Genomic DNA, 144,179 nt, shown 5'->3' with positions numbered 1-144,179 from the left:
ATATCTTCCTTCAGCAAACGATTAACAGGTGTCAAGCTCTAACCTGTCAAAACATGGAACTTAGATTTTTCCATGTGCTCCGCTCTCTCAACAAAGAAGCTGACATGCGTGCCAACAGAGCTTGTTGCAAACCCAAAGGCAATCTTCTCTGCAATAATACAGAATCCCATCATCATCTCCCGTAATCTTTTCCCTCATCATGATCTATGGTAATTCATCTGACCCTATCCCCCACAGCATCTTCATGGGATCCTTTGACAGACATCTGCATCTCTCTCCCTCCATCAAATCTTTGAATAAGATCTTCTCTCCTCCCATCTGTCCAATCGCCCTTTCCACTCTGCCCTGATTGATTCGATTCCTTCTCTCTCATGACTCCCTCCTTCCCTCTCTCGTGATCCCGTGCCTCCACTTCCGTGGTCTTCATCTTATAAATTCGAGCATTCCCCCTCAATCCAGTGCTCAGTTTTATTCTCTGGTTTTTTACGTGATCCTCTGCTTTTGTTCCTCGTTTCCTAGCTTGGCTGGGACCTCGGTCTCCGTTGTCTCCCCAGCTCGCTGCTTCTCCCTCACCTACATTCCCCTTTGCTCTCTGATCTGCGCTCTGTCCTCATCCCTTCTCCGCGGCGCCTTCCTTTTTTCTCCCTTTCTTCGTCTCAGAAGGGTTATCCCCTCAGTTCTTCTGCTCACCAGGATGATCTCCTTTTTAGTCCTTCTTCCTCTTTATCTTCGTCGACTAGACAAAACTCCTTAAACGTTCCAGGTCTTTCTCATCCCAAGCAGAGCACTAAGACAGCTCCCAGCATCCACGATATGGCAAGATCTAAAGACTGCCTGCATTGTGCTGATCTACAGGTGGAACTGGAACAAATCCGTGCGCATCAAAGACTTCTGGACGCCAAAATAGATTCCCATGCTAGACTAACCAGTGAGAAATATGAAGCAGATATCAATCTATTTCTACATAGAGTCTCCTCGCTCCAGGAACAGTTTAATGATCTGGCCAATAAATGCAGTCATGTCCAGGAATCAATCGAAATCCTGAAGTACATGATGGAGAAAAGGAAGGCACCCAGCACTAGTTCTTCAAGCCTCAGGAATGCTAAAGCCGATAGCAAACCAGAAGATTCAACAACACGCCAGATCAGCCATGTTAGCATAGATTAAAGATGTGTTGCAGATATTGCTTACTTCTGTCTCAATTTGTTAGAATTTTTACTTACTCTTGTTTTCCAAAAGTCAGAAATGACAGAAGCAAAGGGAAATTTTGTCTTCCCAATCATCTCCCAGCTTCGCCTTCGGGCTTAAAACTTTGTATCACAGGAGCTCAGTCTCCCAATTTTTTTTTGGAATACAAATAGTAACCGATTATGTGAAAAAAAAAAAATATATATATATATATATATATATATATATATATATATATATTCAGAATATCTTCAATGGAATATTTCCCATTCAAGTCTCAAGGCTCATTTCTTGGATATCTCTTTTTATGTGCAAATTTTGGGCATAAGGTTAGGGATTGTAAAGCCTATGGCATAGTTGGTTACTAGTGTTCTAGAAGAAAGAATAAGGAATTCATATGCATTCAACAGAGGAAAGTATATGTCAATTGCTCCTTCATTCAAGTATTATACAAGATGGTTTAGATTCCCTAAGCAAATCATGGAAGGAAAGGGTCCTACCAGGAAAGGAGAAATTCAAACTAAGGTTTGGAGAAGAAAATTGGCCAAACAAAAAAATGAACCTGCCTTGAATATTCAAGGCTCTGATATGAAATCTTTCCCTAAGATAAAACCTATGATTGCTTTATATTAAGTTCAGCCTAATAAAATGGTTTTCTGTGTAACACCCCACCCCACATTTACCCACTTTTACAAGCTCATCAGGGTAAACATGCGCTGAGAGATACTATGCATGACCCAACCACCAAGATTCAGTTATGGAAATGGGGCCCACTTGTCAAACCTTACATGATCATCCAGAGACACATGATCACCCAGATGTCAAACAATTTCCACTAGTGACCTTTTCTTTGAGTTGGAAAAACTCTCAACCAAGATTTACAACCCATCCATATGCATACAGTCCAGTCCATGCGGCTAGAAGGCTCCAGCCGCACACACAACCCATCCTCCATGTGGCTACAGTTGAGATTTCTTAGTTCTAAGAGTGCAGCCAGAGACTTTGTTATGGATTTTTAGACAAGCCTACATGCCAACTGCCCAAATCTGCATAGAACTTCCTCAACAATCTCTATGAGTCTTCAGCCTTTGTTTCCATCCTTATTCCTGCTCAAGCTTACATAACACATAACAATAATTTATATAAACACTTGGTAGACACAATACATGTAGGTCATGAATGCATATCTATTCACTGTATCTTTAGTTTCATCAGAGAATCATCAAGAAGGCTAACTACCCTCTCATGCTAGCTGCATCAAACTCATATTACCTCATGCATTCATATAAGCTATTCAATAACTTGTCAAACCATGAACAAGATCATTTACAAGAGCACATCATATACTAAGAAATATACCATGCATGTAACCTGCATTTAACCAGAATGAGCCATGACAAACTAGTCATAAAATCGCACAATAAACCAGAACATGTGCTCATTGACCTCAATAGAAAATAACACATAATAACATATGCATAATACCAACCAAGTCAGGGACTTCCATGTACCACCCGACCGTAGATTGGGGCTGAACCAAAGCTCTCTTTCTACCCAATCACCCATGTGTCATATTCCAAGCATGAATGTGGGGTCATATGGTATAAACCAAAACATAACCAAACAGAGAATTCAGAGGATAAACCACCTCCACCCTTAAGCCATAGTGATTTCACCTAAACCGGTCCAGGAATCACCAACCCAATACAAGCTTGGATTCCTCATAATTTCCTCACCATACCTAGAGGATTTTTTTTGTCTTCACCCACCTATCAAGAGCGTCCAAAAGAAAACCATCTCCACTCCCAACCCTTGGTATTTTCCTAAGACCACCTCAACCTGGATCCAAAATATACCGGCAATCCAAATCTTAACCAAATAGGGAACCCACTACATCATGGCTATCTAGGAAATGGCATAGGCAAGGTTGTACACCATTGTTAATTCAGTAAAACCCCCATGCCAATGACAAAAAAATAACCAATAAACCAATGCATGAACCATGCATCCAAATCCCAACAAGATAATCACTCATGCAACCTGTTAGCTGTAAAATACTCTTGTTAGTTTCTCTTTCTTTCCCTGATTTTTGTCCTTGCTTAATGTGGTCCAATCATATTCTAGCGCTCCCTTTCTTTCCTTGCTTGCTCTTGCTTGTGTCCAAGTGCTCTCTTCTTTTCTCTCCTCTTGTTGTAGTGTTCTCTCCTCTTTTCCTTCAAGTGAATAATGGTTGAATGATGTCTCTCCAATTTATTTTTCTTTTTCCTTTCTTTTCCTTTGCATGCATATTCTTATCTCTTCATCTTCCTTTTCTCTTATTTTTATTTATATCTTGCATTAAATTGCCATTTATTTCCTTTTGCCTCTTTCCAATGCCAATTTCTATAGCAATAAATAATTAACCACAAGCATATCCCAATGTAATGGTTTTTCCCTTTTTCAACTTGGAATATGTGTTCGATGACCTTGGTTTGATTTTTACCTTTATACATAATTTATTTACATGGAAGTTCAACTTGGGGTTGTTACAAACACCTCCCCCTTGGGGGGCCACTATCCTCGTTGTTCTATGACACTTATAACAAGACATATTTCTTATGGAGCTTTATAAACACAACTCGATACAATATTTACAATGATATATGCATATGCACATTTGCTTCAACCAACAACTAAAGAATATGATGCCCAGATCAGCAACAAAGGAATCCAAAGGCTCACACCTCCACCCTCAAAAGTAGTACCATGGATTCACCTCCTTCCCAGGAAGTCCAAAATCCACTGCTAAAATCAAAGCATGCCTTCAATGTCCAATGCTACAATCATTGCGCTCCGTGTTCTCTCAATGAAAAGTTACTGACTCATTGTTTTTGGGAACACTCCCAATGTGCTTATGATTCCAACCAATAAGGTTATTGACCAAAACAAATTTACTCCCTGGTCTTCCCTTCTCTGTTTCCCGATCCCTCGAGTAATCTAGTCACTCCCTTTCATGCAATAACTCACTTTCCAAGTTCAGGCATCCCCTTCTCTACTTCCCAGTCCCTCCGGTGATCCATTCCTTGGCAAGTTTTCCTTGCATCAGAAGGTCCCAAAACCAAGGCATACCCCAGCCTGAAAAACATCATACCGATCATAGCATGCTTATGGCAATCAATGGACACTATTGTGTACCAATGTACCACAATGACCTTGCTCCTGAAGTGCTTTACCAACATTCTGTTACATGCTCCAATTCCTTTTTTTGTTGTTGCCAACACTCTTGCAACCAGTTCCAACCATCCAAACTGGGAATTTCCATCCTTTCTGCATCAAGCACATAATTCCCATTAGACTCAAAAGGAATTGTGATAAATTCAAAGCACACCTCATTAGTAGCTCATTAATGAGGTGACATTTGCAATTCTGTATAATTCTTGTCACAACAAGTCAAATTAGGTGATCAAATCATCATGTATAAATATATCACATCCGATTAGCTCAAAACTTAACCATCATATATCAGAATCTTAGATTATGTTCATAACTTTGAAATTAAAAATTGAATGAAATACTAGTACTTATCTTTAATTATTCTTTTTTTTTGCCTTTGTTCTTTGTTCTTTCCATACACACACTAGATTGGTTGTAAAACACGACAAACACCCAATGCCTTCTCTTCTTTTTGACCACGTACACACACTGGATCGGTTGCCAAACGCGGAAAGCACCATGTGTCTTCTCTTTTCTTCTATATGCATGATCGTTTGCCCAAAGCAGAACGAGAATCTAGAGACTATACTACCTCTACCCTCACTATAAGCAACAAGGGAATCTGGAGACTATACCACCTCCACCCTCAACCTCAACAACAAGGGAATTTAGATACTATATCGTCTCTACCCTTAATATCAACAATAAGGGAATCCATAGACTATATCGCCTCCACCCATAATATCAACAACAAGGGAGTCTAGAGAGTCCCATACCTGCCTATCCCAACACATTATACAACACATACACCTACACATGGTGTACCACAACACTTTCACATATACACATGATACAACACATACACAATACACATCGCATAATACAACACGTACATAACACAACATGTACACAACAGTAGTATTGCACATCCAGAGACCACACCGTCTCTACCAGACATTCTTGCCTCTAGTGTCTTCCCCATGCCTTACTACGTGCATCTACAATCCAAATCCAAGATTTGTGGCTCTTTCCACTTATCCATGCTTGTTCCAACATGTTGCATATCACACTGCTTTCCTTTTGTTGTTGTGTCTTTCAACATTCCTTGTTCATAGCATAAACACGAGCATAGTTATAAGCACATAATATCAAAATCATATCCACATGATACTGAAATCATAGATCTTTCAGGGTTACTCTACCAACTTGAATCCTCATAAAACAAGGAACCTTTCCATGCCATTCACCTGCATAAAACAATCATTCTTCCATAAGAATGATCCCTAATGACCTAGTCAGATAATGACATTCATATATATCATGATCACCACACCACATCATTACAAGTGTTCATAAGGTTAAGGTTAAGAGTAATTCCTTTATCCTACAAAGCATGCACAACATATGGAACAATAGTTCCAAACTTAGCCAAGGCATCTGATACCTCAAGCCCATTTACTTCACCTTTCCTAATTACTTTTCTCATGGTTAATCCTATCACTGTCCATTTATCCCTATGGACCCAACTAGCCCAACTGTTTGTCATACTATTTCCTTCAGCTACCCTTTATTCATGCATCGGGCTTCATTTGGGTCTTATATTGCCTGTTGAGTGTCGCTCATCTCTCCACAATCTCCATTAGTTTTCCTCTTTCCCCAACCAATTACCAAGACCCTCAAAACGTAAAAGGCAAGAACAAGAAGAAAAGATGAAGAAAAAACATCGTAAATCAAACAACAATACAACACCACAAACAAAGTGGCATGACCATGTACCAATCACAGTTAAAATTGCAAATCAAGCACAGGTAAATCATGAAACACCAAAAGCACAAACCTTTCAACAAACACCAAAACTCAATCCCCATGGGTTCCCAGTGATTCCAAGGGTTCATAAATAAAAGCTCATCCCTAGCCTTCTTCAAGATTTCATGGCAGTCTCTTTTGCCATGTGATTCCATGCATCACACTGCCATAAACACACAATTGTTATTGCACTAATAAATATAACAATATACTAGTTACCTTGCCCTATTGTACCAAGCACACTACCATGCAACTGAACACATGCACGTATCATCTCTCAAGGGATTTCAATTCCCTTGAAGAATTCAACTATAATTGGAAATCATCTATTATGCCTGCATCTGATCAACCATCTCTCATGTAGCTTCCTCGACCCAAAAGTGCTTCCATTGCACTTTAACTTGGTCTATTTCTTAGATCCGAAGCATGACCTTATTCTGCTGCAAGATGCATTGAGGCTCTAGCTGGAACTCTCCCTTTGGTTCCACCTTCCATCTTGATGATGGATTCCTGGTGATTTTCCTACTTATTATCAACTACTACATAGATCCGAGGAATGCTCTGACCTACATCTCCAACTGGCTGCACCTCCTGAGCATCGTAGATCTTAAGCCTAGCACCTTGATACGATGGACAATCCCTCCTGCAATGGTCTCCACCACAGGTCCAACACCTTGTGGTTCTCTGCCATTGCTCTTATTCTGCTGCTCCATAGGCTAAGGCCCACGTCCTTTCGCAGTTGTATTGAACTTCTTATGAGGGGCCACACTTTCCTTCTCACTTTCATCCTGAGATCTTCCTCGCTTCTCGAGCAAATTTCCTTTAGTCTTTTAGCTACCCTTCCAGTCACGCTTGAACTTAGGCTTGTGCTTTGATTTCTCATAGCAATGATTTAGCTTCCTGATGGCTTCCTCTAATGATGGAGGTTCATCAAACTCAATCTGTTCCTTGAATGCTAATGGAAATCCATTGACGAGATTTTGAATCTTTGCTTTCTCATCCTTAGACATGGCACATATATCAAGAACTCTAGAAATTTGGTTGTATATTACTCATCTGACATGGAACCCATCCTGAGCTCATGTAATTTATTGGCCTGTCCATTATAATACCTATCATACAGGTACTTATTTCCAAAGAGTCTTTCAAATTCTTTCCAATTTAACCCCTCTACCCTGATGCCCCTAACATGCCTGACATCTTCCCACCAGATATTTGTTTTTCCTTTAAGATTGAAGGAGGTTATCTTAGTTTTCATATCTAAGTAATCATGAAGCCTGCAAAATTTCTTCATCCCAAGCGTCCATGCTTCTACATCTTATGATTTGGTCATCTCACTGTCAAAGGTAAGAGGCTTGGATATCTTGAATTGCTCTGGAAAAAACCCAATCTCACTCCTCCTATAATGATGCTAGTGGTGATGGCGATGATGTCTCCTAGAAGTAAAGCTAAAATAAAATCCATGCGTACTAGCCCTCTTCTCAAGTGTGTCCAAGATCATGCCACTCTTTACTATATAATCCATGTCCATCTTGTACCTTTTCTAAGACCTGCTTCCATCTGCCCCATTAGTCCTTTCTTCCTGTCCATGACTAGTCCCTAGTTGTCCCTGCTTTTGTAAATCTGAAAGGCTTTGAAGGATAACTGCTTTAACCTTAGCTTACTTTTTTTGAGCTTTCACAAGCCTTTCTTGTGATTCATTCAACCTCTCATTATCTGCCTTACAACTTATAATATTTTCCTTCAAACTTCTCAATGTATCTGCTAAATTAGGAGAGTCTCCCTCTCCCTAATGTTCAACTGAGTTCTTCCATCTTGCTAATTTCTCTTCTAGCATGTACAGGGAGTCATATGATCTATAATCCACCATTCTTCTCTTCATCTCTTGACCTTCTATTTTCCTGCAATATATCACTATTAGATAAAATAAAAGGCATAATCAAAAGCATTACCTCAACTTACTGTTGGTGAGGCTATTGCATCTACATAGGTCAAACCAGACTAGCACAATACAAGCATATCACGTACATGGATATACTAACAATAACAATAAATATTTTATGCACATGCATGATAAATATATAAGCAATTGATGCACTGCCAAAACAATAAAATAACTGACAAGCATTCATGTTAGCCATATAGATTTGCATAACAATCTGCATTTACCCCGATGTCCAGTGCTGTGAACTTGCTCTGATACCACTTTGTAACACCCCACCCCACATTTACCTACTTTTACAAGCTCATTAGGGTAAACATGAGCTGAGAGTTATTATGCATGACCCAACCTCCAAGATTCAATATGGAAATGGGGTCCACTTGCCAAACCTTACTACATCACCCAGAGACACATGATCACCCAAATGTCAAACGATTTCCGATAGTGACCTTTTCTCTAAGTTGGAACCACTCTCAACTAATCTTTACAGCCCAGTCGCACACATATAGTGTAGTCCATGCGGCCAGAAGGCTCTAGTCACATGCACAACCAATCCTCCGTGCAACTACAACTGAGATTTCTTAGTTCTGAGAGTGAGACCAGAGACTTTATTCCATATTTTTAGGCAAGCTTATAAGCCAACTGCCCAAATCTTCCCAGAACTTTCCATAACTTCCTCAACAGTCTCTATGAGTCTTTAGGCTCTGTTTGCAAGTCTTATTCCTACTAAATCTTACATAACACATAACAATAATTTATACAAACACTTGGCAGACACATTACCTATAGGTCATGAATGCATATCTGTTCACAATATCTTTAGTTTCATCAGAGAATCATCAAGAAGGATCAATGCCCTCTCATGCTAATTGCATCAAACTCATATTAATCCATGCATTCATATAAGCTATTCAATAACTTGTCAAACCATGAACAAGATCATTGACAAGAGCACATCATATACTAACAAATATACCATGCATGTAACTTGCATTTAACCAAAATGAAGCTATGACAAACCAGTCATAAAATCACACAATAAACCAGAACATGTGCTCCTTGATATCAATAGGAAATAACACATAATAACATATGCATAATACCAACCAAGTCAGGGACTTCCATGTACCACCCAACCATAGATTAGGATTGAATCAAATCTCTCTTTCAGCCCAATCACTCTCGTGCCATATTCCAAGCATGAATGTGGAATCACATGGGATCAGCCAAAACATAACCAAATAAGGAATCTAGAGGTTAAACCACCTCCACCTTCAAGCCACAGTGATTTCACCTAAACCGTTCCATAAATCACCAAAAACAATGTAAACTTTGAAACGGGAACTATAAACTCAAAACGAGAACTCTGGCCCAAAAACCCCAAAAAAACCACAAAAACAGTGCTCAAAACGAAAAGTGTGTATACTGGAACGATGTTTTTTTTTTTAGGTGTCAATTTTGCGGTTGTTTTAAAAATGGCAGCGACTACGAAATTTTCCTGCAAAATATAGCTTCAGAAAAAAAAGTGTTGATACTGGAATAATGTTTTTTTTTTTTAGGGTCAATTTTCATACTTTTTAAACAATGCTAATAAAACCAATTTTTTATGTCTCAAACAAAGTTAACTTTTAAGGAAAAACACATTAATGTTTCTGGTAGAATATCATTTTTCTTTCTTAAGTATAAATTTAACATGTTTTCAACCACAAAACTAAAAAAACATGACATTATGAACAAATTATTTCACTGAATGAATTCAAAAGTCTTTATTTGTACACTGAATAAAAGAGACATTATATCTCTAATTTGATATTGCATTGTAGATATTTAAACAATAAGATTTATCATACTTAAGACATAATCCAACAACATAAAAATGCTTCATAACTTCTCATTTAACAAAATATGGAAAACATCCATTTTATTTGAAGATACGATGCATACATCAGTTATATAAACTGTCTTAAACAATTATTCAAAATCACTCATATTTTCTTGCACACCATCAGAATTCACATCTTCAGATGAGTGACTGGATGCTGATGAAGATGTTCCATATTCTTCTCTGTCATCAACTAGTGCCCCATCTGAGTCCACATGCATGCCCAAGATTCCAGGTTTCAAAAGTCTTCTAGATCTACGACTGGTTTCAGCAAAGTCCCATGTCAACACTGTTCCTTCTGGTAACAACCTTTTCAGAATCTCTGTCGTCTTGAAGCGAAGAGTTCCTCTCTTTGTTAAATTGAAGTCATAAACAAGTATGTCAACATCCTTCAATTGTAATATGTCTGTGCGGCGGCGATTTATATTTGTACCCTTTCTTTTTCTTTTTCCACCATTTTTTTTGTCAACTACCATCTCTGGCTTATACACACCATTGAATGGGTGTGTATTTGTGGCATACCAATGTACTTCAACACCTGTAACATCCTCATTTTCTGTAAAGACCTTTAAAACTTTAGCAACCCAAAATGGATAGCCATTGGGATCTCCATCTGCTAGCACTGCAATCATGGAACCCTCCTTAATATCCTGTACTGAACCCCTATAAAGGTCTTCCATGGCTTCACGTTGTGCACGAGATCTTCTGGAACCTATATACATCTCTCTTTCCTCTGCCTGTGAAGAATTAATAATACCCTGAGATTGTTGTTGTTCAACAATGTTTACTTCCTCATGTTCATTCGACACATTTTGTGGCCAAATAAATGGATTTTTCAAAGGTATATCTTCATTTATTGTTGTCGAAATGAGATCACTTTGATTATTGAAAAACGACTCCCACCAAACTGAATCAGCAATGTCAAAGTACTCATATGTATATCTAATACATTTTTTAATTTCTTCCAGGCAATCAGAATAATTTATAGCCCTGTTCTGTCTACGTGCATTCTGAACTTCACCAACTGATTGTAATGACAATATTTTTGATGCAAATATTGGATGATCTGGAATGAACTTCAAAAATTGCAATCCTGATGACGGTGCCCACTCTGTAGTAGTTGAATACTTCTTGCCCCATATTAGTGTTTTCCCATCAATTTTTTTGATACGAAATTGATGTTGGAAGCTAATGTCATTAAGTTGTTCAATGCATTTCCCCTCACCATATGATCCCAGAATAAACCTTCGCATGTCAACAGTTTCTTCCAACACTTCAAAAGCAGGCTCTGGCATGTATGATTTCTTAATACATTCAATTAGTGATGGCAAGCTCCCAACTTCCTTCCTCCTCAATGTGACTGAAAAACGACTGAACATCTGATCAATATGGTCATGAGTGTGCCCAACAAGAAGGAAACCAACCTTTACCTTTTGAAAAATTCTCAATTCAACAAGCATGTTCAGATACCCAAAAACAATTTGATTTTTGTTTTCACGGCAAGTGTTGTCCAATTGTAGATACAAAACTTCAGGAAGATTACCAGACCAATGAGAAATGACATCATGAATTATGGTTATGGTCAGATTTGCATCATTATGAATATTTGGAGCTGTGAAGTACACCCTTGGCAACATTTTCCCATTGAAGACCATACAACCGACCAAGTGAAACTGAATAAAATTTTCCTCTTGTAGATTTTTGGGTGTGCGAACAAAATGTGGTAAAAGTGTTTTCTTCTGGTCCATACCATCAATTATCAAACCCAAATATTTATTTGGATTATCATAACACTTCTTTCGATGCTTGTACAACTTCTTCCTTTCATTTGTTTGTTGTTCGCGATGCTCCTGAAGTTCTTTGACAATTAAATCTACACAACATAAAAGAAATTCATTAAGAAATATGTTTTCATAGTTGATGACTATACAATTTTAAAAGTAAAAGTTATGAACACTTACCTCTTTCTGAGCCTTCACATTTGTCCCTTTTTGATTTAAGAGAAGCACATGTACTGCAAATCCCCATCCTTGTCTTCTTAGGAATACGAACATTATTGAATTCTTTCTTCCATAGCTTCACAAAATATTGATATGTAATAAAGTGGCACTGTCCCTCAGCACTTTCTGCATATTCTTTGTATAAGTTGTAGATTTCTCGTCTTGAAAAATTATCTGGAATATGTATTGTCTCTCTATTTGGCATACACTCTCCATGCTTTGAAAAGAAATCTTTCATCCATGACATTGCAGTATTTGATAATGGCCCAAACTGTCTTTTATAACGTACTTCTGAATAAAATGTGGGATCCTTTTCCAAATTTTCTTGAATTCTCGAGAGACGAAAATTCCCAAGTGAATGAAACATTTTGAAAGCTTTTCTACACAATAAAAAATTCCTAATATGATAATCATAACCTGACAATGTAGATTGCATGCAGCCAACTAAATATGAGTTTTGCATGCTTTTATTCATTGACAAATATCTCTTCCTGCTTTCTAATGCAAATGTGAAATCCATACGTTTCAAGCAATTTTTTTGGCAACATTCACTTGAAATGAGAGCGCTGATAGAACTTCTTCTCGTCAGATATTCTGCTCTACCCCTTGTATAACTAGAATAGCTTGCATTGATACGAAAAGGTCTACTCCTACTCCTTGATACAATATTTCTTGGCAACATCTCCATCATTGGATCTTCATTTTTATAAGGACTTTCATCATTAAGAGGAACGTTATCCACACTATGATCTACTCTGATTTTCAAATTTTGACTGAGAGGATACCCTTCATCTTCCCCTTCTTCAGTGCTACTATCATAGTCCTTAGAATTCAGACTAAATGGAAAATCTGACTCGATGTTTAATGGATATTCTTCCTCATGTACATTGTCAGTGCTGCTCTCATAGTCCATAGAATTAGGACTATGTTGAAAATGTGGCTGTTTACTTATTGAAGATGCTACATCCTGTCCTTTGTCACTGCTACCTTTATACTGATTAGAATTAGGACAAACTGCATCATCCTATTCTTCATCACTGTTGCTCTCATAGTCCTTAGAATCAGGGCTAAGAGGACATTGTGATACTCCAATGTTTTGAGAATCATCATCCTGCGCTTCATCACCGCTGCTCTCATAGTCCTTAGAATCAGGACTAAGAGGACATTGTGATACTCCAATCTTTTGAAAATCATCATCCCGTGCTTCATCACCGCTGCTCTCATAGTCCTTAGAATTAGGACTAAGAGGACATTGTGATAATCCAATCTTTTGAAAATCATCATCCCGCGCTTCATCACCGCTGCTCTCATAGTCCTTAGAATTAGGAGTAAGAGGACATTGTCATACTCCAATCTTTTGAAAATCATCATCCCGCGCTTCATCACCGCTGCTCTCATAGTCCATAGAATTAGGACTAAGAGGACATTGTGATACTCCAATCTTTTGAAAATTATCATCCCGCGCTTCATCACCGCTGCTCTCATAGTCCTTAGAATTAGGACTAACTGGACACTGTGACAATCCATACTTTTGAAATTCATCATCATGCTCATCATCACTGCTGCTCTCATAGTCCTTAGAATTAGGACTAAGTGGACACTTTGACACTCCATTATTTTGAAATTTTCCATCATGCACGTCAAAACTGCTGCTCTCATAGTCTTCAGAATTAGGACTAAGTGGACATCGTGACCCTCCATTCTTTTGAACTTCACCATCACATTCTTCAAAACTGCTACTCTCATAGTCCTCATAATTAGGACTAAGTGGACATTGTGACACCCCATTCTTTTGAACTTCACCATCATGCTCCTCATCACCGCTGCTTTCATAGTCCTTAGAATTTGGACTAAGTGGAATCTGTGACTCTTTAAATTCTCCATCCCCTCTTTCATCAGTGTTGCTCTCGTAGTCCTTAGAATCGGGACTAAGTGGAAGAATTGACTTTCTATTCATAGTGGAAGGATTCCCACTATATTCATCAATATGAATAGAGTTGTTACGCGATGAAGATGTTGATGGTGTATAAACCGAAACTTCACCATTAGAGCAATCCATCACTTTCAAATAGAAAATGTTGAATGACACAAATGGAGTCTCCTGAGAGTATTATATAGCTTAAAGAATGAAATATTCCCTCCAAAGTTATTCCCTCCAAAAATTTTCGCGAAAATATTTCCCTCCAAAAATTTTCACGAAAATATTTCCCTCCAAAAGTTTGTTAGATTTATTTACCTTTATTATTTTATTCTACAATTGATTGAAAAACATAAACTAATTTATTTTTATGAAATAAATCACTAAAATTCAAATTGTAAATCACAACTTGTACATTAATTATTCTAATAGTTAAAGTATATCATATTTACTTAACAATTTCTTTTTTTTCTAATTTTTATAATATATTCTCAAACATATTAATCCCACATTCAATCCGTTGTAAAACAACTCTACAATATTCTCTCTATAATAATGTAAAACAAATTATCCCACATTAATCGTATGGAAAAACATCTTCGTAATTTCACTTATATAATAAATTTCGCTATCACTATTACTCGCCTCACATCTAGGTTTTCTGAAATTCCTTGAAAGACTCGTGAATTTGTGGAGCAGCGATATTGCTATCAACAATATATACAACGAAGAATTGTCGCAATTGAAAGGCAAGTACAATTATTTTTTCGAAATTTTCATATTAAATTACGTTAATGAAAAATATATTTTTTTTTAAATTAAAAAAATTTCCAAGCCAATTTTTTTTTTTATACCACATGGTGAATCGGTAACTGTCTAGCCTAATCTTGCTATTTACCCCACCCCGCCCGCCACACCTCCCCCGTTCTCCAACCCCTGCCCCCCTAACTCCCTCCCCCCCCCATTTTTTAATTAAAACAAAAAAAAATTTCCAACCCCACCCGGCACCCGCCCCCACCTCGGCCAAAAAAAATTTCCAACCCCACCCCACCCCGGCCCCCTGCCCATCCCACACTCCACCCCGGCCCACCCGGCACCGGGCCGACCCCTAGGTCCCCCGCCCGGGCCGCCACGCCCCCCTCCCCCTCCGGCCCCACGGGCCGCCTCGACCCCCCTCCCCCCGCCCGGCACACCCCCCCACCCCTGCCTCTCCCTCCCACCGGGCCGCCCCACCCTCTCCCCCACCCGGGCCTCCCCCTCCACCCCCCGCCCAGGCCGCCGCACCCCTGCCCCCTCCCTCCTCCCCATCCCCCTCCCTCCCCCGCCCGGCCATCACCCCTCCCCCTCCCCCCTGCCCCCCTCTCCCGCCCCTCCCCATCCCCCTCTCCCCCTCTCCCGCCCCTCCCCCCTCCCCATCCCCCTCCCCCTCACCCACCCCGCCCACCCTGCCCAGCCCACCCCGCCCACCCCGCCCAGCCCACCCGGCCCACCCGCCCAGCCCACCCGCTCGTCCCGCCCAGCCCACCATGCCCAGCCCACCCCGCCCACCCGCCCGCCCCGCCCCGCCCAGCCCACCCGCCCACCCCGCCCGCACAGGGCCACCCCCGGGCCGCCCCGCCCCGCCCGAGGGCGGGGCGGGCGGGGTAGGCTGGGCGGGTGGGCTGGGCGGGGTGGGCTGGGCGGGGCGGGCGGGGTGGGCTGGGCTGGGCGGGGCGGGCGGGGTGGGCGGGGCGGGCGGGTAGGCTGGGGGGGTGGGCGGGGCGGGGTGGGCGGGTGGGCTGGGCGGGGCGGGCGGGGGGCGGGGTGGGCGGGTGGGCTGGGCTGGGCGGGGTGGGCAGGGTGGGCGGGTGGGCTGGGCGGGGCGGGCGGGGTGGCCCACCCCGCCCGCCCCGCCCAGCCCACCCGCCCACCCCGCCCAGCCCACCCGGCCCGCCCGCCCCGCCCAGCCCACCCGCCCAGCCCACCCGCCCCGCCCAGCCCACCCGCCCACCCCGCCCAGCCCACCCCGCCCACCCGCCCAGCCTACCCGCCCACCCCGCCCAGCCCACCCGGCCCACCCGCCCGCCCAGCCCACCCCGCCCGCCCCTCCCAGCCCGCCCGCCAGCCCAGCCCGCCCCGCCCACCCGGCCCGGCCCGCCCACCCCGCCCGCCCGCCCCGCCCAGCCCACCCGCCCGCCCCGCCCAGCCCAGCCCACCCCGCCCGGCCCGCCCTGCCCACCCCGCCCGGCCCGTCCCGCCCAGCCCACCCCGCCCACCCGCCCACCCCGCCCAGCCCACCCGGCCCGCCCCGCCCAGCCCACCCCACCCGGCCCGCCCCGCCCAGCCCACCCCGCCCGCCCAGCCCACCCGCCCCGCCCCGCCCAGCCCACCCCGCCCAGCCCACCCGGCCCGCCCCGCCCAGCCCACCCCACCCCACCCCGCCCGCCCCGCCCAGCAATTTTTTTATTTACTAATTTATGTGTTTTTTTTTTAGGAAAATGGCATCAAGAAAAATTTCTGTGAATCTTTCTGGAGCAAGGAGTCTTAAAGGTGTATCTTCAAAAAACATTGGTGAACGAACTCCACCTGAGCTCATACCTACAAATATGTCAACTGCTTTAAGTGATAAGAAGCTAATCTCAGATTGGAAAAGTTCAAAAGAGGTGAAATTTCCATCAAGAGCCTGGTATGTGAAAGAAAGAAAGAGCACAACTGTGAATATATATCTATACATTGATACACGCAATAATAATGAAAATTTGGAGGTGATGTGAAAAGTCATAGATATGTGTTCGGTACCAAACACTGAAGTTGTTTACGTACTTACAAAAACTGCCAAGTCACATGAAAGGATTAAATACCGACTATCATATTCATTATATGATAGGAGAGAGGTATCTACAAAGTTGTGTAAACAAATCGTAAATGATATGACACAAAACACGGTAAGTATTGTTATTTGTATTTTTATTTTGCGTTTTGAAAATGTCTCGCTATATTTTTTAACTTTGATTATATTAACATATGATATTTTGTTTGGCAGAATTTTGTTGAAAGTTGTTCAATTATGGTGGGAGGCATTCATTACATAGAGAATGATATCATGAACGTTGTCAGCCATTTTTACTCAGTGTCAGAGGAAGATATGCAAAACATGGAAAATGTAGTAATTGATGATGCTACAAAACTACATCCAAAGAATCAGAAAAAAAGGCCTCTGGTGGATAAATCTAGCAAGGGTAAACAAGTTACTTTTGAGGACGATGAAGTTGACAATGAATCATATGTTGCCATTACTGAAGATGACATTGAAATTGTGGAAGGTCGTAAAAGACCAAAAGTAACAATGGCCAAGAATAGATCTCTTCAGAATGTTAAGACGAAAAAAAGTAGAGTTGAAGATCTTGAAGTAGTCATTACCAGCAGTCAAGAACCTAGTGAAACTTCAAAAGAAAGCAGAGAAATCATTACACCAGGAGCTGATTTAGGTGATGGCATTATCAAAACAAAACAAAATGCCATTCGACAGAATTTGACAAAGAGAAACTTAGTTGATGGTGGTCGTACATTTCAGTTAAATGTGACACAAACCTATAAGGCAAGTGAAGGACAATGCCAATATCAAGTCAGAAAGCCGCATCATCTGCATGTTCACAACTTGAAGACATTGATGAGGTACAATCCATATGCTCATGTGGTTAGTTATGTGCTTCTTGTTGATCCACTTCAAGTTCCCAACAAAGAAGCATTTGATAAGTCAAAATGTTTTGAATACAATTATTATGTGCTTGGGGGGAACCATTCTGTTGAAGCTCAAAGACAATTGATGGAGGAATATCCTAATAACCCACGTTTTGAAACGATGAAATGTATCATTTATGCTGGTTTAAATGAAACAGAAGCAAAGCTAGTGGCATGGGATCATAATTCAGATAATGAATATAGGATGTCTATGACTTTGGTCCAAAAGGTTAGATTTATTCATAGTGAATTCCTAGAAAAATGTGGTGGGGATAAGATCAATATTACTACAGATTTCCGAAAGGAATGTTGTATGGAAATAGGCTATCAAATTGAAGATAAAGGCAATTCAAAAAATGGAAAAGACAACAGATCTAGCGATTTATTCAGAGGTGTTGATAACATTTTCCAATTGGCATTAAGACCTGGAGATATTTGGAATTTGATTGATGACATTTTTAGCATGTGGGAAGACATTGGCATTAAAAACCAGAAGGTCAGAAAGTCTAAGCCATTGATATGTAGCAACAATAAATCAACGCCTGAACTGAAGCAACTTCCAGACGATATGACCATCACGCCTTGGAGGGCGATGCAAGGAGTGAAAGATGAAAAAATTGTCAAAACAATATTATCTCGTGTGAAGTCGGGGGAATTATCATTGGAAGAAATGTCTGAAGAATTTCAAAAGTAAGTTTGTTGAATTATTTTTACTTATTTCCAGGATTATAGTTATCTTTTAACTAAAACATGTTGTTATTGGTAGTATTTGTTATACATATCAGTATATTAACTTTTTCTTACTTTATCTATGCAGTCACAAAGTTTACATGAAAATTCAGGAACAAATGGTTAAATTGTTGAATGAAGATAGTTGGGATGATGTTGTACGCAACTATCCAGATTCAAGTTCTACATCAACATTGAAAGCTTTTTATCTTGCATTTAAAAAGGTAACTTGATTTATACATTCAGTTTTAATCATCTGTGTACTATTTTTAATTTAAATTAAAACTTACACATACATTTGTTTGTTTGGTAAAAGATGAAGAAAGAAGATAATGGAGCACCAGACAGTTTCAAGACTTTTATTGAAAAAATAAAGATTGAAAGACTGAGAAAGCAACGTATTAAGAATGTTGAACTTGATCCAACTCTTAATCATTTCATTTGGAATGGGCTAGACACTATTCAATATCAAGTAATACAAGGCGACTGTGAAGACATTGCGAAACTCATACCAAAAAGGGATTATGCCCTCGTTATTGCAGATATTCCCCATGGTTTCAATATTCCAAACATTTGCTATGATAATGACCCTTATACTTATCAAGCTTTTAATAAAGTGGTGGCGGGATTTAAGGAAGTGACGTCATCACCATTATGGAGATTTGTGACATTTCATTCAGACACACAGTTGGCAATGTTATTGTCAAGCTTCAAGGGGAAAACAAATTCAAGGATGCAGCTTACATGGTAAGATGTTTAAAGGTATATTTGATTAATGTTGAAAAATTAATTTATGTACAAGTTAATTGAACTTTTACTATTTTATGTTACAGGCAAAAGTCAAATCTTCTTGACAATGAAGATCAACAATTTATAAATGACTGTGAGTTCATTCATATTGATAGTTGGGCAAAAGATGATAGCCATATGTCTATGATTTTTAATCGGGTGGACAAAAAGAGTCATAGCCAAATACTGACTTATGATGCTGTTGTGAGAAAACTAACATATGAAGACAAAGAAATGAAAGGAGAGATAGTTAACATTTATCAGAAACCACAATTATTGATTAACTATCTTATAGACATATGTTCAAATGAAGGAGATTGGGTTCTGGATTTATTTTCTGGCTCAGGTACGTTTTGCCACATGGAATTGAATTTCAATATGTTCTTTTTTTTAATTAATATGTCATTGTACTAATTTACTTCATTATTTTTTTGTGCTTGATAATTAGGTACAACACTAGCATGCTGCCTTCAAAAAGGAAGAAATTGCATTGCAATTGAGAAAGATCCATTACAATGCAATTTCATTCAGCAAAGAATTAATGCTCTTCAATTTCTTCCAGATGCAATGCAAGAAATTGGGTTGAAGAAAGGGGACTTTAGTGAATCACGTGTGGCAAAAAAGGCAAAGGAACCCCAACCACCATTACATGGAATGTATGGAAAGACACATATTGGGGGATTTGCAGACATGAAAGACCCATTAGAAGAGGAAAATGAGCAAAATGAGCAAAATGAAACAGAAAATATTGTGGAAGAGGACAATGATGAAACTCTAGAGGACGAAGAGTTTGGATTACGTGACATTCTTGATTAAATTTAAGTTATGCTTGTAACTCAAGCTTTGCAATGTTTTGACTTTGACATTTTATGAGAAGAATAAACACTCAATTAGGGTTGTTATACGTTCAATATTGGTAATATGTGATTTTTGCATTGATTTTTAAGTTAATCATTTTTTTTTTGAAAAAAAAGTAGTTATTATTATCTTTTTGACATGAAATTCATAAAAAAAACTATTATTTGACCATTTTTAGTTAATATTTTTGTATAAAAATTGTGATTTTGACATGTTAATTCTAGCAAAAAATTATCAAAACGTTTAGTTTTTTTGTTATATTTATGTTAAAAATGGTTATTTTTTATGTCCATTGTTAAAAAATGTTGTTTTTTAGAAACAATTATTTCATGTGGATTGAAAAATTAATTAAGGGGGTTGAAAAGATGTCTAAATATGTAGATTATCTAAAATTCAAACTATCGACTTTATAATTTAAAAACGCAAAACAATAAAAAGCCCACTAAAAAAAAAAAAAAAATTAAGATAGAGAACAAGAAAATATGAATACAATGACGACTTCAAAAACTATCAAATTTAGAAAATAATTTTTTACATTTCACACACTAGAAAATTTAAAGTCAAAAAATAGGTCTTTTAAAAAAAGGGTGTGATGTAGAATACACACTTTTTAAAATCAGGATGAAAATCACTACCATTCACCGAGCCTCACCCACTTAATGCACATGAAAAAATTAAAGTTCCAAAAAGCATGTTCTTAAAAAAACATGTGTATTCTGCATCAACACTTTTGAAAATCGGGTCATTTTTTTGCCACCTCTACAAAACGGGTAACAGTATCAGTTCCCGTTTCAAAGTTTACATTGTTCAAACAAATACAAGTTTCGATGCCTCATAATTTCTTCACCATACCCAGAGGAATTTTCCTGTCTCCACCCACCTATCAAGAGGTTCCTAGAGAAAACCATCTCTACTCTCAACCCTTGGGATTTTCCTGAGACCTCCTCAACTCTAATCCAAAATCTACCATTAATATAAAGCTTAACGAAATAGGTAACCCAATATGTCATGGCTATCTAGGAAATGGCACAAGCAAGGTTGTACACCATTGCCAATCCAGGAAAACCCCCATGACAATGATAAAAAAATAACCAATAAATTAATGCATGAACCATGCATCCAAATCCCAACAAGATAATGACACATGTAACCTGTTACCTTCAAAATCCTCTTGCCAGTTGTTGACGGTGTTGGACCCGCCAACATGTCAGGGGATCTCCCTGGTAATAATTCCCAACTAGACCTCAGACCGTTTGGAGTAGGAGTCCTAGCAGTGGGTAGTAAAGCTATGCTTTGACTGCGATAGTGTGCAAAGGTAGGTGTGATATCTTTGTCGGAAGCAAGTGTGTGACCTGACAATGAGTCAAGTGAGACGCATGGGGGTTCTAACACACAGAGAGGGAAAGGAATGGGTGCCCCTTAGAAGCTTGTAATAGTACGCAGCCTGAAAGGAACACACGAGTTGAATGACATCACAAGTTGGAAAGCATAATAGTGGACAATCCAAAGTGACAGGTTAAACCAGCAACACGACTTCAACAAGATTCATACAATCATATACAAAATAGTTCATACACAAATGCGTAAGTTAAACAACATACATTGCTAAAGTAACCAGAATAGTCGAACTACAATAACAACATATGCATGAAGACATGTTGGCTCTGTTATATATATATATATATATATATATTATATATATATAATATATATATATATATATATATATATATATAAATATATATATATATATATATATATATATATATATATATATAAAGTGAAAGTTTCATCCATACATACACCATTGACAGCTACTAGCCCCAATAGTGGAACATTACGGTCAACACCGCCTGCTCCTCCAAAGAGATGTACTCACTCTGCATTGCGGAGAAGCCAAGGCTCGTCAGAATACTCTCCAATCCCTCTCTAAGCAATGCCTAGCAAAAGCTTGGCTCCCAAAAGCTTGTACTATGAGTTATGAGGTTCCATATATAGCAAAGGGTGGGGTGACCCTTGACATTCCCCTTTGACTCTTGAACTACTCTCATGACTCTTCATGTTACAACAATGATTGTTCACATTCCACTAATGACACTTGGAATTTCACTTACAATACATTTACAATAATACAATTTCCATGTATACCCATGTGGGACAAAATAGGTTTGAGTCAGCCTAACAACACAAACAACATCACTTGGGGTCTTGGGGAAAGACCAACTCTGTAACCTCCTCGTGGTGATCTTCGATGATGAACTAATACCAAGCTTGGTACTACTCTATTGTGTCCTCGTACTGTTTGATGTCATCTTTGTCGAAGAGGACTGGCTTCCGAGTATATGGTTCTAAAACCTCTGTCCAGCTCATCCTGAAGCAAGCACAACACTTTCTTGAGTGTGGTTGGACCACTAATGTGCCTTTGCATGTTCCCTGCTTTGATCTGCAAGTCATCGTTGGTGGCTATGTGCATCAACTACTCTATGTACTTGTCGACATCCAACATGACTTGGTTCTTCCTCAGGGCCTGTGTGAGGGTTCCGATGGAAGGGATCTTGTGCATTCGCACTATGACATCCAAACTCCTGAACAATCGTGCATAGGAAGCCTCAATACTAGTGATGAGCGGAGGGAGCTGCTCATAATTCTGAATCTGCATCTGAATTTGTGCTTTGTCAAGCTCAGCCTGTGGCTTCATATTCTTGTGCAAGTAAAGCGGGGCTCCCTTGTACCTCATTGTCCATTCTTACATGTGTGTAATAACAGTGTGAATGTCTTTTAGTGTTCGGGTTGTCTGCACGCACTGCTGTTGAAAAGCCATGTAAATGGACAATTGCTTTGTGCATGGTGACAAATCTTCTATACATTGTCCGCATGGTGGCATCCAAAGTTGATATCTTTGCCACCATTTCTTTCTTCATCTCTGTCATGGCAGATCCTACTGACTTCTCTACTCTCTGCCTGGCCTCTTAAAAGTCCTTCGCCATTCGATCATTCTCTGCTACCAAGAACTTGACTATCGAACTCATGGCTTCTGCATAAGCCTTAGAAGCCTCAGCCATGGAAACTAGATGTCTTCTAACATCTGGTACAATCACCCTTTCTTTTGTGTGCACAGGTGATGTATGATCATCCGGGAGCTTCTTTCTTTGTGCATGTACAATCCTCTATTGTGTCTCATCAAATGCTATATTGTACACATCTGTCTCCAAATCATCTTCAAGGATAACAACTTCTCCTTGCTCGCTCGGGACTAGTTTTGGTTCTGGAGGTGGTGGAGATTGTGGTTCGACCTCGGATGCCCTCAGCATATGTCTTGGTCCTCTAGCTCTGGTTTTGTCTCCATGTCTGTTACCTCAACCAACTTCTCAACCTGCTGGGCAAGTTCCCAAACTTGCACCTGCTCACCTTGCTCATCATTTGTTGGCTGCTCTGCTGCTTCAACCTATATCTACGCAGTTTGCTCTATATATGCGCCTTGTCCTTCTTCCTGATCTTATTTCTGTCTTTCTTCACTCTCTCTCCTCCTGAGTTCTTGTTATGCTTTTAGCTTATTCTCCATCTCCTGTAATCTCCTTTCTATCTCTTCCACTCTTTGTTTCTCCCTCTTTCTCTATGCTACTCTCCTATCGCATTGTCGCCTCTTTGCATCTATCTCCAAAGCTACTCTCTCAATAAGCAAATCTTCTTTTAACTTGTAGCTTTGCTCAGCCTCTGTGTTATCGCCAATCTTCCTCTTGCCTTTGTCTTGCGTCGGTTTGCTGCTCACTGCTATTGTTGTTGTTGCTCCCTGTGGTGTGGCTGCCTACAGTGTTGCTTTCCATTATACAACAATGTTGACTGGTTCATTGAGCCTAGAGGAGTTATAGAAATACCTCCAAGGATCTTCCTCTAGCCAATGACATGCCCCGTGGATCCATGGGTAGTACACCTTCGCAGATTTGTTCTTGCATATGTAGTGTGGATCATATGGATTAAGCTATTGGTGCCGAACCTGAACTTCTTCAAGTCCTCGATCTCGACATTTGCATCTTTCAAGGTACAGATCTCGTACAACACAATCCGCAAAGGAAGAGTGGGCCATGGGGCCTTCTTCCTCCTATGCAGTCCTGCTGATAACCCTATGGAGATGTGGTATACAACCTCTTGCATGACCAACTTGTCCGTGGCAAGCCTCGGTAGCTCATGCAAAGGCTTCTCCGTGCCAAACATCCTCATGAAGGTGCCACTAGGCGAGGTATACTAATCTACAGTGTTGAGAAATGCCTGCATTGCTTCTTGGGACATGCAAGGTGGGTCTTGTTAAAATATCATTCTGTACAGCAGGGTGATGAAGTGGTCAGATAACCTCTTCATGACTCCTCAGTCGCTACACTCATAGAGTAACTTGCAATAAACATTCACAACTTCTTCTGATGGTGTCCATGTCCAACCCATGCCAAGGAACTGTTGTTAAGCACAGATTGCATCAAGCAAGTATGCGAACATATAGAATCTTTCTTGTCCATCCTTCGACGGATTTAAGGTATTTGACACATCCACCTTAAGCTGAAGAGCCAATATATCCGCCCAGTTGAAATGCCTTCCTTCATTTTCCAACTGATCCAACCTAACAACCCAACTCTACGGGAAGGTCTTCGTGCTATCTTGACCATACAAGCGACATGCGAATATGACCAGGAGTTGGTAAGCCTTCCTGAGTGACTTCATCTTATAGACCTAGTTGGGTGTCATCCTGAACTTCGATGGCTCTTTTACCCAACGCTTCAAGATATCTCTTGAGTTCACATTGTTGTTTGGAGTAAAGAAAAATGCATCCATATAGTTCATCGACTGGGACAAGTGATACATCTGATGGTAGTTTTCGTTTCTAAAGGTGGCAAGTTGTGTTCCACTAGTGCTGCTCAGTGTCATCATCTCGGGATCAATGTGTGAGACAACCCAGTGAATGACATCTACACATGGGAGGGCGGGGTCCCTGCATGCAACCTTGTGTAGGAGCGATTTAATTGTATGCTAAATCCTTGTCATTTAATTTATCAACCCAGGGGTTTCGTAAACTTAGAAGAAAACAAAATATATGGGACCTCAGATGAAACTGTTGTAGAAAGTTTGTTTAGGATGGAAATACATATTACAAATAAGTTTTAAGTTTTAAAGAAACTAAAAAGTCTTTGATTCAAGATGTAGTAAGCGAAGGAAGAGGCTCCTAACTTAGGAGGAACTGGTTGTCCTTCCCAACAGTACTGTCCTCAAGGAGAGAAACTAAAGAGCAACAGTTTGTGATGTGTAGAAAGCAAGAGAAGGGGCTCCTAACTTAGGAGGTCCTGGTTATCCTTCCTCACAGTTCTATTCCAACAACATTACCATTGCATCTAAGAAAGCATATAAATGAAAGCAAGTAAATAATGTTTTCAGTTTAGTTCTTAGCTCATGGAGAAGAATCTCTTGTTCAAGGGTCCTGGTTGTCCTTCTCACATAAAAACTAGCTACTGAAAGGAAATCAATCTTCACATAACAAAACACACTTGCGGAAAGTAAATCACACCTGCATGAAAGGAAATAACATAAATTAAACTATGTTACAAATGTATGCGAATTGTGGTTGATGGGGATCCGTCCATTCCTCAATGAGCACACATGAACAACTATCACTCCTTAAGAATCAAGCAACATTCATAACTCATAATTGCAAGAAAATGATATTATTCATGTTGAATGAACAATCATAAATCTGATGCTAATGAATAACTGACAACTATTGGCTTTTTTTGAAGGATTCTCCTCCTATTTATACATGAATTAAGGATATCTACTCAATAAATGTAGATCCCTTAAATATCTACTAGATCCATACTTGTCTCAACTTATCCCTAAATACTAGATACAAATCCTATGGCACATTAAGATCTCCATGATCTTTCTCCTTGGAATATGGTCCACCTCTTGAGTTGAAATTCGAATTTGGTATTGGGGGGCCAAGTAAGACCCTTCTAGATCCTCCAAATAAGCCTAAACATGTCACAAAACTCATAACACATATATAGATATATGAAACCATGTTGATTTCCTAGTTTTTAATCATAAATTCACTTTATATACATAAAATAAATAACTTTGGAAAACAAGGATCCTAACCCATATAATTATGAAGATGGAAGACAATTTTGAGACTCAACATACCCCCCAACTGAAGTTGTTGCATGTCCTCATGCAACTATTGCATTGATTCATTTGTCCATAAGTTTATCTTCTTGAAATGCTTTGCTTCTTTATGATCTTTTGACTTGTATTGATTCTCTTCAATCTTTGCGTCATAATATTCTCTTTTGCAAAGTGTAATATATTTGATTGCAACGTATATTTTTGATGTTTGGTTCTTGTGTGACAACCAAAATTTTTGAGTATTGGTTCTTGTGTAACAATAATTTTATTTTTTGTGAAAGGTCAGTTAAATGAGTGGCTAAGAGACAAAAGCGATGACACAAACCTAAGCCAACAGGATATTGAGTTTGGAGCAGCCCTCAACCTCAATTTCCAAAAATCGAAAATCTCACCTATATGTCTCAAAGATTGGAAAATCAGGAAAAACGAAGAAGAATTTCAATCTTGGTTGTCCAAGCAAACACTCCCCTCTCTTTTCTTTGACGGGGCAGCCAAGGGAAATCCAGGAATGGCTGGAGCAGGAGGACTAATTATAAATCCAGAAGAAGCATCTATACACAGGTTTGCATGGGGACTGGGCCACTCCTCAAGCATACAAGCTGAAGTCATGGCTCTGTTTCAAGGGATCAAAACGCTTAAAGAACTGGGGCACACAGAAGCAATTGTTTTCGGCGATTCCCAAGTCATCATCAATGCAATGGTGACCAACACAAATTTAGCAGATCTTCAACTTGCAAGGACAATTACAAGAATTAAAGGCATGACAAAGCTCCTAAAACTGGAATTCTTTCATATCCTGAGAAACAACAACACAGAAGCAGATGTAGAGGCAAATAAGGCGGCCCAGCTAGGAGCTGGAACTCTTCTCAGAGATAATCTCTTGGGAACCAATTCCCTAAATTTTCTATGTTTTTCTGTCTTTTGTTAAATCAATTTGTATGCATTCATAAGCTTGGGAAATCAGCAGCAAAAGTTCATGTGAAAAATTGTAAAAAGAGGCGATTCTCAAGCATATGTGCCATGTTCAGTTGGTTGGAAAGATGCCAAGAAACCAGTTTCACCTTTTGTAACCAAAATTATGGCGTTTTTCCAGTTACTTAATGAAATCCCATAACCGTTTCTGTAAAAAAACAAAAACAAAAAAACAATACTTTTATTTTTTGTTGCATCAAAATACATGAAAACATTGAGAATTTTCTTTTTAAGTCCTATAATAACTATCAATGAATTGATAATTTGCAAAGCATATAATCTTTTGGAATCATATTGCAACAATAGTTGATTGGGAAGAATATGTGAGTTGGAATGAAATGAAAATGTATGATGGTGTATAAAATGAATTGATGTCCCTTCCCCCCAACTAAAGGTGTTTTTCAGTTTATGACAATATGAGAAAGGGAGTGAAGAATTTTCCAAAATTACAATTTTAGCATTTTAAGGAATTGTATGACTAAAAATTAGAAAACAACATACCTTCACTTACTTTCAATGTGGATGAGTTGTGTATACTGAAGAGTGTGGTTGCTGATGCTATTGGATCATGGAGTATGTAAATAAAGGAATTTGATCTGCTTCTTTGTTCTCTTTGTGCTGATGACAAGATTGGGATCTTTATTGCTGTTGTTACAAATTGATTCCTGCTGCAAACTGTTGAAATGATGTAGTCTTCAATCGTTACAAAACCTGATGGTACAATTCTAGTCATGCAAATAAATGTGTTGATGTCGAGCATGAAGAGAAGTCATTGGATTACCGACCATTAATGAATGTTGTTAACCAATGTGAGGCAAACTCACCATTAATGTCAATGAGTGCCAAGGTACCTAAGTACATATTGCGAAGTGCGAATAAATGAGTTGATGTCAAGCCACTTGCAAGATCCAACGATCAAGGGACATTGGTGTATTCCCATGATTGTCAGCGACAGAACTTGTCATTAAGGCATACAAGCCTCAAGGTACTTGAAAGAGAACTCTAGCCTTGAACCTAGATAATGTGCTAATGTTGATAGGTCAAGACTTGTTAGAAGGGAGGCCTTAATGAATCCTCCATCATCTAACGCAAGTATAAAACAAAATTTTTTAAGGTCTATGGATGAAATTTTTTGCAGTGGATCAAGGTTTATTTGAAAAAGCGAAAAGGAAAATGGAATGAATCAGCTTTCTAGGGGAGCTGAATGGTTTTATTGCAGGGTTACAGGTTAGTGAAAGCGAGGCAGGAAAATGACTATGAAGGAAAATGAGATGAAGATTTTATTGAATAAGTAGGAATGCAATGGTGAGAACTGGTATCTGAAAGGCTTCCAAATGGTGTGATGGATCTGATTCAACATTCTTTATCCAAAATCATGTGCTAATGCTTGGATATTTCATCTTTGATGTTGCTCTGATCATGTTCTTTTGAAAGAAATGTGGTCTTTGAGAGACACTATTTGTTTGTCCATCTGTTTATCTTCCCGGAACCTACAAAAACTTAGTACTTTTTCTGCAATGAAATGTAAGATTATCAAAAGAGAGAGGTGATTAATCTCTCTATTTATGACATTTACACACAAAAAAAACTGAGAATTGGTACTAATAAAACAAATTCACGAAAGAAAATCAAATGAATTTTTCCTGTTTCGAAACTAGTGCCTCGGGTTACCTGTCATGTCTTGTCAACAATTTCTTCATTCTTTAATTGTTTAAAATTTTGATGAAATCTTTCTCCTTGTCTATATCTCGTCGAGATCTTTCCAATGACGTTTGAATCATCAAAAACTAATGTTGTATGAGAAAGTTATGCTTGTTTGAAATTTTTGTGAAACAGTGAAAATTGTCATGCGTGAGTGTGGTATGGAAACATGATGCTGATGTGAAAGATGAAGCAGGCAGATGAGATGGCATGATGATCATGAATTTTGATTAGAATGCGTTGTAACAAAATAAATCATTGAATTAAATACAGAGATGCACAATTGTTTTTCAGCTGCAGAATTGCGTAGTTTTTGCATCTAAAAATCATGCGTGGACAGTTAGGTGTACACAACTATGCATTTTTGTTATGAACAAATAATCAGTCCAATCTTCAAATTAATCAGTACCTCTTCCAGAAAAATTAGCAAATACCCTACTTGTTTTATTGATTATTTATTGGAAAATGCAGTAAACAGATTTTATTAAATAGGCAAAGTATTTTTGATCTACATTAAAACAACGAAGAAATTTCCAAAAATTTATTACCTTCAGATGTTGATGCCATAGTCTTGTTGTTGCTCTGTCTGCAAGACTCAAAGAAATATTTTGATCATGTACAGAAACACTTGTGCCAGAATTGTTTGTACAATTATGAGAGGTATTTTCCGTTAAAACAAATTGACAAACAAATTGCAGATTTTTAAAATGTAGATTCTCATAAAATTTTGATAAATCTAAATAAAAGCACATGTTTCTTCTTCCGATGTGATTTAGGGCATTATATAATAAAGTTGTGGGTAATGTGCTTCCAATCTTAAAAATGGATTCAATAGAGTTGGGTATACGCTACAGAAATTCCATATTGGAATTGTTGACTCACTACATGAATATTGGCAAAATGTATCACTAGCAAGACTGTCCTAGAAACTTGTGTCTGCAATTTTGAAATAGACAAAAGAAAGCTCGCTCCCTTATAAGAGGTGAACCTCTCATTCTTAGGGAACTCTCAGATCTATCTACTTTCAAAAATAGTTCACAGCTTCTAAGCCATGCCACCACTGGATGTTGTTTAAATAATTTGAAAAATAGATGATCCAATCACTTGTTTTGGTTGCAAAGAGATCATTTACCTTATTGCTATAGCTTGTCCTTCAATTGACGCATGGATACCCTGGGCATTATAACAATTTTACTATAACTTAGCTAGCCCAATTACACTAAATCGTTACCTTCCCCCTTGAGCTATCAGATTGCTTGATCTACATACCTTTACCCTTTGCGCTAGCCCTTGAGCATATTCCTTTGCTATGCAAGCTGCTTGGATAGGTCCACGTCTTCCAACCAAATACACTTTCCTAATGCAACTCTTCTGAAGGGCAGATAAAGTATGTTATGATGAAGTTTAAAACAAAATTTATGTTCAAGTCTCCATGGCGGATCCACCTCTTGTAGATCAGGAAAACTAGATCTTCTCCTTCCATCATGGCCGCAACTGTCTGTGCATTAAATTCTAAATCCGTTTTTCCACGTATCTAGCAAATAAGGCTCCAAATAACCCAAAAAATCTCTCAAATACTTACGAATTTGAGAAAATTACTTAATGTGAACAGGATTCACGCCGTTCTAAAGAAAACCCATGTTTTATTTTTGGAAAATTCACTTCCAATTGGTCATAAAACGTGTTTTAAAATGACAGGTCAAAATTGCTACGTATTTGGCCTTTGCTCAGGTAACTACTTCTAACGCTAGTGGAAATCGAAAGCTAGCTTGTGGGCCACATGGGATTCTTATGAAATATCCTCAATACATGACCAAAATTTCTCAATTCTACAAAGAACCCAAATCACAGAACAAGAATCTGGTCAATTTGGTCACACCATAGAACCTTCATCAGTTGAATAGGTAGGGAACCATCTTTTCCCATCAGAAAACACCTCCACCACTAGAATCGGTTTCAATTCCAATTCTCCCTCTAGCCGAACGAAGCATAGGAAGGCCAATGCGGACAAGCAGGTGGTGATGAGGGTTGACCTGATTGCAACCATCCTCCAACTGGGATTCACAAATTTCAAGAGTGTTGCTGCCCCACTCACATGAGGAGCAGCCATGGATGTTCTAGTCTCTAATGAGAACTGCAAAGGCTCCTTTCCAGGCGGAATATCCGTAGACTCATTAATAGGGATCCAAGCTGCTAGTATGGTCACATCTGGTGCGCTTATGTCTAGATTGGGAATGTTTGTAGTGAATATGCCAGGACCTCTCGACGAGAAACGAGTGATTACTGGGGCAGGCTTGTAATTGGAGACTATCATAGATCTGAGAATTGTTGCTATGCTTGTTGAGATCTTGACAAGAATCATCCCTCTAGCTCTTGCGCCCTACACTCCAATCTCGATTTTTTTAACTCTTTTGAATATATGATGTGACAATAAATGATAGAACCACGTTCACAACATGATTCAAAACACGAGGCCCAACTATATCTCCAGCTTTATTCAATATGGATGGAGAATGAGATTGGTGGTATGGATCTCCCACGACCTCATGCTGGATGGGGTATAATGCCCAATGGGACTTTGTACAAAATACATTATGAGTAAAGATTTACAAAGAACAGAAAGCTTACCTCAGATGGTAGACATGGCAATGTAATTAGTGATTTTTCAAGCCGTTGAGGATGGATTTACGAGATCTGTCCAAATCTTTGAAATCTTTTCATGCCTTACGTTTCTCATCATCATGGATACCCAATTGAATTATTCAATCTCAAAATCCCTCCAGATTTTGCCAGAAGATCTTGCATTAATGCTTGCGAAATCCTTTGCCCTCTAAAATGGAGTTTGGTAACTGGGTCTATTTCCTTCACAACTCCAGTCTATCTCCTCCACAACTCCATATATGTACTGAGTATTACGGAGCTTTGAATCTCGTTTTGCATTGAGGGCAGACCTGGTTACCCTCACTCCACTCGTACTCATAGCAAGTCCTACAGATTGGGAATGCACATTCGTTGCAAGCAACAAACAGTTCCCCATTCACCGTGAGACCAACGTCTTCACTACAGATATGGAAAATTTGTACACTTAAATGATGTAGACGCTTAGGACCCACTTTGCCTTCAGGCCTGATGACTACTAGTTCATTCCTGTTGTGAGAACCAACAACCAGTCCAACATTGGCCTCCATTGCTATTAATCTTTAGAGAAAAGTGGATTCCTGATTGCAGACTGGATATAAACTGAATTCTAGATTGCGCAACAAATCTACTTTGCTTTTCATCGTTTACACTCTTTATTCCATTTTTCTTTGTGAATTTTTAAAGTATGGTTTTTTTTTTTTTTTTGGTTTATGTGTTTTGTCAAAACACATAAACCATTGTTTTTATTTGGTTTATGTGTTTTGACAAAACACATAAACCAAAAAAAAAAAAAAAACCATACTTTAAAAAATCACAAAGAAAAATGAAATAAAGAGTGTAAACGATGAAAAGCAAAGCAGATATATATATAAAGAAACAATTTATTTAAAATAGAGAAATATTTTTTTTAAAGATATACTAACATGAAAATTCTTTTTCTGATCCTCCAGGTCACACAAAGCGCAGGAAGAGAGCATATTCAAGATTTCCTTAATCGATTCCTCCTCCTTCTTTTTTGGGTGCAGAAAATAAAATGAAAAGAATAGATCTCGTACTTGAAATTTCGCTCCTGATCTTCGCTTGTAATCACAAAAAACTTGTTTTTATTTGTTAGCCCTATTCTACTAAAGAAATGGAACATTCTCTTCAGTATAAGAGAATTTCCAATGCATCCATTTGCGTAACAAGATCATGAGTAAACTCATATCCAAGTTTGAAAAATAAACCTTAGTGAATTCTTGGACATGATCATAAAAATTTGATGCTAAAGAATGTGACCTAATGACTAGTTGAGACCAAATTTGAATATGATCTTTAGGTTTTTGATCTTCTTCAATTGTCATAGCAAAAAGCTCTTCAGATCTTGTTTTTGCAATTGGATTTTTTTTTTCTTTTTTTTAATGAATGGGGGTTTTTTATTTTGAGTGCTTTATTTTATTTCTATGTTTTCTATATGCAAATGCAAATAAACTTAAATGAAAAATGCCTAAATGTAGTGAACCCTAAATGACCCTAAATGAAAATGCTTCCTAAACAATCCTCCTAACTTAGTTACATCTAAGTTTGCTTCCCCGACAATGGCGCCAAAATGTAGGGGCGATTTAATTTTATGCTAAATCCCTGTCATTTAATTTGTCAACCCGGGGGTTTCGTAAACTTAGAAGCAAACCAAAATATATGGGACCTCAAATGAAACTGTTGTAGAAAGTTTGTTTAGAATGGAAATACATATTACAAATAAGTTCTAAGTTTTAAAGAAACTAAAAAGTCTCTGATTCAAGATGTAGTAAGCGAAGGAAGAGGCTCCTAACTTAGGAGGTCCTGGTTGTCCTTCCCCATAGTATTGTCCTCAAGAAGATAAACTAAAGAGCAACAGTTTGTGATGTGTAGAAAGCAAGAGAAGAGGCTCCTAATTTAGGAGGTCCTGATTGTCCTTCCTCACAATTCTACTCCAACAACATTACCATTGCATCTAAGAAAGCAGGAAAGAAAGCATATAAATGAAAGCAAGTAAATATTGTTTTCAGTTTAGTTCTTAGCTCATGGAGAAGAGTCTCTTGTTCAAGAGTCTTGGTTTTCCTTCTCACATAAAAACTAGCTACTAAAAGGAAATCAATCTTCACATAAGAAAACACACTTGCGGAAAGTAAATAACACTTGCATGAAAGGAAATAACAGAAATTAAACTATGTTACAAATGTATGCGAATTGTGGTTGATGGGGATCAATCCATTCCTTAATGAGCACACATGAACAACTATCACTCCTTAAGAATCAAGCAACATTCATAACTCGTAATTGCAAGAAAATGATATTATTCATGTTGAATGAACAATCATAAATCTAATGCTAATGAATAACTGACAACTGTTGGCTTCCTATGAAGGACGCTCCTCCTATTTATACATGAATTAAGGATATCTACTCAATAAATGTAGATCCCTTAAATATCTACTAGATCCATACTTGTCTCAACTTATCCCTAAATACTAGATACAAATCCTATGACACATCAAGATCTCCATGATCTTTCTCCTTGGAATATGGTCCACCTCTTGAGTTGAAATTCGAATTTGATCTTGGGAGGCCAAGTAAGACCCTTCTAGATCCTCCAAATAAGCCTACACATGTCACAAAACTCATAACACATATATAGATATATGAAACAATGTTAATTTCCTAGTTTTTAATCATAAATTCACTTTATATACATAAAATAAATAACTTTGGAAAACAAGGATCCTAACCCATATAATTATGAAGATGGTTACTTGATGTAGGGTTTTAGGCTAGATAGTTATGAAATGATGGAAATATGGAAGACAATTTTGAGACTCATCACCTTGTACAAGCCTAACTTATGAATTTTGACAGAGACTTAACGATCTTTGAGATATTCCTTGAAAATGCTTGCAAATATGTCCTTTATCTCTTGCCATGTGATCTTCATGTCCTTATCTATGAACAACTGCGTGTCTACATAGACGAGCAAGTTTATTGGCACCTGTTCAACCAAGTCTCCAATGTTGCTCTCTACATTGTCCTTTGATCTAGCTCTCTTTGAAACCATGATGCTTGTACTGCTGAGAGTCTTCTCAACAATTGATGTACCTAGAGACAAAGTAGATACTCATGGCAAACAAATGTCACATTAAAACAAAAAGCACTTTCACAGATCGATCATGCAACAGACCGAGTGACTGCTGGGAAAGATTTCACAATAGCGACTTTAAGGGGCTGAGAGACTGTCAGTTGGAACTGCGTATTCCGCAATCCCAACTGCTAGTGAGCTTGTTGCTGACTGGAATTGCGTAGAGCGTAGTCCAGCTGGGCTGACTGTGGACTGGAATTATGCAATGCACAATTCAATTCGGCTTGACTGCTGGTTGGGATTACGCATTGCGCAATACCAGTGGGCAAGACTGGACAATGACTCCCAGAACAACGCATAACATTGCTAGAGGCCAGTGATAGGCAGCCTCTGCCCAATTCCCGGGGCCAAGGTAGAGCCTTGAGTCCATGAATGCGCAGAGCATGTCGGTGAAAGCAAGATATGAGCCAAGGCAACCTAAATCTGCGTAAGGGCGACTTGAAAATGAGTAGATTCAAAAGCGTAAGCAAAGGATGGTGTAGACAAAAGTGAATGATCATGCATGCAATCAAAACTAATGTAGGAATCAATGAAACAGACGAACAATGAAGTTGGTTGAAGAGGGTCGCTGCAACGACGACCGTTAGTGCAAAAACAATGTTATGCATGCGACACTTAGGAAAGACAATGCAAAACTTGAAACAACACTTCTACAAGTTAAAAAAAACTAAAACACCAGCGGTCGTTCAATAAAACATGCAAAACAACACTCACACAAGCCAAGGAAATAAAAGCGACAGAAAAAGTAGCAAAAGACTTGAAAAGCAAAACTTACCCAGAAAAGTTGCGCCGACTGTGCCAAAGGTTCCTAGATGCCTCGGGAATGCCAGAGCTCCAAGATCGAATGTGTAGAATGAGCTCTGGGCATCGTTTAAATAGATTTAGAAGATTTAGGGTTTATGACGCACATGCCACAAGTCTAGGAAAAAGCTACACTTGGTGGAAAGTTTCTAAAATCGACTTTACATGTAACTCCCAATGCTAAAAATAGATCCCTACTTTTTAGGGATGTTTTTTTCTTTTTCCTTTTTCAGTTTTTTGGGAAATGTTGTCATGCATGCATGGGAAGATTGTGTTGTTCTTGGAGGGAACCAAGAAACTTGCAGGCACATGCATCAGACAATAAACTAAGGAATGCTTCTGCAGAATTCCTGAGCTGAGTGGCTCTGGCTTCCTCTCATTCTCTGCGCAATTTCCCAACTAAAGACAAGATTCCAACTGGGTGAACGAATTTCCTGAACTGAAGCCTAGTTCATGGATGTTCTACGCAATTTTCCTGAGCAAGGCAGTTAGACCAAATAGGCTTGAGTCAGCCTAACAAGACAAACAACATCACTCGGGGTCTTGGGGAAAGACCAACTCAGTAACCTCCTCGCAATGATCTTCGGTGATGAACTAATACCAAGCTTGGTACTGCTCTATTGTGTCCCCGTACTATTTGATGGCATCTTTGTCGAAGAGGACTAGCTTCCGGGTATACGGTTCTGAAACCTCTATCCAAATCGTCCTGCAGCATGCACAACACTGTCCTGAGTGTGGCTGGACCACTGATGTACCTTTTCATGTTTCCTACACTGATCTGCAAGTCATCACTGGTGGCTATGCGCATCAACTGGTCTATGTACTTGTATACATCCAACATGACTTGGTTCTTACTCAGGGCCTATTTCTGATGGAAGGGATCTTGTGCGTTTGCACTATGACATCCAAACTCCTAAACAATCGTTCATAAGAAGCCTCAATACTAGTGATGAGTGAAGGAAGATGCTCATAATTTTGGATCTGCATCTGAATCTGTGGTTTGTCTATCTCAGCCTATGGCTTCATCTTCTTGTGCAAGTAAAGTGGGGTTCCCTTGTACCTCATTGTCCATTCTTGCATGTGCGCAATAACAATGTGAATATCTTTGAGTGTTCGGGTTGCCTACGTGCACTGCTGCTGAAAGCCATGTAAATGGACAAACGCTTTGTGCACGATGCCAAATCTTCTATACACTGTCTGCATGGTGGCCTCCAAAGTTGATATCTTTGCCACCATTGATTTATTCACCTCTCTCATGGTGGATCCTACAGACTGCTCTGTTATGTGCCTTTCCTCTTGCAAGTCCTTTACCATTCAATCATTCTCTGCTACCAAGAACTTGATTGTCAAACTTGTGGCTTCTGCATAAGCCTTAGAAGCCTCAACCATGGCAATTGGATGTCTTCTAACATTTGGTACAATCACCCTTTCTTCTGTGTGCACAGGTGATGTATGATCATCCGGGAGTTGCTTTCTTTGTGCATGTACAATCCTTTGTTGTGTCTCGTCAAATGCCATATTGTACACATTTGTCTCCAGATCATCTTTAAGGAGAACAACTTCTCCTTGCTCACTCGAGACTAGTTGTGGTTCTAGAGGTGGCAGAGACTGTGGTTCGACCTTGGATGCCCTCGGCATGAGATCGATGTCTTGGTCCTCTAGCTCCAGTTTCGTCTCCATGTCTGTTACCTCAACTAACTGCTCAACCAGCTGGGCAAGTTCCCGAACCTGCACATGCTCACCCTGTTCATCATATGTTGGTTTCACCGCTGCTTCAACTTGTATCTACGCAGTTTTCTCTGTCAATGTGCCTTGTCCTTCTTCTTGATCTCGTTTATGCCTTTCTTCACTCTCTCTTCTCCTGATTCTTATTATGCTTTCAGTGTCTTCTCCATCTCCTGCAATCTCCTTTCTGTCTCTTCCAATCTTTGCTTCTTGCTCTTTCTCTGCACTATTCTCCTGTCGCGTTGTCGCCTCTGTGCATCTATCTCCAAAGCTACTCTCTCAATAAGCAGATCTTCTTTGAACTTGTAACTTTTCTCGGTCTCTACGCTATCGCCAATATTCCTCTTGCCTTTGTCTTGCGCTAGTTTGCTGCTCACTGCTGTTGTTGTTGTTGCTTCTTGTGGTGCAACTAGGTTATTGACATTTAGAACCTGCTAACGGGGTTCATCATTAGGATGAGAATGATGATGATGAACCCTATTAGCAGGTTCAAAACACCAATAATCCAAAATTTGATGCTATGGATCTGGAAGAAAATCAACAAAATTCATATCGCAAAAGCCTCAAATCCATAATGAGATCTTGTTTGTATTATATTTTTTTGGAATTTATACCCCTTGATCTTAAATCAATTTTAATTAAATTGAATTTGGTTCTTTCAAGTGCTTTTTTTCGAAGGTTGATGATTTGATAACATATATTCTTTGTTCGTAGTAATTTTGCATATTTGCCTCAAAATAAGTGAAGATTGAACTATTTGGACAAAGTAGCCTTTGCAGTCACTCTCCATTTAAGCTTTGTCGTACTTGAACAATCTTTTCGTCACTTAGATATTGACAATTCTGTAATTTTTTTGGCAGAATTCATTTGTACAAGTAATGTTAGATCTTAGACTTTTGTGATCCATATTGCAAATGAGAATGTCTTTCGAATTAATCACATCATTAGGATTTGGTCAATGTTTCGAACCAACTTACGTGGTTCATCCTAAGGACAAAGGTGAAAAAATCAATCAATCTTAAAGAATAAATAACAATGATGAATTAGAGTCCAGACTTAGCCATTATGAATTAGTTATTAAATTAATTAAAATAATATTTAGCTATAAACTCACCGTTGGGAATTAGTCGTTATAATAATAATAATGAATTAAATAAAATCATTAATATTATAAGGGGTTAAATTGTATAGAATATATTAGAAGTAAGGAATCATAATAAGGATATTCATTAGAATAAGTTTAATATTCTTATTCATATTAAAATAAATTAATTAATTAGGATTTTAGAAAATTAAATTAAGAATTTAAGTATTTAGAATAAGAAAATTCATTAAAATAAGGAGTTGTCTTTAGTGATACTTTTTGGAAGCTTTTCCGGTGGCCTTTTTCGGTCTAATTTCTCTAAAATCCGGCAGAAATTTATTGAAATCACAAGCTTGATGGGTAACCCTTGCACAATCAAAGTGCCCTAGGGGTTTTTCATGGTGTTGAATCCATATATACAGTCAAAAAACCAATTTAAATAACACAAATCAAGATTTCACCTCAAATATTTCCGCCGGATTCCAGCACCAGAAAGTCCAAAAAGTCGCACTAAAGACAACTACTTAAAATAAGCTAAATATTCTTATTAAATTGAAATGAAATAAAATAAAATAAAATAATTGATTAAAATTTAAAATTATGTTAATATTTTTTAAATTAATAATATTTAAAAAAAAAGGAGGGGGAATAGTGGGGTGAAATCAAGAAGAGAGGGTTGGAATCCAGCTCCTACTTAATTTTCAACCATCATCCCTGTTGAGATTGATTGTATGATTCTCAATCTCAATAGCCTCCCTTAGCTTCCTATGGTGGAAGTGATCAACCCTAGCAATGACTCTGGAATCCTCAATGTAGACATTTTGCTTGGATTTCTCTGCATGTTCAACTAGAGCTGATGAGTGGGAACAATTTTGCCTAATGTCTGCTGCATGCTCTTGGCTTCTCTGGTTAATGGAGCGACCAATTTCTCCAATGTAGGGGATCCCACAGGAACAACGAGTAAACCCCTTTCATGTCTTTAGGGTCTACAGGGTCCTTAACAAATTTAAGAGAATTTATAATGGTATTAAGGGGTTTGAACGAAGCAAAAACTCTATTCTTTTTAAGAATATGAGAAACCTTATCAGTCGTCCCTTGGATAAACGAAAGCTGCACCTTAGAGATATGATCATTACAAACGAGCTTAACCCTTGATTTTTTACAGGCTCTTTGAAAAGCCTTAAGGTCTTGAGTTCTGCTATAGCCATTATTTTAAAAAACTTTTAGAAGATGAGATTTTTCCTCCTGCAGGTGATTCTCATAAGAAATTCTTAGAGCACGGGTGCCAAGAGTGTTAAGGACCACAAATTTTTGCTAGAAAATGATGAGAAATGGCATGAAGATATTGTTTCGTGTGAGTTTTTTTGCGAAAAACTTGGTGATAAAAGAAACCATCATTCATTCTGGAGAGGAGGATGTTGATCTAATATTCACCCTATGAATGACATCAGTTGAAGATTTATTAAACTAAGGTATTACAGACTCATGTGCTGGTGTGTGTTCTGTGTTATTGAAGCAACAGATTGATCAGATTGCCAATACATAGACAATAAAATGGAAAGACAGCAGAGAAATATAGTAAGCAAACACAAAGACACAAGCAATTTTAATAAGGAGTTCACCCTATGCTCCAGGGCTACGTCTTCGGTCTAGCTTTCAGTGGTGGCCTTGTTTTATTCTGCCTTTGGGCAGAGAATTTACAATACAGGGACTCAATGTGAGTTCACCTAAAGCAGGTTTTGCTTGGCAGGGTGGTCCTTGGATTTCCCAAGCCACTGGAGTACACAGACTCTTCTTCCTCCTACCAGCTCTGTGACCTTCTAGTCTACAATGGCAAGAGCCCAATGTGGTGCTCAGCCCAGACAGATCCTCTATGGGATGGCTTGAATCTTCAAGCTCTTTGGTGCTCGATGCTGCTGTTGATCAGCTCGGCCCTCTGTCTCCTCTGATTAGCTTTACTGTTCTTTGTGTTCAGTCCTCCTCTCAGGGTTCACTATTCCACTTCTTCATCTCTTGACTTCTGTCTCTCTGTGTCTAACTCGACTAACTGATTTGACTACCTCTGTTCATGGCTTTAGCCATTCGATCCCCAAGCCTGCTCGGTTCCTCTTCCACCTCTGTTGATTCACCTTCTGTAGCTGCGCTTGGAATTCCCTGTTCGGCGTCATCATCAGTGCTCAGGGAGTTACCACTTGTCTTCCTCTAAACAACGCCAGTATGCTTCGTCGCTTCGTTTCTTCAATTACGTCGTGGATGTGTTCTTCTTCCACCATGGTGGTCAAGCAGATTTCAAATCCCCTTTAAAACGCGGCTTACTTCCCTGTCGATTCCACTTCTTCCATCAGGCGCGATCTCAGCCGTTCGATCTAAGTCCTCCAGATCCGACGCCATACGCACGTTTCGCGTGGTTGACTTGCTCAACCGATAGCACGCGATCAATGACGGTTTTCTCTCACCTCTACCTGCCACGCATTGATCATTGTATGGAATCGCTCCGCTTTCGTCCAAAACCTCTTACCGTTTAAGGGCGCCCCGATCAAAACCGCTGGTTTCCAGAGTGCGGGTCCCGCCTTGTATGATTAGCACTTTTTCCCTTTTCCGCTCACGGTCCTCCGGTTCCCCCACACGACCGAGTGCTCAAGCTTTTCCATTTTGGCCCTGTTTGCCTAGCGATGCGCGATTAGCGCTAGGCATCAAAAATCACCTCTGTTTCCTGATCCGAGGCTCCCAGGGGCTAATTCGACCTCCCGCGTAGTCTCCATGGGCCTCGATCAACGCACTTTGACCGAGGTCCTCGTCGTTCCATGTTGGATGCCATTTCCACTGGTTCAGGGTGTCTTTGATTTCTGTTCTGGAATTCTTTAGAGATTTGTTCGACCTGATACAGTCATGGTTCTTTGACAGTCTTCTATGGATCCAATTCGGATCACGACCTTCCCACTGAAAAAGCTTTTGGACCACCAAAAGTTGGTTTTTAAGCATCGACTAAGTGAGGATATTGTTTCTTCACTTGTCCAATCTCAATCCATTTTGCGCTGCTCGGCTTTGAACCTTTGAGCCCAATCCTGAGGTACTCAACATCTCCCCTGCGCGTTGTCCTCACCTTCCTGTCCAGCACTGTGTCTTCCTGCAACTCATTAAGATACTCAGGTAGCAGGTCATCAATAGAAGGCAATTGACTTTGCTCTTCAGGGTCCTCAATCATTGAAGGTTCAAACAATCTCAAGCAATCTGCATTTACGACTTAGTAGATGTGCATGTAAGCTGGTAAATCAAGGTGAAAAGAATTTTCACCAATCTTGTCAAGTATCCTAAAGGGTCCATACCTGATAGGCTTTAGCTTTTTACCTTCACCTTGCATCCTGTCCCTGCCGATATACAGCCAGACTTGGTCTCCAACTTGAAAACTATGCTCCATCCGATGCTTGTCATGCCTAGCCTTGTACTTGGCCTGGCTCTTTTCCAGTTGTTCCTGTACTGCCTGGTGGATCTCTTGGATCTATTCAATGAACCTAGTTGCCTTGTCCACATCACTGTGTCCTTCAACCATGGTGTCTTTACCAAAGACAAAATCCAAAGGAGACCTTGATGTGAAACCAAAACAGGTCTCAAAAGGAGATCTCTGTGTAGAAGAGTGTTTGGCTATGCTGTAAGCATGCTGCACATAACACAAGTGTTCATCCCAAAGCTTAGGATGTTTACTGCAATATCCTCTCAGTAACTGGATCACTGTCCTGTTTACTACTTCTGTCTGGCCATCTGATTGTGGATGAAAAGCTGTGCTTTTCTTCAATTTGGTGTCCATCAGTTCCCACAGACTCGACCAAAACTTCCCCACAAATTGGGTGTCCGATCAGATATAATGGAAGTGGGTAATCCAAAATGAACCCATACATGTTCAAAGAACAATTTTGCAGTCCGTTCAGCTGTAATTTGTTTACTACAAGGTATCAAAATACACATCTTGCTGAACCTATCCACAACAACATATAGATAATCATGACCTTTCCTAGATTTAGGTAGTCTTCCAACAAAATCCATGGAAACACTTTCCCAAGGGTGAGAAGGAACTAGCAATGGAGTGTACAAGCCTAGTTTTCTATTGCTGGGCTTGCTTTTAGTACACATGGCACACCCTCTTACATATCTGGAAACTGTCTCATTCATTTTCAGCCAATAGCAGAATCTTTGCAGCTATGCAACTGTTTTACTTACCCCAAAGTGACCTGATATCAGAGAAGTGTGTGCTTCCCTAATTATCTTTACTCTTTCGGTTTGTGGAATGCAGAGTTTCCCACAATGGTATGAGAGTCGGTCCTTTATATGATAGCCCAATTCTTCTACTCTTTTGCCTTGACTCAAAGTTGCATATACATCTTTAAAGTCCATATCCTGAGCATATTGTTCTATGTAGCTTTCACGTAGCACTGAATTATGCTTAAGTATGGTAGATGCATTTATAATGGGTCTAGATAACATGTCTGCAACCTTGTTATGTATGCCCTTTTTATATCTGATGACTAAATGAATCTATTGTAGAAAACCCATCCATCTGTAATGTCTTTATTGCTGCAACTTAGTTTTGGAGTGTAGATATTGAAGTGGCTGATGATCAGTATGTATTACTGTCTCTTTTCCCATTAAGTAATGTTTCCACTTTTTCACACTCTGAACTAATGCATACAATTCTTTATCATATGTAGGATAGTTAACTACTGCAGGATTAAAAGTCTCAGAATGATAACATATGGGTTTACCGTGCTGTGTCAACACTGCTCCCATGGCATAGTCATTGGCATCAGTTTGGATCTCAAATGGTCTTTGTAAATCTGGCAGTGCTAGTACAGGTGTTGTACTTATTTTCTCTTTCAAGGTGTCGAAGGCTTTCTGATGTTTGCCTCCCCACTGAAACACCTTATTCAATCCTGTTAAAGCATGTAAGGGAGATGCAATTGAGGAGAAGTTAGAAATAAACTTCCTCCAATATTGTGCTGCTCCTAAGAAGCTTCTCACTTCTGTAGCAGACCTGAGATTAAGCCAATTCACAATGAATGCCACTTTAGAGGGATCTATTTTCAATCCACCTCCCCCTACTATATGACCCAAGTAGTTTAGAGATGTTTTGCCAAATTCACATTTTGAGAGTTTAACATAATTTTTTTCTCTTTTCAAAACATCCAATGTCTGCTTAACATGCTTTAAATGTTCTTCCCACATTTTACTAAAAATCAGAATGTCATCCAGATACACAATAACAAAATCATCAAGAAAAGGTCTGAGTACATCATTCATTAATCTCATGAAAGTAGCAGGAGCATTGGTCAAGCCAAAAGGCATAACTAGCCATTCATACAATCCCTGCTTTGTTTTGAAAGCAGTCTTCCATGCATCTTGCTCCGCAACTCTGACCTGATGGTATCCACTGTGCAAATCCAGCTTGGTGAAATAAACAACGTCCTTTAATTGATCTAAAAGATCATCTATGCGAGGAAGGGGATAACGATTCTTGATTATTATCTTATTCAGTGCTCGGTAATCTATGCAAATTCTCCAAGAGCCATCTTTCTTTCTCACCAAAATGATTGGTGACCCACATGGTGATGTGTTAGGCTTGATGAAGCCCTTCTCGAGCAACTCCTGCACCTGCTTCTTGATTTCAACATTCTCTAAAGTAGACAACCTGTACATCCCAATGTTAGGCAATGGAACATTTTGTTGCAAAATAATATCATGTACTATTCCCTTTTTGGGTCTTGAAACAAGACATCATACTTTGAAACAACCTTTTCTATATCAGCTTGTTGTTCAGCATTACAACCCTCAAATACATTGGTTTTATCAGGTTTCTTTTCCTTTACAACCATTAGTAAGAATTGTTTGCATGAATTAATCATTCTTTTCATCTGTCTTGAGTTTATGAGAGTGTAATTATTCTTGAGCTTATGAGCTCTTACAAAGTATTTGATTCCATCTTTGACAAGTAGATACTTGTTCTCAACTCTATAGAAAATAGCCTTTCTATCATACAAGTAAGGACTTCCTAAAACAATTTCACATATATCCAAAGGAATTATGTCTAACTCAACCTCATCTACAAATGCTGACCCAAAAGAAAACTTGAGTTTGCACTGTCTAGTCACTTGTAGTTGTGCTTTATCATTCAACCATCCTAATGGGTATGGTTTCTTGTGAGGTGTAGTTGCTAATCCCAATTTCTTTACACTTGCTTCATAAATTAAATTTACTTGTGAGCCACTATCAAACAAAGTATCAATCTTTTGATTTTTGGAAATGACCAGAATATGGAAAAGCTCATGTCTTTTTCTCTCATTTTCTTCATCAATAAAAGATTGAGCAGAATTACTAGTAGATGCTTTAGAATTCTTACCTTTTATACCTGTGGCTGCTATAGTTGTTCATCTCCCGAGTCTGACCCCAAATCTTTCTGAATAGCTGCAACTGTCTTCTTCTTCTTGCCCTCGGACTTCTTAGGTCTTAGCTCTGGATGCAGAATCTAACAATGCTCATCATCATGCCCCTCCTTTTTACAGTGAGTGCATGAAGCTTTAGCTTTCTGTGCAGTGTTAGCCTTCCTTGCCTTCCACTTCTGTTTTCTTTTCTCCTTGCTCTTGCTTATAGTGGGTTGGGATGGTCCTCCAACTTCAGGATTTCCATTCTTTCCTCTAGCTTCTAGATGAGTAGCTTGTACAAATACCTCATCTATACTAGTGGGATTAAACATGAGGATGGTATGCCTCATGTAGCTGTGTAGACCACCAATTTACTTCAAAAGAGTCTCTGGTGAGTCTAATGAGATACCCAATATTAATGCTCTCTTTCTGAACTCTTGAGTATACCCTTGCACACTTTGCCCTTTGAACTGTCGAAGAGTTTGCCAACTCATCATGGCTTGTTGCATGTAGGCCAATGGATAGAACTGCTTTTTGATTGCAGAAACAAAATCACTCCAGACAGAGATGGTCTTACCATGTCTAATCATATCAGCTTGGGTTCCGCCTTCCCACCAAACCAAGGCAGTGCCTCCTAGGCGTAGGCTTGCCAGTTGAATCTTACTCTTGTCTGAGTTTGTGTTTTGTGCCCTGCAATACACATCAATTTGTCTAATCCAATTGTCCAACTTTTCAGCATTTAGCTCTCCATCATATATAGGCAAATCAAATTTAACATCTAACTTAATCAAAGATGCTTTCTTATTATGCACAGGGCTATTAGGAGGTGTGAGAAATCTTTCCTCTTTCCCCTTTCCTTTGGAGTTGTCATGGAAGTGAGACTCATCTTCTTCTTTATCTTATTTAGAGCCTGATGCATCTTCCACCTTTTGCTTTCTAAAGTCTTTGTACATTTCTTCAACCATAGACTTTATAGCTAGGAAACTCTCTATGAATTGGGGGTTTGGCCCTACAAAACCTTCTTCTGACATTGTCTTTTGAGAATAGACTCTCCCAATTTCAGGATTAGTTTCCACCAACTCTCCTTCTCCTAATTTGAGCTTTGATCTTGTGAGCATTCACAACTAAACCAACACAAGCTTGTCTAACCTTACAACCTCGTGCTCTGATACCACTTGATCTGATATTCACCCTATGAATGACATCAGTTGAAGATTTATTGAACTATGGTATTACAGACTCATGTGCTGGTGTGTGTTCTGTGTTATTGAAGCAATAGATTGATCAGATTGCCAATACACAGACAATAAAATGGAAATACAACAGAGAAATACAGTAAGCAAACATAAAGACACAAGCAATTTTAATAACGAGTTCACCCTATGCTCCAGGGCTATGTCTCCGGTCCAGCTTTCAGTGGTGGCCTTGTTTTATTGTGCCTTTGGGTAGAGAATTTACAATACAGGGACTCAATGTGAGTTCACCTGAAGCAAGTTTTGCTTGGCAGGGTGGTCCTTGGATTTCCCAAGCCACTGGAGTACATAGACTCTTCTTCCTCCTACCATCTTTGTGACCTTCTGGTCTACAATGCAAGAGCCCAATGTGGTGCTTAGCTCGGACAGATCCCCTATGGGATGACTTGAATATTCATGCTCTCTGGTGCTCGATGCTGCTGTTGATCAGCTCGACCTTCTGTCTCCTCTGCTCTGCTTTACTGTTCTCTGTGTTTAGTCCTCCTCTTAGGGTTCACTGTTCCACTTCTTTGTCTCTCGACTTCTATCTATTTTTGTCTAACTCGACTAACTGATTCGACTGCCTCTGTTCATGGCTTTAGCCATTCGATCCCTACGCCTGCTCGGTTCCTCTTCCGTCTCTATCGATTCACCTTCTGCAGCTGCGCTTGGAGTTCCCTGTTCGGTGTCATCATTAGTGCTCAGGGAGTTGCCACTTGTCTTCCTCTAAACAGCGCCATCATGCTTCATCGGTTTGTTTCTTCAGTTACGTCGTGGATGCGTTCTTCCTCCACCATGGCGGTCAAGCAGATTTCAGATCCCCTCTAAAACGCGGCTTAATTCCCTGTCGATTCCGCTTCTTCCATTGGGCACGATCTCAACCGTCCAATCTGAGTCCTCCAGATCCGACGTTGATCCGACGCCATATGCACGTTTCACGTAGTTGACTTGATCGACTGATAGTGCGCGATCAACGATGGTTTTCTCTCACCTCCGCCTGCCACACGTCGATTGTTGTATGGAATCGCTTCGCTTTCATCCAAAACCTCTTACCGTTTAAGGGCACCCCAATCAAAACCGCTGGTTTCCAGAGCGCAGGTCTCGCCTTGTATGCTAAGCGCTTTTTCCCTTTTCCGCCCACGGTCCTCTGGTTCCCCCATGCAACCAAGTTCTTGGGCTTTTCCATTTTGGCCATCACGCATCAAAGATCACCTCCGTTTCCCAATCTGGGGCTCCTAGGGGCTAATTCGGCCTCCCGTGTAGTCTCCATGGGCCTCGGTCAGCGCGCTTTGACCAAGGTCCTCGTCGTTCCATGTTGGATGCCATTGCCACTGGTTTAGGGTGTCTTTGATCGCTGTTATGGAAACCGAAGAAAGTGGAGGTGAGACATAGGCGAACCATTTGGTAGTATCATTGTCAGTGATCCGATTTATGACATCGATGGCCTCTTGAATAGGGATATTGGTATAAAGGGAAACATCTTCAAAGCTTACGAACAAATCCCCTGGGTCCAGCCTAATATCTTTCCATTCTTTAACAAAAGAAGCAAAGTCCTCAACAAAGTAATTATTGCGACCAAGAAGAGGTTTGAGCCTAGCCAATAATTTTGCAAGAAGATAAGTAGGCCCACCTATTGTGTTAATAATAGGTCTTAAGGGGACCCTAGTCTTATGAATCTTCGGATGGCCATAAATTGTGGGGGAGAGGGGATTGCTTTCAATAAGCTTTTTACTGAGATGTTTAAGAGAATTATTCGATTTAATGGCGACCATTACTTCTTTAGTAATTATTTCAATGTGATTCTTATCAAGTTTGATGTAACTATCACTATTATAAAGATGACCAACCATTTTGTTAACATAGTCAAATTTATCTAAAATGACAACGACTCCACCTTTGTCAACTTTAAGGATGACAATGTCGGGGTTATCCCTTAAGGCTTTAAGGGCAAGAAATTCATTTTTGCTAATGTTTCTTTTGGGAGGCTTAGCCTTCCTAAGAACAATAACACAGTTTTGCATAATAACCTCCTTAACATTATCAAGAAGGTCTCTAATACCATATTCGATGTTACAAATAATGTGATCTATGGGAATCTTTTTAGGGTCAAGGGAAAAATTAACCCTTTATCAAGGAGGCTATAAACAAAGGGATCAAAATTTTTACCAGAAAGATTAATAACATTTTTAAAAGGATGAAGGGAAATTATTATTATTATCCAATACTTTTATATTGTTATTAGGCATTAATCTATTTTTTTAGAGTTTTGCAACAATTTATTTTGCAATCAACTCCTCACAGTTCCAATAGGTGTATTGGATTTCCAGTTCTTGCAGGTTTTATGGGGCTCTAGATTTCATTTACAGGTACATTTGAAAACTTAGTGCCCATAAGTTTGGTTTTATTGGCCTCAATTTCTCAAGTGCGTCTTAGGGTGTGAATTGAAGTAGACTGAGGCTTGGAAAGCTTGGCATATATGCATTTGTCAGAGAGGACCCCTCAGAGTGGTGTTATGAGCCCTGCAAGTGCCATGTCGACGCCTATCATGAGGCCCCCTGTGGCCGTTATACCTCCTGCGATGCTTGTTTTTATGCCCAATGCAAGGCCCTATATCGGTGTCTTTGGCTCAACTGCTGATCCCATCTTTGGGCCGGTGTCACCTATCCATAGAAATGCATTTTTGGATTTTCCTCTGAGATTGATATTGCTAGAACACATGCTCTTGAAAATGTATTTTTCTTAAGGAATGCCCATATAATTTGAATACTAAAATAGGTTTGGCATATTTGTCTTCTAGATATTTTCTCGGGGACTCATTAATTGGTATGTTCTAGTTCCAAATTGATGCAATAATGATATTGATTGAAAAGGAGAAGCAAAGAGGCGAAGTGTACTGGATCAACTTGAACAGGTCACCGCGACTACAAAGTTGTTTTTTAGAGGGAAAGAAAGCCCCTATCTAGCCCAGGGGTATTACTTCAAATTAGAGGGAAGGAAAAAATAACTCTTAGATTATCTAATGGAGGAGATGCATAGAAACACAAATACCTCCATAATAGTAGCCTCGACAAGATTCCGATGAAAGGCATTGTCTCAAAGGCATTATCTAATGGCAACACAATTATAGGTTGGCAACATAATTACAGGTTTGGCTGTGTCCTACTTCTAATATAGGTTGTCATTGCCACATTGCAAGTATGCTTGCACCCATTTCTATTTGCATATAACATCATAATTTTCCATTTCATTTATAATACTTGTTAGAATTTGTGAACCATGGAATTAACATAATTTACTTGCCAATTATTCTCTGAAATATGTTAATAGGTTAAATTTGTCCATGGTTATTTGGTGCTCCCGATCTGACTATGGTAATGGGATCTTTGCTTCTGATCCTTGCTGCGCTCTTGCATTCATAACAATCATGGCCTTGTCACCATGCCTTGAAATTAACTTGAAATGCCACAATTTGAAGTCATTCTAAATAGTAGAGTCGTTGGTCAACATGCCAACCACATGCCGACAATCACAAAAAGTCACATAGAGCATATACAGTGATACATAATCATTGTCATAATGTTGCAATGCCTAGCAGTTATATGCCCAAAATTTCACATAGTTATGAAGTAATGCTGACCTTACAACTAGCATTAATCAACCTCACAAAGACATATATATGGTAATACAAAGTTTTTAACACCGTTAATATAAAGTTTTTAAGAGACATATATATGTGAAAGCTGCCCTAACACGTTGATTTTTCTGGTACAACCAAACAATAAGTTTTTTTTTTTTTTTTTTAACACCAAGTATTCAAAAAAAACTTTGGTTACAATGATATGAAAAAGGTAAAGGAAATTCTATTATTCAAAGCCCCTTGATATCTGATGATCGTGGGGAATAAATCGATCTCTCCAAGCTCGCAGAGTGAATCCTCCAATGTCGCGCTGATTTGTTCCAGCCAAACCTAAGCTCTGAGGGGTTACATTTAATATAAGCTGGTCGCTATCACAGTTCGTTTCCTTACATGTCCATACACGCAAACAGGCAGGTAATTGCCTGTATATGTAGTCATGTGCTCATTTGAACCATAAACACAGTGAAGGAGGCTAACCGAAAAACAGAGAGAGAGGGAACTATAGTGTGAAGCCATGGCTCTGAAACTGGGGGATACAGTGCCAGACTTTGTTGCAGACTCGAGCATGGGGCCTATTAAACTCCATGAGTATATTGATAACAGCTGGGCGATTCTCTTCTCCCATCCGAATGATTTCACACCGGTCTGCACGACGGAGCTGGGGGCGGTGGGGAAACTGATGCCCGAGTTCGAGAAGCGCGGCATCAAAGTCCTGGCGTTGAGCTGCGACGAAGCGCAACGCCACAGGGCTTGGATTGAAGACATCGAGGGCTTCAGTGAAGGGAAGGCCAAGGTAACTTACCCCATCGTGGCCGACCCCGAGAGAGAGGTGGCCGTGAAATATGGAATGCTAGATCCCGACGAGAAGGACAAGGCCGGAATGCCCGTAACTGCAAGGGCCGTTTTCGTGATCGGCCCCGACAAGAGGCTGAAGCTGTCCATTCTTTACCCCGCCACCACCGGCCGCAACTTCTCCGAGATTCTCAGAGTCATTGATTCGCTGCTGCTCACTGCCAATTACAGCGTTGCGACGCCTGTGGACTGGAAGCACGGGGAGGATTGCATGGTTCTTCCCTCTATCCCAAACCATACTGCTAATGAATTGTTCCCCAAGGGCTTCCGCACGGTTCCGCTCCCCTCAGGCAAGGAATACATCCGCCTCACACCCCAGCCCGATATACCTTAGACATGTAACTCCTCTCTACTCTCTGATGTCTCTGTGTCTTTTCTTTTTCTGAATTGTTTGTTGGGGTTCTGTGCCTCTGCGTGCATAAGAAGTATCTTTAGAACTGTTAGTTGCTGTTTTTCATCGTCAGTCGCAAGTGTTGTATGCTAGTTGGATATCAACCTTGGCTTGTTGTATCTATTGGCCATCCATCACAGGAGGGGAGGGGTGGATGAGCTAAATAAATGAGATTAGAGATGTAGATTTCTTCTCTCGGGTGTCTTAAATAACGATGCTGTATTATATTTTGAAGTAAGTGGTTTGGATTTGGCTCTTCTACCTTCCTTTGTCGCATCCGTCCAAGTTTACAGTTTAGTTATCAGGGTTTTCTTAGTCTTCAACTTTTGAAAAAAATGTTGGACATCCCTCTTCTGCCTTTTGCTTCTTTTGTTTGTCTATGTTTATAGAATTGAAAATAATTTACAGCTGAGGCATTATGGATTCCTTGGTCAAAAAATGTTGGATATATTAACAGAAAATATGGTATAATATAAAAAAGGAGACGAATCCACTTAAAGGATAAAGAAAAGCTTCGAGATGGCTTTTAATATAAGAAAAGAAAACACAATTCATTGAATTTTTTTCACAATGAAGCTTCCACAAAACATGCAAAGCATCCACTGGATTGCAATGCCAAGCCCTTGAGTAATGGAGTCAACATCATTTATCTAAGCCGGTTTAAAAAGTTCTCGCTGTAAAGAAGATGATGTGAAACAATCTTCTATAAAAAGTTCTCGCTGTAAAGAAGATGATGTGAAACAATCTTCTATAAAAAGTTCTCGCTGTAAAGAAGATGATGTGAAACAATCTTCTATAAAAAGTTCTCGCTGTAAAGAAGATGATGTGAAACAATCTTCTATAAAAAGTTCTCGCTGTAAAGAAGATGATGTGAAACAATCTTCTATAAAAAGTTCTCGCTGTAAAGAAGATGATGTGAAACAATCTTAACACTTCTGTAGAGTACACTTGCAACTCTAAAAGATGCGGGGAATGGTTTTGACCTCTCCACAATGTAGATACGGATAATTTATAAAAACAGTCTGGATTGGTGGCTTAAATCATTGACCACACAAATATCTTAACTTATAAGAGACCCTGAAGGACCACAATGTCTCGAGGTGGTCCACCCGCTTTTCTTTTGCATTGGAGAGACTCCATCGTCTGATCAACATGTTCTAGAAGGAACGTGGTGCAAACATGTGGTGGTATAATCCTTTGGGCTTGAAAACTTAGATAATTTACCATATCACCACAAGCTATCTCACCAAACAAGAGTTGGAGTGTGAACATTGAGCTTAAACAATGCCTTGATGGTATCAACCACTGAATCCCCCAAATTGTTGTACAGACAGAATGCTACAATCCAAATTCACGTGGAAGATTGGGCTGCATTTTCCACGTTCTGGTGACCTCATCTTAAAGTGTCTCTCCAACAAAAATATCCCTTTCCAAGCTAATCTCTTTAGAAAGTAACTGTCCTCATGAGATATAATGGAAAGTTGTGTTTTCGAGGAGCAGATTGAATGACAAGTAATATCAAATCCTTTTCTATAACCATCCCATTGCCAAGTGAGTTTAGGAGGGACCCTTTTCCATGCTTCCCAGAATCTTTGCAAAATTGGTGCATTGCTAATGTTGAAATTGTCTAGCATAGCAATAGCATCACTTATGAAGAATTGTCACTGGATCTTAAGTTTAGGTTTACCATGACGAAGATGGACTTTGAGTGGTTTCTATGGTTTATTGCAAATTAAGTATCACACTACCCATTTAGCATAGAAAGTGGTGCCTCACAACTTGATATTAGTCAGGCCTGGACAATCCCCATGTTTGGTCAATGCACAAAGATGCCAAGGTATCTTGGGAAGTGATTGGTCAATCCCAAATTTAGACCAAATAAGCTTCTCAACATTCTCTCTAGGCATCTAAATTGAATCATATAAGGAAACGAACAAGAGACAAAATACACATGGTTAACTTGGAAGATTTCGCTGAGCATTGTAAGCTTGTGAGTGAAGGGTAAATTTTGTAAAATTTATCTACACATTTTACATTGAAGTTTATCCTACACATTGATATCACACAACAGAGAAGGAAATGTTGATGCCAAAAAGAGTCCCCCGCCAACGGTATCTCAACCAATCTTGTTTGTCTTCAACATGAATGAATTGGATACTAGACTTTATCATTCATAACAATCCCAACCATAGTGAAAAACACATCTAGACACTTGAGAATTCCAGCCACCGAATCTTGTGAATTCTTAATGATAGGAGAGAATCATTAGCGAAGTGAGCGTTTAGCACTTTGCTTCTGCTTGGAACAGTGTTATAAGGACCGAATCGGTTTGGTCGGTTCAAACCGGTTCAACCATTTTGAGGCAAAAACCGGTTCAAATCGGTGACTTGAATCGTTTTTACCTCAAAATGGTTGAACCGGTTTGAACCGACCAGTCCAGTTCGATACAATAAAACCACGCAAAACGCATCAAGTGGGGCCTGTTTTGTTTTTTTCTTTTAATGTTTGTCTTAGCTGGGCACTAGCCCAGAATATGTGTCTAATATTCAAGCATATGGCCCTACTATTGCTATGCATTTCATGGTAATGTCTTTTTTTTTTGCTGAGCAAGAGTAGGACCTTCGTTACCATTAATAATATACAAAATTTACAGAAAGCCACTCAGAAGAGTGGCGAAGGAGAACTGCCCCCCCAAGGAACCGAGAACAGGCCAAGGCAAAAGACTCGGCACCAAAAACCAACCTTACAACATAACAAATCTCAACAGGAAAAAGCCAAAAAAGAACCAGAGTTATGGACGGACCAGAGCCAAAGATAAAGGGGCCCACCGGTCCTCCAAGACCTGGAGAGAACCGTTCCTGAAAGAAACGAAACAACAAAGAGGGGCCCACGCTAGACCTGCCGAAAAACAAATTTAGCACCAGAAGCTGCAAAGAAGAACCGTCGGGCCCTAACCAACGGCTCGACCAACCTGCTCGACATAACGCACCCACCAAGAAAGCCTGACAATAGCGAGCGAAGGGGCCCCACCAAACTGCTCGAACGATCCCGAGCGTTGAATAACATCGCCCCATCAGACGACAGAGCAGAATATCGCGCGCCCTAAGTGAACGACCTTTAGGCAGCGGGGAGAGTGGTTTTTGGAATGGGCCCAGCACCACGTGTCAAGCACTCTATGGCATCGCTGCCAAAAAATTAAAACCGCTTTTGACATAAAAGTGGTGCGATCGCTGCGAATCCGCTCCACTCTCCTCAAAAACCCCGCCAAAGGGTTTGTCCGATCGCCTGACCCCACCAACCTGCCTACTCTTTGTCCGCCGTTGATACGGGCTCCTAGATCCAACGGCCAGGAGTTATATCGCTCCCCCCCACTCCACCGAACTTTAAGCCGCGATGAAGGGTGGTAAGCAAAACCGTCCCTTGCCACGTGTTGAATGATCAATGGAATCACAGTCATAAAAATAAAACTGCTTACCAAGAAAGCAACGCGCGATCCACTGAAAACCGTCGAGGCTCGACCCTCCACACGAATCTGGCAAGGAAAACTGAACCGGTAACTGAAGGAACAAATCTCCCGCCACTTCCACTCTAACGAAGGACCCATAACCTGAGAATGTTCTGTAGAGGCGAAAAGCATCGCCTCAAAACCATCTGCGATCCAATGGCGCCCAAAGGGAAAATCAAGAGTCCGAGGAATCATTGGCTGGGGACACTTCACTTCTGCAATAAACCCTTCCACTATGACGGACCACCTCTATGTCCTCTGCCGCTTGGTTATAGCACAACCCCTTTAAACGATTATGGGGCAAATCCTGCCACTTCTTCACCATCCTGCAATCTTCATTGTTCACCCCTTGGTTGGCTAGAATGTCCGCAAGCTTGTTAGCATTTCTGCACACATGATTGAAACTAACATAACCCAAGCGTTGAAGGTGAGCTTGAATCCTTTGATAAACCTGGATTAGTCTCCAATGATTTGAGACTTTCTCCGGTTTGGATCCACAACTAGTTCTTTTTACAGAGTTGATGGTGATTTCGGAGTTTGCCTCTATAATGACATTAGAGCTACTAATTTGAATCAGAATCTCTAGGCATTGCTCCAGCGCCATTAATTCCGCCATGTTATTGGTTGCTTTACCTAAATGGCTGTGGAAGATTAATATGATTCTTCCTTCTTCATTCCTTAAGACTCCTCCAAACCCAGCGATTCCGGGATTACCTTTGGAGGCTCCATCGATATTGAATTTCAGGTAGTTTTCGAAGGAGGCTGCCAGCAATCTTTCTCTGTATTCTTTGTCATTTTCTTTTTTCCAAGCCCTTGCAGAATGATCTCTTGCAATCCCAGTAGTTTGAGTGATCTCAGCTCCATTTTTGAGGGAGGATTCTCTAGGATATTGCGCACTGTGGTGCTGACTGTTTCCCTTATCTGCTTTAGAATCAAATCATATAGCTTCTGAGGGTTGGATTTTTCTTCCTTAAAGATTCTCTTATTTCTTTCTTTCCAAACATTCCAGATAATGAATCCTGGTGTGAAAGCCTAGGCCCGATTAAGCGCTTCATTCTCCGAAAAGCTCCTCCTCCAATTATTAAGGGTATTTGTGATGCTCCCTCTGTCCCTGTCTGATTGTTGGAAAATGTTGGAAAAGGAATTCCACAACCAGGTGGTGTAAGAGCAACAGTTGAGGATGTGCTCCATAGTCTCCTCTTGCTCCTCACAAAGCTGACATTTAGAAGGCCCCAAGATGCCCCTTTTTCTAATATTGTCCCAAGTCAAAATTTTCTTATGGTGCACCAGCCACATAAAGAGCTTGATCTTCATCCATCCTTGGTGAGACCAGAGTTGCCTCCAAGATTTTTCTGGAACACAGGACTCCAACCCCAGGAGAATATACTTTGCCTCTTTGAGATTAAAGGTACCTTTGTTGTTATTACCCCATCTCAATTGATCCTGCCCCTCTGTGACCATGATCATCCTCTGTTTTAATATGCTTCTCAGTGCCTCTGCTTTTGTTGTTAAGAGGCTATTATTTCTACAATCAATGTTACTCCAGTTTCTCCACTTGTCCTGACTCTGAGGGATGTTCCAGAAATCTTTAACTTTGTTTAATCCTTGGGAATCTGTTTCCTGTTTGAGACTTATGAAGTCCTCCTTTAACAACACCGGTTCTTGTTGCCATTTGTCCTCCCAAAAGAGTGCTTGCTCACCATCTCTGATTTCCCAGAAACTGTGTTGTTGCACAATGTTTCTATTCTCCCAAGCCCTATTCCAGATGAGAGAGCCCCTTATATCTCCCGACATTCTGATGAGATCATTAGTGTGCCAAGAGCTGGCATATTTTTCTTTCCAGACCCTTGCCCAAAGGGCTCTTGGCTCTTGCACCCATCGCCACCAAAGCTTGGCTCCTAGCACTTTACTAAGAATCACCTGATCATCTAAGCCTAGACCCCCATGGCTTTTGGGTTTGCAGATTTTTTCCCAGGAAACCAGGGCCCATTTCTTCCTGGTTTCCTCCTTACCCCATAGGAAATCTCTTTGAATATTTCTGATTTGTTCTAAGACTCCTTTGGGAGCTGGAAGGGCTGATAACATGAAAACCGGGATGGATTGAAGAACTGCCTTTGTCAGAACTAATCTGCCAGCTAAGTTTAGGGCTCTGAAGGTCCATTTTTTAACTTTATCCTGCAACTTGTTTAGCACAGGTTCCCAAATATTTTTAAGCATTGGTCTGTCTGTGAGAGGTACTCCCAAATATTTTGAGGGGAGGGAGTCCCTTTGGAAGCCAAGGATTCTTGAGATATTCCTTTGAATAGCAATGTTAGTATTGAAGAAGAAAATTTTTGATTTTGTGAGATTAACTTCCATACCTGTAGCCTTTGCAAAAGCATTGAGGATTTGCTTATAGGCAGCCGCTTCTTTGACTGTGGGAATACCTTGCAACATGGTGTCATCTACAAATTGTTGGTGAGTAAGTGTCTGTCCATTCTCCGTTACTTGAAGACCCTTAATATTGCCCATGTTTTTAGCCTGCTTGATAGCCCTACCAAGTCCTTCCATCATGAGGATGAAAAGAAAGGGAGAGAGCGGGTCTCCCTGTCTAAGGCCTCTAGAGGGAAAGAAGATAACTGAGGGAGAGCCGTTAACCAAGATAGAAAAGCTGGAAGTAGTTACCAGAGCCATTACCCATCTTACCCAGTTGTGATCAAACCCAAAGGCTGTGAGTATCTTTTTGATATACCCCCAATTGACCTTATCAAATGCTTTAGCAATATATCCGGTTGCATGATCATCCCCGCTTGCTTTTTGCTTTTGAGAGAGTGAACCACCTCATGAGCTCGAATAATGTTATCCAAAATTTGCCGGCCCTCCACATAACCAGATTGCTCCTCAGACACTAGTTTAGGGAGGAGGGGTTTGAGTCTGTTAGCCACTACTTTGGATATTATCTTGTAAACTACATTGCATAAAGCTATGGGTCTAAACTTATCTGTTGTTTGAGCCGAGTCCTGTTTGGGAATCAGGGAGATGAAGGAGGTATTTAGGGCTTTTAGGATAGTTTTATTAACCCTGGAATCCTCCACAACATTTAAAATATCCAGTTTTACTATATCCCAACAAGCTTTGAAGAAATCCACATTAAAACCATTGGGGCCTGGTGCTTTGCCATTCTGCATATCTTTGAGTACTTCGCTAACCTCCTCTTCAGTAACTGGTCTGTTTAGGTTGATATTGTCCTCTCTAGACACCAGCTTAGGGATATATCTTGTAATTTCCTTTATTGAATCCTCCCTGTCTGGATTGTTCTCTCGTGAAATGTCTTGAAAATGCTGAACAAGCACCTTTTCAATTTCCTTATGAGTGTTCTGAGTCTCTCCCTTTTTATCCTTTATTTCCGAGATTCTGTTGAATGCCCTATTGGCCATGGTGGATCTATGAAAAAAGCTCGTATTGCGCTCTCCTTCTTTGAGCCATTGCACTCTGGATTTTTGTCTCCAAAATATTTCCTCTTGTTTACATAGGTTTTCCCATTCATGGTGCAGTTTTTCAGACTGTTCATTTATGTCATAGTTAAAGCCTTCTTGGATCAGCTCCTGGTTGAGTTCCTGAATTTTACTTTCCACAGATTTCTTATTCACAAAAATGTTTCCGAAATCCTTCTTATTCCAGTCTTTGAGTTTACTCTTAATATGCTTTAGTCTTTTATGAAGGAGAAACATTTTTGATCCCTGGATCTGTAAGTCCTCAATCCACCATTCTTTGATGTTACTCAAGAAGTCCGGGTGGGCGAGCCAAATGTTTTCGAATCTGAAGGGTCTGTTCCTTGGAGAATCCAAACCCTTAATTTCCAATTGTATCGGCCAGTGATCCGAGCCCCCAAAGGGAAGAATTCTTGTTGTAATTTCACTATTTGTAAGCATGAGCTCTTCTGATACCAAGAACCTATCTAACTTGGAGGCCACCTGGGCTTCCCCTCCTCTCTTGTTGTTCCAAGTAAAAAGGCCATTCTCTGAGTCTGAGTCAACCAATTTCAAGTTCTCTGTGAACGCTTGAAATGCTAATGAGTCTTTGTTTAGCACTCTGGTTCCTCCTTTCTTTTCCGAAAGAGATTTTATCATATTAAAATCCCCTCCCAAGATCCAGGGGATGCCATTTTGTCTGTTCCTGAGATCAGTGAGGGATTCTAGCAATCTGAGTTTATCCTCTAATCTTTGAGGACCATAAACATTAGTGACTAGGAAGGTTTCAGAAACCCCTACTGGTTGAATGACTACTGACAGGTAGTTTCTGGATGCCTCTGCATCTAAAACTCTAACTTTTTGAGGGTTCCATAGAGTGAGAATGCCCCCCGCTGTGTTATCTGCTTTAACTTCTAAAAACTCAAATCTGTGAAGCCATTTGCTATGGATTGCTTTTATTTTCTGAATGGAGCTCTTCGTTTCCTGAATGAAGATCATATCTGGTGTATCTTGTTTCATTCTAAAACTGAGCATTCTTTGCTTTCTTTTACTACCCAGACCTCTTATATTCCAAGATGTAAACTTCATAATTAAAGATTTGTGAAGGAGTAACTAGTCAGGTCTTTCATCTTACCTGAATCTATCATCAGCTTCCCACACTCCATTAAAAGCTCCTTCTGCTTCTTTCTTCCTCTTTTCTTGCCTGCATTTCTGGTTGCTAAACCTGGATTAGCTTTCATTGTTTTCACTCCTCTGTGTTCCTGTTCGTCGTTGTTTCTTCCTTTAACTGCCCCCTTTTCCTGGGTTTTCCATAGAAACAACTACTGTATTCTATTGCATTCATCTTGAGGTAATGAATCTATCTTGCCTTGGTTCCCTATTGTAGAAATCCTTCCAGATCTAGGTTTTCCTTATCTAGAATTTCCTATAGTTCATGATCCTCCATATCTGTTTCACTCTGGGCCATTTCCTGGTCCATTTCTGGCTCTGCTTCATTCATCATGGTTGCTCCCTCATCATTAATATTTAGGACTAGAGTGTAGTTTTCCCCCTTCTCCTTCTCCTTAGCGTCTTTCTTTGTAGACTGGTTTTCGTTTGGCATGTCTTCCATCTCAACTAGAGCTTGGAATTTATTTTGACTGGTTTTTGGTCCTTCTTTATGTTGTTGCTTTGGTTATTTTTTACTTCCTTTTCCTCTGCTTGAAACTTTCTGAAAGTTTTCAGTGTCCTTCTTTGCTTTTAGTTTACTTTTGTCTTCTTCTTTACTGAGAGTACAGTCTCTGATCAAGTGTCCATGTTTGTGGCATTTACGACATCTGAACGGAATATGCTCATAGTCCATCGTTTGCACCCATTCCTCATCAAAGACTTCCAAGATAACTTCGTCTGGAAGAGCTCCTGAAAGGTCCATCTCCACACAAATCCTTGCATAGGAAGTATATTTACCCCTTCTGGTGGCTTCCGAGGCTTTGATAAAATGACCTAGTTTATTTCCTATAGCCACAAGTGATTCATTTTGCCAATAATCCAGGGGTAGCGAAAAAAGCCTTACCCAAACAGGAACTGAGGTAAAAGTTTCCTTCTCTGGAACAAAGTTCATCACCCAAGGCCGCATATAGAGGCCTGCTGCTGCAAAAAAGTAGGGCCCTCCTTTGAATATTCTATCCTTGTCTTTGATGTTTGTAAACACCACTGTAAAGAAACCCTTTGACCCAAGGTGAAGATCGATGCTGCCCTTAGGTTTCCAGTGATATTTGATCCAGGTTTGCAAAGCTTTTTCAGTGGGCCATACTCCCATGAATTTGCATATGATGGCGTAAGTTTCCATATGTTCCCTATGCTCCTGCAGTGCCGGATTATTTAAAACTACTCTCGGAGTGATGTTCGCTCTGGGTCTACACGGTCCCTTTTGATTAGCTTCCTCTTTTTTACCTCCCTGGTTATTGTCTTCTTCTTCCTTGTCCTTTGTGTTGCTTTTTTCCTTTGACTCTGCCCCATCTGTCTCCTTCTCCTTACTTCTGCTTTCTTCTTCCCCTGTACCTCTGACATTACTCAGATGGGACTTGTCTCTACTGGCCACAACATCTTTGTAGGAGGGAGTGGAGCTCCCTCCTCTGCAGGCCGCCATTAGAGTCAGAAACTGCGTGTCTCAGAGCTCTGCGCTAATTTCCGTTTCCTGCCTTCGCAGCCCTCCGCCTTCTCTTGACATTCCACAACTTTCTGGATGTTCTATGCATTTCATGGTAATGTCACATTGTCCTTTATCTTTCATTTTCATCCTTTTACTTAAATTTTTAACGTTACCATGAAATGACTCAGGATGTTTGAGAGTGGTTTTGACCTCATTGGATTTCATATGGAGAGTAGAATTTTAGATCTCACTCAAAATCCAACAAACTTAATAGTTTTCCAGGATTTCAGGATTGGGGGGATTGCAATGCTCCATTGGATTTTCTCATGTACGAGGGTATGAAAACTAGTATTTAATCAAGAGCTGTTAAATTATGGTATGTTCTATGCTTAGAGCAGTTTACTTCTTTTCTTCTTATTAGCCACTGATTAGCAATCACATATACATTAAGTAAAGTGCATATAGAACATTAAACGATAGAAAACAAGCCAAGACAAGAGACACAAGATGTGGCAGCTAGCCAGGGACAAACCCCAATGCGGGGAAACCCTTTGATCAAATCTTCTTTTATCTTCAATAGTTCAGCAGAGAGAAATAGTACAAAATCAGAATTCTGTAATTTTATATCAGCAGCAGCAAACCCTAGATCAACAAAGTCAAACTTAGTCAAACGAGATGAAATTGACCTCCAATATGCTTGGTCAATTTTCCGGTCATCTAGTCCTCAAACAACTTGAAGAAGCAGCCCATAAACAGCCCCAAAAACATAGTCAAACTGCTGTTGACTGAAGTCAACCTGCTACCCCAAACTAGGGCAGTCAACGTTGGTCAAACTAGAGGTTAGATTGCCTCGATTTGCGTGCCAAAATCTGCGGCCTGCCTAGGAGAGGTAGCCACCAAAACCGCACTCCTGAATGGTCAACGCTAGTCAAAGAGATGACCTGCAGCTTCTGTGTCCTTCTTTCTGCGTCTTCCTTGCCCTACTGCGTCCTTTTTCCCATTTGTGAGTTGCTCCTTATGTAACCCAAAGCTAAGGAGAGAGATAAGAATGAGTGAGAGGAGATGAGTTGATAATGAATCAACCTCACTTGTACTTATATGATTTGCTGGGCATGTGTGCCACACATTTAGTTGCTGGTCGACCTTGACAATTTGTCAAATAAATACAAATAAATTCATATCTCCATAAATACTTGTCGGAATCGGATGATTTTTAGATCAATCCTACACCTCTTGACAAGAGGAATCTAGGAAAAATATTAGCTGCCATAAATAAGATGACCCACATGGAGTTTGGCCCTAGTTGCCAATTTTAACAAGAGCACCAAGTCCTCTATGTACCTTGATGTTAGTGGGGCATTAGTTGTTGAACTATATCATGAGCCTACTAAAAAAAATACCCATCACTCAAACAAAACCTTGACCTGATATGCTATGATTTTTCTGTCTTATTTTAATGCTTAGAGGGTGATATTGATGACGAAGATCCCACTATAGGCACTCATTTGATGATAAGTAGATATTTGTTGTAGCATAATTTTTTTTTGGATGCTAGAGCCCATTTGGAGCTTGTTTGCTGATGTATTTTCGGTTTAGAGATGGATTGCACTAGGTGATATTTGGTTATGTGCACCCTTACATGCTATATATATGAGAATTTTTTCTTATTTGTGTATAAATGGTTTGGATTCATATGGATGCACATGAATATATATGTTTTTTTTGTTTATTATTTTTATTTTTAAATTTGAATATTTTATGTGTTTTTGGTTGAACAGTTTTTTGGTCCGGTTTTTTTACTGGATTCCGTATGTATTTGACCGGTTCCCAGTCTACGGGGTCTACCAGTTCAATGACCAATCCGGTTATGATAGCTATGGCTTGGAATGGTGGAATGGAGATTCCCCTCACTCGACGTTGAGTTTCTAGATATATCCAAAAGATAGTTCAAGGCATCACCAAGGCAATGCTGCTTGATGGATTTACACGAGACAATTCTATTTGAAAACACACCATTTATAGAAGGAAATGTTGATGCCAAAAAGAACCCCCAGCAAAGGGTGTCTCAACCAATCTGGTTCGTCTTCAACAGGAATGAATTGGCTATTAGACTTGGTCATTCATCTAGACACTTGAGAATTCCAGCCACCTAATCTTGTGAACTTTAATGAGAGGAGAGAATCGTTAAGGAAGTGAGTGTTTAACTCTTTGCTTCTGCTTCGAATGGAGGAATGGAGATGCCCCTCTGTTAAAATTGGCAACTAGGGCCAAACTCCATGTGGGTCATCTTGTTTATGGTAGTTGATATTTTTCTTGGATCCCTCTCATCGAGAGGTGTCGGATTGATCTAAAGATCATCCGATTCCGATAAGTATTCATGGAGTTATGAATTTATTTGTGTTATAAGATAATTCGACAAGTTCGGCCAACAACCAAATAAACCCCACATGTGCTCAACGTTTTAGTATAAAAAGAGATGACTTGAGAGTCATTTCATACACACACTTCTATCTTGATTTCTCTCCTCTTGTCTTGGTTTTTTAGTGGAAGAGAAATCTAGGAGTGGAAGCCCTAGAAGTTGGAGGATTGAGGCTGCCCTAGTGGCAGTCAAGAAGAAGAACGCTGCCCTAATCTAGAGGACGTAGTCAAGTGAGAAGCCCTAACGCTACAAGGAGGACAACCCTAGTATCTATGCAGTCTAGAAGAAGAAATACACTGCCTAAGCACTAACGCTTTCAAGAAGAAGCCCTAGCCTATATGTTGGCCTCTACGCAACCAAGACAGAGGCTGCCCTAGACAGCGTGAAGAGCTGTGTGGAAAGCAGGAGGCTTAGCCGCTGTTTGGAGGGTATTTCAGGGGTCCGAAGTGCTGGAGAAGGGGTCAAGTTCCCTTGTTGTCATGCCGCAACAATAAGGACTGTTTTAGGATCATTTGGAAGAGTGCAGGGTTGCCGCAGTCAAGAGGAGACTTGATATAGCAAGCCGCAACAAACAGAGGAAGGCCGAAGTTGTTGAGGAAGGATAGACTGCCCAACAAATGTAGTTTAGGGTCTCCTCCTCTCTTAGAAGGGCAGCCGTAGTAAAGGAGGACTCTTCTGGGTAGATTGAAGGGTTGTTGGAAGTACCCTAAACAGTCCAAGATTGCTGCAGTCAAGGACCCTAGAACTGTGAGCTAAAGGAAGTGTTAAGGGTTGCCATATGCCCATAACAACAGTGCTTTGTGCATGACTATTAGGTACATCAGTTACAGTAGTACATCTAGGACAGCTAGGAAATGGTACGTACATATTTAGAGCAATGTAAGTATGTTGGGACAACAACAATATTGGGTTGCTGTAAGTATACTGGGATAACAAGCCGTGATGGGACAACAGTACTAGCAACAATGATATTGTGCCACAATGTTCAATGGGACAACACAATGATGAGGCAGTGGCACAATGGGACAACAATGACATTGTGCAGCAGTGGCACAATGGGACAACAAGCATGGACAACATGGTGCAACATGGCAAGCATGGATAACATGGCAAGCATGGACAACATGGATAGCTGTGGCAAGCACATGAGACATGGTTCAACAATGACACATGGGACAACAGTGCAGCATGGGGTGCAGCACGGTGAGGTGCAGCATGGTGCAGCATGATGACGAAATGCAACACAATGATAGGTGAAGGAGTCACCTTGGAGAATTAGTTGAAGCAACATATCTTCAACTGATCTCATGTATCATCTTCTTAGAGATGATCTATGCTTTTATCTAGATAAGTCAAAGTGTTGACTTCTGTTATAAATATATTATCTCTATCTCTCTCTTTGCTGAACTATTGAAGAACATATAAGAAGAATTGATCAAGGGTTTCCCCACATTGGGGTTTGTCCCTGGCTAGTGCCACATCTTGTGTCCTCTTGTCTTGGCTTGTCTTCTGCGATTTATGTTTATGTTCTATCTGCAGTTTACTTTAATGCTGATGTGATTGCTAATCTGGAAAAGATATTGAGCTAACTGTGAAAATTGAAATAAATTGCTCTAAGCATAGAACATACTGAAAATTAACATGGTATCAGAGCTGAGGTGAAGTCAAAGCCCAAGCAAGAGTGAAAGAGTAATTACCGAAGACAGTTGGGAAAGGACAAAATGATCAATGGATTCCTCATCCCTCTTCAAATTCACCAAGGGTGAAGTCGAAGCAGAGAATATTATCAGAATGGCGCAGTGGAAGTTTCTGATGGCCTTCAGATCACTTCAATGGGAAGTCCGAATCTAAGGGTGGAAGGAAAGGCCTTGGTTATAATAAGTCTGACCATTATGCAAAGGAGTGTCCGAATGGTAGGGACACATCACTTGATGATGATAACAATCATTCCAGGGACATCTTCAATGATCAGAGGAATGACTGGTAATACAGGTCATCAAGGGAACGACCTACTCTTCAAAGAAAGCAAGGAACCCCAGGTATGAAGAATCAAGTGTTGTTTCTAATGAGATAAAGAAGCGTTATCTTATATTGGCCCTCTCCTTCAGACTCTTTGGGAATCTGGCTTATTGATTGTAGTGCTTCCAGGCACTTCATCGGATAGGAGGGTGCTCTCTCTAATTTAGTAGAGATGGAAAACAATCATGGGATTATACTTGGAGTCACTGCCACCTATCCTGGAAAGGGTGTAGGGAATGTTACCCCTCAATTGAATGAGAGTAACTCGATTCATTTACAAGAATCTCTTTTGTGTACCTGATCGCAAGAAGAACCTGGTGACCATTTCGGAAATGGAAGTCAAAGGTTTCAGGGTGGCATTCATCGATGGAAAGGTACGTATTTGAAAATGCAATTTTTCAAAGATGCTTTTGAGTTCAGGGTTGTATCAAGTTGCAGGAAGTCCATTGGGGACCATGTCAATTGTCACATCTCATCTATAGCACCGGAGGTCTACTTATTATGGGACCCTACCCGATGTGAATCAAATGGTGACAGGGATGCCTGAATTCAAGAAGAGCATGAAGGTACATGTCTAAGATGTACTGAAGGAAAATCTTACAAGGGGACCATTCCCCTCATGTAGCAGGTCCACAGGTTTGGAACAATCCGGGGGGTTTGAGATTCATGATCGAGAATCTCATGTGTGTAGGTGGAATAAAGCCCTCTATGGCTTGAAGCAAAACACCCTGGGCTTAGTATGAGAGGATTGATAGTTGTCTAATGAAGCTGAGATTCACAAGGAGTGAAGTCGATCCAAACCATTGCTTGAAGGCTGTGGATGATAGACCTCTCATAACGACACCTTCTGAGGACGACCTCTTTCCAACAGGTGTAGACCCTCTCATTTGCAAAAGTAAGAGGGAGTTGGATTCCCGATTGGGAATGGTGAACTGCAAGCCTGTGACTACCTCAATGGAGTTTAACTTTCAGAAGTTATGTGGTAGTGATGCCGGACCAGATTTGGGAAATGCCTCTGAGTTTCATAAACTCATTCGCGTTGATGTTCTTGGTGAACTTCTGTCCAAACATATGATTTGCAGTTAGTATGATGAGCTCATATATGGTTGAGCCTCACTGGATTGGTGCCAAGAATCTTCTGAGATATCTTTAGGGCACAATCTCTCATGGATTGAGATACACTGTCGGAAATGTGAAGCTGCATGATTATTCGAATGCTGACTGGGCAGGTAGTGTGGAGGATCGCAAGAGCACTTCCGAGTGCTGGTTCTCTTTGGGTTCTGTTCGATATCCTGGATGAGCAGGAAGCAGAAGTCGGTTGCTATAAGCACTGCTAAGACTGAATACATAGCTACGAGTATGATCTCGTGTGAAGCTACCTGGTTGTGGAAGCTCTTCAGCGAGCTTTTTGTACACATGATGGATACCACCGAGATCCTCTGTGTCAACTAGGGGGGGATCCGATTGTTGAGGAATTCCATATTTTATGATTGCACCAGCATATAGACATCAGATACTACCTTATCTGGGATATGGTACGTCGATGAGCGAGGAGGCTCTATCGCATTAAGACTGATGTACAGGTCGCAGACATTCTGTCGAAGCCCCGGGTAAAGGTCAAATTTGTGACTTTCTCGAACGACTTGGAGTTGTTGAGAAACCTTCTTATGAGGGTCTTGCATGTTTCATGCATTGAGCTCTGGGAGCTCCCGGGGGCTTGGGGTACTTATTGGAGCAACCAACGACCATAGGGCGACTCACCCTCCCTTAATAGTGCGCTGTGGGTATAGGGTGAATGGCTCAGCTTTCCCCTGTGATACCCCGAGGCGACTTAGGGACAGGATGAATGGTTCTCCTGTCGAGGCATCCTACCCATGCAGTGTGGGACTCATGGGAAGTACCTCTCATTTGGTCAATGAGTAGGGAAATGGGGTTAGGGACCATAGTAGTACTATCGATGGACGCATCGTTGTATCTACCGTACTCCCTATGCTACGATGACCTCCATTGATCTGGGATCAATGTAACTGATCTAGGATCAGTATGAGTGGTTTGAGACATTCTCTTGTGATATTGATCTGGGATCAATAGAACTGACTTCGAGTCAGTAGAGAATGGTATGAGACATTCTTGATCAATTCTTCTTCTTCATGGTTCAGCAGAGCAGAGCAGAGTTCAACAGAGTAGAGCAGAGTTCAGCAGAGCAGAGCAAAGCTTAGCAGAGTTCAGCAGAGCAGAGCAGAGCTCAGCAGAGAAGAGTAGAGCTCAGCAGAGAAGAGTAGAGCAGAGCTCAGCAGGGCAGACCAGAGCTCAACAGAGCATAGCAAAGCAGTGCAGGGCACTGATGGCAGAGATAGTATAGTCGGATAAATGGATCAGCGGATGGAGTTCTCCCTAGTTGAGAGGGAGTGTTAAAATTGGCAAGTAGGGCCAAACTCCATTTGGGTCATCTTATTTATGGCAGTTGATATTTTTCTTGGATTCCTCTCATCGAGAGGTGTAGGATTGATCTAAAGATCATCCAATTCCGATAAGTATTCATGGAGTTGTGAATTTATTTGTGTTATAAGACAATTCGACAAGGTCGGCTAGCAACCAAATAAATGTCACATGTGTTCAACGTTTTAGTATAAAAGGAGATGACTTGAGAGTCATTTCATACGCACACTTCTATCTTGATCTCTCTCCACTTGTCTTGGGTTTTTAGTGGAAGAGAAATCTAGGAGTGGAAGCCCTAGAAGTTGGAGGATTGAGGCTGCCCTAGCCGCAGTCAAGAAGAAGAACGATGCCCTAATCTAGAGGACACAGTCAAGTGAGAAGCCCTAACGCTACAAGGAGGACAACCCTAGTATCTATGCAGTCTAGAAGAAGAAATACGCTGCCTAAGCACTAACGCTATCAAGCAGAAGCCCTAGCCTATACGTTGGCCTCTATGCAACCAAGAAAGACGTTGCCGTAGACAGCGTGAAGAGCTGTGTGGAAAGCAGGAGTCTTAGCCGTTTTTTGGAGGGTATTTCAGGGCTACGAAGTGCTAGAGAAGGGGTCGAGTTCCCGTGTTGTCATGTTGCAGCAATAAGCACTGTTTTTAGGATCATTTGGAAGAGTGTAGGGCGCCGCAGTCAAGAGGAGACTTGATATAGCAAGCCACATCAACCAGAGGAAGGCCGAAGTTGTTGAGGAGGGATAGACTGCCCAACAAATGCAGTATAGGGTCTCCTCCTCTCTTAGAAGGGCAGTCGCAGTAAAGGAGGGAACTTCTGGGCAGATTGAAGGGTTGTTGGAAGTACCCTAAATAGTCCAAGATTGTTGCAGTCAAGGACCCTAGAATTGTGAGTTGAAGGAAGTGTTAAGGGCTACCATATGCCCAGAACAACAGTGTTTTGGGCATGACTATTAGGTCCAACAGTTACAATAGTACATCTAGGACAACTAGGTAATGGTACATATTTAGAGCAGCGTAAGTATGTTGGGACAACATCAATATTGGGTTGCTGTAAGTATACTGGGATAACAAGCCATGATGGGACAACAGTACTAGCAGCAATGATATTATGCCACTATGTTCAATGGGACAACACAATGATGAGGTAGTGGACAACAAGCATGGACAACATGGTGCAACATGGCAAGCATGGTGTAACATGGCAAGCATGGACAACATGGATAGCTGTGGCAAGCACATGAGACATGGTTCAACAATGGCACATGGGACAACAGTGCAGCATGGTGCAACACGGTGAGGTGCAACATGATGACGAGATGCAGCACAGTGATAGGTGAAGGAGTCACCTTGGAGAATCAGTTGAGTAGCATGTCTTCAAATGATCTCATGTATCATCTTCTTAGAGATGATCTATGTTCTTATCTAGATAAGTCAAAGTGTTGATTTCTGTTGTAAATATACTATCTCTCTCTCTATCTCTGTGCTGAACTATTGAAGAACATATAAAGAGAATTGATCAAGGGTTTCCCCACATTGGGGTTTGTCCTTGGCTAGCGCCACATTTTGTGTCCTCTTGTCTTGGCTTGTCTTCTGCGATTTATGTTTATGTTCTATCTGCAGTTTACTTTAATGTTGATGTGATTGCTAATTTGGAAAAGATATTGAGCTAACTGTGGAAATTGAAATAAATTGCTCTAAACATAGAACATATCTAAAATTAACACCCTCACTTGACCTTGAGCATCTAGCAACATCCAAAAGATATCTCAAGGCATCACCAATTAAGACATAAAGGTAAGCAGCAAGTGGGCAATGTTGCTCGATGGATTTACATGAGACAATTCTATTTGAAAAATCACCATTTATAGAAACAAACATTGAAGTGTTGGAAAAGAGAGTCTTCCCAATATTCCTTTGGCTTAAGTCCACTTAAGCATAGGGTTTTTCCTAGTAATCAAGCCTACTTAACTTGCTATCCATTTGCACTAATCAAGCCTACTTAACTTGCTATCCATTTGCACAACCTTAGTAAGTATTGTGCACTATAAAATGTTTATACACAGCTCCCTTGACTCTTTATTTAAAGCATTTGGGGTTTGAGATTAGGTGGTGAAAGAAAGTAATTGATGCGTGATCCATATCTCATAAGTTTTAGTCGTAATGGCGAATTTCTCATGATTATTGAATAGTCGACTTAGCACTTATTGCATATAGTGATGCTTGGGTGTCATGTAAAAAATAAATTAGAGCCATCTTATTCTGAAATCAAATGAAACAATAATCAAAGTAATGCTGCCAGGCAGAGAAGTGGATATAGCAAGCTTGACAAGGTATTTGTGTATAACCTCTCTTTTAGAATGTAAATGCTCTCAACGATAAAGAAAATGTAATAATTTAACAAACCAACATGGATATTATTATTTGGTGATAAACAAGGGGAAGACATCGATCCCTCCAACCTTTGCATTGATATGACATAGCCAAACATAAGATTTGAGAGCTTATTATATACATAACCAGTTCACCCTTTCCGTTGCATGTTTACCTACATGTCCAAGCAGGCAGGCAATTTCCTATAAATATGTATGTGTTCATTTGAACTTTGAACATAGCTACTTTGGAAGTTATTGGAGTGAAATAGGATAATAGAAAACAGAGAGAGAATGATCTTGAAGCCATGGCATTGAAATTGGGAGATAGTGCTTGACTATGTAGCAGACTTGAATGTGGGATCTATTCATTTCTACCAGTATATTAATAACAACTGGGCAATTGTCTTCTACCATATGTGTGATTTCACACCAGAGCTAGGGATTCTGGGAAAGTTGATGCCCGAGTTTGAGAAATGAAGTGTCAAGCTGTTGCAATTGAGCTGCAATGGGGCAGAGTGCCACCTGGTGTGGATTGAAGAAATTGAGAGCCTCTGTGAAGGGAAGGCAAAGTGAGTTACCCGTCACGACCGACCTTATGTGAGAGGTGGCCATTAAGTATGGAATGCTTGATTTTGATGAGAAGACAAGGGTGGAATGCCCTTAACTGCAAAGGCCACCTTCGTCATCTGCTTGGACAAGAGACCGAATTTGTCCATTTTCCACCCCGCCACCACTAGCTACAACTTCTCCAAGATTGTTCATCTGCAACTGTAGCATTGTAATGTCTGTGGATTGTAAAAGGGGGAGAAGTGCATGATTCTCCCCTCCATACCCAACCACACTGTTAATGACTTGTTTCCCAAGGGCTTTTTCAGTGTTTCTCTCCTATTGGGGAAGGAATACGTCTGCTCCACCCTGCCAGATCTGCCCTAGATATAAATACATGTAATCTTCTCTCTTCTTTCGATTTATCACTGTGTCTTTTTTCTGAAATTGTTTGTTAGGGTTTTGTCACTGATAAGTGATGTATGTTGGTTGAATCTATTGGCCATCCATCACAGTAGGGGAGGGGTGGATGAGCTAAATAAAAGAATATAAATGAAATAATTTTCCAATCAGAAATGTAGATTTCTTCTTCTGGATATTTTAAATGATTATGCTGTAGTATATTCTGAAGCAGTGATGCGGGGGAGCGCCCCCCCCCCCTTCGAACCCGCTCCCGAAGCGCGCTCCGGGCGGGAGCGGGTCGGGAGCGCGCTCCCCAAATCGCTCCCGGACGGGAGCGATTTTCGGGAGCGCGCTCCCATAAAAAAATTTGCGCTCCCTGGTCTGTGAGGGAGCGCTTCAGGGAGCGATCGCTCCCGCGCTCCCGGAGCGCTTTTTAATGCCCGGGAGCGATCGCTCCCTGATCGCTCCCGGGCATTAAAAAACGCTCCGGGAGCGAATTTTAGTGAACCGGGAGTGGTTCGGCGGAAAAAAATTCCGCGGACCCGAAAAAAACAAAAAATTTAACTAATTTTTTTGGGTTTATAAGCCCAATGGGCCAAAACAAAATCATTTCAATGAGATTGAGCTTGAGTTTGAGAGCAAAGGAGCAAGGAGCAAGAGCTGAGGAGCAAGGAGCCAGAGCTGAGGAGCGAGGAGCAAGTGCCAAGGAGCGAGGAGCAAGCTTGCAGAGGTAAGTAACTTAATCATTTAGTTAGTTTAGTTGGTTAGGTAGTTAGTTTGTTTAGTTTAATTTACCTGTTTGAGTTTAAAGATCATTAATTTAAATTAAATTAATAAATTAAATGAATTAATCCCAATAAACTAAATTAATTTGCAGATTCAAGACTCAAACCCTACAAACATCAAACACGATGGACCTGGGGATTTTTATTGGCATTTTCCTCTTCCTGGTCCCTTTTCTGGTTATTATGGTGGTGGAGAGTAGGAAACGGAGTGGGCCTGAAACTGAAGAGGTGGATGAAGAAGCCGGAGGAAGTCAAATAGGTGAAAACCCCAGTGAGGAGGATGTGGAGGGTGAACATGAGGGTCAAAAAACTAAACAAGACCAAACTCCATTGTGGAAATATGTTCAGAGGCCTGAAATAGGGAGAGGGGGTGGAACCACTAAATTTCATTGCCCCCATTGCAACAATGATTTCACAGGCTCATACACCCGTTTGAGAAGACACCTTTGCGGGAAAAGGGCATGGGATGGAGAGAAACAAATAGGAATCAGAACTTGCGACGCGGTGTCAACAACAGATAGAGCCAAATACATAAAGGAAGAGGAGGACGCCCAATAAAAAGCAAAAAGATCAAGGGGTTTCTTTGAAAGCTCACAAAGAACTCCTTCAGCATCCTCCCAAGGCAGTGGATATGGACATGGAGGCTCAGGGTCATCATCTTTACGCCGTAGAACCATATCAGATTTCCTTGATGAGGGGTGTAGGAATGATGTGGATTCAAAAATTTACAGGTTCCTCTATGCAAATGGGATACCATTCAATGTTCTACGCTCACCTTATTGGCACGAAATGGTTTCTGCCATAAATGATGCCCCTAAAGGATACAAGAGCCCTGGGTATGACAAGGCAAGAACAGTTGGCCTTGATCATGAAAAAGCAAAAATATCACATTCTTTGAATAAAATGACAAGTTCTTGGACTGACAATGGGGTGTCCATTGTATCTGATGGATGGACAAATGTAAAAGGCAAGCCATTGATAAGTGTTCTTGCTGTGTCCCGAAGTGGTCCCATTTTTCTAGCTGCACATGATTACTCAGACAAGTTCAAGACCGCTATCAACATTGCAGAAGCATTGCTTGAAACAATTGAGCATATTGGCCCATACAATGTCATCCAAGTCATCACTGATAATGCTCCTAATTGTAAGGCAGCGGGAGCAATTATTGAGGATAGATACCCGAACATATTTTGGTCTGGATGTTTGGTTCACACATTGAACCTTCTGTTGCATGATATTGTCAAAAACAAAAATGAACAATACCAATGGATTGGTGATTTGTACAAGAGAGGAAAAAAAATGATAAAATTTATTACAAATCATAGCAATACCCATGGCCTTTTCCGCAGTCACTCGAGATTGGAGTTGCTGAAGATTGCGAGGACTAGATTTGGTAGCTATTACCTCACCTTCAGGCGCCTTTTGAAGGTAAGAGAGGGTTTAGCTAGCATGGTATCAAGTCCAAATTGGCAGGTGTTAAAGGAAAGGGCTACAAATGTAGCTGACATTGCAGGTTTTGAAACGGTGGAGGAGGCCGCTCTTGATGGGCAGTTTTGGACAACTGTGAGACAGGTATTGGATTTCACCAAGCCAATTTATAACATGATTCGGTTTGCAGATACAGACAAACCAGTGATTGGCGAGGTGTATGAGCAAATGGATACCATGTTGGGGGAAATAAAAGACATTGTTAATAACAGAGATCCCGACTTGTACAATCTGATTCACGATTGTGTGTGTGAACGGTGGAAAAGGCTTAACCTTCCACTACATTGCTTGGCGTATATCCTTACGCCAAAATACTACTCAGATTCTTGGTTGGGCAAACCTGCAGCAGGGGGTGGTGTTAGGACCAAACCCCATTTAGATCGAGAGGTAACTAAAGGATATCTGGATGCATTAGAAAAGTTGGTGCCTGACAGGGAGGAATGTGCAGCTGTGCGCCTTGAAATAGGCAGATACTTCACTGGCAGTGGTTTGTATGGTAACTTCCATGCAATGGACGACAAAGATAAATTTGATTCTCTCACATGGTGGGAAACATATGGCGGCGACGGACTTTTGCGAAAATTGGCATTGAAAGTTCTTGCACAGGTTGTAAATTCTTCTTCTGCAGAGAGGTGTTGGAGCACCTACAGTTATATACATAATGTGAAAAGAAACAGGCTCAACGAAAACCGAGCAGAAAGCTTGGTTTATGTGCACTACAATTTGAGGTTGTTGAGCCATTACTGTGATCGGGCTAATGAAGATCCCACATATAAAATTTGGGACAATCACCCTGAGGACGACAATTTGGAGGATGGCATTGTACATATGGAAGAACTAGAAGATGAGCTTGTACGGGATGAAGCTGAAGCAGCTGCAGCAGCCTTGCCATCTCCACCTCCACCATCCAGTAGCAGTTCTCGGGGCCCGAGTCTTGTTCCATTGCTGTCGCCACCTCCATCGACACCCTCGCGTGGAGGCTCTAGTTCTGGTCGTCGGTCTGGGCGGGAGACTCCTAGAAGACCGCCAAGACCTACTTATACTCCTGGAGACTCTCGTGGCAAGGGCCACTTGTAGATTTACAGTTTACTTGTCTTTTTTAGTTTCTATTAGACTTGTCACTTTAGTTTTCATAACTGTTCAGTGTTGAGTTTTGAGTCCTTGACTCTTGACTCTTTCATATCATTATGACATTATGATATTTTTTGTAAACATTATATCACTGTGACAATGAAAATTTGAAGTTTGAAGTTGGGCCTTGGCAATTATAACTCATTGGTAATGATTGTGAATTATGAATATGATGCTTTGTGAAAGACTAAAGTTGTTTCATTTCATCTCATTATTCATGTTTCATTTTATAAATTTTTAACATTTCATATCATGTTAACAGTTAGAAGTTAGGACTTAGAAATATCTTCGATATTACTTCTTGTAATGGTTAAACTTGGCTTACAAGTACAACTTGTTACTTTGGTGATCAATGATGATAAATGTTATTGAATTGAATGTTATTTTAATTTATTATTTTACTAAGGTTGATGACGATTATAATTTCTAGATGATTGATGTGATATGGTTCAATGATCAATTTATGTTTTTTTATGATTTTTATGTCTATTTCATCATTCTACATGTTTTTGTTGACATATATGTATCAAAAATTAAAAAATATAAAAAATATATATATTTTTAAAAAATCGCTCCGGGATTCGCTCCCAAACCGGGAGCTTCTGAAAATGGTCGCTCCTGCTCCCGCTTCCGCTCCCGCTCCCCGCTCCCGCTCCCGCTCCCAAGTAACACTGTTCTGAAGTAACTAGTTTGGATTTGGTTCTTCTGCATTGCTTTCTTGCATCTGTCTAAGTTTACAGATTTGAAAGGGTTTCCTTGGTCTTCAATTTAAAAAAAAATGTCGGATATGGCTCTTATGCCTTGCTTCTTGTGTTTGACTAAGTTTAGAGACTTGAAAATGGTTTCCAGCTGAGGCATTAGGGTTTCCTTGGTCTTCAAAATTAAAAAAAATGTTGAATATACTAACAGAAAATGTGGTATAATATTGAAAAGAATGAGTCCACTTAAGGGATAAAGAAAAGCCTCGAGATGGCTTTTAACCCTGCACTGCCTTGGACAGCCGATTTGGCAAAAACATGTTCTTTATAATAAGAGAACACATTCCATTGAAAAAGTTTCACAGTAAAGCTTTCTCAAAACATACAAAGTAACCACTGTATAGCAATGCCAAGCCCCTGGAAAATGGAAAGGACAAATAGAGTTAACATCATTTAACAAAAAAAAATTCACTAGAAAGAAGATAAGATAATACAAGGCGTTGGTTGTGGGCTAACCAGTTCACCTCATTTTTGAATTCCACCATTGGGAAAACTGCTGGGAACCACAGTGCCAACCTGCCTTCTGTAGAAAATTAATGATCTGCACCCTACCCCAGTTTACAAGTTTGCATGTGTTTATTTGGCCCAACCCACATGTTTTGTCACGCTGATATAAATTTCAGAATGCATTAATTGTAAACATTCAAAGAGTATTTCTACTATTTTTCACTTTTCCTATCGGCTGAAATTAATACAAAATTCAGGTAAGCATTCAGCTCGTGAGACACTTATTTTTAGTCAAGGTGACTCTGGAAAAAACCCCACAGTCTCTTGGGGAAAACCAGTGTTCAAAGGAGGATTTTATTGCTTCGAAAATTACAAAACAAGTACAAAAATTCACTGTATTTATCTCCCTTTTTCTGCTGTAGTATTTATTACAAATTCTGGAAATATTTTTTGGTCAAGGTGACTCCGGAAAAAACCCCACAGCCTCTTGGGGAAAACCGGTCTTCAAAGGAGGATTTTATTGCTTAGGAAATTACAAAACAAGTACAAAAATTCACTGTACTTATCTCCCTTTTCTGCTGTATTATTTATTACAATTCTAAAAATATTTTTGGTCAAGGTGACTCCGGAAAAAAACCCCACAGCCTCTTGGGGAAAACCAGTCTTCAAAGGAGGATTTTATTGCTTAGAAAATTACAAAACAAGTACAAAAATTCACTGTACTTATCTCCCTTTTTCTGCTGTAGTATTTATTACAAATTCTGGAAATTTGTGCCCACTGAACAATTCAGATTTTCAGCAAATTTGGTGCCTAGAATTTCTGCATTCTTCTACAGCTCAGCGCCTTGGAATTTGTGCCAAAACTCAGCCTCGAAATTTGTGCTAAATCCAGCCTCGATTTCGGTGCCTGAAGGTGACTTTTCTGCCTCGAAAACTGTGCCAGACAGCAGCAAAAAGCCTCCTCAAATTTCTGTCCTCAGCCTGCTGTCAAGACATCAGACAAACTTCATTGAATTCCATGCCTAGAAATCCTAGAAATTTGAACTGCTGTTTCCTCAAATTTTGTGCAGTGTGCTCCTTGAAATTCATGCCTATATGCCTCGAATTTTGTGCCTGCTGTTGCTGCCAAACCTCTTTGATTTTCATGCTGCAGTGGCTGCCTCCTTCGCCTTGGAATTCGAGCCCCTCTACCTGCAAGCTCTCTCCTCTTTCATGAAGTTTTCATTTCTTCTCTTCTTGTCATGTTCTCTCAAGTGTGAAGTGAAGAATGAGCCTCCCTTTTCTCCGTTTGCCTCTTAGAAAAGATTGAATCCCTAAACCTAGGATCCAATGGATGAGATTTAATCTCCAAATCTCAAGATGTGTGGTTGAGATTAACTCTCCGAATGGACCCCCCTCACACATTGGCCCCATTACTTAAAAGTCTCCTAGTACCTTTTTCAAGTTGTGTGTTTTTTTTATTTTTCTCATAAAGTGATTTTTCAACTCACTTTAATGTTAGAAAAATACATTTAGTACTTTACACAGTCATTTTATAAAGTACAAGTGACTTTAATATTAAAAAAGTACATGGTACAACACTTTTAAGTACCTTTTCCACCCTTGACATTAATATAACTCATAAATGTCACCAAGACTAAAGTCATTGATGTTTCTACTAGGCTAAAAGGGATAAACGCTTAGTAACACCTCTCCTTGGTACTATTTCCAACACTCCCTCTTACCGAGGAAGGTGTTGTTCACCACTCCCATTCTGTCTCTGAAGAAAACATGCTTGCCTCTTGGCAAAGACTTGTGTTGATTTTTAATTGATCAAAGATAGAAGATGATGCATTGTCCGAGATGTGTATGCTGTCATGTTGCACTGGTGAGTCATTGTTGCCTGCCACAATCAATGCATTGCCACAGAAAATCTAAAAACCCCTGAGGGCCGAGGCTGGAGGTTGTGTTAGGGCCGAGGCTATAGCTGTGTATGTGGAGAGGAGTTGTGCCTGTCGCGGAGAGGAGTTGTGCCTATCACGGTTCACCTGTAGGCTGTGGTCGCCACAAAATTGCAATAGCGTTGCTCACTATGCTGTGGAGTGACGGAGTCTGGACTGTCGCCGGTTGTGGTGATAATAAAACTAAACAATGAACACAAAAGTTACAATGAAACCCGCGGGCGCAATTGCAAACAATGAAACCTGTGCCCGCAAACAATGAAACGAAAACCACGGGGCACGCAATTTGCAAACAATATTTTTTTTTAAACGAACCTAAACGAATTCCAACGATTTTTTCAGTGTTTTTTTTAAAGTTCGCGATTTTGTTCGGTATAAAATTCGGGTTCGCCATGATGTTCGAGTTCGCCATTTTGTTCGGCGAACTTGAACGAATAAATTCGAATTCGTTTGAAGTTTGCCGAATTTCGAATTTATTCGTTCAAGTTCGCCGAATCCGGTGACTAAGATTATAAAGGGAAAAGTGACTTTAGACATAAAGTACAATGTGGGTACTTTATTTAATGGGTGAGTTAAATAATAGAAAATGAGAATTAAATGCACATTTATTCTCATCCCTTGATCTAAATGAATCTGAGGCATTAGATCTTAGGGTTGCCCAAAAGTCATTTAGGGAAACAAAAGTGGGAAAAGAAAAGAGAGACTGCATTCATTTTTCATGGACAGATTGAAGAAAGGAGACTGAGAGTTGGAGAAAAGTTCTAAAGGAGAAATTTGTTGTAATGAGCTGAAAGAGTTATTTCTGGGCAAAGCTGAGCATGGAAATTAAGGTTTAAAAGACAACAAAAGGTACAATACGAACAACATTGAATGTTGTGAGCTGCACGCCGTTCAAGAGAATTTTTTTTTGAAAAAATTTCGTATAGTCATATCCGTACAATACATTTTTCAGCTTCAAGTGGGCACGGAAATCGAGGCAAAATGGGCACGATTTTCAAGGAGTTTTGGGCTGAAGAGATAAGTTGTATTTTGCTGTTTTGTTTTGTCTACGAATGTATTTTTCCTAAACTTGAAAGATAAATAAATTTGAAGAGCTCTCTAACAGGTTTTCTTCAGAGAAGATTGAATGGGTTTTGCCTGGGTTTAAGTTGACCAAAAATCTATGTGTATTTTTATGTGTATTGCTGGTCTGGTTATGCCCATATTTCTTTTCAGCATGTGTTAAGTCTTGACAGTCCCATGTGTTTTAATCGGAAAATTTCATTTCCAGAATTCTATATGTTGAATTTATGTTTATGGGAAAGGGCATTTAATTGAATGGGAGTGATAAGGTGAAATTAAAATTGGGTTGGGATTGTTGGAAACTTTTTTTAGTCATCAAATTTCAACATGGTATCAGAGGTACAGGCTGAAAATTGCGGTTTGAACAACAGACAGTAGTTTGGGACAAGAAACAGAGGTTTGGACAACAAACTGAATTTTTGGACAACAAGTTGATATTTTGGGACAACAAGGTGAAATTTCACACACATTGAATTTTTGGGACATCAAGGTGTGTTGGAAAGTTCATTTCTCCATTTTCTTGGTTTTGTAAATTTTGGACAGCGGTCATGGCCATGTTCTTAAGGATAGATGACAGAGTGGATGGGATATCCAACTATGTCGTTTGGAAGGATAGACTTCAGACAGTGTTTGAGGAGGCAACAGTTTGGGACATAGTGCGGCAAGTGGTTGTACCTCCCAGTGCTGCAGATGAACTTGCTGAATTCACAAAAAATAATGCAGAGGCAAAAAGGATTTTGATGGACAGTATGAAGGATCATGTGGTTCCTCAGGTGAGAGGAAACACATATGCATATAAGATGTGGACAACTCCAACCACTCTCTATCAGAGTACCAATGGGAGCAGGAAGATGGTACTCAAAGAACAATTGAAGAATATCAGAATGACAAAGGTTGAAAGTGTAGTTCATTATTTTGGCACAGTCAAATAGGTATGTGATGATTTGATTACTATTGGTGAGATAGTTGCACCCACAGAGTTAATTAGGATTGCTGTAGCGGGACTTCTTAAGTCTTGGGAGGTCTTTGGAGATGGTGTTACATCTAGGGAGAATCTTCCCAATTGGAACAGATTTTGGGATGATTGTATGCAGCATGAGATACAGAAGTGTTAAAATTGGCAACCAAGGCAAAACTTCTGTGGGTCATCTTATTCATGGTTAATAATATTTTTATTAGATTCCTCTCGTCGAGAGGTGTAGGATTGATATAAAGATCATCCAATTCCGATAAGTATTCATGGAGATATGAATTTTTCTTGATTATGGAATTATTATCAAGCCGACCTACAACTCATGTAGGCTCAGAAGCCCAACAGTCGCATCTATTCACCCATCAACGTTGTGTATAAATATAAGAGGACTTTTCCTCATTTGGACTCACTCATCTCATCACATCTCTCTCTCTCTATTGCGCATATATGAGTCTCTTCTCTACTGCGCTGAAATGGGTCTCTCTCTCTCACACATGTGAAGCCGGACGCTGTTGAATTTGAAGCTGCAATTGCAGAAGTAAAGATTGACTTGCGTGGCCTAGAAGATCTCCTCTTTGGAACTGCGCTGTAGGTTCATCTGAACCTCCTTTGAAAGCCGCAACTTTTGGTGGTGGAATGAAGTCAATCTGACGAACGGTTTGCAAGATATCGACTGCCCTAGTTTGAAGCCGGAAACTGCTGAAACTAAAGCTGCAACTGCAGAAGTAAAGATTGACTTGCGTGGCCTAGAAGATCTCCTCATCTGAACTGCGCTGTAGGTTTATCTGAACCTCCTTTGGAAGCCGAAACTTTTGGTGGTGGAATGAAGTCAATCCAACGGTCGGTTTGTGAGATATGGTCTGCCCTAGTTTGATAATGAAGCCGCTAATGCTGATGCTGCTGATCTAGGGTTTGTTACTGCTGATATGAATAAGATTTATTGTACTATTTCTCTCTGCTGAATTATTGAAGATAAAAGAAGATTTGATCAAAGGGTTTCCCCACACATTGTGGGGTTTGTCCTTGGCTAGCCGCCACATCTTGGGTCTCTTGTCTTGGCTTGTTTTCTGTCGATCGTTTAATGTTCTATTTGCACTTTACTTTATGTACATGTGATTGCTAATCGGTGGAATATAATAAGAAAAAGAAGTAAACTGTTATAAGCATAGAACATACCATAACTTAACATGGTATCAGAGCTGAGGTGAAGACAAAGCCCGAGCAAGAGCAAGAGCAATCATCGAAGAGAATATTGGCAAGGCTATCCTAAAAGAACTATGGGGTCCTCAACACTCTTTCCTGTCGAAGACAAGCTCCGTGAGAAAGCTGACTATCACGGATGGAAGATGTCTATCGATCTAACCCTTGAAGATCAAGGAGTGCTGGACCATGTAAGAGGCAATATTGTTGAGCCTTCATCAAATACATTTGCTGCTGCCTGGAACAAATGAAAAAATGAGAAGTCAAAACAATAGAAGATCATCTGGGACTCTATCGACAAGCACTTGGTGGCCTACATATTTGAACTGGACACCTCCAAGGAAATCTACGATAGACTGGTGAGTTTATTTAAAGTTAATGATGCAAATCACGTTTTGTTTCTTAGAAATAAGCTGAGGGAAATCAAGAAGGGTAAAGATGAAAGTATGCAAGCATACTTCTTAAGAATCACCGAGATCAAGAACGATCTCCTATCTATTGGGGAAACTATTACTGATAGAGAAATGGCACTCATAACTCTTGGAGGATTACCATCCGAATGGTATGTGTTCAGGACTACTTTTTTTTGAGTAATTCCTAGTTTCGAGGAATTAATGGCTAGATGCATTCAAGAAGAAACAAGGGGAGAAGTGCAAGAAATGCCCATGCCTAAAGGTCCTCCTGCTGCCTTTTCTTCTCATGCAAAGAGAAGAAAGGACTCACACCGGGACGATGATCAAAATCCCTCTGATGGAAAATCAAAGGAATGACAAATTCAACAGCAAAGGTAAGAGGAGAGCTGGGAATCGAGGAAGAGGACAACCATTCAAGAAGGCTAGAAAGTCCAAGATGTATTAAATGCACCTGACCTCAAAAGGAACCTAGTGTCCATCTTGGCAATGGAAGACAGAGGCTACAAGGTAACCTTCAGCAATGGCAAGGCATGTATATGGAAAAATAATGTTAAAGATGCCTTTACTCTTGGGTTTAGTGTTGATTCATTATATCAGGTCGATGGAATTCCGCTAGGTGTCATGTCTTGTGACACAACTCTTCAGTCCGAATTTTGGCATCGGAGGTTTGCCCACCTTCATTATAAAGCTCTACTCGATGTAAGATAGATGGTAACAGGGATGCTCGAATTCCAAGGAGAGAAAGAAGGTGTATGTTCGGGATGTGCCGAAGGAAGCTCAAAAGGGGACCATTCCCCTCAAGCCAAAGCAAGACCTCCGATCTATTACAATTGGTTCACTCAGGCATACTTGAGGTTGGCATTAAGAGGGAGACTACTACACCACATACTCCTAAGCAGAATGGTGTGGTGGGAAGGAAGAACCGCACGATGATGGAAGCTTTCCGGGCCATGCTACATGATCAAAGACTTCCGAAGTTTCTATGGGCTGAAACTACAATCACAGCCGTATATGTACAAAATCGATGCCCTCATCGAGCATTGGGTTCCAAGACTCCTGAAGAAAAATTCACGGTAAGAAACCTGATGTTTCTCATTTTAAAATTTTTGGAAGCCCTGTATACTTTCATGTGCCGAAAGAGAAAAGAAATAAATTGGGTGCATCTGGAAAGAAGGGAATTTTCGTGGGCTATGGTGAAAATACTGAAGGCTATAGAATCTATGTAGCCGGTCAAAGGGAAGTCATAATTAGTCATGATGTCACCTTTGACGAAGATATGGCTCTCAGCAAGGTGATCAATCTTCCGACTTTGAGGAGCTCTCAAGAAGCCGACACCAGGGAACCGAAAGAAAAGGATGATGAATCAATGCCTGATGTAGAAGAACCCATGGATCCGATTGATCCTCCTCCATATGAGCCTTCCTCTTCTAGGAAGAGGCCTTCATGGCTTAAGGGGTTACTTGATGATGCTGAAGGACATGCTGCACCCCGAGGAACCTTTCGTGAAAGTAAGAAACCTAATAGGTATCAAGGATACCTGACCATCATGAGCATGATCATACAAAATGAGTCTTCGTCATTCTCAGATGCCGTTAAGCATCAAGTATGGAAGGATGCTATGACCGAAGAATATGAGTCTATCATGAAGAATGATGTTTGGGAAGTAGTTCCCAGACCCCAGGACAAGACAGTGGTTACTTCCAAATGGCTTTACAAGATAAAGCATGCAGCAGATGGAAGTACGGAAAAGTATAAGGCTCGTTTTGTTGCTCGAGGTTTCTCCCAAAAGGAAGGTATAGACTATGATGAGATATTTGCACCTGTTGCCAGATATACGACCATCCGCTCGATCATAGGCCTTGTCGCTTCACAAGGATGGAACCTACATCAGATGGATGTCAAGACTGCGTTCTTGCATGGCTCGATCAAAGAAGAGGTCTACGTAGGATTTGAGATTTATGATCGAAAATCTCATGTATGCAGGTTGAAGAAAGCTCTCTTGGCTGAAGCAAGCACCCCGAGCATGGTATGAGAGGATCGATAGCTACTTGATGAAGCTGGGATTCACTAAGAGTGAAGCCGATCCTAACCTTTACTTTAAGGTTGAAGATGACAAGCCTCTCATACTGGTGTTGTATGTGGATGACCTCTTTCTAACAGGTGCAAACCCTCTCATTCACAAATGTAAGAGGGAGATGGCTTCTGAATTTGAAATGAAGGACCAAGGACTTGAAGTGTGGCAGAAGCCAAGGGAAATTTTCCTATCTCAAGGAAAATATGTGGTAAATATATTGGAAATATTCGGTATGATGGACTGCAAGCCTGTGACTACCTCGAGGATCTTAACTTTTAGAAGTTATATGGTAGTGATGTCGGACCAGACTTGGGAAATGCCTCTGAGTTTCAAAAACTCATTCACATTGATGTTCTTGGTGAACCTCCGTCCGAACATATGTTTTGCAGTTAGCATTGTGAGCTCATTTTTGGTTGAGCCTCACTGGATTGATGCCAGGAATCTTCTGAGATGTCTTTAGGACACAATCTCTCATGGATTAAGATACACTGCCAGAGATGTGAGACTACTTGGATATATTGATGTTGATTGGGCAGGCAGTGTGGTGGACCGTAAGAGCACTTCCGGGCACTGTTTCACCTTGGGATCTGCTTCGATATCCTGGATGAGCAGGAAGCAGAAGTCGGTGGCTTGAGCACCGCCGAAGCAGGATATATTGTTGCTAGCGTGGCTTCTTGTGAGGCAGTTTGGTTGCGAAAGCTCTTCAGTGAGTTGTTTGGATTCACATTGGATACCACTGTGATTCTCTGTAACAACCAGAGGTGGGATTCGATTATTGAGGAATCCCGTATTCGTCAATTGCTCCAGCAGATAGACATCATCTGGGATATGGTAAGTCGATGAGCAAGAAAACTCCATCACATTAAGATGATGTACAGGTTGATACACCTTGTCAAAGCCCCGAGGAAAGATCTAATTTGTGATTTTCCCAAATGACTTGGAGTCGGCAAGAAACCCTTGTACAAGGGTCCTGCATGTTGCATACATTGAGCTCTGGGAGCTCTGAGGGCTTGCAGTTCCTACTGGAGCAACATATGACCACAGGGTGACTCACCCTCCCCTGGTGGTGCACACTGGAACAAGATGATTCGCTCTCTTGTGGGACAAGATGATTCGCTCTCTTGTGGAACAGGATGATTCGCTCTCCTGTGTAGCAGGATGATTAGTTCTCCTGTGAGGCCTGGATTGATGTGTTCTCCATGGCAGCCTGGATTGATGTGTTCTCCACAGCGATTGTAGCAGGATTGATGTGTTCTCCTGTGAGGACAGGATTGATTAGTTCTCCTGTCGAGGCATCCTACCCATGCAGTCTGGGACTCATGGGAAGTACCTCTCATCTGATCAATGAGCAGGAAAATGAAGTTAGGGACCATAGTAGTACCGATGGACGCATTGTTGTATCTACCGTACTCCCTACGCTAGGATGACCTCCATTGATCTAGGATCAATGATACTGGTCTGGGACCAGTGGTAGGAGTTGTACCATACTATGACGCTGACTTCGGGTCGGTTGAGACTGGTCTGGGATCAGTGGTACATACTTTGAGACTGACTTTGAGTCAGTGGAGGATGATATTGGTCTAGGACCATTGGAGTTGTACTCACTATGACGCTGACTTTGGGTTGGTTGAGACTGGTCTGGGACCAGTGGTACATACTCTGAGACTGACTTTGAGTCAGTATGATACATCCTCGATCATTTCTTCTTCTTCATAATTCGGACAAAAGCAGAGTAGAACAGAACAATGCAAGAGCAGAGCAGAACAGAACAAAACAGTACAGATCAGTGCAGGGCAGAACAAGACAAAGCAGAACAGGCAAAATAGAGCAAAGCAGGGCAAGGGTCAGGCTGTACAAGGCAGTGCATTTGATGGATGAATAGTAACGACCGATAGACAGATTGCAGATGAAGTTCTCCATGGTTGAGAGGGAGTGTTAAAATTGGCAACCAAGGCAAAACTTCATGTGGGTCATCTTATTCATGGCTAATAATATTTTTATTAGATTCCTCTAGTCGAGAGGTGTAGGATTGATATAAAGATCATCCAATTCCGATAAGTATTCATGGAGATATGAATTTATTTTGATTATGGAATTATTATCAAGCCGACCTACAACTCATGTAGGCTCAGAAGCCCAACAGTCGCATCTATTCACCCACCAACGTTGTGTATAAATATAAGAGGACTTTTCCTCATTTGGACTCACTCATCTCATCACATCTCTCTCTCTCTCTACTGCGCAGATATGAGTCTCTTCTCTACTGCGCTGAAATGAGTCTCTCTCTCTCACACATGTGAAGCCGGAAGCTGTTGAATTTGAAGCTGCAACTGCAGAAGTAAAGATTGACTTGCATGGCCTAGAAGATCTCCTCTTTGGAACTGCGCTGTAGGTTCATCTGAACCTCCTTTGAAAGCCGCAACTTTTGGTGGTGGAATGAAGTCAATCTGACGAACGGTTTGCAAGATATCGACTGCCCTAGTTTGAAGCCAGAAACTGCTGAAACTAAAGCTGCAATTGCAGAAGTAAAGATTGACTTGCGTGGCCTAGAAGATCTCTTCATCTGAACTGCGCTGTAGGTTCATCTGAACCTCCTTTGGAAGCTGAAACTTTTGGTGGTGGAATGAAGTCAATCCGACGGTCGGTTTGTGAGATATGGTCTGCCCTAGTTTGATAATGAAGCCGCTAATGCTGATGCTGCTGATCTAGGGTTTGCTACTGCTGATATGAATAAGATTTATTGTACTATTTCTCTCTGCTGAATTATTGAAGATAAAAGAAGATTTGATCAAAGGGTTTCCCCACACATTGTGGGGTTTGTCCTTGGCTAGCCGCCACATCTTGTGTCTCTTGTCTTGGCTTGTTTTCTGTCGATCGTTTAATGTTCTATCTGCACTTTACTTTATGTACATGTGATTGCTAATTGGTGGAATATAATAAGAAAAAGAAGTAAACTGTTATAAGCATAGAACATACCATAACTTAACAAGAAGACTGACAGTGGTGGGGTGAAGATAACAGATGAGGAGGATGTAGCCTTGATAGCCAGGGGGAAGAACAAAGGGAAGGCCAATAAAGGGGCCTCATCAGATGGGGCTAAGGGAAAGGAGAAGAAGGAGAAGAACGATATGGATATGTCCAAAGTCAAATGTTCGGCATGTCAGAAGATGGGACACTATGCTGCTATGTGTCTTGAGAGGAAGAACAAGGGGAAGAAGGGTACTGCAACTTCAGTAGAGGTGGAGCAGTTTGCTTCATAGTTTGACCAAGACTTTACATTTATTACTTCTACATCTAGTAGGAGTACATCATCCGATGTGTGGTACATAGACAACGGGGCTTTCTCGCCATATGACAAGTGCACGAGAGTTCTTTTCAGAGCTTGCAGAGAGGGCACTTGATATTGAGATTGTACTAGGAGATGACCACATTGTGAGCACTGTTGGTGTGGGGACTGTGACCTTTGAAGGTCATGGATGTTTTATATGTTGCGGGGATGAAGAAGAACTTGATTTCAGTGTCTGCTATGGAGGAGAGGGGTTTGATGTCACTTTCTCAGGAGGGTTGGTATTGATGCATCTTAGGGGAGCTTCCATCACTTCGGCCAAAGTGATTGGAGTCCACTCTAGGAAAGTATACAAGTTTATATTTTAGTCGACAGGAGCATTGGTGAGTAGCACATCTGGTAGCACTCACACTAGTACCACTAGCAGTAGAGACTTGTGCGACTTATGGCACCGGAGGATGGCGCATATGCATTATGGAGCTTTGAGAGCACTGAGGGAGATCACTACTGGAGTCCCTGATTTCAGTGTCGAGCATTATGAGGTTTGTAGAGGGTGTGCTTTGGGCAAGTACACCAAGTTACCATTCCCAGCGAGCGGCAACAGATCTACAGGTATACTAGACTTGATTCATACTGATGTTAGTGGCCGTATGTCTCATGTGTCTTTGTGTGGTTATGAGTATTATGTTATATTCATTGATGACTACTCTAGGAGGACTTGGATATATTTCCTGAAGACCAAGGGTGAGGCCTTCAGTCGCTTTAAAGAGTTCAAAGCTCTCGTGGAAAAGCAGATAGGTAGGAATATTTAGGTCTCGAGGTCGGACAATGGTGGTGAGAACACTGATGGTGGGTTTTCTGACTTTTGTGCATAGGAGGGCATTAGGAGAGAGTTCGCGGTTCTTTACAATCCCCAACAGAATGGGGTGTCTGAAAGGAAGAATAGAGCTATTGTTGGGGCTGCTAGAACGATGATTCATGATCAGGGGTTGCCTTTGTTTTTGTGGGCTGAGGCCTGCAATACTGCTGTTTATCTTCAGAGTAGGAGTCCTCACAGAATATTGGGGAATATGACTCTAGAGGAGGCTTTCACTGGAGAGAAGCCTCATGTGGCACATCTTCGTATCTTTGGATGTCTCACATATTCTTATATCCCCAAGGAGCAGAGGACGAAGCTGGAACCCATGGCAGAGAAGGGTATCTTATGGGTTATAGCGAGATTTTGAAGGCCTATTAGATCTTCATTCCTTCTAAATAGAGTGGTGATTAGGAGGGATGTGGAGTTAGAGGAGGAGAGGGCCTATCAGAGATCACAAGAGTATGATGAGAGAGTGTCACAAACTTCTCCTCAGCAGGGAGGTCAGGTATAGGGAGCAGGACCTCAGGGTTCTGGATCAACTGGTACAGGAGGTACTGCAGTGTCAGTGACATTTGGGGCACTAGTGGCGAGTTCACTGAGCACTTCTTTAGGGAGTCCATTGGTACAAAGTTCACATGGCACTTCAGTTGACACAAACATAGGTGCCAGTACAGGTTCTTCGAGGACAGGTGCTGGTACAGGCACACCAAGGTCAGTTGGCAGACCTTCAGGTTCACCAGACTGGGGGGCAGAGGATGAGGTTCCCTATGGGGAAGCTTCTTCAGGGAAGAGGAGGCCCAAGTGGCTTCAAGACACCTTGAAGGAAGCGGAGTCCGTTGGTCCTCCGAAGATGGTGAATAGGGAGAGTGTGCCACCTAAGCAGTTTTGTAGTTATGTAGCCAAGGCTACCAACATTGTTAACTATGAGCCAACTGGCTATGAGGAGGTTGCTAGCCATGAGGTATGGAGAGAGGCTATGGTGGAGGAGTATGCCTCTATCATTAAGAACAATGTTTGGGAAGTGGTGCCTAGTCCTGAGGGCAAGTTAGTTGTGACTTCTAGGTGGCTCTACATGATCAAGCATGCTATGGATGGCAGCATTGAGAAGTTCAAGGCGAGGTTTGTGGCTAGAGTGTTCTCACAGATAGAGGGAGTTGACTATGATGAGACCTTCACTCCCGTAGCTCGGTACACTTCTATCCGGTCCCTTATTTCTATTGTTGCAGAAATGGGTTGGCAGATCCATCAGATGGATGTGAAGACCGCATTTCTGAACGAAGTTATAGAGGAGGAGGTGTATGTTGAGCAACCACAGGGCTTTGAGGTACTTGGGCGAGAGACCCATGTATGCCGGTTGAGGCGAGCACTCTACGGACTTAAGTAAGCTCTGAGAGCTTGGTATTTGAGGATTGATACTTACTTGCAGCAGATGGGTTTCACGAAGAGTGATGCAGATCCAAACCTATACTACATTGTTGTAGGGGATGATCCACTCATTCTTGTGTTGTATGTTGATGACTTGTTCATTACTGGGGCAAAGACACTGATTAGTGGTTGCAAGGAGGATCTTGCTATGGAGTTCGAGATGAAGGACATTGGGCTGATGCATTACTTTTTGGGGCTTGAGGTGTGGCAGGAGGAGGGGCATATCTTTCTGGGGCAGGGGCAAATACTCTATGGATGTGTTGAGCAGATTTCACATGGCAGACTGTAGACCCATGTCTACACCTATGATCACCAACTGGAAGAAGCTTCATGCTTCAGATTCTAGTTTGGTGGATCCCACATTGTATAAGCAACTTATTGGGTCCTTGATGTATTTGGTCAACACTAGGCCAGATATATGCTTTGAAGTGAACACACTTAGCTAGTTCATGGTTGAGCCCAGGAAGGTGCAGTGGGTAGCTGCAAAGCACATTCTTCGCTCGGGGAGATGGAGTGAGGTTGGTAGGTTACACAGATTCAGATTGGGCAGGCTGTGCTTCTGATAGGAAAAACACTTCAAGGTGTTGCTTCAGATTGGGTTTGGCAGTTGTGTCATGGTTCAAGCGAAAGCAAAAGTCAGTTTCTTTGAGCTCTTCTGAGGCTGAGTATATGGCTGCTAGCCAGGCTAGTTGTGAGGCCATTTGACTTCGCAAGTTGTTGTATGGCCTATTCGATCAGGAGTTGAGATTGACGGTTCTTAACTGTGATAATCAGAGTTGCATTAAACTCTTAGGAGAATCCAGTGTTTCATGACACGTCAAAACACAGACATCAGATATCATTTCATTAGGGACTAGGTTCAGAAGGGGGCAGTGAAGCCGAAGAATATATCAATAGATGAGCAAGTGGCCAATGTTCTCATGAAGTCCTTGTTAAGAGGCAAGCATGTCCATTTCAGGGACAAAATGGGTGTGGTGAGAAACGCTTTACTTGGTAAGAGGGAGTGTTGATTTTTAATGTACCTTGGACAAGTGGTTTCCCATGGGTTAGTCTCTACCTAGGGAAAAATGTCCAAAATAATTCTTTTCCTAAGTGTGACTTTATAAAGTGAAAGTGACTTTATAAGTGGTAAAGTCAATTCTAAACTATAAAGTGAAAAGTGACTTTAGACATAAAGTAGAATGTGGGTACTTTATTTAAAGGGTGAGTTAAATAATAGAAAGTGAGAATTAAATGCACATTTATTCGCATCCCTTGATCTAAATGAATCTTGAGCCATTAGATCTTAGGATTGCCCAAAAGTCATTTAGAGAAACAAAAGGGGGAAAAGAAAAGAGAGACTGCATTCATTCTTCATGAGAAGATTAGAGAAAGGAGGTTGAGAGCTAGAGAAAAGTTTTGAAGGAGAAATTTGTTGCAGCAAGTTGAAGGAGTGATTTCTGGGCAAAGCTGGGCATGGAAATCAAGGTTTAGAAGACAACAGAAGGTACAGTACGAACAACATTGAATGCTGTGAGCTGTGCGTTGTTCGAGAGAAGTTTTTTGATTTTTTTGAAAAAAATCTGTACAGTCTGTAAGTCGTATCCGAACAGTACATATTTTCAGCGTCAAGTGGGCACAAAAATCTAGGCAAAGTGGGCACAATTTTCAAGGAGTTTTGGGCTGAAGAGATAAGTTGTATTTTGCTATTTTGTTTTATCTGCAAATGTATTTTTCCTAAACTTGAAAGATAAATAAATTTGAAGAGCTCCCTAACAAGTTTTCCTAAGAGAAGATTGAAGGGGTTTTGCCTGGGTCTAAGTTGACAAAAAATCTGTGTGTATTTTTATGTGTATTGCTGGTCTAGTTATGTCCATATTTATTTTCAGCATGTGTTGACAGTCCCATGTGTTTTAATCTGAAAATTTCATTTCCAGAATTCTATATGTTGAATGTATGTTTATGGGAAAGGGCATTTAACTGAATGGGAGTTATAAGGTGAAATTAAAATCGGGTTGGGATTGTTGGAAACTTTTTTTAGTCATCAAATTTGAACAACTTGGTGAGAATGTCTGCTACCTGCTCATCAGTGGATATATACTCAAGCTTCACTTCCCCTCATTGAACCCAGTCTCTGATGAAGTGGTATCTAATCTCTATATCTTTTGACCGATCGTGAAATACTGGATTCTCAGAGAGTTTAATACAACTCTGATTGTCACAGTAAATTGTAGTTGGTCTCAGCATCTGACCAAATAGACCACGAAGCATCTTTCAAAGCCATAATGCTTCGCACCCTGCTTGACAAGCTGCCATATACTCTGCCTCTGCGCTGCTCAATGCCATTGACTTCTATTTACTGCTGAACCATGACACAATTGTCGAGCCCAATGAGAAACAACATCCAAAAGTGTACTCTTCTGGTCACTGACACTGCCAGCCCAATCTGAGTCTTTGCAACCAATCAATCTGACCCCATCACATCTGACAAAGTCCAACCCATAATCCATTGTGCCCTGTAAGTATCTCAACACATGTTTTGCAGCCACCCAGTGTACTCTCCCGGGCTCCATCATAAACTGACTCAATGAGTTGACTGCAAAACAAATATCTAGTCTAGTGTTGACCAAATACGCCAATGAACTGAACTATTGACGATATTAGGTGGGATCCACTAACTCGGAATCAACATCATGAAGCTTCTTCCAGTTGGTGATCATAGGAGTAGCCATAGGCCTACAACCATCCATACAAAATCTCCTCAAGGTATCTCCTGCATACATACCTGCCTTGACCCACAAAGATGTGCCAATTCTCTTGCCAAACCCCCAATCCCAAAAAGTAATGCATCAACCCCATATTAGTTATATCAAACTCTGAAACAAGGTCTCTCTTGCAGTGCTAGATGAGATTGTACTCCCCTGTGATAAACAAGTCATCCACATACAAAACCAGAATGAGTGGATCGTCACCTACCAGGACAAAGTATAGGTTCAGATCTATATCACTCTTCTAGAATCCCATCTGCTGCAAGTAGGCATCTATCCTCTCGTACCATGCCCTCGGGGCCTGCTTCAGTCCATACAAGGCTTTCTTTAGCTTACATACATGAGACTCCCTCCCATGCAACTCAAAGCCTTGAGGCTGCTCAATGTACATCTCCTCCTATATAACACCATTGAGAACGACGATCTTCACATCCATCTGTTGAATCCTCTAGCTCATCTCAGCTGTTATAGATATCACCGCTCTAATGGAAGTATAACGAGCAACTGGTGCAAAGGTCTCCTGATTGTCAACTCCCTCTACCTGTGAGAACCCTTGTGCCACAAACCGAGATTTGAACTTCTCAACGCTGCCATCTGCAACATGGTTAACCTTGTAGAGCCACCTGGAAGTCACAACTAACTTCCCATCAGGTTGTGGTACTACCTGTCAGACATCATTCTTCATGATAGAGGCACACTCCTCGACCATGGCATCCCTCCAGATTTGCTGTCTAGCGGCCTCCTCAAAATTAGCTGGCTCTGTCTCCACAACATCTGCCATGAAGCGACCCAACCTCTCTAGTAGTCTACTCTCCCTCATTGACCACTTGGGTCTCACCATTGCCTCCTAAGCCTCCTTCAGGGTCTCTCGAAGCCATCTTGGCTTCCTCTTCCCTGCAGTAGTCTCCTGTGGTGGTATGGGAAAATCCTCAACTGGTGCCTCTCCTCGCGAGGAAGGCTTTGAAATAACCAAAGGAGATCCTGAACTCTGAGATACTGTGCTTGATGAACCTGCACCAGGCGAGCCTGTGCCAAGAGAAACTGTACCCTGTGAACCTGTCATCCCTGAGGAAGGTGAACCTCTTGATCCTGATGTACCACCTGATGCACCTAAAACCTGTGGTGTGGCCCCCCGCTGAGGGGTCTGTTGCTCTACTTGATCAACCTCCTGAGACCTCCTCAAAGCCCTCTCTTCCTCAAATGTCACATCCCTCCTCAGGACAATATTCCTTTGTGTAGGAAGATATATGCGATAGGCTTTGCTGGTCTCACTGTAACCCATTATGATACCCCTCTCTGCTGTGGGGCTTCATCCTCTTCTCCTCAGGGGCGTGTGAATATGTGAGGCACCCAAATATCCTGATGTGCCCAACTTCTGGTTTCTTGCTAGTATATATCTCCTCAGGACTCTTGCTCCCCAAGACTTGTGTGGGCTCCTATTATGCAAATAAACAACTGTTACATGCCTCGACCCATAAGAAGAAAGGTAAACTTTGATCGTGAAACATTGCTCTTGCTGCACGCACAATGGTCCCGTTCTTCATCTCTGCCACCCCCTTCTACTAAGGTTTATAATGCACAATGAGCTCCCTCTTGATGCCAACACTCCCACAAAAATATCTCATCTCTGCTGAAGTGTACTCACCCCCATTGTCTGATCTCAACACCTTGATCTTCCTCCCTGTCTGGTTCTCCACAAGAGCCTTAAACTCTTGGAATCACCGGAAGACCTCATCCTTGGTCTTCAGGAAGTAAATCCAGGTCCTCCTGGAGTGGTCATCAATGAATGTCACATAGTACTCATATCCACTCAATGAGACATGGGACATAGGACCACATACATCATAATGAAGCAAATCAAGGATACTTGCAAATCTGTTGTCACTACTTTGGAAAGGTGTCTTGGTGTACTTTCCCAAAGCACACCCTCTCAACACATCATGATGCTTAGTGTTGAAATCTGGCAACCCGGTATCCATCTCCCTCAACATCCTGAAAGCTCCATGGTGCAAGTGGGCCATCCTCCTATGCCACAACTCACATAAATCACTGCTATTGGTTTGCACTACCATAGCTTGAAGAGGTTGAAACATGAGTCTATATAGTCTCCCATTGTGAGCTCCAATCACATGAGTAGTGTCGATATTAGATCGTCTAGGATATATCAACACTTGTCCCTTCCAGAACAATACCTCATATCCCTTGTCCTCCAAGCTGGAAACTGATATCAACCTCTTCTTCAACCTTGGAACATAAAGAACATTTGTCACCTTCAGGGGAGATGATGACTCCCTTTTAAATGAAACTATCCCAAAACCTGCCGCCTTGACTTTGGAGTTGTCGCCAAGCACAACCTCTAGGTCAATGTCATCCTCCAAAAGGCTTGTGAAGTGCTCTCTAACTCTGGTCATATGGCATGATGCTCCACTATCTATGAACCATGCACGGGAAGATGTGACTTGAGTGGCTAAACTCACCACCAAAGCACACTCTAAATCAAACGTAGCCACAAAATCATCCACATTTGTTGAAGCTGCAACTCCTTGTTTCTTCTTACCTTTCTTGTTGGGACACTATACAACCTAGTGACCCATCTTCGCACAAGCAAAGCATTTCACTTTGCTCATGTCCTTCTCCTTAACCTTCTGCTTCCCCTTATCCTACTTTGTTCCACTGGAAGACCCCTTCTTGATCTTCTTGCCCTTTGCCACAAGAGCAACATCTCCTCTTCACCTCCCTCACCACTCTTGCTGCCACTTTTCATACTCCTATTCTCCTCTTGGAGGAAATCGTCCCACATCCTCCTTGAACCAGGAAAGTGCTCACTGGGCTTCGAGCTGTGGATAAAACTATCCCACTTCTTGGTGAACCCCTCTAAAGCAATCCGAACCAACTGCTCCTTTGGAATAGTTTCTCCAATAGCAACGAACTCATCCTTCACCTGTGAGACTCTAGTGAGGAACGATGTCACACTGTTGGTCTTGGTCATCTTGGTGTTGCGTAGTTTTTGTCTCAACACCATCTTCCTGTTCTCATTAGAACTCTGGTGCAAAGAGACCAAGGACTCCCACATCTGATATGCATATCTCATCCCTGAAACATGAGGAATAAATGGTCCTTGATGGCATCTAGAAGGATCCTCTTTGCCTTCACATTCTTCTTGTTGAACTCGACCAACTGAGCTGGATCAGTGGGTGCTTGCACAATTGCTTCAACAACATCCCACATTTCCACCTCCTCCAATAAAAGCATGATCCTCTCCTTCCATGGGCCAAAGTTTTCAGCCCCCATCAATCTGTCCTCTACTCTCAACCCAGTAGCCATGACCTCACAACCAACCCAATGAAACAAATCTGGAAGCTGGAACCAACCTCCCTCGGAACTGCTGAAGTCTTTGGCTTTCTGGTGAAGTTTCAAAGGTATGGTTCACTGTTTGAAGACTTTGGTAGCTTGCTGCTCTCTTTATCAGCTGACTGAAAATGAAGATTTAAGCCTCAACTTGGCTCTGATACCATGTAGAAAATTAATGATCTGCACCCTTACCTTTACAAGTTTGCATGTGTTTATTTGGCCCAACCCACATTTTTTGTCATGCTGATATAAATTTCAGAATGCATTAATTGTAAACATTCAAAGAGTACTACTATTTTTCACTTTTCCTATCAGCTGAAATTAATACAAAATTTAGGCAAACATTCAAGCACGTGAGACACTTATTTTTGGTCAAGGTGACCCCGGAAAAAAACCCACAGCCTCTTGGGGAAAACCGGTCTTCAGAGGAGGATTTTATTGTTTAGGAAATTACAAAACAAGTACAAAAATTCACTGTACTTCTCCCTTTTTCTGCTGTAGTATTTATTACAAATTCTGAAAATTTGTGCACACTGAACAATTCAAATTTTTAGCAAATTTGCTGCCCAGAATTTCTGCATTCTTCTACAGCTCAGCTCCTTGGAATTTGTGCCCAAATTCAGCCTTGAAATCTGTGCTAAACCCAGCCTTGATTTCTGTGCCTGAAGGTGAATTTTCTGCCTCAAAAACCGTGCCAGACAGCAGCCAAAACCCTCCTCGAATTTTGCGCTGTCCTGAAATTCGTGCATCGAATTTCAGGCCTGATAGCAGCCGAAACTTCCTCGAATTTTGTGCCTAGAAATCCTAGAAATTTGAGCTGCTGTTTCCTCGAAATTTGTGCAGCATGCTCCTTGAAATTCATGCCTTTCTGCCTCGAGGTTCATGCCTGCTGTAGCTGCCAAACCTCCTCGATTTTTGTGCTGCAGTGGCTGCCTCCTCCTTGGAATTCGAGCCCTCCTCTAGCTGCAAGCTCTCTCCTCCTTCATGAAATTGTCCTCTCCTCTTCTCCTCATTCTCTCTCAAGTGTGAAGTGAAGAATGAACCTCCGTTTTCTCCTTTGGAGTCTTAGAAAAGATTGAATCCCTAAACCTAAGATCCAATGGATGAGATTTAATCTCCAAATCTCAAGATGTGTTGTTGAGATTAGCTCTCTCAATTGACCCCTCTCACACATTGACCCCATTACTTAAAAGCCTCCTAGTCCTCTTTCAAGTTGTGTACCTTTTTCTATTTCTCATAAAGTGATTTTTCGACTCATTTTAATATTAGAAAAATACACTTAGTACTTTACACATAAAGTCATTTTATAAAGTACAAGTGACTTTAATATTATAAAAGTACATGGTACAACACTTTTAAGTATCTTTTCCACCCATGACATTAATATAATTCATAAATGTCACCAAGACAAAAGTCATTAATGTGTCTACTAGGCTAAAAGGGATAAATGCCTAGTAACACCTCTCCTTGGTACTATTTCCAACACCTTCCTCATCCTTCATTCGACATGGACTATCCCAATGCAGAATGCTGACATGGAGTCAAAGCTTGAAGCCTGAGGATGTCAATCATGGCAAGTACTATGTGGATGCTGGCAGGAGACTTTGCTCAAGGACTCCATTATGGCAGCGTAGTTTTTCACTAACCCCCAGATTCCTTCTCTACGAAAGCCATTCGAATGGGACTTCCGTAACCCCTAATGTTTCTCCTTTGCAAGTCGTTTACATAGGAACTGTGGTGGAGCATTTAGGATGTTGGTTGTCTTACATTGATTTGATCTTTTAGTGCCTTCAACTTAAAAATTGATGGCTTAATTTTTTGTTTTAAAGATTTAACATTCAGATCTTATTATGCTCTTTACCCTTTCTGTTGACATTGAAGATCTTAACTATAAAATTAACAGCTGAAGGGATGCTGGTTTAAAGATTGGCAGGCCTGAATTGGAAGTAATTTAGACTTCTGTAATTGGAAGTAATTTTAGACTTCTTGCTTTGTATGCTTTGCAGTTTGTTATGGATCTGATGTGTGACAATGGGGGGTGTTGGGAAGTTAATTTTGCGTGGGAACAAAGATATAATGGAGCAAAGTCTAACTTTACATTTGAAGAAGTGAAGAAAACCCTTCTGCCTCATTTGCTTCAACAGATCACTGGTCAGATCATTCTCATACCGGGCGTTTTGTTGAGTTGTTGCTGTATTTGATGACCTACTACCTCAAATTTCCTGGAATTCTGTGATGGGTACTCTGGGTAGGGTACTGAGTAGCTCAGGGGAGCATGCTGTCTGGTGTATGGGTTTTAGGGCATGAATGTGGGCACCATGCATTTAACAATTTCTCTTCAATTTATTATACAGTTGGGCTTATTCTCCATTTGTGCTTTTTGGTCCCCTATTTCTCCTGCAGATACAGTCATCAAGTTTGTCGATTTTTTTGTCCATCAAGTAGATTTATATTATGTTACTTTAATATTAGAAATACAATCGTCTGAGCATCATATAGGTCATGGATGTGCTTCAGCAATGAAATGTATGTCTCTTTTTCTTTTTCAAGAAATTGATGTGGACATCAACAAAGACCCATAAAATAGGTTTTCTTGTGAGAAACATTTTAATAAAATGATTATGACAGCTGCACCGAGATTTTATTCTTGTTTGTTTACGGGTTACTGCAATGCATATTTTATGTTTTGGTGCGAGAATCCATAACTGAATTTGCAATCTATATTTTATATTTTGGTGGCAGTGTCAATAACCTAATTTAATTCCAATGTTAAGTTAAGTTGTCACTCAGGTTTTTGGGCATTTCCATGTGGATGGTTTGATGCTCTTGCTCTAGCTTATGTTTATATGAATTGAATACCTTTGAGTGTAAAATTCTATATACCCACTTGCTTTGTCCTGTATTATCTCAGAGTTGCTAAATATTCTCTCGTCCAAAAACTTGGACTTTTGGTGTAGCGGAAGGGACAGTTTAGGGAGTAGAAGGAGCACTAACATCTCAGCTTTCGATAAATGTATTGTATGTCTAAAATTTGGTCTTTCATCCTTTACTGCATGGTCTTTACTCTTTAGTGTGTGGGGTTCATTTGTTATAACTTCACTAATGAAAGTTGATAAATGATACAGTGCCTAAACCAAACCTAACTTGATGTTGCCAAATGGGGGTTTCTTCTCAATAATTAATTGATGACAACTTGTTCTTGTCATGCCTGGGCTCTTTACATCAACAATGAACATATATAACGATATACATTGAAAGTATCAGATACCACTATCATGAATGCAGTTCGTTAGCAACTCTATCATTCCTCTAATTGTTGCTGTTCATGTCCAAGTTAATAATCTTAAACCCATTCAACCATATGTATCTTAAGAAGAAACAAAAGCACGCAATTTGTTTTTGATTTGAGTCGGGAAAGCCAAGGCAACTCCATGTTTTATCTTTGTTTGGTTCTCCATGCTTGCAGGTTTACTTGACTATATTGAGCGCATTGAGTTTAGCAAAAGGTTTTGATTCAGCATGCCAAATTGATGAGCCAACATAACTCATCAGAACTTGTCAAAGGTTTTGACCAGTCTTATTATAGAGGAGAACACATTTCTATAACTTAGTAGAAAAAATGGTAGGACATTATGTTAAAAATGCAAAAGTGGCAATAGTTGGATGATGAATTTCCTATAACTGATATGTTGATTGGGTGATAGATCAAATATTTTAAAGAGATCTCTTATTTTTAACAGTAGGTTTAATATATTTCCATACACGATATCAAAAACATTGCTTAATGCAAATTCAGAAATTTCACCTCAAAGTTGAGGTTCCTGGATCTATTTCCTACAAACTTTCAGTGTTAATGTTGAATCTGAATAGAAGTTACAGCAATATATATTTCATTTCTGTTCAACCAAATACACAAGGCAACCCCAAAAAATAAACACTGAACAATTGTACTTCAAGGGAAATATGTTGTTGGCCCTTACGGCATGAATACCATGGGCCAACATATAACAGATCTGAATATTGCTTATTAACCTCAGAATTTTGTTACAGCCACAACTCAGCGCTCTTAACTTCTATATACTCGTTGAATCCTTCAACAAAATCTGCTACTGTTCATTATAAATCAGCATATTAAATACATGTAGAAACTATTCATTTAAGTATGGGGGATTTACGCAGTGCATTATATTAGATATCATTTTTGGGATTCAACTGCGTTAAGTAAGTCATTCAAACGTATGACCATTTCCATGAGAGGTAGTCGTAACTGACTAATTTCTCATGATTTTTGAATAGTTCACTTAGCACTCATTGCATCGGGTGATGCTCACAGGGGTGAAGAAGTGGGATTGAAACTAGTGAAATGTGGAGAACGAATCACATAGCATCAATCATCACTTCCGGGGCTTGCACCCGGTAACCAGGACTTCCCAGGAGGTCACCCATCCCAGAATTCCTCTGGCTCAAGCGCGCTTAACTGTGGAGTTTTTCCCCACAATCAAGCCCACTTAGCTTGCTACCCCATTTGCAAAACCTTAGCAAGTATTGTGCCTCATGAACCATTCAAGTAGAGATCCCTTGACTCTTTTTGAATTTAAGTATGGGGGATTTACGCAGTGCATTATATTAGATATCATTTTTGGGATTCAACTGCGTTAAGTAAGTCATTCAAACGTATGACCATTTCCATGAGAGGTAGTCGTAACTGACTAATTTCTCATGATTTTTGAATAGTTCACTTAGCACTCATTGCATCGGGTGATGCTCACAGGGGTGAAGAAGTGGGATTGAAACTAGTGAAATGTGGAGAACGAATCACATAGCATCAATCATCACTTCCGGGGCGTGCACCCGGTAACCAGGACTTCCCAGGAGGTCACCCATCCCAGAACTCCTTTACCCTGAGAATGTACACGGGCAATCAAATATGTGGACACAACACTTCATATATACATAAGAATGAAGTTACGAGTCATGCCAACATCTTATCACAAACTGGTACAAGATAGTTCTTCAAGTTTATCACAAGCTGGGACTTTCCAATGTTCTCCAAGACTTAGCTAGGGCATCCACCATCAATAGAAAACCCTAGCTAGCTATACAGAGGTCTAGCAAGTTGTCCCTCTAAGCTCTCTAGCCACACCAAAGGCTCCACAACAAGCTAGCACCAGCCACACCAAAGGCTCCACAACAAGCTAGCACCACCACCAAGTCCACCCTTGATCTTTCACTAAGCTTACCTCATCCAAGTTCTCCAACCAAAGCACTCCAAGTCCCCTCCATGGTTTATTTGCCAAAAACCCTAGGTTCTTTTCAGACCAGAGATTTTGCATTAGCCGATACAAAGACCAGCAAGCACAAATTCCGCCTTCTCAGTGAACCGCAGTCACTAAACCTCAGTTAGAAACCCAACGAGTTGTTGGTTAAGAGGGAGGAGACTGCCTAGTATCAGAATTGCTCCATGTTGTTGGTGTGGGTGTCATGGCAACAGTGTTGAGGGTAGAGGACAGATTGGCAGGTGCTGATAATATTGTCCCTTGGAAGGAGAGAATAACACTTTTGTTTGAGGAATTGGAGGTATGGGACATTGTGTAGAGTCCTGTGCAACCTCCTACAGATCAAACTCATTTGATAGAGTTCAACAAGAAGAATGTGAAAGAGAAGAGAATCATTCTCAATGCCATCAAGGACCATTTATTCCCTCATGTGACCGAGAAGAGGTTTTCCTACCAGATGTGGGAGTCCCTAGTCACACTACACTAGAGTTCCGATGAGAACAGGAAGATTGTGTAGAGGAAAAAGCTAAGAAACAACAAGATGACCAAGACCGATAGCGTGACCTGATACCTCACCAGGATCTCACAGGGGAATGATGAGTTGGCTGCAGTGGGAGAGGCTATCCCAGAGAACCAGTTGGTAAGGATTGCATTAGATGGGTTCACTGAGAAATGGGATGGATTCATACATGGCATTGTGGCCAAAGAGCACTTTCCAGACTGGAGGAGGATGGAGGATGTGGGACGATTTCATCCAGGAGGAGACCAAGAGAAGCGCCAAGAGTGGCGGCCAAAGTGGTGGGGGAGGTGAGGAGGAGAATGTCGTGCTTGCAACTAAGGGCAAGAAAAGGGAAGTATGGGTCCACAAGTGGGGCCAAGTAGCAGCAGGAGGAAGAGAAGTTCGAGAAGGACACGAGCAAAGTGAAATGCTTTGCTTGTGGGAAGATGGGTCACTATGCTTATAAGTGTCCCAAGAAGAAAGGGGAGGAGAAGGAAGTGGCAACATCAACTGAGGTGGACTTCACCTCGAGTTTTGATACAGAGTTTGTGCTGGTGGTGAGCTTAGCCATTAGTGATATATCCAGGAGTATCTAGCTTATAGACAATGGAGTATCTAGCCATATGACTGGAGTGAGGGAGCACTTTTCAAGTCTTATAGAGGGTATAGACTTGGAGGTGGTGCTTGGATATGACACCATGGTTAGAGCAACAGGTTTGGGGACTGTATCCTTTCAGAGGGGCTCATTGCCACCTCTGAATGTGGTAGAGGTCCTTTATGTATCGGCGCTGAGGAGGAACCTGATTTCAGTTTCCTTTATTGAGGACAGGGGATATGTTGTGTTGTTTCGGGATGGACAGATGTTGATGTATCTTGTAAAGTCTAGGGGAGACTTTACAGGTTCATGTTTCAACCTTCTAGAACCGTGAGGAGGTCATAGGAGGGTGATCATGTAGAGCAACAAGCTCCTGGGAAGGGGAGCGCACTACATGTTTCATGGTCCACTCGTATAGGGTCACACAGTTAAGATGATTATTGGTTTATGTGAGTGTAGGTTCACAGAGTGCAGGATCCTTGAGTGCAGGATCTTAGAGGGCAGGATCTCAGAGTGCAGGATCTCTAAGGCCAAGATCACAACAGGCTGCATGGGCATCTTCATCAGGGACACAAGTGTCAGGAGATGGAGTTGAGGCTCTCACACTTGTGCAGGATACTTCTTCAAGGACCATGAAGCCAAGAAGGCTTTATGGTAACTTGAAGGAAGCACATGAGGCAGTGAGGGAGAATAGACCACCAGAGAGGTTGGATGGTAATGTGGCAAGAGTAGTGGGTGACAGGATGGTACCAAGGGGTGAGCATATCCACTTTAAGGATAAAGATAAAGTGGTGGGAAACAATTTCCTCGGTAAGAGGGAGTGTGGAGAAAATGGTACCAAGGAAGTGTTTCCTAGACATTTATCTTTTTGGCCTAGGAATACACATTAATATCCTTTTGTCTAAGTGACATTATGTGTTTATTAATGTCAAGGAGCTAAAGTACCTTTTATGAGTTTTGTACCTTTTATTTTAATTTATTAAAGTCACATGGGTTATTAAAGTGAGTTTATGTGTAAAGTACTAAGTTCATTTTATGTTATTAAAGTGACTTTATGAGAGAAAAAGTGACCATGGTACTAAAACATTAAAAGGTACTAGGAACTGTTTTAAGTGAGGTCAAGTGGGGGCTTGATCTCAACTATAGATCTCATGCGATGAGATTTAATCTCAGCTCTTGATCTTTAGGGTTAGGTTTTCCTCTCAAAAAAAAGACAAAAGGTGAAGGAAATGAATGATTCTTCATTATTCTTCTCAAAGAAAAGGAGAGCGTAGGGGGCGGCTTGAGAGGAGCTCGAGACAACTAAAGGAGGAGGTTGTGTTCCAAGGAGAGCTCAAAATCAAAGCAGTACACGGCGAAGTTGTGGAGCTCGTGTTTGCATTTGGAGGCAACAAGGAAGAGCTCCTTCATTCATTATCATGAGAACTATTGAGAAGAGGAAAGGAGATAGGAGGAAGAGAATTTTGTGAAGAAGTTCTACAACAAGAACTAGGAACAAAACCATAGTGAATCAAATCCATAGAAGGCCGAGTTAAAGCTAAGAAGGGAGCATGAAATTTTGGGAGACTATCACAACTAGTGGTAGCACACAGGCTGAGGGCTTCTTTGGAGTCAAGTTCAGTTACTCCTCACTGTGGGCAAGTGTCTTAGCAACATATTTCTCTGCCAATGTATTTTTGTGGGAGACAGTGAGATTCTTAGGCTACGACCAACGAGAATCTCAGGCTTGGTTTGAGTGGTATATTATTATTATTTAGAGCGCTGTTTTGGAGCGTATTTTCTCACATTATAGGGAGGTTAATAGATGATAAAAACACGTGTGCATATTTGATGTGATGAACCCGAATTTCTAGAAACTTGTGACTATCAATGTGGCTCGAATTCCTAAGAAGAAGGAACATTTCAGAGGACTGCAACTTCAATAGAGGAGAGCTGAACATTTGTTGAAGACAATTCAAAACTCAGTTTGAGAATGGTATTTTAGTGAGGCTTCTTCAAAAGGGAAGAGATAAGTTAATCTATGGTTGTATTTTTTGTTGTAAAATTTTTCTAAGAAGCAAAATAAAATCCTCCTAGAAGAACTGGTTTTCTCAATTGTGGGGTTTTTCCAAGGTCAAGTTGACTAAAAACAATTGTGTCACTGTGTAATTTTCTGTGGTTGTGCTTTCTATTTTAATCCCTATATAAGCTGTGTGAAAATCAAAAGTGAATGGTAGACATAGCCTTATGTTTCAAGATAAATGCTAATCTAATTTTTATATCAGTGATATGTTAAGAGGATGTGAGTATTAGAATCTAAGCAAAAATTAGAAACTGTGAAGGCTAAACAATACTAAATTTTTCTACATAAATTATCTAATGGACTCTCACATCTCTAAGACAAGATGATGTGAATAATGAATGTATACAAAGACTCTCTCCTCCCTTTATATAGAATAGGTGAGGGAGGCCAACAATAGGAAAGTGGACAAGTTCCACAAACAACTATCTTAATTGACCCACAAGGGTTATAAAAGATGACAATCGATATGAAAAGATGACAAAATTAACAAGGGTGACAATAAGAATAGTAGAAGAAAATAGTTTGAGATTAATCACAATGAAGACTATTTGTAATTGATTGTATTCTTATTATTCACATTTTCTATCATTCAACATTATTACATTATTACATTGTCACTTTACATGCAAAAAAATTATTTCATCAATAAAGTTATTAACAATATTTATCATCTCAAAAAATTGAGGTAACTAAGCAAATTTAAAATTAAAATGACTAGATTAACATATAAATTTAAAATGATTATATTAATATTAGATGAATTTACATATTATTGATAAAATTAATCATATGATTGTTATATTTTCTTTGGATGCACACTATTGAAACCAACCTAGATCTATCTTAACTCCGTATCTATCAAGAACCAAGAGGGATCAAATTTGTCAAGGTGCAAACCTTTCGTCAAGTTTTGCACTCAAAAAAGAGGTTTGCACCTCAAGAGATTTGATGCCTCTCGGCGCTTGATAGATCCAGAGTTAAGATGGATCTAGGTTGGTTATCTAAGATTACAGGGAAAGGGATGTATATTATGTTTTCAAGTTCCTTACCTTGAATGTAGGAAGTGTATTGTATGGATTTTTCATTTTGTATTATGCATGTATAAATTTGTTCTATATTTTTTTGCATCTCACAATTGCTATACATAAATCAACCTTAGGATAGTAGGTAGTGTAGTGTTGGATTTTGCATGTCGTATTATGTAAACATGAATCTATTGTATAGATATATTTTTCTTTTCATATTAGTTATACAAATCTACTTGAGGATAACATAAAAACTTGTAATGTTCTCACTAAATTAATTGCCAAAAATACAGAGTAGCCCATCGATCATTGATAAAGGGGAAAACCCAAAAATACCCAATGTTTGCGCAATGAAAGGCAAGTTTTGGGAAAGTTGGGCAAAAAAAAATCGAAAGTTGGGGTTTGGTGTGAACCTCACTCAATCAATTAAGGAGAAAAATCCCCTCAAGGAAATCTATAAATACTAAGGGATTAGATTCATTTAAATCATCATTGGATTGGATCATTTATTTTTGTTTTCTTTGAGCCAAAGGCTCTGAGGGTTTTAAGACCCCTTTTCTCCTATCAATTTCGGTGGTGAAAGATTCCACCCTAGTAGATAAACTTATTTTCTTCTCTATTTTTCCTATTTTCTCTACTTTGTTCAGGTGTAGGATTATTGGAAGAAGATCTTTGGTTTGAGGAAGATTATCAACCGAATTCTGTCCATGACAACATCTAAAGAAAGAAGTTAGATTCATCCCTGAGGTCAGCAAGTCTGGTTTGAAGGCAAATAGAAGCACAATTTTGGAACATACCTACTCTGAGGCCGTACGAGTTGCTCTATGACACACAAAAACATTACTTCTGAGATAGAGGAGTATTCTGGGCCAAGTGAAGGACAAATTCTAACAAATGCGAGGGTTCTTGTGAGATTGTCACCACTCTGTGATAGTTGAAGTTTCCTGAAGCAATTCCGTGACAAATTCAAGGTTTCCGCAGGGAACTTAGAGGGTGAGCCAAATATTCTAAAGTCCAAGTGAATCTTCTAGGCCAGTAGTGTGGATTCTTGTAGCAGATCCCTAAAGTGGATGTGGAACGTGTAGGAGAGTGGATGGGTTCCTGAGAAAAGATGTTCAAGTCTGTTGGAGTGGACTGAGTAGGAATAGAGTATGTACCTGAGGCAAGCGTGAATCTTTTGAGCAGACAAGATTACACATAGGGTTTAGTAGTAGGTATCACTTGGATCTCTAGTTAAAGTGTCATTTCATTATCAAATTGGTTCTGTCTGCCACCACTGAACATGGATTGTACTGTGTAATATTGTGATGTGGATTTGATGCATAATAAACCGTACTGTTGTGTTTATTGCATTTGTTGATTAGGAGTTTAAATCCATTGAATGCTACATTAATTTGTTTAGTCTATTGTATCATTGAGAAGTTGGTACTGTCCATTGAAGAGTACATTATTTGTGTTGAATTAATTGATGTATGGGGAAAAGAAATTTTGTTGAAACCTTGGTACCCTAAGTAACCCTAGGGTAGAATTACCCTAGTCCACTAATGATGGAGACCCTAGGTACCTAAGAAACCCTAGGAATTTGACCTAGACCATTACAAAACTCCTACACACATTTATGGTGAGTTACAAGCATTGTGTGAACAATCATTGTGGTCCTTGTGAGCTGGCAAATGAGGCCAACTATGTCAACATTCTTGCTTCAAGGGTAATTCCATTGAAGAATACATTATTTGTGTTGAATTAATTGATGTATGGGGAAAATAAATTTTGTTAAAACCTTGGTACCCTAAGTAACCCTAGGGCAGAATTACCCTATTCCACTAATGATGGAGACCCTAGGTACTTAAGAAACCCTAGGAATTTGACCTAGATCATTACAAAACTCCTACACACATTTATGGTGAGTTACAAGCATTGTGTGAACAATCATTGTGGTCCTTGTGAGTTGGCAAAGGAGGCCAACTATGTCAACACTCTTGCTTCTAGACTACATGGATGACTCAATTGCGTGGCTTGTCACACTCATTGTGTTTAGATTGTCTAGATGGGATTGAGTGGACTAGAGAAAGAATGGAGGCACCCTTATCGTAATATAGGTGGCAGCTCGTTAAAAATCTAATAGTTATTTCAAATAAGTCACATCCATTTCCACTTTCTACACTTGAACTAAGAAGATTTGCATTGATACCTTGGCACGTATTAGTGCGTTGTCATATCAAAAGAAGCTTGTAATAAGCTAAGTATTGTTAAATAAAACATAATTTGTTTTCTTCCCTATGAGAAACATGTTGGAAAATTTTTCATTTATGTCAAAGGGTGAATGGGCCAGTATTTGTTTGATGATATGCATTCAAGAGAGTGAATTTGGACATAAGGACCTCCTAGATTGATAGACCTTGTCATACCATTTCGTTTGATAGGTGGCATATTTGTGGGTCCTCTTGGTTGGAGAGATGTTGATTTTTGAAGTCTGATGCCCTAAATGGATGGGTTTAGCACCAACATCTTGCCCCACATGTTCATGGCAAAAGAAAGGTCATTGATGCCTTAGAAGGAGGTCAAAATTGAAATTCAAATTGTTCTAAATCCACATGTCTAAGTCAGCCTTGAACAAAGGCATTATGAGAGACGAAAAATATTTTTTAATGTACCTAAACCTCCTTGTTCAGGTTGGTTCTTAAATAGATGTGGCTCTTCAAAGGGATTTTTTTTTATTTTTAATTTTTTAATTTTTTGTTCCTTATTTTTATGGTTTAGGTCAGCACTAGTATAGACGTGATCTTTCAATTTCTATTTGTTTTAGGTCGGCCCTAAAATAATAGGCCTCCCACCAAAACTATTTATAGCCCAACTGTGGAGCACAAATGACAAGCATCTGTGGCATGATATGATCAAGTAACTCGCCAAAGTTGATTTGAGGCTTGAACCATATTGAATATCTGGAGAAGGCTGAAATTCAAGAAGGGTATTTAAGTTGCTTTTTATATTTTTTGTGGTTTTTTTTTTTTTGCTGGTCCTGAGGCATTTATTTGGCCTCCTTGAGGCAGACCCGCGGCCTCCCTAAGACATAATCTCTGTGACCTCATTCAGCCTATCGGAGAAATACAAGCCCTAACCAAGATCATTTGTGGATTTTTACTAAACATAGAACATCCCCGTTTAAAGATGGATTCTTGAAGGATAACTCACTAAATGAAAGGAAAAATTTGAGCCCTATTTTCGCTAACATGAGGTAGTCATCTTGAGACTGGCCTGAAAATTTTCTAAGCTTTTGACCTGAGACAAATGTCACTTGAGGTAGACTTGACTTAGGGCTCTCTGTAACAGGTCTGAAATTAAGGTTATCTGTGGCCTCCTTTCAAGAGTGATCTCTGATTCAAACTCGAGGCACACTTTAGATTGATTACTGACAAGACTGATGCAATCTAAAAGGTGATTAAGGTTGTATGAGTTTGAAGATAAGTTTGCTTAAGTATTTGAGTTGAAGTGTAAGCAGACCTTGACCTGTAGCAGCCCCTTGATATTTTGGAGAAGACCTTGATTTGTAGTAGCCCCTTGATATTCTAGAGCAGACTTGGATTTGTACTAGGTCTTTGACATTCTAGAGCAGACTTTGATTTGAAGCAGATCTCTGACATTCTAGAGCAGACTTTGATTTGTAGCAGACCTCTGACATTCTGGAGCAGACTTTGATTTGTAGCAGATCTCTGATATTCTAGAGCAGACTTTGATATTGAGTCTTGAAGCAGGAAGTGATGAGCACCAGTATTGCAGCAAGGATGTTGCAACTCCTGGGGCTACCGACTTTACTTCATCAACCCAGGGTTCGTACAAACTTGGAGGTGACAGTGCTGTATACACAAATAGATGTAATTGGTCTACTCTTTGTCACTGCTGAGCTGGGGCGATAGACCACTAGGGTTTCTCAAACCAACCTTCTATTGACTAGAAGAAGTCTGATTACCAACTGGAGAAGGGAAATTTACCCTAATTGGGAGAAAAGAAATGCTGCCTATTGCAAGAATGAAAGACTGAAAAAATGCTTGCAAAATAACATGAAATCCTCTATCTACTTGCTAACATACCTTGCTTGCAAAAGAACCCTACTTTAACACATGTGAGGTTTTAACTAATCTAAGCATGAAATCAGATCTAGAGAGTACTAACTGCTGTGTCCATGAATAAACATAAACGATCTCCTTTTCTTTAACGTTTTGCTTGAAAAATGTAAATGCTAATCTTTCTTGGTTCTTTGGCAGGGGGATAGGTGTGGAGGAAGAGGAGTACAATGGTTCAGATGGCTTGGAGGGCAAGTAGGGGCCTAATCCTGGCTTGAGTGATGATTTTTCTCAATTCGGGCTCAAAACAGGCTGCTACAGGTTTTCCTACAAGATGTACTAGTTCTCCTACAGGATCCCCTGTTTTACTACAGGAATAGGCCGAAAGCTTAGGGAGTGGTCTAGAAGGTGGGATGGAGCTTGGAAAAGGTGAATAAGGAGGGAATAAGGCATGGAAGTGGTAGGCACTTACTCAGAACTCAAGCAAAAGCTTTAAGATGGTTGGATTTGCTCAATGGAGATGGCAAGTTTTCCTCATAAAACAAGAATTCGAATTGAGACCTTAGTGACTTTTGGCAATCATGGGTGGATATGGCTTGGCTGAGGCTGATGAGATGAGGTCTCCTTGTAATGTAGAAACTCCTGCAACAACACACATCACTATTGGCATTTATACATAAATTCATCTAAAAACAAGAAGGGTTTATTCAAATAGAAGAAAACAAAGTTGTCACCATTTATTTGCTAAGTTCATGCATTGAAGTGCTTGAAACCAATACAAAAGCGATATGAAATCAGTGCAGAACCTAAGAGATCCAAAATGCCAATTGCAGCTTATCCTATGAAACTAAAAGATAATGACCTAATTAGTAGGAAATCCTAGATTACACAAAAAGCAAGAATTTTGTCTTTTTGCGCTATATGGGAAGTGTTCCTCAAACCATGATCCTTGAAAGGGACGAATGAGGTGAAAACCACTTGTTGTTAGCTTTTTTGGAATATCTTCTTGTCACTACGATGCTACTGTTAGAACTATCCACAAACGGAAGCAAACTAATTAACCCTACCAGTGTTTGCAAATTAACAATGCCAAAATCAGTTTAGCAACTAACTATGAGTATAACCTAAGAATACACATACAACAAGAGGAACCTTTGTTGCTAGGGTTGGGCCCTAACCCAAGAGCTTCAACCCTCTGAGTCAACTTAGTGTTGGATCAAGGGAATGCTGCTCATTTTCATTAAAATATTAGAAATACACAAGAGTGCTTGGTTACAATGCTTCAACTCGAAAATGCTGCTTAGCTATCTTGCACAAAAAATCTGAATCCTAATGAGGCTCTAGGCCTCTTGATTTATACAACTGAAGTTACCAACAACTTCCTTAAATTTAGGGAGGCTTGGCTCCCAATCTCGAGATTAACTGGTCGTCAACTGTCACTGGCTTGGCTGCCAATGAACCTTATGACTTGGCTGCTTGCAACTCCGAGTTGATGAGATTTGATTGAGGAATCTTCGAGTGAGTGAGGAGTTAAGGAGGGAGATCCTATCTCCTAGAATCCCTCTTGCTTGTCTTCATTCGAGTTGTTGCACTTTAATTAGCCAAAATTTGCTCCAAAACCTGCAACCAATGCACATTAGACCACTAGCCATGACATCTCATCTTTACTCTCCTCATTAAACAAAATATAATTAAAACATGTAAAGAATTATGAGAAAAGTTGATTTTAGTAAGCTGGAGGTGCATTAAGGTCCATATAATTTACCCGTTGATGAGCCTCATCAAGAAGCAACCTTTGTTGAAGGAAGCTGTGGAGGACAGAGTAAGGGCACCTGTTGTATTAATGATTCAAGGTACGAATTGTATTGATTGCCTATTGGACATGGCAAAGGGGCAGTACTGAATTTGTTTGAATATTGTTGTATTTGGGTTATTGGAACCTGAGCCCAAGAATTTTGTTTATCTTTTAGCTTCCTTCAGGAGGTTGTCGCCTCTTTCTAGTGGGAGTTTGTAAATCTTGGGGTTGTAGCCCTTCTAGTTATAACTGGTAAATTCAGAAGTTGTAGCTTCCCTTGTAATATAAATATCTTGTCATATATATATTGTGTTCTTTTGATGTGATGTTATTGGTTAATTGTTTTGATACTTAAATTGTTGAAATTTATGAAATACTGATTCACCTCCCCCTAGCATTTTCAACAAAACATCATTTCAACTCTTAAACCTAAGTAAGTTTATCCCCTAACAAGACTCGTTTCTAAGTAATGGATCTGAGAATGAACTCTCCATAAAAGGAGACAACCCAATCAAGACATGGTAAAGGAAAAGACTAGAAAAGTTTTTTGAAAGTTTCATCTCTACCACTAATTCATTCTTGAGTTAATGTCCTACTGATAGGAAACCACCTGTATTTATTTGTGGAGCCAAAAAGCTTTTCTATGCTCCACCAAGGGTTTGAGGTTGACAAGCCTAAAATATCATGACTTCAACTTCTATGTCTTGTTCAAAGTACTATCCAAAATAAAATTTTGACAGAGCTACATATAGAAATCCACGTACTAATATTTGGTAAAGGCTTTGGACATGTTTCATTCTATGTCGCATGGTTCGGGTTCGAGTTTTGATTTGACAATGATTAAATTCGATTCAGGTTTGGATTTTCCAATGGGGTTTGGATGAGGTTCAACTATATACATTTTTAAACTATATATATATATATATAATTTTAAAGTGTATAAAATGTAATATTCCATTTTTAAAGTTTACTATTAATAACAACAATGATCGATAATTTCAAACAACAATTGATAGGTAGCGAGCAATGTTTGCTCCATGAGAGAGGCATTGGGCGCATGGTTTATAGTATATACACTGTACACGAGGTGACATACCTAGTGGAGGGAGGCAATGAGGGAGAGTCGAGTGGATGCTGGAGCCTCGAGCATTTCTAGTATAACTATACACGTAACACATTGTAGTGGTGAGGGATGTTCGAGGTCCGAGATAGCAGAGAAATGCATGCTGCCAAAGATGAAGTTTGAAAATGAGATGTGCACCTCCAAGCTCATAAATGAGACGCATACTATGTTCCCTTGATTTTTTTTTCTTGGTTGGTTATTAATTTTTTAATAAAACTAAATAAACCCTAAATTAGAATTGATGTCGAACCTAAAAAAAATTTGATTAAATTTGCCTTAAGGTTTGAATTCGTTTTTAGGTTCGAGTTCATGTAGGTTTGTTACTAGGTTCGTCTTGGAGGTTCGGTGAACCTAATCAAACCTCAATTTTTTTTGGGGTTCACCGAATTTCAAACCTAAAGGTTCAAGTTCGACGAACCCAATCAAACCTCAATTTTTCTATTTTTTGTGTTTGCCGAATTTCAAACCTAAAGTTTCAGGTTCGACGAACCCTGTGACTTAGGTTCTGTTTTTGGTTTTCCACCAAGCCAAAGGAGCTTGTAAGTAAATATGTGTAAAAACAGTTTGGAATCATACTTCTACTCTATATAGGATTAATTTATGAAAATTTTCCAGTTTAACTTTTACCATGGCAACGACTGTCTAGCTTAAAAATCAAAGATTTATTTTACATAATGATGCCGTTTCTAGAAAATGAGGGGTTTATAAATTGGTGTTTTTGACTAGGGGCATGTAGAATTTCCACCAAATTCTGATCTGCTAATAAGAACAATCTGAAAAACACTTTGTTTTCTTGCAAACACATAATTTCTCTACTCAATTTGCAGTGGGATTAGGAACAGAAATAAAACACAGTCACACAATTCAAAAACACAGAATTGTCCAAGGAACCCAACCGGGAAAACCCTATGCTTGATGAGAATTTTATTGATAGCAAAAAAACTGAGCAATTGGTCTCTTACAAATACAACTGTTTCACTTGGAGAATACACCTTTCTCCCTGCTTATACTAAAGCATGAAACCCTCTGCTGATCTTTACTGCCCTCTACCAACTTGTGCACAAACTTCTCTTGCACATTCTCCCTCTCACAAGCTCCATGCACAAACTTGTGCTTCCTATTGCTTGGTCTCGCCAACTCACGTTCACCAAAACAATGATTAAACTTGTGCCTTTGTTCCTTCTTTTAAAGGCAATTCGAATGGTTAAAATTAGTGAGTTTTCTAATTAAGGAATTGAACTGGAGCTTTTCTAGTTAACGAAAGTCAACAGAACTAGTTAACTTTATCCTCCTAAGATTTAGGAGGCTAACTCCACTTAAGCTTTCAGTTCCCAATTTAACTCACACTAGAAGATCAAAACTTTACCTTCAACTTCAACAGAGCAGTTAACTGCTTCATTCACTCTTAATTTTTAGGGAAACTCCTAAATTTTAGGAATTCGACCATGCACAAAAAAACTCGATTTTGACTCCTTGAATTAAGGCACAAATGAAGGAATCAATTTTCTTGCTAATTTTCAACACTCCCTCTATGCGAGGAAGGTGTTCCTGGAAGAAACTCATCTACCTGGATATGTCTCCAACACCACCAAGTTCTTCCCTGATACAACTACTCCTTGTAAACTAGAAGGCTTCCCCGCTTTCTTCTGCAGAACCTGCTTTGTAGACATGTTCTTTCCCACCATACTCTGCGAGTCCATTGCTTCTCTATTCTGAGCACTTCCTGCCTTGCTGCTGAAGGCTGCTCCCTCTGAAGGCATGTATCTCCAGCTCCACAATCTGCCACTATCAATGATCACAACTCCTTTTGTGTCACTGAACTTTGGCTCACTGATCTGCCCACTACCAGCCTTCTAGCTCCATTAAGAAGTTTGCACATAGGGTCTTTTGGATCTTCCCTGAACTAGGGCTCCATCAATCTGCCTCCTAACAGTCCATGGCTCCTTTCATGCATACTGTACTTGAGGTCTTCAAGCTACTGCATACTGCATACGAAAGTCACTGTTCACAACTACGTTTGTGAACAGTGCTCAGCCTTCCAGATCTGCCCTATCTCTGTGACATATCAACTGCTACTGTCACTCTTCTTAGGGCTTTCAGATCTGCCCACATACAGTCACTCCTTGACTGATCTACGACTTTTGCAACGAGCCCTCTTATCTCTGATTTGTCAAACACCAAACCAGTGAACTAGGGCAGCAAAACCAACCCACTTGACTGCTCTTGGTTGCTCCAAAAGTCAATCCTTAGGGTATCAAAATACAACCCACTTGTTGTGACAAGTCTGCCACTTGTCCACAACACTTAGGGCAACTAGACAACCACTAACAGGCCTCCAATACACTGTACCTAGGCTGCTACAGAACTGCTGTTCAACACTCTGAACAATCCTCATCACCTAACATTCAATCAACATAAAACTTGGAAGTAGAATCACCAACCTGAGATTATATTTCTTTCTCTTTATGCAAGATGCACTTTTGATGACCCTTAAATCTGTTCCAGCTGCTCTGATATCATATAGAATTTCCATGAAATTCTGATATGCTAATAAGAACAATCTGAAAAACACTTTCTTTTCTTACAAACACAAAATTTTTCTTCTCAATTTGCAGCGGAATTAGGAACAGAAACAAAAAAGAGTCACACAATTCAAAAATACAGAAGTGTCTAGGGAACCCAACCAGGAAAACCCCTGCTTGATGATAATTTTATTGATAGCAAAAAAACTGAGCAATTGATCTCTTACAGATACAACTGTTTCACTTGGAGAATACACCTTCCTCCCTGCTTATCCTAAGCATGAAACCCTTGCAAGACTGCTGATCTCTGGCTGCCCTACCTGTGCACAAGCTTCTCTTGCACACTCTTCTTCTCACAAGCTCCATGCGCAAACTTGTGCTTCCTATTGCTTGGTTTCACCAACTCGTGCTCACCAAAACAATGATTAAATTTGTGCCTTCGTTCCTTCTTTTAAAGGCAATTCGAATGGTTAAAATTAGTGAGTTTTCTAATTAAGGAATTGAGCTGGAGCTTTTCTAGTTAACAAAAGTCAACAACTCCACTAAAATTTAGGAGGCTAACTCCACTTAAGATTTCAGTTCCCAATTTAACTCACACTAGAAGATCAAAACTTGACCTTCAACTTCAACACATTAGTTAACTGCCTCATGCACTCCTAATTTTTAGGGAAACTCCTAAATTTTAGGAACTCGACCATGCACAAAAAAAGGAACTCGACTTTGACTCCTTGAATTAAGGCACAAATCAAGGAATCACTTTTCTCGCTAATTTTCAACAGGACATGTTCATTCATATAAATAGAGCTTGCCTGTTCTGGCTAACAAAAGGCTTCCCTCTTCTAATGAAGGAAAGGATTCACTGCTTTCCAGTCATTTCATGTACTCTAAACCATGAGCATTCTTTTGATCTTCACCAGGGATGGAGTGATCACAACTACAAGAGTCCATAGGTTAAGGTTTTTCCATGAACATTTTTTAAATTTTACCGGGGAGGAGTGATCACAAGAGCCTATAGGTTAAGGTCTTTGCATGAACATTCTGTTGATCTTTGCCAGGGACAGTGATCACAAGAGTCTGTAAGTTAAGGTCTTTCCATGATTTCTTACGTTGAGGGGTCATCCCAAAAAGGTGAAGTGTCTTGTTTGAATGCCATGAGTATTGTATTTCTATCTCAGAGTTTGAAATGTAATAAACATTTATATCCATGTTAGTATTTCAAAGGATTTTTTGCGCCTTTATTGGTAGATGTGCTTTTATTACAACCATTAATATTAAATTGTCAATTGACACACATACATACTTGATTGGTGAGGTTCAATCACTAATTGATTCTTGAACAAGCACAATTTCTTTTACTTGAGTAAATGTCTTTTGTGGACTGAAAAGGCCTTGAATTCAAAGCTGACAAGGGGTCCATTGACCAATGTTGAGTTTCAATCTCACTGATTTTGGGGCAAATGAATACGGTTTGGCATTAACATGGAAAAGTGTGTGTCCAAGGTCATTGTTCAAGGTTTAGAGGAAGCTGGTGTTGACAACAATGCTTGGGCATCTGGGCATGTTGTTCTTGAGAAATCAATTTCTAAAGAGAAGTTCATCTCATCTATGTCTAATTTGAGTGGAAATAATTATCCATCTGCAGCATCAAAAAATCTCCTGAAGACAGCAGCTCATAGAGTTGTGGCAGTGAACTCCCTGGCACCTCAGTCTTTAAATGTTTACAGTGGAAGCTCTATGAACAAGTAACTGAAACTGATTTTTTTTATCAATCAATCCACAGCATGTTACAAAGATTCAAACTAGAATGGTGCCAATGTTTTGCAGATTCATTGAATTTTTCAATTTTGTCACAAAGAATTGATGAGCTGGTGTTTATGAAAGTCTACCATTTATGGAGCCCATGGTGGAGTTGAAGATATTTTCTATGGTTAGAATCTCTGAATTGGTGCTTTGGTGCCTTTTGTAGAGCTTGCATTCAGTTTCCATCTTAGGCTCTCTTACAACTTAGGTTATGCAGTTGAAAGTAATATATAATTTGAGGGTTTTTTTATCACAATCAAAATAAACTTGTATAGCTTTGACTTGAGTGTTGCATACCAAAATAAAGTTTGGTATGGGTCGTGTAATGTTTTTGAACATCTTAAAGATCTAGTTAGTAGAGTTGTGACTTGCATGAGAGAAAACGTATCCCAGATGTGATTGACTGAGAACCTTGTGATTTGTTTACTTAACATTATCTCGAAACTGATTTGTTTACAACTGGTGTTGAAAAACCTTGAATCTTGAGTGTGTCTAACGTCGTAATATTATTGGAAAGTTTGTAGTTTTAAATTGCAGTAAATCTATTGTTATTTAAATTCTGATCTTAAAGATAAGATGTGATATAAGTCAACTTACAGTGAATGCAGGTCAAATTATATTCAAATGTTTGTATATGATATGAGTCAAATTATAGTGAATTGCTCTTGCCCTTTTTACCGAATTGCAGCAGACAGGTAAAAGACTCGATCATATTGCCTTGACTGGTCTTTTGCAAGCCAGCTCTCATGCAGGGTTGGTTGCTGGGTCTGGCAATACTTCGAGGCATGAGGTTGAATTGACCTTGTCCCCTCGGCAGAGATGAGATGAAGCACATGAAATTATAAAAGAAATACCTAACAATGTTGGTATTATGTATTGTGGTCGAACATCTATGCTGAGGCAGGCGGGTGGGAGGATGTAGCGATGTTGAGGACAATGATGAAAGAGAGAGAAGTGAAGAAGCAACCAGGCTGCTGTTTTATTGAGTTAATAGATAGGTTCGTGGCAGTGTTCAAATCACCCTTACTGTTATACTTGGATGGTTTCAAATAAAATAATAATTATTTTACTTTTACCTTTCAACGCTTGTAATTCTGTACTAAGACACAAAGTATTTTCATAATAAGAAAAGCAAAATCCAAATAACATAATGAACTCCCATAAAAGTAAATTCTCGAAACTGGCCACAATAAGCGTCGAAACATGCAAGTTGGTTGATTTCTATTGGGTGGTACAAAAATTACAAATAGGCAAAATGACTTCAAGATATATAAATAAAAGTTTTGAGATATAGTTGTTTAAGTTTCGATTCTTCATGGCAGAACATTGCATAAGACAAGAAGGGGCATCCTACCATGGATGACTTTGAAGTTCCATAGTATATTTCTTATGTTGAAACTTTATGCAGTATGCAACATCATTTTGAGTTCCACATTGTGCTGTTTTTGTTTTATTAGAGTATGTTTTATATTTCTATGGGCGCCCGGGATCATGACTTCATTTTGCTGAGGGAAGAAGAGTACTCAGAAGGTACCATAGGTTTGTAATATATTTGGTCTATTTTGAATGTCTAGAAGACCAGCCCTAATAGTGACAGAATCCTTACAACTAGGTATGTGCTTTTAAGGTCATAATATATGAGCATCAAATGACATGTATAATTGTTATTTCTAGATGTTAGATCATGAATACTGTGTTCAATTAGGCAATTTTCATCTGAAAAATCTCCGCAAATAAGAGCTGACTAGAATTTAAGAACAAATAAATCTTCCTAATCGTATTGATTTTAGTATCTAGAACCTATTTGCAGGCAGTGGTGATTTCTGAAATCAAAAGAAAAGCTTTTTTGGCTCCACAAATAAATACAGGTGGTTTCCTTTCAGTAGGACATCAACTCAACAATGAATTAGTGGTAGAGATGAAACTTTCAAAAAACTTTTCTAGTTCTTTCCTTTACCACGTCTTGATTGGGTTGTCTTCTTTTATGGAGAGTTCATTCTCAGATCCATTACTTAGAAACGAGTTTTGTTAGGGGATAAACTTACTTAGGTTTAAGAGTTGAAATGATGTTTTGTTTGAAAATACTAGGGGGAGGTGAATCAGTGTTTCATAAATTTCAACAATTTAAGTATCAAAACAATTAACCAATAACATCACATCAAAAGAACACAAGATATATATGAACAATATATTTATATTACAAGGGAAGCTACAACTTTTGAATTTACCAGCTATAATGATCCAAATGGATCTTAGAAAACCTTCTAAGTCTTCAAACATTCAAAACTATCGCAAAAGAAGAACCTGTTAAAAAGTCGGATTACACTATCTGGAGGCAAAAACATGGAGAAAGCAGTGAAAACAGGGTTATCGGAGGCTTAAAACAACTTTGTAACGGAGCCGTCAGATCTGGCCAATCAACGGTCTAGATCCGATCGGCAAATCGCAATCGGCGGTGGCAGGTGAAGGATATTGGAGCACACCATATGGAACTTGCGATAGCGATCAGCAGAGTCAATGAGGACCATTGATCAAGCACGCAGATCGACGGCCCAAGTTGTATCGCAATTTGCTATCGGCAAATACAAAGGAGCTCTTACAACGACCCGGGTATGTGTGATGTGCGATTGCGATCATTCGCATTGCAACATTGCGTCGGCACATTACAATGGAGCAGGGCCGATAGACATATGGCTTGCGACAGCTGGACCTGATGAAAATATAGATGATATTATATATATTTTGAGATCCGGAAAACAAGGTTTTCCTTTGTATTTTGCATTTTCGTTAAATAAACGAAATACAAAGGAAAAAGCGTCGATGCGATGAAACCGGACCCGAAAGGGTTTATTAATGCTATTATATATGATTTCAAGTCCGATAAAGCCATTTTACGGGGTTTTTCAATGTTTTAATGTATTTTTAAATACAAAGGGAAATCACGATATAAGTGGGATTTCGGGCGGGCCAAAGGCGGTAAGTGGTTTGGGTCGGGCTCCGCCCGATCCCATACACTGGCTGCCACGTGTCCAGGCTAAGGAGAGAGAAAACCACCCTTATCGGGCGGTTAACCCCTATACAGAAGAGCCGCCCGAAATGAACCACAGTCGTTGGATCTGGATCTCCTAGATCAATGGTGGAGATGTGATGTTGATATACAGGCGGACCCGATAGGAGTTATAAGGGGAATTGATAACATTTCAAATCCGATAAACGGAAGATTGGTGATTTTTCATAGTTTTTAATGTATTTCTTTGTGAACACAGAGAACGCAGTTTCTAGGAATTTCAAAGGCCCGATGACCCATTCCGTTACAGAACAGGTGGCCACCATCCTTGAAAGCGTTTAGAAATGATTGCTAACGCTTAGAGGGGGATCTGAGCAGACAGAGGTTGGGAAGCTAGAGAGCTTGAGAAGGAGAAATGAACAAACAATGCTGATTGGCTTTAAAACCACAGATAGAGAGAAGACAAAGATAGGCAATGTTGAGACAGAGCAAAGACAGAGACAGAGTGATAGAGAGAGTTTGTGTACTCAGAGAGGCTTGAGGGGTTCAAGCAAAACTTTCGCTGTTGTATCTGTTGTGTGTTGAGACTCAAATTGAGCTCATACTTCTGTAAAACTCTGTTTTTGAAGACATAATAGAGAGGTCACCACTGAAGGCTGGACGAGGAGATGTTGGGTGAACTCCTTATTAAACTTGTTGTGTTTATGTGTGTTGTCTATTATGTTCTTTCACTGCTTCATTGTCTATGTATTTCGCAATCTTATCGATCCATTGTACAAAGTAACATAGGCAAATCCATGCACATGAGTCTGTAATATCTTAATAATTGTCTAATATCTCATTATCAGATCATATAACTGGAAGGGCTACAACCCCAAGATTTACCAACTCCCACTGGAAAGAGGCGACAACCTCTTGAAGGAAGCTACAAATTCCTTCCCTAAGACCACCCTATAGAATAAAAGATAAAAAAATTCTTGGGCTCAGGTTCCAGGGACAATGACCCAAATACAACAATATTCAAACAACTTCAGTACTGCCCCTTTGCTGAAGTTATGTGGAGTGTAAAGGTTGCTGCAATATCTCTGCTAATAAGAGCTGACTGGAATTTAAGAACAAATAAATCTTCCTAATCGTATTGATTTTAGTATCTAGAACCTATTTGCAGGCAGTGGTGATTTCTGAAATCAAATAAGTGCTTTTCTGACTCATTTTATGGTCTGACTGGAATTTAAGAACAAATAAATCTTCCTAATCGTATTGATTTTAGTATCTAGAACCTATTTGCAGGCAGTGGTGATTTCTGAAATCTAATAAGAGCTGTTCTGACTCATTTTATGGTCAATATTACAGTTGACAGTTCTTAACCCTATGGAGAAGGAAGAAGGCAGTTCGGTGTGTTTATTGTTATGGAACTATAGTTGATTTTGAGAACGTACACAGATTGAGGTTCACTACGAGCATAAGAATAGAATTTCCTACACTCGTAGGTTTCTAGTGAAATTTGTTTGTCTGTATATTTAAAGCTGTTCCTATATTATGTCCAGTTATTATTTTTAGAACCATATAAGTTTTTTTTCTCCCAGTGACTGAGGATGCAGAGTGGTAGCATTTAGGGTTTATAATGGTAGGATCAGAGCATATTTGAATACGCAAGTTGATATTGTTTCATAGAATCTGCTATTGGTGTTCAATGTGGATTCTCGATTTATGAATGATATTGTTCAAATCTAGAGCTAAAGTTCTTAAATAGTTTTTATAGGGATTGTATCTTGTATCATTTGCTTATATATAAGTAGAAGTGTGGGTTTTTTTTTTAAATTATAAGAGGTTAATTTGTTTTGCTTCATCGCAGGTTCTAACAATGTTTCCACCTTGTACTGAATATCCACCGGATCAGCGGCAGCTAGGGAAGTCTTTCAGGACTGAGAGAATTTTGAAACAGTTCCATGGGAGTTGGAATTCTCAACATGTTTAAGATTCTTCAGATCTCTTTGGGATCATCAGCTGGATGTTCAACTGCTAAATAAAAGTTGACCATGGACGACCAAAATGAAGCCACTGGAAGATCAGGACCAGAAAACGGTTTTGATCCAGTTTATTTTCTGAAGTTCCTTCTCTTGGGAGCCGATCACCAGAAGCCCATCAATCATATGTCCTTGGAAGAAAATATTCATGAACAGATAGACCTTGCTACTGAATCTGATGGAAATTATCATACAGCTGGTAATTCTGGTTCTGAGAGCATGGCAATGTTCCAGATTGTGGAAACCCATCGAATTTGAAACATGATCTCAATCTATCCACCGATGCCACCAATGGAGCTATATGAAAATTAGGCAGTCATGTGACGAACAGCAACAGATTCTGTCAGAGGACACCCCAAAATAGCAAGCTTTTCAACCTCTAACTGTACACCAGATGTGTAATCGATGCCTGTGTTCCAGGGCAAATAGGGGCACAAGAAGGCACGGATGATGAATGAACCTAACTGTGCCATCGACTCAAGAGAATTCACCTAAGGCATGCTGCCTGCATTCATGTCCCATAATCCATACACCAGCCAGCATTAGCCCCTGAGCTGCTTAGTACCCAAAGCCAAGTACCCATCCCAGAAGATTTATTTGTGATTGTTGAAGTGCATTGAGACATAAACATTCGTGGAGTGTAATCATGAAATGTACTTTATTAGACACATATCAATCGGGTACACATCTGTTGGGCACACATGCATTGGACACTTTTGGACACACTTGGGTGCATTGAGTGTAGCAAAGCACACGGCACTGTGGGCACACCACCATTGGATGTTGGGTGGCCAACGAACCAATCATGGATGGGATAAAGCCACCATTAAGCATAGTGGAAGTTCACCATTGGATGTTGGGTGGCCAACGAACCAATCATGGATGGGATAAAGCCACCATTAAGCATAGTGGAAGTTGGTGTTGTAGACATTTTTGTCCATTTAGGCTTGGAGGGGCTTGCAAGTGCAAGATTAGTCTTGTATAAATAGTGGATGTATCAAAGGTGCTAAGGTATCACTCAATCATTTATCATCATTCATAAGGAGTGTAAAGGAGTTATGCGGTTTGTGCTAAGTTCAAGGTTGGTGCAATGAACTGAATTACCATAGATACGATCATCATTCATAAGGAGTGTAAAGGAGTTATGTGCTTTGTGCTAAGTTCAAGGTTGGTGCAATGGAGTGAATTACCCCAGGTAAGTGAAAAGGAGAATACATGACCTATGAGAGACAAAGTAGTGATACCATTTTTGCCTATGATTTTTATTTTTTTATTTTTCCATTATTTTATGTAGTTTTTTTTTTTTTTAATGAGGATGTTTCTTATTTATTTTTTATTTTTTTAAATTTAGTTTATTTTTTATTAATTTTTTACACAAGTTTTACAAGCATTAGATTGTTTGCATTGGCGTATGATGTATACTGGTTTTTGAATGGATGCTTGGTGATGTTTTAATCCTATTCCTTTGTTCTCTTTTGAGTTCCCTTCAAATTGATTTAGAGTAGAGTAATGATGTTTGGTGATGTAGACTAATGATGGCACTATGGGCACACCACTATTGGATGTTGGGTGGCCAACGAACCAATCATGAAGGGGATAAAGGCACCATTAAGCATAGTGGAAGTTGGTGTTGTAGACATTTTTGTCCATTTATCCCTGGAGGGGCTTGCAAGTGCAAGATTAGTCTTGTATAAATAGTGGATGTATCAAAGGTGCTAAGGTATCACTATCATTTATCGTCATTTTATCATCATTCATAAGGAGTGTAAAGGAGTTATGTGGTTTGTGCTAAGTTCAAGGTTGGTGCAATGGAGTGAATTACCCTAGGTAAGTGAAAAGGAGAATACATGACCTATAAGAGACAAAAGTAGTGATACCATTTTGCCTATGATTTTTATTTCTTATTTTTCCATTATTTTTATGTAGTTTTTTTTTTTTAATGAGGATGATTTTTTGTTTTTTTCTTCTATTTTCTGGGTTTAAATATTTAATTTATTTTTTATTAATTTTTTACATAAGTTTTACAAGCATTAGATTGTTTGCATTGGCGTATGATGTATCCTATTCATTTGTTCTCTTTTGAGTTCCCTTCAAATTGATTTAGAGTAGAGTAATGATGTTTGCTGATGTTTTAATCTTATTTAATTTTTCTCTAAATATGATTATTTTTGTTTTTTGAGTTTCCTTCAAATTTATTTAAAGTAGAGTAATTATCCAATATTTGGAAAAAAAAATTGGCAAAATGTCGATTTGTGGTCAAAAGACTAGTCTTAAAGAAACTTTGCAATTTGTGTATGCAAAAGGTCAGAATAAAGAAAAATTCTTGAAAAAGAACTTTGATACCAATGTAACTATTAAGAGTTTATATATGTAAAATATCCAACTTAAGAATGAAAGATAGATAAAATTCCTATAGAATAAATAATATAGAATTAATAAAAGAATGAATGAGATTGAAAATGAGATCCTTACAATAAGCCTTTTCATGATTTACGCATTAATCAATCACCAAAGCGAAAGGGTGCCCCTTAGGTAGGTTATGTTCCTTTTTTATTATTATTATTACATAGCCATGTTTATTTATATATTTTATAGTCATCACCATAATCATCCCATTGCAAGTGAGCATTAGAGAGTCTCATGCTTAGATTTTTTGCACCACCAATGCATTGCTAACGTTAAAGTCATCTAGTGTGGCAATAACATCACTTCTAAGAAAATTTTGCTTAATCTTATGTTACCCATGAAAAGGAGGGTGTTCGAGTAATGGTTTCTATGATTCATTGTCCATTAAGTATCACACTATCCATTTAGTAGACAAAATAGCTCATCACAACTTCAAATAATCAAAGCCTACACCAACCTCATGCTTGGGCAACAAAAACTCATGAAGGTACCAAGAGAAACAATTAAACAACTTTAGACCACACAAAGCTTCTCAAATTTCTCTCCACGCTTGTGAGTGAAGGGTAAATCCTGTACAATCCTGTATGTTATGTTGAATTTTATTTGGATATTGATACCATATAATAGAAGAGGCATGGATACCAAAGAGAACCCCCAAAGGGTGAATCATAAAATTTAATTTCTCTTCAACATCAATAAATCAAATATTAGACTTAGGATCACTCTCAACAACCCTAGCCATAATGCAAAAAACACTTGAACACTTACGAACTCCATCAACCAAACCTTGTGAAATCTTACGTGAATGGAGAGAACCATTAATAAATCGAGTCTTTAATACTTTGCTTTTACTTGGAATGGAGATTACCCTCCTTGAACCTTGACTTTTAGCAACATCCAAAAGACATCCCAAGGAATCAACAGTTAAGACATAAAGATGAGGAGTAAGTGGGCAACATTGTGTGATATATTTTACACAAAACAATTCTATTTGAAAAAACACCATTGCTAGAAAAAAAGGCTAAAGAGTTTAAAAAGAGTCTTTCTTACAAACATAAAATGTGAGCCAAAACTTAGTTGGGAAACATATCTATGATGAAGGACTAATCAACCTTGTCATACACCTTGTTAGAATCAATTTTCAACAAGAAAACTTGTTGCCTCATCTCGTTAGCTCAACCCTTTCCTAAGTTGTCAACGTGGTGTTAAGAATGAACACCCTTTGGATAAATCTAGCTTGCTTTCGTTGAACAATCCACGCGGCAACATGTTAAATCCTCAATGCCATAACCTTGGCAAGGACCTTGTAAGGCACATTGAACAATATGACCAAGTACTATGCACTAATGTACCCAAGTGAAATTAATGAGAATAAGTTCAATCATTGCTTATTCATCCATTTTATATGTGCAAAACACTTTCAGTGGTCATGTATTATTCCACCAACAACCTTCCACATCATTTTGAATAATTCACAAAAAGGGCTCTTCATATAGGTTTTGTTCTTGATTTTGTTTTTTGTTTTTCTATTCTTCATCTTGTTTAGTTCTTCAGAAGGGTCATTTTCATAATTTTTCTTTAAGCATATCTTGTTTAGTACTTCATACTTTTTCTTTTTCATTCTTTATCATGTTTAGTTCTCCAAAATGGCCCATTTCAATTAATTTAGCTCTAAGCATATCTTGTTTAATACTTCATACTTGTGATAAAACAACCTTGTTACATTCTTCTTGGGGAGCTACAACTTTCCGTGACAAATGATACTCAATAAATATTTTTAAAAATCCAATACAAACTAAAATCCAATACAAACTATAACAAACCTTGCAATAAGAAACCTTTAGAATTATTCAATCTCTTGATTTCTTCGAAAGCACTTTTCTTGTTAAGATAATATAGTACAAACTATAATTTCAAACATAATGTAGAGAGAATATAGAAATCTCTTTAACATGCATGCTTTTTTAGTTAAAAATAATAATTTTGCTAATATTTTAACACTTGCCAATACTATAAAATAATACAATTTTTAAAAATTATATTGTTAAACATTTTTTTGGATATGGACAATTATTATTTCAATAAACAATGTAATTTTAGATCTAATTACAATAATTTATTTTTACTTTTAAATATTAATTATTTAAATTATTTATTTTTCATTTTCAACCATACTTATCTATGTGACCTGCATTCTAATATGTCCCTTTTTGCAATGCTCATGTAAGACTTCCCCTTGTATTGCTCACGAAGGGAAGGACCCCACGGGGAAATAAAGGTTATCTTAATGATAATTATTTGGGAATATATAGTTAAGGAATTCGTGTTTTACTACTATTCATACTTACGGTATACTACTCATTTGTGGCAATGGAGCTTACGTTTATGTTATGCATTCTAACATGTCCCTTTTTGCAATGCTCATGTAAGACTTTTCCTTTCTGGAAGGGAAGGATCCCACATGGAAACTAAGGATACTTTAATGATAATTATTTGGGAATATAAGTCAAGGAGCTTTTGTTTTCTAGCGTGAGAACCTTTCTTACACCTGTCACTTTTCAGGCATTCTTTGAATTGGTGACTAAGGTGCTTTAAATAAATATATTTGCGGTAAATGTGTATATATATTTTTACTTATTACATATGTACAAATATGATGGTTGTAAATGTGTATATATATTTTACACTTATTTGTATTATTAAATATAAGTATAAAATTACAGAAAATTAATAGATCAATTTTTTATTAAAATACAATAAAGGAAATTCATAAAAGAAATATGCAAGAAAATATTTTAAAGAAAAATTTCTTTGAGAAACACATATCTAATATACAATTAAATATAATCATAATGGTGAAGAAATGCACCATTTTTAAAATTTGTATAGGGATATAGGGATTATGATAATGAAAAATATGGTATGAAATTTAAATTTTTAAAAATTAAAAATAAAATGGAATTTCAAATTTAAAAATAATAAGAAACATAAATTAGTGTATAATAAATATTGAATAATGTGATAAATTAGAATATTAATGATAATTAATTTATCATAATTTATTTTTGTTGACACCTAATCTGAAACGGATGGGTGAACTGGACAGTCATCAAGAAGATGAACTGATCCGTTGTATTTATGTATATAAATATGAGTTAGCTAATGAATAAAATATCAGTTTTCTCTCCCGCTCATTTTGGAGTTACCCTGGCCTGACATGGTATCAGAGCACAGGTCCCAGTCCCTAAAATAGCTGTAACTCCTGCCTCTATCCTGAGACTGCGCATCCGTGCCTCTGTCCTGACATTCTCTGCGCATCCGTGCCTCTGTCCTGACATTCTCTGCCCTGACATTATCTGCGCATCCGTTTTGATTTCCCTGAGCGTTCATTGCCCTGCAGCGATGCAGAAGGAGAACTCTGTATGGCAAGAGGACTGTCGTTCATACTACCCGCTTCTGTGTGCTCCTTTACATGAACGCTGAGACTTTGTTTGGGCGGTACGTCCTACCCTGCCACAAAAACGACGAAAAGAGCCTGCACGGAAAGCTGACTTGTCGCAGAAACTTGTTTGGTATCATCGTTTGGTAAGAAAGCCTCCCTCGACTTGTCACAGAAACTTGTGGGAACTTTCTTGAAAGAACTTTTAAATTCTTCAAGGTCATTGGTTCTATACTTAATCTGGATTTCTCGACTTACTTTCTCTGCCATGGCCATGCCGTTCTAAGCAGTGGACGGTCTGCGTTTACTTCATTAGTTTTTTTTCTCTCCGGGCGTGAAGCGCTTGTGATGATCTTGAATGTACTGTAAGGGATTGCGTTAATCGTTTTTCTCCGCCACTTTGAATGAATATACTGCTCCTCGATTAAATGCGCACTGTCCTGGTTATGAGCTGCTTGAATATTTTTTGAATGCGTTGTTTTTAAGTCTGAGGCCCGCATAAGATATTGCTGTTGCAAGTATAAAGGTACGAGAACTGCAACCGTAATATAGGAGCAGCATCAGATACGATCTCAATAGGAAGAAATCATCATTTTATGTTTCACTAATGGTGCAAATCTGTGGTATGTTAGTTTTTTGTTATTGATGGGATGGTGTTGATAGCAGGGTATGCGCTGTTTTGATGGTAAAAACTGCATTCATAGTTCGAATAACCGCGTGACAGGAGGATATGGTATGATAACTGAATGGCATCCTGTTTTTCAAGAAAAACTTTAAAATTGGCGCAAATGCCATTTGTTATTTGAAAACAAAAAGGTGTAGCATCAAAATACTTCAGTAGTAAAGCAGTTCATAGAAATGAAATTTCCTCGTTTCAAAGTTTTTTCAGTAGTGCTCTTCATCTATTTCAAGTGAAATTTTTTAGAGCCTTTGATGTATGAAGGAAAATGGAACACCATTGAATCTGCTCTCAAGTAAAAGACTGTTTTAAGGTTGAACACGACGCTGTTTGAATAGTGATGCATTGTTACATACAGAGGTTACAAGAGCTGTGGCGTAAGGATTTTTTTTTTCAGCAGAAGTTTTTTATCAACAAAAGTTTTTTTTGGCAGAGATATTTTTTTTACAGAATGCATTCAATCATTTCTATGGTAGGAATAGTTCTCACTGGCAAGGAGAACTATTTAGAATGGTCTCGGATGGTAAAACACACCCTCATCTACAATGAGCTGTGGAAAGGAGTGTGTGTCGGAGAAGAAGACAAAGACCCTGTGCAGCCTACATCAGATAAAAAACTTGTCATTTGGGAAAACAAGAACAGCAAAGCCTATGCATTGATCGCAGCATCTGTAAATGAAGAAGTAAGTCGTCATATTTCATCCTATTCCACTGCCTTTGAAACTTTACAAAAGCTGAAGGAACTCTATGATACACATTCTGCACTAGAAGTTGTTCAGCTCATGATTAAACTCTTTATTCTTGAACTGAAAAATAATGATCCTCTTGCTCTTGCATCTGAAATAAAGTCTATAATGCATGATATTAAATCCACTAAGGTTGAGCTGGATATCTCTCTTATTGCCTTTCTCAAAGCACTCTATCTTACCTACTCCAATTATCTTGAGTCTTTACAAGCAAATGGAAATCTTAAAGATATAACCTTTGACTCTCTTGTGAAAAAGTTTGCTGAAAGAGAGAAAGCCTTTGGAAAGAAAACAGTCCCTGAATCTTCTGAAGAGACTGTTTGCCTTGCTCATAAAGAAAAGCATCCTGCTCAAGATTCTACAAGAGGAAGAGGTGGACGAAGAGGAAGAGGAAGATACTTCAGAGGCAGGGGGGGCAGACATTCTCAAGCAGAAAAGGCAGATCTGCATTGCATTCGCTGCAAACGAAATGGATCACATGATGCTTCTACATGCAAGCTACCATGGGACAAGATTGAGCAGAGAAGAAATCAACAGAAAGGTAAAACTGATGACATAGACAAAGGTAAAACACCTGAATCCGCTCACTATATTGAGGCACAATGTAACATTGGAGTAAATGAAGATTTGTTTAATGCTTCACTTGCTTCTTCGAAAAATGACTGGTTGCTTGATTCAGGAGCAACCTGTCATATGACTCATAGGAAAGATTTTTTTGAAGATTTCACTGACAATGTTGATGGAGCAGTATACTTTGCAGATCAGTCAAAAATCAAGCCATCAGGGCTTGGCACAATCAGGCTTAAACTGCCTGGTCTTCCAGACTTTCTTCTGGACCATGTTCTATATCTCCCACAGCTCAAGAGAAACTTGCTGTCCCTGGTCCACATCCGCCAGCAAGGTCACTCCATTCATATGTTTGATGGCAAGCTTGAGGTAAGAAAGGCATCTGACCACTCACTTGTCATGAGGGGTATAGAAGAAGAAAGACTTCTTAAACTGCAAGGAACTTCTGCTTATGCACAACATTTCTCATATATTTCTCATCATGAAGAAGGTACACTTCCATCAAGTTTATTATGGCATGCTAGATTTGGACATTTAAACTATGATAGTCTCTGCTTGTTGAAGAAAAATGGTGTTGCTGGTTTGCCCACAATTCCTAGAAAACATAAGCAATGTGATGCTTGCATTCTAGGAAAGCATGGCAAACAGTTTTTTCATAATTCACATTCAAGAGCACATAGGAAGCTTGAACTCATTCATTCAGATTTATGTGGTCCAATGCCTGTTTCTTCTGCAAATGGAAATAAATATATCATGACATTTATTGATGATTACACCAGAATGTGTTGGGTTTATTTATTGAAGAACAAATCTGATGCTTTTCAAACGTTCAAGAATTTTCATAAGTGGATTGAAAATGATGCACAATCTCATATTGGGTCTATTCGCACTGATAATGGAAAAGAATATACATCAAATGAATTTGAACACTATCTTCGCCAACATGGGATTAAACATCAAACAACTGTGCCTTATAATCCTCAACAGAATGGTGTAGCTGAAAGAATGAATAGAACAATCTTGAATATGGTACAATCCATGCTTTTCTTCAAAAATGTAAAGACAATGTTTTGGGCTGATGCTGTTCTATGTGCTGCATATATAAAGAATAGATGTCCATCTAGTGCTATAAGAAACAAGACTCCTTATGAATTGTGGTATGGACATGTTCCTTCGGTAAAACATCTCAGGATATTTGGTTCCACCTGTTATGCTTTAATACCAAAGGTACATAGAAACAAACTTGGTGCTAGAAGTCGTAAGTGTATCTTCCTGGGGTATTCAAACACATCTAAAGCATACCGCCTCTATGATGAAGTAAATACAAAGTTTGTTTTATCTAGAGATGTCATTTTTCTTGAATTATCCAAATCTGACAGTGTTGTTGAGCGGCAACTTGATCGCTTGGATAGATTCACAAAACCGAAATCATTCCAAGAGTTTGATAATCAGATTCCACATCTTGAAGGGGGGATTCCTATACTAGATCAACATGTGGAATCTCCTTCTGAAGAACAATCTCCCCTGCATGACACTCCAACAACGGATGATGCTTTAAGTGATGTAATTGATAGAATTGGGAGACTCAATCTTGATTCAGACCCAACTCAATCAACAGAGCAGCGTGGACCATCTCAGAAAGGTCCCCCAAAGTGGCTGACAAAGACACTTGAAAGTGTTCATCCTGATGAAATTGGAAAAACAGGAACCAGAAATACAAACTGACAAGATGGAGGTGATGTAGATAACTCTAATTCACCTGTTGATATGGATGTTACTTATGATTGTGAATTGAACTTGTCTACAGATTTTGAACCAACTTCCTTCAAAGAAGCTGCTTCTCATGATGAATGGAAAGAAGCGATGCAGAAGGAGTATGATGCCTTCATAAAGAATGGCACTTGGACGCTGGTTGATCCTCCATTTGGAACCAAACCAATTGGCTGCAAGTGGGTCTACAAGAACAAGTACAAAGCTGATGGCTCACTTGACAAGCACAAAGCTAGGCTTGTGGCAAAAGGCTTTGCACAGAAGGAAGGGGTCGATTATGAGGAAACTTTTGCCCCCACAGCAAAATGGGCAACCATCCGGACACTCTTTGCACTAGCTGCTCAGAACGGTTGGAAAGTCCATCAAATGGATGTAAAAACTGCATTCTTGAATGGAGATCTAAAAGAGAATGTTTTTATGTCCCAGCCTGAAGGATTTGCTGTGAAAGGACATGAACACAAAGTATGCAAACTTGTGAAGTCCTTGTATGGCCTCAAACAAGCACCACGAGCCTGGTATGAAAAACTAACTGAGCATCTTCTGAAACTCAACTTCAATCATTTTGATCTTGATGATGCAACTTTATTTGTCAAGAAAGTTGGCAAAACAGTTGTATATCTTGTGGTATATGTAGATGATCTTTTAATGACAGGGAATAATGAAAGCTATATTGCATCCATAAAGAAAGAATTAGGAAATTTTTTTGAAATGACTGATTTGGGCTATGTTCATTACTATCTTGGCATTGAAGTAACCCAACATCCAAAGTCCATATTTCTTTCTCAAAAGAAATACATTGGAGATTTGTTAAACAGATTTGGCATGACAGAGTGCAATCCCCTTTCTACTCCAATGGAACAAAACTTGAAGCTCACATCTATTGAAGGAAAGGAATTTGAGGATGCAACAAAGTATAGACAGCTTGTAGGAAGTCTCATCTACCTCACTACTACCAGACCAGACATTTCATTTGCTGTTGGAATCCTCTCCAGGTTTATGCAAAAGCCTTGTGAGGGACATTGGTCTGCTGCAAAAAGAGTTCTAAGGTACTTGAAGGGAACTCAAGACCTTGGAATCAAGTATACACAGGGGGACGACTTCAACTTGATTGGATACTCTGATTCAAACTTCGATGGAGACAAAGAAACTGGGGTATCTACTTCAGGATATGCTATGAGTCTTGGATCAGGAGCTGTCTCCTGGAGATCACGCAAACAATCAATACTAGCAGATTCCACAACAGAAGCAGAATATGTGGCAGCAGCTGAAGCAACGAAAGAAATTGCGTGGCTCAGGAAAATTCTTGAAGATTTGCAGGTAAAACAAATACAATCAACTCCACTCATGATTGATAACACCTCTGCAATAAAGTTGGCCAAGAACCCAAAGTTCCATGATCATACTAAGCACATCAATACTAAATATCATCTGATCCGACATCATGTTGAAGCCAAAATAATCCATCTCCGTCATTGTTCCACAAACGAGCAAATTGCAGACATCTTCACCAAAGCACTTGGAAGAGAAAAGCTTGAAAGATTTAGAACGATGCTTGGACTCACCAACATCCCTTCAGATTAAGGGGGGGAATGTTGACACCTAATCCGAAACGGATGGGTGAACTGGACAATCATGAAGAAGATGAACTGATCCGTTGTATTTATGTATATAAATATGAGTTAGCTAATGAATAAAAGATCAATTTTCTCTCCCGCTCATTCTGGAGTTACCCTGGCCTGACAATTTTTATGGGAATTTTGAAGTGAAAAATCGGCTTCAAAACAAAAAATATATTAATAAAATTAACTTTAAAAGAACCATTAGGATAAGATGACGATGTTATCTCAAGGAAGAATGTTTTAGAGAGGAGTTTTTTTGTTTGTTTGTTTGTTTGTTTTTTTTTCTTTTCTTTATCAAATTATATTTTCGGCACATCTTATAGATTTACTCATGTCGAGTGTAGACACCTGTTAGATGAAAAATTAAATTTCACATCCAACATATACCCACTCTACATACTTTTGAGTATACGCACATCGAAAAATTGAAAATACGTGAAAATGAAAATTGAAATTATACATTTTTTTGATGTGAGTCTAGTTAGAAGTATGCATAGTGCATAGTCGTTGGATGTGCAGTTAATTCCACATCGAACAAGTATCTACACTTGACATTTGAGTAAGCTTATAAGGAGATAAGCTGAAAATACAATATAAAAATAGTTTCATTTTTTTTTTTCCTTAAAAAAATTATTATTTATTTTTCGAAGAAAAATGACGTGTAATTTTATTCATCCAAGAAGAAGAAAATTACATTTTGTATATGAAAAACAGATTCCGATAATATACACCATCCAAGCTAGAAAAAATGCATTACAATCAAACATAACAAAACCCTAGGGAATAACAAACCTTAGGCCACAAAATCTTTGAAAAATCAAAATATAGGGCATGCAAGCATGCCAAGGAATCCCAAAAGTAGTACAGATTAAGCCCAAAGCAAACAAGTTGTAAAACAATACTATGCAGGTCATACAAACCCCTACAAAAATCATGAAGAAGAAAGGGCACAAAGTCCACAGACAAAGCCCATTAAGGGTTGTTGACAAATTTGAGATAAAACCCTGAGACGAGGCATAGGTCTCACCCGAAGCCACATCTTCAAGCCTAAAAATGCCAACAAGAAAAATGAGCCACAAAGCTCAAAGAAAACCGACAGAGAAGCCAAAAACCAGAAGCACGAACCATGATGACCACTGGAAAATCCACAGGCAACAAGGAATGGGTCACGAAACCCAGTAGGAAGTCGATAACGACTCCAGAACCTGACGAAAAGCAACAACAAAGCAGGGACAAACGATGATGATGAAAAGGAAAGCACCACAATAAGATATCATGTAACAAACTGTTACACTCTCCAAGGAAGATGAAGATGGCTACTGACTTCATGGACGAGGAGGCATGAATCAGGGAGCCAGAGCGGCTAGGGTTCCAGCCGCCCTGCTCCCCACTCCCTCAACTCTCAGTTCCAATTCATGACCCTTATTTTATTATTTTCTTTGGGAATCCCATTTTAGACCTCGAAATTCCCCTAATAAAATCATGCTTATAACAAAATTTCAAAATTTAAAAAGTCAAAAATAATATTTGAGAAACAAAAATAACAAACTTATAAAAATAATAACCATTTAAAATTTTGTAATATGATCAGTATAACATTTCAACCTTCAAATTTTAAGCTAAAAAATAAGTATTCATCTCAATATCTACTTCACTCTATTAAGGTTCACTCTTAGTCTCCACATCTCATAAGCCCTTTATACTCTTCAAGAACTTGTCAATATCTATCTCTAGCAAATCAATGAGGCCATATGGTTCTTTCTCTTCATCCATACAAGTGACTTCACCATTGAACTGGTCCCATTATTAATGTAATTTTTGGGGAGACGTGGGGGGTCTATGCCAAGATGTTGGGAGATTTTCAAGAGATGTGACTCACATATCCTTAGGTGTTTCTCTATACTTGGTATGTCAAGATATGGAGATATGTGTTCTCAACCTCAAGGGACATGTATTATTGTCTTCCATTTCTCTTGTAGATATGGGAAGTGCTACTCAAAAGTTGTATGGGATATCCACTTAGCTAGGGTTGACAATGAGCCTTTGTGACCAACTTTATAAGTGGTGATGGATTTATGTTGGCTGGATTCAATAAGATCTCATGAACTTGCATATTCTCTTTAGCCAAATGTTTGACAAAAGTAGAAATCTTAGCTTGTTCCTTTTGTTGATGAGAATAACCATGGTTAGAGCTATAAGGATATCATAAAGAGCAAGCGATTGATACCCAAAATACTTTTCAAATGGAGAGCACCTTGTAGAGACATGGAAAGCTCTATTATAACTATGCTACAACAAATGAAGACAAGGGTCTTATTGTTGTTCTATTGGTGATAGATGTGGAGAGCATGAACGAAGGAGTGATTTGTCATGTTAGTTTGATCATTTGTTTGGGCATGAAAGGATGTTGAGAACTTCAAACCCAAAAATTCCACAATGTTTTCCAACATTAACTAATAAATATGGAGTCATGATTAGAAGTGGTATTAAGTAGTAAGCCAAAATGACACCATGCATGCTTGAAGAATAACTCAGCAACTTTGGAAGTATATATAGTTTTGTCATAGGGTGTAAAGATATCCATTTTTGATGCCTAACAATAAAGATACAATCATGCTTCTGAAGAATGGTGGGCACGCCACTTATAAAGTCCATGGATATGGATTTCCAACACCATGAGGGAACTGGTAGGGGTTGGTACAAGCCATGTTTTTTATTAGGAGGTTTAAACTTTAGATCCATTGCATAAGGCACACCTTTGAATGAAATCTTCAACCTGCTTACTTATAAAAGGCCAATATAAATATTTTTGTAAATCACATAAAGTCTTCAATGTTTCAGAGGTTTAAGATTCATTGCATGAGGCAAACCTTCAAATGAAATCTTCAACATGCTCACTTATTAAAGGCCAAATCTTTATAAATATCATAAAGTCTTCAATGTGCCAAAATGACTACTATAAGAGAGAAGTGTGCCTTCCAAACTTGTGGGAGGTGTGATGAACCAAATAGAACACAAAGTTGATTTAGTTTGTACATAAAAATCTATTAATATATAATCAAGAAAATGAATTCGATTTACCATTGTAGATTGTAAATAGGTGAGAATTGATCTAATGCCAATGTTGTAAATAGGTGAGAATTCAATCTAATGCAAGATTTAAAGGATAAAGTGATTTCCATTATTCACAAGCAATAATATGGTGTTGAAGGCCTCAGATTACTGCTCCCCCAACATCGGGGATAACCACTCGGTCAGGGCCTTAAGACAACTCCTTTTCCGTTTAAAGTGGTGGGCCGCTTTGAGTGGGGATAATGGGACCAGTTTCCTAGTGTGGGTTTTAAGATGAGAGTGGGTGGTTCATGAGCGTTTGCAATAGAAATGACCTATTCTATTATGCAAATTTCTAACTAACTTATTCTAATATAAACCCGGGCATTTCTGTGTGGTATTCGATCCACAAAGATATCTGCGTAACAAGTGATAATAAAAATTAATCACGCATAAACAGAGATGATAACGTATAAGATAATTTCTTTGACTAAATAGTTAGTCAAAGAAATTTATAAAATATATCGCATATATGATGAGTTATATATGAAAATCAATAATTTCAGCTAGGCATCATACAATAGTGCAATTAACACTTAACAGAAAGAATAAATCTCACACACAATTCATGGAAATAAAGTGTTGTCACTGATTAAAAGAAAGCAGAAACAATCATACACGATAATAGTACCATATGTGCGAAGTTCTGCTCATTTAATGAATGACATGGACCAACTCCTTTCTGCAAACAAATTATCTCCCAAGAACACAATAGCGCATCAACAAAGGAAAGTAGTTTGATATCTAAAAGAAACGATCATGTTCCATAATTTCACCAAAGCATTCACAAACTTACAATAGTGCATTATTTGCAAATGTTTTTGATAAAATTCTGGACCCTTCTCTAAATGCATGAGAAGGGTATAAATACTATTCTAACTAATGTGAAAAAATAGATTATACAAAAATTGAGGAGGTTTCAAACAACCTTCCTCCTAACTAGTTAACTAACTCTAAAAATAAACAGTGGCTTGATGAGCAGAGCTAAGGTGATGACTTGCTTTCTACCACCTTGTCCTTCAAATCGCAAATATCGGTCATCGGTTTGAGTTGAGGAGGTGCCCTAAAATGTGTCATAAGCTGTCCTGTGAAAATCGCATCGGTGAGAGGTGGCAACATCCGCTGAGTCGAATGAAGTGAACAATTGAGGGTCATGATCCGACTGTGCGGTTTTACTAGGTATTTCCAATACGACTCCTAGTTGGTCTTGGTCAATTTTGCGATTTCCTCCCTTTGAGTTTCTGCCTTTTGCTGCCAGATTTTGTGCAAAGCACCCAAATCAAGCATTTCTTTTACGCTGCCTTCCTTTAGTAGGTTGGTGACAAACAGAGTGTGGTTCACCGCCTTGATTATATTATTTGATACTTCGGCTGCCCTTGCCACTGCTAGCTCAACTTGCTTGATTCTCGCATCCCAATCTGTGAAAAGAATGTCTTTGTGAGTCTCCTCAATTTCAGGCTGATCGGCATTCCTTCCTTCTTCTGTTTCCTGCCATTTGATGAACTCCGAGATTCTGGTGTTGAGACCAGTAAAATCGGTTCTTCGATCGATCGCCTTATCTGTGAACTGGTCACTAGTGGTCAGATAAGGAGTAATGTGTGACATCTTTTGGCAGAAATGGTCCTGCTGTTTCATTAGGAGGGAATTCAGTTCCAGATCCTCTTTAACGAACTCTTCAATAGTGGGAACTTCTCTATATCTATCCATGGCTTGCTGCAATTCCTAGAGTTGCATGTTTTTAGCTGACATATCGACTTCGTGGCTTATTTTTAGGAACTCCATGCTCTGTTGCAAGTGGTTGAGCTACTGGGTTGCTTGCTTGTCCACATTTGCTTTCTCTGTTTCGAGCTGCTGCTCGAGATGTGCAATTCTCTCCTCCTTTTCTCTCAACAAAGTAGAGACTTTAGTGGCTTTGTCCATAGTGGCCGTTGCGTATGCTCCTGTGAACTGTGACAATCTAGTCAAGTTCTCAGCTGGGTCGAAAGGGATGTCCCTCCAAGATATCTCCATGGGCTCGTTTCCAGGTGGGAGCTCAGGTGTTTCCACCCTTTTCCTTTTTCTCTGTCTTCTTACCACAACCTTGTGGAGCAAGCTATAGAACACATCAAGTGGAGGGATTTCGGTCACCTTCAAGACAATCTCTGATGTGGGCAGAGCAGGGATAATCTTAGTCTGCTAGGATGTTGTCGCCTCCTCATCCATAGGCTTGGACTGCTCGTCCATAAACTTGGGTCCCATATTCTCCTGAATATGCAGAGGAGTTTGACACTCCTTTGTATCTTGGGTATCTGTCGTTTTGGGAGTGTCTTGCAGTTTCTGATTAAGCTGATCCCACCCCTGCTCTAAATTGATGCCTTTGACCTCTGAACTAATTACTTTAGGTGGGGTGCTAATAACCTGTTTCTTAGCTGACTACCTGCTCGACTCTGCGGTATTATCTTTATCTCGGGCCTTCCTTGTATCTGGTGTTTTCTGAGTATTCACCGAAGACCCTGTGCGAGAACTAGGTCCTTCATTGTTAGCAGTCACACTTGGTGTGGGCTTATCTTTGATTTTTAATAAGTGTAGTGGGATTACTGCGAGCCTTTCATTTCTGAATTTATGAAATCTTTCAAAATTTTCAGGACTCAGGTTCTCTTTAGCCCATACGAATTCTTGTTCGAAGGACTTGGGTAACTGTAGCAGGTCTTCAAAATCATTATCCTCATGGTTATATGGCTTGAGCTTTACCGTAGTAGTGATGTTATTTTCTACCTTGTCTGGATCAAATTGCTTTTTCGACAATGTATGAGGCTTGAGGGCTTCCATGTTTGCTGACTCTTTAATGGCATGATTAAAATTTGCTAAAGCGAAAGAACCACACTTGACATGAAAAGAGGGCCATATTAACTTCTTGTTTTCTTTGAGGACTTTAGTTAGGCCTTTTCATACGGTTTGGTAAGCGATTTCCCTTGCTAAAAATTTATCAGAAACATATAAAGGAAGGACATGTGGGTCGGCTGTGCTACCAAAAACCCTAATGTAGGTGAACCATTCTTCAATAAAATATTTTCCGACAGCTAGAAGGTCTGTTGCGGCTTCTTGGGAAAACCTGGGGGCTTTCTTATTGAAAATCATTTGATGCAGGGGAAAAATAACATAATGACATATCTTATAGAAATGAGGTATATAATGGGATTCCCATATTTTCTTATGACTGAGGTGGATAGGGTAGGGGTCCTGTAAGGTCCATTTCCAACCCATGGTCGGAAATGCAGTGCAGAAACAAATGGCGTCCATAATGTAGGCACAAAAATAGAAGGGGGGAAGGTTCTCTGGAGAGGAGGCTCTCTTCTGTCGATACTCAGTAATGATGGTGGCTAGGTTGTCAGATAGGATGGTGGCCCAATTCATGATGTGAGAGTTAACGCAAGCATCAATCAGAGGAATCCATTCTATGGAAAACTTAGAATTATTGGGCAACCCATATAGTCTACATAACATAGCAGCGACATAGCTATAAGGGTTTGCCAAAGAGGCTATAGCATACATACTCAATTTGTCAAATTTGAATTTTTTGTCTAATACTCTCCAACCCTGAATCAAATTGAAGGGGTCCGGGTTCTTCTTTGCAAAGTTGGCCATGTATGTCTTATCATATATATCCTGAGGATCAGGTATATGATACATTTTCTTCATGTCCTCTGCTCTGAATGATCCTATGAGTTCGTTTCTTGAATTCCTGAATTGCTTATCTTCAATGGTGAGGTTTTTGACCACCCATCTGATCATATCCGTGTATGGGAGGATTTTAGCCCTCACTCCTATCATATGCAGGAAAGAACAGGCAACACCCTTGAATTGAATCCCTGAAGGTTTTGTTGAGTTAGCCGTTGCTCTTGTAACAGTAATCTTGGGACGCTCGTCCTCAAGTCTATTGTAAATGACCTCCCAAGCTGTTGCTCCTCCATCAGAGCTGCAGATTGTATCAGAGAATATGGGAGCCATCTTTGTAAACTCAGTTTCTGCAACGCTGTGCTTCTTATGTTTCTGCATTACCTTCCTCAATGACATGTCTTTTGTAGCTTTCCTGAAATGGACAAGATATATCAGCGTAGACAATATCAGACAATTAAGATTGAAAGCATTTTTGAAATGATCTTGGATCATGAGAAAGGTTTTAATGAGATACTTGATATTAACTACCCTTAACTTGGAAAATGATTAACTCTCCTCGGGCCGCTAAATATTTATTATCCTGTCAATTCGTTTGTTTTTGTATTTAAAACACAATTATTTCACACTTACAACTCTTATTTGCACATCACAATCTTTATAAGGATGCAATATAGCTTTGCCTGCTCTATTAGGTGAAATGCGACTGTGATTGTCGCAATATCGCACTTCACAAATCATTAATGGGAGTTGTGATGGCATAGATTAATTGCTTGCGAAGTTTGCGAGGTGCAATTGCGAAATGACAAGGTGCTTATAATCGGGATATCGCATCGGGAGGCTTGATCGCGCATCACAGTTTTTTACAGGTGTTTTATGAGAATCACATGGAAAAGTGCGATTTGCGATTTGCGATGAGGATTTCATCCTTGGGTTGTTTTGTAAGGTTTTTCAAGGCAATTTCTTAGAGTTAGGTTTTATTATGCTAAAAGCTAAAAAATTAAAAAGGGTCCCCATTTATATCTCTAACCTAGCTATTGTTATCCATAAATGGGGGGGTTGTTACATAGTACAACAATTGGCGGTTCACATGGGAGAATCAGTTATCTCTGAGTAGTTTTCTAAAATTTCTAAAACTTTCAAAGTAATTAGAGTCATAGGAATAATAATTACATGAGTTATTACAGTAAACAACATTTCTCTAGAATCGTTATTACCTACATAATCTATTTATGCAACTACTTTACTCTTGTAATGATATGAATACAAATGTTTGCATTAGTCAACAATAAGAGTTAAAGTGATATAGCAAGTGTTTTCTACAGATTAGTTTTTGATGTTTACTCATTTATCATAGATAGAGCCTCTGCTGCCAGCAGGTGTTTATAGCCCTGACATGGTTATATTTTAGCCAACAATGATTCATTATCCCATTTGAAGCAATTTTCAGAATTCGAAATGACATTCACTTGCTTTGAATCTCACTTGGACTTTGTCCTTTTTTCCTTTTTAATATAATCTTTTCTTTTTTGAGGTTTCTTAAAATACATTGTCTAGGCTTGGTAACGTAGTAATGACAATGCCATTCATTGGTTGTAACTAAATTGAACAAGCTGGCTCTTGATGAGACCCCTTGTCTTCTGATCAATGAGATCATTGACTATTACCTTGTTTTGATATGCAATATTGGTAATATCAGTTTAATTATTTCCCTATGACCATGGTAAACAAGCTCGCAATGAGACTTTTTATCTTATAAGTTTTGTATGTTTTAAAATTACACTCTGAAAAAGGAAACTTTTATCAGATGGGGTGAATCATTGGCTCATTTAAGAGTTTTGGATAATAGTGATAGAGTTTTTAAGATACTGATCTGTAGAAAGTCCTTACTAGGTTAAAGATTCTTTTCTTGACTGATAACAAAACATTCATACTCTAAAAATATAAGAGTTTGTTCATAGAATAAATGTTTTTTAGTAAGATCAAGTTTTTCCAAAGAAATCAGGTTTACCTTGGTACTCAAATGTTCTAATTATTTCTTTTAACTTTTACTTATAGAAGCGAAAAATCAGAAATATTATCAAAGATTTTAATTTTGAAAAGGTAAAAGTAAATACTACCTAAACATTATTTTCCTAAGAATTTGAAAGGCGATACGATACAAAATTGGAAGAGGCTATCTTCTAAGAAAAGTATTTTTTCAAGATTTTCCCATCAACGGGCAAAGAATCCTTCTTACCTGATAAGTCTTGTAAAAGAAACGCTGATTGTCCAATTTTCTCAATAATTTGAAAAGGGCCAAACCATAGTCTTTGAAATTTGGTATGTTTACCCTTTTTTTCGTGTGCTTTATCCCATTTCAAAACCAAATACCTTACTTCAAAAGTTTTTTGACTGGCATAGGTTGTATCAAAAGAGGCTTTGACTAATTGTAGATCATGGAAGTGGGTTGCCTTGGCCTTTTCTCGTTCTTATTGAAGCTTAATAATTTGAAACTGTCTATCTTGGAGGGAAGAAGAAGGATTTTCATCGATGAAACTAGGGCAAGAGATGGGATTGCTATGTTTGTGGGAAGAACAACTTCTTTTCCATAAACCAAAGCAAAAGGGGAAGAACCGATAGATGCCTTCCGTGTAATTCTATCTTCCCATAGAGCAAATGTCAATGCTTTATGCCAATTCTTATGATTTTGGTCAATAGTCCTTTTGATAATTCTGATGAGGTTTTTGTTTGTTGATTTCGCTAATCCATTACCTTGTGGATAATAGTTGGTTGAATATTTTAGTTTAAAACCTCGCTTTAAAGAAAATTCTACCATTGCATTTCTAGAAAAGTAAGATGCATTGTCAAACATTAAAGCTGAGGGTAAGCCAAACCTAGTAATTATGTACTGATCAATGAAGTCCGTAATGTTTTCTGTATTGGCTATCCTTAAGGGGATAGCTTCTACCCATTTTGTAAAATAATCAGTAGATGTAAGGATGAATTTATGCAGTTTGGAAGAGTTAGGAACAATTTCACCAATTGTGTCTAATCCCCATTGTTCAAATGGTTGTTGGATGTTTACTGGTTGCAAAGGGAATGCTAGATTTCTTTCTCTTTTGGATGTAGTTTGACAAGTTTTACACTTTCTTGCATATTCATGTGCATCCTTAAATATCGTTGGCCAGTAATATCCTGCACGCAGGATTTTGTGAGCTGTGGTATTTCCTCCGAAATGTCCTCCAACTGGCCCATCATGTAATTCCTGCATGACCTTTTCAGCTTCATGTTTCTCCAAGCATCTTAGTAATATTGAATCATAATTTTTCCTAAACAATACATCATCAACTAATTGATACTGATTTGATTTCAACCTTAAAGCACACTTTGTTTTGTAATTAAGGTGCATAGGAGCATATCCATTCTTTAAGTAAAATTTCAAATCAGCATATTGTGATTGTGTATCATTGAGGATTACCTCTGATATTTGCACTTCATTACCTTGATCTTCTTCTAGTGATAACTGGGAAGCTCCTGTTAACATCCTGCAAAAACCTTCACCCCTAACAATTTTAGTCGACCCGATTTCCACATGATATTCTTTAAGTGCAGTAACCTAATTGGCTCTTTTCTCCCCTACTTCTCTTTGGATTAATAATTGCCTTACTAAAGGGTAGGGTACTATTATCTTTGTATGGGATTTAAGAAGAAAAGGTCTGAAATGTTTCAAGGTTTTAAAAACAACAAATGCTTGTTTCTCGATAGTTGAATAATTTAACTTGACACCTTGCAAGTTAGAACTAAAAAAAGAGATAGGTGCTTCAATATTTTCATCATTTAGCTGTGTTAGAACTGCTGCATAAGATGTATTAGATGAAAAAGTAAATAACACAAAAGGTTTGAGAAAGTCAGGAGTTGTCGACGAAGGAACATTAATAATGGCTTTTTTAATCAACTCAAATGACTCTCTTTCATGTTTGCCCAATTTGAAAATTGTGTTTTTTTCGTATCATTGTTTGAAGGGGTAAGACAATCTGTGAAAAGTCTGGGATGAATCTTTTACAAAATTAATTTGGCCTAGGAATGATTGCATGGTCTTTTTGTTATGTGGAAGAAGAATCTTTTCAAATTCTTGGAATCTATCGGGATCAATGTAAATCCCTTTCTTAGATACTATAAACCCAAGGAGTTTTCCTTCTGGTAAAACAAAATAAGATTTTTTGGGGTTTAAGGCAATGCCATATTTCCTGCATCTTTCAAAAATATGCTTCAGGTCACTTAAATGATTGTTCCTATACTTAGAAAAGACTGTGATGTCATCTAAGTAAATAACAACTGATTTATCAATTAGACCTTTAAAAGCAATATCCATAGCATGTTGAAATGTAGCACTTGCGTTAATGAGTCCAAAGGGCATTTTTTGATGGGCATATGTTTCCCACTTGGTTCTGAATGTTGTCTTTATTCTGTCATCTAGATGCATAAGAATTTGATTATATCATGAGAATCCATCTAGAAAAGACATTAATTCAGAACCTGCAACTGATTGCAATATCTGTTCCATGGTAGGCAAATGAAAGTTGTCTTTTTGACAAGCTTTATTCATGTTTCTAAAATCGATACAAATCCTAATGTCACCATTCTTTTTCCTTACAGGCGCCATATTCAATACCCATTTAGTGTGTCTAACAGGGAAGATTAATTTGGCTTTCAGAAGCTTGTTTAATTTGGATTTTATTTGGCTTTCAAGGTTTGGGTGAATTTTGCAAAGCTTCTGTTGAACTGGCTTTTCGTTCGAAGTCATAGGTATGGTATGTTGAATTACAGAGGTATCATAGGTTTTGAGATCTGAGTAATCCCAAGAAAAGACACCTTTGTATGTTTTCAACAACCTAATGAATGATATCCTTTCTTCTGATGATAGGCCAAGACCTAGGTTGATATTTTGAGGTTTTTCAGTTGACCCTAAGTTTACTACTTCAAATCTCAAAGTATAACTTTGAGTTTTGGAGTTAGTAACTTTCTTGAATCTATCCTTTAGATCATCTTCCATCTTAACTACAAACTTCGGTATCAGGTTTAGATTCTGATCACTTTTAATTTGGAGATCATGCTTTCGTTTGTCTATGATCTATTCCTCATAGGACCCCTCTGATGTGAGGAAATTAACTATATCCACATCGTTATTGAATACTCTCCAATTTGTTACATTATTGGGAATAGATGGCCTAAAGATTAACTCTACTGAAAATCTGTCTAGACTGAACTCTTCTGCGGGTATAAGCTTAGATGCCACATTAGCAAGTAAGTCAACACTTGCGTTTTGCAGTATAGGAACTGAAGAAATGTTAAAAGTAGAGAAGTGAGAAGTCAGATTTTGGGCTAATGATTGATAATGTTTAAGGTGCCCAGAGACACAATGAATTGTATTTCTTACCTGCTTTACAATTATTTCAGAATCACCATAGACTTGCAGATATTTGACATTAAGGGCAATGGATTTGTAGAGACCTTGGATTAATGCTTCATATTCAACAACATTATTGGTGCACTAAAATTCAAGATTTCAGGCTAACATTGTTTTATCTCCTTGCGGATTAATCAAAATGCATCCTGCACCATCTTCAGATTTGGAACCGTCAAAATAGAGAGTCCGAAATAAATAATTATTTGAAATTTTATATACTAAATTAACACACTTGGAAGCATCTATTTGCGAAATTTTTTCTATTTGAGACACTACGACATTATCTGGGAAGGGAGACCTTTGAGCATTAAAGGATCCCAAAAATGACTCATCCGAGTAATTTCCAATGATGTTATTGGTGAAGGCAACAGGTTCATTGCTTCCCTCAAGGTCAGTGGCTGTATATTTCATGAAATTTTCTCGGTCTACCTTGATTT

The 144,179-nt window shown here is 39.6% G+C and overlaps 1 protein-coding gene and 1 pseudogene across 4 annotated transcripts; both read left to right on the top strand.

Annotated features, from left to right (window-relative positions):
• Positions 1-49,770: 49,770 nt before the first annotated feature.
• LOC149256487 (uncharacterized) lies at positions 49,771-121,171 on the top strand. Of its 4 annotated transcripts, none has more exons than XM_089460763.1 (2): positions 49,771-50,732; positions 120,132-121,171. In XM_089460763.1, exon 1 carries the CDS (start codon positions 50,057-50,059, stop codon positions 50,726-50,728), a length of 672 nt encoding a protein of 223 aa, XP_089316889.1. In that variant the 5' UTR covers positions 49,771-50,056; the 3' UTR covers positions 50,729-50,732; positions 120,132-121,171. The 4 variants fall into 4 exon arrangements, with proteins under 4 accessions (XP_089316889.1, XP_089316886.1, XP_089316887.1 ...); XM_089460760.1 differs by lacking the exon at positions 120,132-121,171 and adding an exon at positions 97,978-98,322 and having other exon boundaries at positions 49,771-50,684; XM_089460761.1 differs by lacking the exon at positions 120,132-121,171 and adding an exon at positions 97,978-98,322 and having other exon boundaries at positions 49,772-50,732.
• Positions 69,930-70,557, top strand: LOC149256488 (uncharacterized; annotated as a pseudogene).
• Positions 121,172-144,179: the final 23,008 nt, after the last annotated feature.

The sequence above is a fragment of the Pinus tabuliformis genome, chromosome 7 (genome assembly GCF_031772625.1).
Source record: "Pinus tabuliformis cultivar Carrire ecotype Pingquan chromosome 7, CPIR1, whole genome shotgun sequence".
NCBI lineage: Eukaryota > Viridiplantae > Streptophyta > Pinopsida > Pinales > Pinaceae > Pinus > Pinus tabuliformis.
This window is presented reverse-complemented; position numbering and strand designations above follow the sequence as displayed.

Excerpts from the sequence above, each read along its gene's own strand:
- LOC149256487 (XM_089460760.1), top strand. The coding sequence starts at position 50,057 with ATGGCTCTGAAACTGGGGGATACAGTGCCAGACTTTGTTGCAGACTCG. Across the intron at positions 50,685-97,977 it reads CACGGTTCCGCTCCCCTCAG|GTTTACTTGACTATATTGAG; the intron begins GCAAGGAATACA and ends CCATGCTTGCAG.